General features: G+C 29.7%; 4 protein-coding genes and 3 long non-coding RNA genes across 38 annotated transcripts in view; 2 read left to right on the forward strand and 5 right to left on the reverse strand.

The window, feature by feature from the left end:
- The first annotated feature begins 1,014 nt into the window (after nt 1-1,014).
- Nucleotides 1,015-19,860, forward strand: LOC123269563 (axin). Of its 10 annotated transcripts, none has more exons than XM_044735388.1 (11): nt 1,015-1,127; nt 1,192-1,593; nt 1,811-2,289; nt 13,129-13,296; nt 14,506-14,872; nt 14,985-15,416; nt 15,636-15,830; nt 16,201-16,847; nt 17,531-17,841; nt 17,917-18,272; nt 18,364-19,860. In XM_044735388.1, the coding sequence occupies exons 4-11, from the start codon at nt 13,230-13,232 to the stop codon at nt 18,488-18,490; spliced, it is 2,502 nt and encodes an 833-aa protein (XP_044591323.1). In that variant the 5' UTR covers nt 1,015-1,127; nt 1,192-1,593; nt 1,811-2,289; nt 13,129-13,229; the 3' UTR covers nt 18,491-19,860. The 10 variants fall into 10 exon arrangements, with proteins under 10 accessions (XP_044591323.1, XP_044591326.1, XP_044591322.1 ...); XM_044735391.1 differs by having other exon boundaries at nt 1,821-2,289; XM_044735387.1 differs by having other exon boundaries at nt 1,192-2,289.
- LOC123269564 lies at nt 11,664-13,438 on the reverse strand. The gene is made up of 3 exons (XR_006510452.1): nt 13,263-13,438; nt 13,032-13,181; nt 11,664-12,956 (listed from the first exon to the last, which is right to left on the reverse strand). It is a non-coding gene; the product is annotated as an uncharacterized LOC123269564 (long non-coding RNA).
- A 2,975-nt stretch (nt 19,861-22,835) lies between the features above and the next one.
- LOC123269560 (protein piccolo) lies at nt 22,836-93,266 on the forward strand. 23 transcript variants are annotated; one of them, XM_044735371.1, is made up of 20 exons: nt 35,643-36,097; nt 36,171-36,332; nt 36,414-36,634; nt 60,905-61,010; nt 64,547-64,609; nt 69,260-69,396; nt 72,646-72,928; nt 75,270-75,387; nt 75,685-75,832; nt 77,213-77,310; nt 78,536-78,668; nt 78,903-78,978; nt 80,090-80,316; nt 80,422-80,494; nt 82,417-82,632; nt 84,038-84,430; nt 89,672-89,953; nt 90,027-90,301; nt 91,700-92,074; nt 92,262-93,266. In XM_044735371.1, the coding sequence occupies exons 3-19, from the start codon at nt 36,578-36,580 to the stop codon at nt 92,063-92,065; spliced, it is 3,051 nt and encodes a 1,016-aa protein (XP_044591306.1). In that variant the 5' UTR covers nt 35,643-36,097; nt 36,171-36,332; nt 36,414-36,577; the 3' UTR covers nt 92,066-92,074; nt 92,262-93,266. The 23 variants fall into 23 exon arrangements, with proteins under 23 accessions (XP_044591297.1, XP_044591298.1, XP_044591300.1 ...); XM_044735372.1 differs by having other exon boundaries at nt 35,643-36,332; nt 36,411-36,634; XM_044735369.1 differs by having other exon boundaries at nt 35,643-36,332.
- On the reverse strand, nt 60,973-63,845 carry LOC123269565. Its single transcript, XR_006510453.1, has 3 exons — nt 63,492-63,845; nt 61,261-61,319; nt 60,973-61,060 (listed from the first exon to the last, which is right to left on the reverse strand). It is a non-coding gene; the product is annotated as an uncharacterized LOC123269565 (long non-coding RNA).
- A 1,907-nt stretch (nt 93,267-95,173) lies between the features above and the next one.
- Nucleotides 95,174-98,900, reverse strand: LOC123269566 (DNA-directed RNA polymerase III subunit RPC7-like). The gene is made up of 2 exons (XM_044735398.1): nt 98,813-98,900; nt 95,174-97,937 (listed from the first exon to the last, which is right to left on the reverse strand). The coding sequence occupies exon 2, from the start codon at nt 97,870-97,872 to the stop codon at nt 97,162-97,164; it is 711 nt and encodes a 236-aa protein (XP_044591333.1). The 5' UTR covers nt 97,873-97,937; nt 98,813-98,900; the 3' UTR covers nt 95,174-97,161.
- A 14,094-nt stretch (nt 98,901-112,994) lies between these two features.
- LOC123268326 lies at nt 112,995-116,191 on the reverse strand. Its single transcript, XR_006510210.1, has 2 exons — nt 115,300-116,191; nt 112,995-113,227 (listed from the first exon to the last, which is right to left on the reverse strand). It is a non-coding gene; the product is annotated as an uncharacterized LOC123268326 (long non-coding RNA).
- A 16,234-nt stretch (nt 116,192-132,425) lies between these two features.
- The window catches only part of LOC123269040, a 7,584-nt gene continuing 7,291 nt past the window's right edge, over nt 132,426-132,718 (reverse strand). Inside the window, exon 4 of the mRNA XM_044734539.1 lies at nt 132,426-132,460. Within this exon, the coding sequence (XP_044590474.1) occupies nt 132,426-132,460 (35 nt within the window). The remainder of the gene's footprint in view (nt 132,461-132,718) is intronic.

Here is a 132,718-nt window from a genome sequence, read left to right on the forward strand (position 1 = left end):
TTAATACTATTGCTCAAAAAGGATACGTATCTTAGTACTTAAGTACTTAATATATATTTAAAACTAATTAGTTGACTATAAAGTGCAAGTTACCTTCTAAATGTTTTTTTTTATCGTTTAGGCGTTAAAAAATTGGAAAAAATCTATTTTTTTTTTAAAAATGTCTTTCTTCGTTTCTGTGGTTGTTACTAATGTGTTTCAGTCTTTTTTTTTTTCAGAGATCGTCTTTTCATTTATTTGTTTCTAACAAAATAGAAACGAAACAGAATCCGCAGCGCCATCAAAACTACCAGCAACTAAAATTAAGCGCGCAAGCGCCACATTAATTTTTAAAAATAGCCCGCGAGATTTAAAACTCCCGCCGAGTTCAAAAGTAAAAATGTTTTCTAAAATAGCTTGGTTAGTTAAAAAAATTAAGAACCAATTAAGTTTCTTAGCAGATTGTTAATAATTAAAAGCCTGGTTGAGGGTCTTAAGGATTTCCGTTGAAAAAAAAAAAAAGCAATTAGTAAGTGCGGATGTATAAGCCTCTCGAGATAAATAATTAATTAAATTGAGCAGAAATAAATAAATATTAAATTTGAATGGTAATGATCAGGCGTTTGTTTCGGGTCGGGCACCCCTTGGTGGTGAATTGTCGAGCGCCTCAAGCGTCGATGAAACAAAGCCACGCGAAGATCAAAGGAAAGTTGAACATTTGTCATCCACGAGTGTACGCTCAAACGGCTTTTGTTCACAATTCATCGTTGCAATAACACTTAATCTCAATAGTACTTAAAAAAAGGCTTGTAAGCCGTCAATTGTATGTTCCTATTATTACAACCTCTATTATATATACAAATCATTTATTATATATATTATAAAAGTATTATTTCTGAGGTTTATTCGATACAAATGAATTGAAAGCTAAGCGATAGTCCGGTTGATTGGCCCCGTACCGGCCCCGGTGCAATCGAGACACACAAAAGCGCGGGAGCTTTTAAAAATAGTCACGAGGGCGCGCAGTAAGTTGGCAATCTTGAAACTTTTCATTTTTCTCTTTCTCTCTCCCACTTATTGGTCTGTTGCAGACTCAAGAACTGCAGAGCGAGAAGGTCTTATGGAAAATGGATGGACGGGACAAGCGAGTAAGTAATTTTGCATGTGCAATTGTATGTGTATGTAGTGATGTATAGATATGTATAATTCCAGGGTAAGAGTAGGGTAAGCAGAGTAATGTAAGAGACGGAGACGAGCTTGAGCGGCAGCAGCAGCAGCAGCCTGACAAATCATGTACACCCATGGACAGTCACGGATTCAGGCTAGGTGTGCCTAGGTGGCAGAGTGGAGGCGGAGACGAAGAAGGAAACAACTTAAAAAGAATAAGAATGGTAGAAGGAAAGAATAAGTAAGAAGAAGAAGTTGAGAAAGACAACGAGTGACAAGAGCTGGGTTTTACGGAGAGTAAGGAACAGCCAGACGAAGACGAAAAACAAGTATAAGAAGTGGGAGAAGTGTGCGAGCAGTTGATGGCGACGATGTACAACAGTGTGATGTGTTGTTGGATCACTGTGAGTTTGTTACTACTGTGATACTGGCTCCGTCGTTTCAGTGGTGCGTTAAATTTATATTTTATATATTATTATTTTGTTTTATTTTAATATTCTGTTATTAAATAGTGATAATTGTTTATTTATCAATATATTATTATTGATAAAGTGTAGTTACTGGTGGTGTTTATTGATGATATATGGTTATGAAAAAAAATATACATATATATGAATATAGTATATATAAATATTTATAAATATATTTGTGTTTATAAATGTAGTCTGTTGTAGTTTTGTTGGTTAAAACACTTGAGTACATAAAATAGTCAGGAGTCAGGAGTGGCTGGGAATCAGAAACAGCAGCAGCAGACGTTGCCAGGAGCTAACCAGACAAACGCATTCGTACGTAAAAGAGTGTATATAAGAGAGTAGAGCCAGAGAGTCGCGTTTTTTATTCGCGTCGTCGTGGTACGCGCCATGCGCAACCCGTGCCGTCCTAACTACTCCTCTGGTTACAACAACTGCTATCCAACAAGAAGTTGACGTTCACGGTCTCAAGTTTAAGACGTGAATTTAAAAATGAGCTTGGATAGACGAATATCCGAAGAACCGTGATCGGGGTGATAACAGCCTCGGACGTCGAAGATAATAAAATAATAACGTCGAATATTGTTGAGGTGAGGCGCCCGTTTTACTTAAACACGGACGCCAGCACCGCGTGCCATCAGTCCTTACAGACATCGCCCTCGCCGTCGGACAGGTGATTACACTTTTTTTTTTTCATCACTTATAAATATTCGCCAAGTGCACATTGTTATTGTTACTGCTACTCCATGATTATTAATTTATTTTTGTTTTGTTTTGTTTAATTACTATCCAAATAACTTGGATTTTAATTATTGCATATAATTATAATTATTTAAATTTGTTTAGGTAAATTATTATTTTGATTTTGGTTTGAGTTTTTTTGGTTAGCGGCCATTACTCGCTCAACGTAGACCGTTCTGTTGCTATGATGAGCTTCCATCCTTTGGTTGCCTGTATCCACTTCACATGATGATCATCGCCGTCGCCGTACAAAGTCGTAGTAGTAATCTTCTCACTTTATCCACGTCTAATTCTCACTTACACACTCTGAGAGAGGATACTCTGTGTGGTGATACTCTATCCGCGTGTACTCTCATGCGTGTGCGCTTTGTAACATACACACAAAATCGTACTCCAGTCTCCAGTAATATACACACATACATATATTACGTATGTTATATGTATATATGAATATAAATTTAAATATGTTCATAGGTACCGGGTAATATATTAACGTGTGTGTTCTTTTTCAATATATTATTCTATATAGAAACTAGTGGTTTGCCATCAGCAGCACAGCCACCAACCTACAAAACGTCCCAGCGTGAGAGCTTTCTTTTCACTCCACCAGTTACATATCAAATATTCCAACTTAAAATGTATACATAAGAATACTTTTTTCCTTTTTTCTTTTTCAGGGTCTCTGTTGCTCTATCGCACGCCGCCTATCTCCTATTCTTTTTGAATTCTACGAAAGTCAAACACTTTCAGAAATATCCGAGCTCGGAGAATTTTACCCTCGGGAGTAGTTGGGACTAGTTATGACTATGTATGTAGAGGGATGAATTTCTAAATGTACGGATGGTATTTTTTTTTACATGTATAATACATATTGCAGAGCGTACATGTATTTTTATACAGATATGATCCTCGGTAGATATGGTGTTATGTTGGTATATTTATATTTTTAATATTTTTTTAGTTGTGTATGGGCGTATAGAAAATAATATAGGATAAAAAGAACAGAACAAGTCACCAGTCTGGTCTGGTCATGAAAAACTAATCCGGTAGATTTAAAAGCGGAGAAAATTTTTACGAGGATTATAATTTTTGTGGACAGTTGGTGAATGAATTCGAGAAAGAGATGGACAGATTGAGAATAGAGAATGATGTGTCGACTGTCGAACATTCTGTTGTACACTCGAGCACGTGGTATGAAGAGGGTAGAGAAGGAAGAGAGGGCGGAAATAGCGGAAACGGATTGGCGGGGACATGAAAGAGCTTCAAGTGTGCCAGTTGAATGCTACACTACACTATACTACACCACACGTACTATCGGTACAATTCAATCCACATCTATATATCTTTGTATCACATAGAATATAGAAACAATGTATTGTAGATGTATCGATAGAACGTGACCAGCTGACTGATGATTAACGTAAATCCGTTATAAACTAATGAATAGCTAAGCACAGGATTTGGAATTTTGGTTCTGCTGATGGTAATTTCATAGATACCCCGTGTATAATTCCACCGTAATCCTATCTATTTATGTTGAGTAGACAATTTGATGTACTGATATGCACCTATAAAGCCTTGTGGCTTATGCCAGTACATATTATGGTACATACTACAATTGTATGCGATGGATGTATTAATTATGTTAGTATGATATGAGGAACGGACGACACAGCAGTATGCCAGTCAGTTAACGTGTCTAGTGTCTTTGGCTTTTGGTTTAGCTGCCGCTTTGACTTGTATGATGTTTCTCAACAACATCACAGCCAGTTATGCCGGCTATTTTGTCAAACGGTTAGTTGAAAACGTTTCATCAATTATGATTAGTATACTACTACTTGGCCTATTACATTCTATTCGCAAATACTCTTACTCTCTTCATATAATCTAAGTATCTATAAGCTCTACATACTCGTCTTCTCTACATATATGTATGGATATTAAACTCCTTTATCGTAACGTCGGTTTGAGACAAACAAGTACCATACACACTAATGTAAGCGTGGGATTCACCTAAAAGCCGACTTGACTCCTATCCACACTCTTTGTCGTAGCCCTTTGGCAAAACAACTGCTCAAGAGCTCAAATGGGGAGAAGATCAAGCTTGGCTTTTACGACTGCTGAAACATTAATCAGGTGATACTCTCAGGCACTTTAATATTTATATATTATACATTAATATGTATATGTATACACGCAGTTTAGCCGAAGCGTAAAAGTAAAAGTAAGACTATTATTTTTATTTTTTTTTATTCTTGATTCCCGTGTTATGTCGTCGAATAAAATTTCCGGATAGATGAATTTTTTTTTTTTTTTTTCGTTTTATAAAAAAATTATAGATATATACGTTAAGAATAATTATTTAATGATATATTTATTTGAATTTCGATAAAAAATTTTTCATTCGTTTGTAGGAAGAGAAAAAAAATAAGTGGTTATAATTGGACCGCGGTGGAGTTAAAAAATAATTCGAGCCTCACAATACCACTGGCGTACTATATACTATATACTGGTATAGTATATATACGATACGATGAGGAGGAATAGCGTAGTGGAGGATTGAATAAAAGAAAGAAAGAGTACCAATGGAAGGGAGAGAGAAAGAGAGAGAAAATGATATCGCGAGGGCGAGCAAGCTGAGGAGAGAGGAAGAGAGGAAGTCTATATACGGGAGAAGGAGAGCCAGAGAGTAGAGAGTAAGTAAGAGAGCTAGAGTTTGAGGGACCTCTTGGGTAAGAGCGAGAGAGAGGAAGCGAGGTAGTCGAGTGAGGCGCGAGACGAGACGGCACGATAGTAGACTAGCGGCGTATAATGCGGGTTTATCAAGATCTCGCGATGCCAGCAGCGGAAACCATCAAAGAGTCCTTTGAAGTTTTGTTGTGTCCTCCTCAGCCGTCTACCGCTGTCTCGCTCTAGCTCACTCCGGCACTCCGGGACTCCTTGGCCGCTTGTGGAGCTCCTCTCAGAGAGGGGTCTTGGGGCTTGGCGCGACGCCACTTTGTTCCCGAGCTTCGGCCATATATGTTTTTCTTATTCTTTCCTCCTCTTATATATTACATTACCACTCTGCTCAGCTCAGCTCTTTTACTATACTACCAAACTACCAACAAACTTATGCTCCAAACTAAACTCAACGTTTGATATATATTATTATGTAGTCTATGTACATACATATAGACAAATACATATGTATTCCATCTAATCTATTCGGTACGGTTTAGTTTAGTTGGAGTTGAGGTCGCACTTGGCCTTTTGTACCCATCACCAATGGCCCACCGACCTCTTCGTCTAATCGAGGACGGTCAGTGTCACAAACCTCGTGCAGCGTCTTGTGAGTAAACTCACTACTGTAGAAAAACAAAACCAATAAAATGACAAGTAAAGACGTACGTAGTATAGCATGCCTTGTCATTAAATAAAATATAACATGTAAACTTTGGAGTTTAAATGTTATATTTAATACTATTATTTTTAATTATATTTCATATATTATATTTAATTTGAAATTTTTTCCATTTATTAATCCAAGAAATTCTTCGGTAATTATACTAGATTTTTTTCCACTTTGTAAGCGCTGTATTTAAGTACACACGCGGTGATCGCGTGCAGAGGTGGCAGAGCCGGTGACGATGTCGGCAAACATCAAAGGGAACCAAGCAACTTGCCTTTCTTCCTTACTTTACACATACAGACATACGCTGTAAGTTTATTAGTGTAGAGTGTAGTCACTACACGCATATCACACGTATCACATCATCGTACACTATATGTACTACCAATACCATTCTATATACATATAATAAATATACAGAGACGAGCAAGTATTAATTCTTTCTCTTTTGCACTCTCACGACCCCGACAACTCTGATATTACTTTGTGTCTGTCTCTCTTAGTTTGACGACTCAATAGTATTTTTCCCTTTACTGACGGTCTTAAAATTATAATTAGTGTCTTGGATTTCTTCCCGTTGTCATTTGTCATTCGTCCGCTTGTATTATATTTCTATGCATATACATATGTATATGTAAATATATCTAAACGTGAGTGTCTCTATAATCTAGAATGTATGAATGTGTTTTTAAAAAAATTTTTTTTTAATTATTATTTTATTGTAGATAATATTACCAATGGGACGTATTTCATCATTATGCCGATAGAAAATAAAGGAAGCATGAATACATGTATATATATATATATATAATGTAATACTGTGGAGAATTTTCGAAAGATCTAGTGACAAATGTCTAGTCTCAGCTGAGGAACTCAGGATATATAACATATTGGAGGATAAAGTATTATATGGATAAAATGAGAAATGATTTTTAGTTAAAGTTGGTTGTCTGACACCCGGTATAGACGGTAGAGACGGTCGGACAGACTGTTGTAAAGGTTGCCAGCCTCTGGCAGGCTCTTATACACTACACTGTACGTCTATCTCATTTTCTCTCTTTTAGTCCCTCTTACTCTTTCATTTCTCTTCTGTTGAACGGCTTCGGAGCTTGACCAAGCGAGGCGTTCCGAAAACCTGTAATTACGGGCCCGGCAAACATCAAGCGATGCCGCCGCCGCCGGAGCAAGAGCCATTGCCGTTTGCCGTTTGCCGTTTGCTGTTTCTCTCTCTTCACTCGTAATCTCGAGCCCTCTCGCTTATTTTTATTTCAAATCCAGTCTCTCTCTTAAGCTTTTAACAAATTTTCCAAAGGGAAATTACGCTATTGCAGATTGCGGATCATTTTAAATACGTTTTTATAAAAACAAAAACGAAAAAAAAAGGGAAGAAGAAATAGTTTTTTTTTTTTTTGTAATTAAAAATGAAAAAACATTTCATAATTGAAAAATTTTCCAATAGAAATCACCGGTCGGTTCTATAAAACTTACTTAGCAGTACTGTAAATATAAAAATAAATCTTAGCCTTGGAATAAAAATAAATAGTAAATAGGAAAAAAGGAATTTATCTTTCAGGCGGCATTGTTTTGATCTTTGGAAAATTCACTAGTAAAATTGGTGGTTCAGATATTTATTTTTAGTTTCTTTTATTCTTATTCTTATTTTATTATATTTTTTTGAGCCGAGGTCTCTACTACTCGTTTTCACTGACACCGCGCTGCTGGAGCGCAGTTACCTGGCGCGTTGCAGTTCTCCTTCTCTTGCTGTTTTTTTATGTATTTTTATTCTTATTCTTTCTCTCCAGCCGGCGTTGGCTTCCCTCACTCGAGCGATTTCACTACTATCTTTTTTTTCTTGGTCTTTTTTTTACCCATACACAAATTACGATAAACGTCTTCAAAATGTACTCTTTACTGGCGCGACCCCGTCGTTTATCATCGTGCGGGCTTTGCTGGAACGTCATGATGCAGTTGCCGACGCGATTGTAAGTTAAAGAAAAAAAACTAACTGAGAGAAAAAGGAAAGGAAAAGGAAAAAAGAATCAAGTGAGTCTGAAAAGAAAAAGCCAAGCTGCGTGGTAGTATACTATATAATATATATCTATATGTACTACATAGTTTATATATACATGTATATATATTTTTAAGAGTGGAAAGATTCTTCTGAAAAACTGGTAGTGCGATAAAAGAATGCTGGACAAGCTGAAAGATCCAGACCATCAGAACCAAACGGCCCGACTTTTACAAAGATCATTGTTTTTGTCCGGCTTTAAATGATGTTGAAATCATCCGCCAGATATTTAGCCTTTATTACTTGTTTATTTATTTATTTTACTCCAACTGCTAATGTATCTGAAATAACTAGTAACGAGATTAGGTTTTTATCTCAGCTCGTAATCGCCCACCGCTGAATTCAAACGTCAAATTTCATTATTATTATCCATTTTTTCAGTTGTTATTTTTATTTACTTTTCCTTTGGGTTTCTTAATTATAACGGATGGAGTAAATCCCTTTGGTAGTATTTTCCCAGGTAAATTTTTTAAACTTCGACTTGTAGGTATTTGCTTGTAGGCTCAGTCGTTAACCTTTTGAGTTTTAAACCGTAGTGTCAAAAAATTTAACGCTAACCACAGGGTCTCTTAGTTCTTTAAAATGGACTAGACCACTCTGCTAGTTTTCTTGCTTTTAGATGTCAAAATATAAATAATACCATTTATTTTATTTTTATTTTTAATTTTCTGTTTCAATTACATCACTTTGTTGAAACAAACGTTACCGAAATTTAAAAGTATTATTTTTTTATTTAAATTTCTAAGTCATGCGTTTTAGAAAAATTTTGGAGTAAATTTTTTTTTAACTTTACTTTGAAAATAAATTTTATTTTTACAATTAATGTTTTGTTAATATTGTGATGAAAAATTAGTAAAAATAATTTTTTATCAAAATTTTGAGTATAATTATTTTAATTGAGTTTTTTACAAAAAATTAAAAAATAAAATTTTTTTTGTCAGAATTGAAAAAAAAAATTCAAGATTTTTTTTTCCAAATTTGGAGTAAATAATCCTTAAAAATACCGATTAGATATTTTGTTATATTTGTTGGAAGAAAAGAAAAAGATGCGAAGCAATAGATAAAATAGAAAAAGAAAATAAATGGTTATAGATTGATCCGCAAATAATTTATGATGTTTGACATTTGATGGTACAGTAGTGGAGAGAAAGGTGTCACGTCGATGTAGCAGGGGATGTTTGAGATGTTGTGATCCTGTGTGATTTTGGTGGCTTGCTCTCTTCTTTACTTTCGACTCGAGTCTCTCGAGTTTGCCTTATCGACCGCACTCGAGCCGAGGTTTATAAAACTCATAGTCAGAGCCAGCTATAAACCGACTGATGCTGCTTATGCTGGCTGCTGTAAACTGTTGCATCTTATGCATATTTCATCACCGTCTTACCATTTTTTTCATCCACATTTACATAAACATTTTATCTCAAACTTTTTATTCAATCCTATCTGTAAAATATTTTTTTTATTTTTTTTGCCATGTAAATTTGATTCAGCACATGATTTAAATAAATATAATAACAACAGAGTCAAATGGAGTTTAAGTATGATTTTTTTCATACATTCGTTAATTGACACTTTTATTTGTTTATTTTAAAGGTTAACATGTATGTAAATTCAGGCTTCATTAACGTATTCTTGACCACCACTTCTACAAACTTATTTTATTTTCTTTTTCATCTCTTGTATACATGCCGTTGATACTTAGTTTTTCACATCTTGAGCTTTTTTGTCTGTACACTTCTATCCAAACATTTACACTTTTAAATGAAGAGTACGTGTTCTTTTACTATTCTTTTGATAATTATTAACGTCTTTCCGCTGTTTATAAACCCCTTACTTTTAACTTTTAAACACTGTTTTACATTTGAGTGTTTTAAGCTAATTTTTAACAACATTTACTTTTTTTCTATTCATCAATAATTAAATAATTACTTAATCGAATCCAATATATCCATTACCTTTGTAAATATTTTATCACCAAACAGTTTCAAACATCATTAATTTTGATAGTTCATTAATACTTTTTTGTACGACTTATTTTATTACAATTCAATTAACAGATTTCAATTTATATATATCAATAATAAGTAACTATTTACATAAAGTATGTTTATCTTAATTTAATAAAGTGCCATTCGGCCTCACCCGAAATGGAAGGTAGATTTTATTTGATATAAAATTCTCTTCATTTTCGCTATTATAACTTATTGAAAACTAAATTTTTAAATTAATTATAATAAAGAAGTTCTGCAAAAGTCTTCTTGGTGTATTTACTATTTGGATAATTATCTTGGACTAGTTCGAAGATGAACAAAATCTATGTATGATTTTTTAATAATAAATGAACAATCGTTATGTCTACTAGATTCACAGAATATTTTGATCATTAATAAGTAAAAAAATTAAGTTAATAAAAAACATTTAATTTTAGTTATAACATCGAAGGTAACAAAGAAAAAAAGTCAATGTTATGTGCATCAAATTAAAGGCAATTTCATGAGCTATCACATGAATTTTTTTAAAAATTAGCTATTTCTTTTCAATCAAAAGTTATACATCAATGAAGTAACCGAAAACGTGATTTTCACTATTTTGAAAATTTTAAATGGCCGCCATTTCTAAACTAATTGACCGATTTTGCTCATCTTCGAACTCGTTCAAGGTAATTACCCACATATGTGTACCAAGTTTCATCAAGATCGGTTGAAAACTGTTGCAGATATTTTGATGACAAGTTCGGTTATATTACATATATATATATATATACAGTGTCCCAGAAGTAACGGACGCCATTGTAGCATCTAATAAACAAAATAATTCTGAGACGAAAAGTCCTTAGCCATTTTTTAATCAGACGCATAGATAATTAATTATTAATTAAAATAACGTCCTTTTATGCGTTAGAGAGAGAGCGCTAGTGTCAAGTCAAGTGCGTTCCAACGAAGACACTTGCACGTGTGAATGTGTAAGTAAATATGTGTGACTACGTTAGCTATAGAAACTAGTTAGTCATACAGTTAGTTGTGTCTTTGTTTGGCACATACTTTACTGGACACTGGCGCTCTCTCTCTAACAAATAAAGAGACGTTATTTTTAATTAATAATTAATTATCTATGCTGTTAATTGAAAAATGGCTAAGGACTTTTCGTCTCAGAATTATTGTTTTCATCAGATGCTACAATGGCGTCCGTGACTTTTGGGACACCCCGTATATATACATACATATATACATTTTTTAACCAATGATATTTTTGGAACTTACTTGACTAATTATGATATATGATAGCAAAATCAGGTGAAAATTCCACCATGAAGAATAATACAATAGTTAGATTCCTAACGTAATCTACCTAATAACCATTCTATTTTGTCAAAAATTAGATTTTTTTAATTTATTAACAAATTTAGGTTTTTACAAAAAATATAAATTTTTTTAATTGCTAATTTTTTTTCTATAAAATCAAATATAAATTAATAAGTAAAAGACATTAATTAAAAACATCTCTAATTTTTATTTCTAACAAAGTTAGGTCTTTTAATTGAAATGAATCACAAGTATTAAATTACTCTGTCTATTTATTAAATTCAACACTCTTTTTTTTTTAAGAAGCAATTTTTACGGCATTTTCTCAAAATCTTTGTAATAAAAAAAATTTCAATTATTGCACAAAAAACACATTTTTTAACTAATTTATTATAAATAAATAATTTAACTAACAAAAAAGCGAATAAAAAAATTTTTTTATTAAATATTCTTAAATTCGAAAAAAAAAAATTTGTTTTCGAACTACCAAAAATTGTTTAATCAAATTATTTATTTATTTAAACAAAGTAACTGTTAAGTACCTTAAAAAATGTATTTATTAACTTCTTAAATGAAAAACTATTAAAACCTTACCAAAAATCTTTGGAACTCAATCGAAATCGTCCGTTTCTGGAAAAAAAAATTTTTCGAAAAAAAATTTTTTTTCGCGAAAAAAAAAATATTTTTAATTTTTTTTATGCATTTAATCGATCGATATAACACTATTGTTAAATCCCTCTATTGAAAATCACGATATGACTTGTAGAAGTCTAGCTTTCAATCCTGGTCAGGACGCTGCGCAGTCCAATTCGAACCTTAGCGGTGATAGCCTGCGCAGCCTGTTTGGTGATTCTTACTTCAACAATAGAACTTATAGTACGGATTGAATCGTTGAATAAACAACATCCTACACTTATAACTGTCTTGCATAATAGAATAAAGTTAAAAAAAAAATTATTTCAATAAAAATAATTCGGTGGTTCCGGTTCATCATCATCATCATCATCTTCATCATAACCATGGTACGTAGCCGTTTGTTTACGGGTCTCCTCGTCTCAGGTACAAGCCATCCATCCAACTAAAATGATTGATTATGACAGCTTTTATACTTGTCTGTTGCTTTATAATCCACGGGATCATATTTCCCGTCTATTATATTTTGCTCTCATAAAGTCTCCCACTTGGCTATTCCACGTGCATGCCACATGCTTTTCATCCACCTTCAATTCCGCAAAACTTTTACTCAAGTATCTCGGATATTAATATAAATAATAATATTAGTCGCTCTCTGTCATCTTGTATCTGAAACATTTACGTAAAAATTTAAATAATTTGTATATTTTCCAGTGGCAACAGTTTCTGCAACTGAAGTCTTCATCAGCCGCGAAACCGAATTTTTTGACGGCTAAAAAATTTTTTTTTTCATTGTATATTAATCTATTGTTCGGCCGAATATTACGCGAGCAATTCAATAGATTATGCTTGAATTTCTTAAAAAGAATCAATAAAACCAAGCCAGACCAATGGGAATTATTGAAGACGTGGTTGGGCTGCGCAGCGTGGTTGGTGAACCCTCGCATGGGCATATGGGTTCACCCTATGGGCTGTATGCTTGTTTTTTTATTACAAAATGCTTAAAGCCGTTTTAATTGGAGTTATGAATCATAATAATATCCCATTGAATTCATATTCCACGGTCCAATGGTCTTTTGTTGATGAACAAGCCTAAACCTGGAGGCTGCGCAGCCCTGCGCAGCATCAGGGATCGATACCATTTCAAGTACTAGGCTGACTTTTGTTGTTCTGAATCCACTTACAACAATTATAAACTCGTTTACAACCTATTTGCAACAATAAAATTCATAAATTATTCATTTGTTTTTTTAAAAATTGACTTTTTAGAAATTTTTTCTTACCAAGTAGAAAAAGTCACTCTTTGGTCAGGCATGAGCCGGCGGCCTTCTCTACTGTGTTGGTTACCACTAATATCATTTTTTGTACTTATCATTGCAGATTTGGTTTAGCCATGTCCACTAGGAAGCGGCGAGGATTGAAATATAGTTTAGCTGAAAGAAATAAGAAAAAAATATCACTTTACAGCTACGATAGATAGGATGAATAGATCTCGGCGGAACGAAGCCCGTTACTTCAATGAGAATTCCCCTAGACCACCGGTCCCCGGTAATTTTTTTTTATATATTTTTTTTATTTTAATTGTTTATTTTTATTTGAGTTTGTTTTGTTATTATTTAACTGTTTTCTTTTTCGTTAATTGTAGGACATAAACAATAACAATGCCAGCTGTTGATTAGTTACTGAATTGACCGACTTGTGGCGCTGTTAAATTATCGCGGCTATTTAAATATATTAAAATATTTATTATCAATTTCAATTTGTTGTCATTGAATTAAAGGTTACAATTTATTTAAATACTGGTAATTGTTTACTTTTAGATCGGAAAAAAACCTCTTTTATTTTTTTTTATTTAAAAAATTGAAATTGTTTTTAAAAATTTTATTCATTTTTAATTTTTAAAAAATTTAATAATCCCAATAAAATAACATATTATTTTATTGGAGAAAAAAAATGGAAATAATTGTGGTTTTTATTTTTTTCATTCGTGTGCTGTCAGTTGAAACTAGGGTTAGAACATTCCGGTGCGGTCAAGATTGAAAATATTTGTAATATTATGTGAATTTTCAAGATTTACAGACCATAAAAAATTGATATTGAAATTTTTCTTTTATTGTTTTTATGTGAGTTGAAAAAAAAATCTACAAAAATAACCTCATACAATTTTCAGAATGACATTTTATAAAAAATAAATTTTTCTATTTTTTTTTTTTTTAAAGAATAAAAATAAAATTAATTGTTATTTATTATCACAATTTTTAATGAAAATTTGCCGTTAAAACTAAACAAAAGAAATATTTTTATCAATTTTTTATAGTTGAAAACGTAAAATGTCATTAGACAGTAATTGAGGTTATGGTGCATAAAAAATGACAAGTATGTATAATAATGTTCTGAAAAAATTATTTAATTATATGAAAATTAACTTGGCAGATATTTGATCATTTTTCGAATTTTTGAACAAATAAATTATGGCAAAAAAATAAGAAAAAAGATTTACATGTTGAAACTAAAAAAAATTAAATTTTTTAAAAATAATTTCTTGGAACTAATTTATTTGTTGAATAAAATTCAAAAAATTGTCACGTGACTTTCATTTTAATTATTTACATTACAAAAGTCGATAATTTAAAAAAAAAAAAACAAAATTGAGTGTGGAAGTAAGCAATTATCAAATAAACGTATTAGGGAATTAAAATCAGCTTAAAATAAAGTTGTAAAAAAAATAAATTAACTAATAATGATTTGTTATTATAGGAGAAGAGACAGAGTCCTACGTCGGCAGGTATTACTCGCAAAGTCCGGCTCTGACACCTAGACGTTCAGCTCTAGGTAGTCACCTGGCCACGTCATCTTGCGATGCTTCAGCGCCGCTTGGATTCGAGCCGGAGGGTTCCTGTGGTATTATGGAGACAAACTCACCTCCGGCATGTCTGCGATGGGCACGCAGTATACAATCATTGCTATTAGATCGAGAGGGGCTTCATTTATTTAGAAGTTATGTTACTGAAGAGGGGAATCAGAATGATATTTATGCACTGGAATTTTGGTTGGCTTGTGTGGGTCTCAAAGAGCCGCAGAATGCTGATAAAACATCTCAACTGGTTAAAGCTATCTACAGAAAGTAAGTATTCACCAAAACTTCAACTAGATTCTCAAACCATTTATTTTTTCTAACTTAAGACTAATTTTACCTATAATAATTTATCTGATTGTAATTTTTGTTCCTTTTTCAGGTATATTGTTAAAGCGCAATTGGAAATACCTGAAGATGTTAAAAAAGAAACGAAGCGGCGTCTCAAAGAGACCTGGCCCGAAGAAAACATCTTTGATAATGCCCAGCTGGAGGCCGAGCATCTGATGGCAAGGACGTCATATCCGAACTTTTTGCAATCGGATATGTACCTCCAGTATGTCCAAGCTTGCCAAAATCCAGAACAAGCCGGTGGTTGTCCCAGTTCGAGCTCAAGCCGGGATATTTCATTGTCATGTGGCCCGAGTTTGCTTCCAACTCTTCACGAGGACACCGAGTATCATTCTATTCAACAGCATATATCACGTTCTGCGTGTGATACACCCAGTGAATTAAGACTGACCAAAGACGTATTGATGGCAACCCAAAAAACGAGGGCTTTGGATGTGAGACCTAAGCCAGAAGCTTATGCTGGGTAAATCTAGATTCCTATTATTTATTAATCACGAATTTGCTTGATTGCTTGATAACCCCTTCATATTTTATGTATCTGCTTGCTTAGAAATTAATCAATTAGTTTTATTTTAACTTGTGACTGTAACCTTTTTAGTCACTGTTATCATTCCCGCAAAATTTTTCGTATCCCAACGTAGTTTATAATTTATTTTAGTTATTTATAATTTTTTTTAATTAGTTTGTTTGGCATTTATGTGTGGCATTTAAATAGAACATACTTGCAACCTGGAACTAGTCCCTACCATATGTCAACAAAAGGACGTGTTCAATACTCGTCATACAATCCAGTGTCGAGGCAGGACTCGGAGCTACAAAGTTTGAGCAGTGATGCACGTACCGAGTCAGACAATTTATCCATTACCGATTCGATGGTGTAAGTAACACATTAGTATGATTCTTTTACATGGTGGTCTTATTATTGGCAAAACCTAAATTTTGTTGAATGACTGAAAAAAAAAAAAAAAAAAAAAAAAAAATTATTTTTTTTTGACTGCCATGTTTTTGTTATCAATCACCAAATTTAGTTTACTACCTAGCACTTTTATAATTAAATTTATTGTTAATTAATACAAATTACAATTGGTCATATTTAATGGGATTTCAAAGACAAAAGTACCAGGCAAGTATTGTCAATGTTTCCTTGATATCCCAATCTTAAATTAATCATTAATTGTGAATGATGATAAATGATAATTTATAATCTATTTGATTTATAATAATTGTATTGTCACTTTTTTTTGTAGAGATGGGATGTCAACGGGACGGCCTAAAAGTAGTAAAAAACAGTTCCTAAGACACAGTAGAGCAATTAAGGAATCAGCAAGTTTAAATCGAGATCCATTGCTCCATACGATGATACCGCGAACAGATCGTGCGTCGAAGGAGCTTACAAAGCCGCCTGATCCTGAGAGATTTGCTCAAGAGCTTTTTACAAGACTGGAATTGCTAAAACGCCAGATTGATAATGAAGAAAAACTTAAGAATTTGTCGAAGGATTCGTCGGTTGAAGAAACGGATCCTAGTATGCATACTGATACCAGAAAATTAGCGGACGCATTATGTCAAAAACTCAGTATAGATGACGATAATGACCAGGATATTCTTGACCAGCATGTCTCGCGTGTCTGGTCGGATCCAACTCCCTCGAGGTCGCCGGGTATCGCTTCGCCAAAGTCAGCCGGACACAATTACTCACGGTCACACAAACAACGTAAAGACAAAGATGGTTACTCGACCTTCTCCATTGACAGTGGTAATATTCATGATTTTGCCGAGGGCGATTTCGCGGGTGCTAGCTCATTAAGTTCATCGACTACTCATTTGCCTAAATCAAAGTCTGTGCCTTCTGAGTTTGCTGATTGTCTTCATAAACCAGATCTTTATCTTCAAGGTATTCATTTATTTTATTTTAAGAGGTGGTCCTAGCTACACTGAGAGAAAGAAATTTTTTTTTTTTTAATGGGCATTGTTGTGACAAGAAATAAAATTGTTAAAAGTTTTTAACAAATCGAGTTTTTATTCTCACATTGCTTATTTTTTTAAAAAGAAATCATTTTTCTGAGTGTATTGTAGGTTCATGAATTAATCCTAAACAAAAAAAAATTTTAGAAAAAATGCTCTGCTACTCGATATGTTATTTAACCCTCGAAGTACGAAGTATGCATTTTATCGTAATTTAGGTTATTATATTTTTGATAGGTAAAACAATGCTCGTTTGAATACAATCATTATTATTCTAAATTAAATAGTTTTTAATGTTGAAAAAAATAATTAAAAACGAACCTATTTTCGAGAAATATTTTAGAATAAAAAAATTCTAGGGTTAAAATGACCCCCAGTGTACTCCGAAGGTTAACTATCTCTTTTTGAGCAGTGTTTTTTTTCGAAATTTTTATTTGTTTAAGAAAAATTTATGAATCTGCAAGAGCTTTGCTGTTGCAAGTGCGACAAAGAGTACTTTTTGCCTCTAAGAGTGCAAGGAGAGAAAAAGATGGGAACCATTTTTAAATAATTTTCATCCAAAGTTTTGAGCCTTTAAAATTAGTAATTAAATGTTAATCATTTTTTTTAAAGGTCAAGATCAAAGATTTCGTAGATCTGATATGTCTCGAAGATCAGCGACTAAGAAATCGTTGACGGAATTGACGGACAGTGGTGTTAGTGTTGTCAGTGCTAGTATTGATGTTCCTGCTGCTAGTAAAGATTGTCGAACACAGTGGCGTAACCAATTAGAAAAGAAGAATGAACTGAAACACATGAGACATGGTAAAAAATATGGTTCACGCAGTGGCTCTCTGGAAAGAGCTAACCGAGAAGAATGGGGTGGCCGTGCGCAACCATTTCTGGGTGATCCAGGAATGCCATTGCTTCCTCAACCTCACATTGTATGTCTTATTGATTTAAATTTACATTTATTTTGTATTTATAGCATAAGTATTAACTATGAATTATTTACTTAGCCAACGCAACTGGAGGAGGCAAAAAGACGATTACTCGAGGAAGATAGAGCACGTGGTGGGAGTAGTATGTACTCACCGCCTTCAAGTTCAGTGGGATTCAATCGTCGCATGGCACCAGCCTATAGACAATCTCATGATTCATCATGTAGCTTACAACACCAACCACCACAACCTCCACAAGGTCCAAATCCATCGAATCAATCCACTTTACGTAAAAGCCGTCAGGATGTAGGAGATTTCACCATTGTAGTGTTCAATTTTTGTGACGAATCAGTTCCTTATAGAACTAAAATTCCAGGACATAATGTTACTTTAAAGCGATTCAAAGAGTTCTTGCCGAAAAAAGGAAGCTATCGGTAATTATTATTATTTTTTTTTTCTTACATTGAATCATCATTAAATTAATAATTTTTTATTTTACTAATTGTTGTATTTATTATTTTGTAGGTATTTCTTTAAAACAGAATGTGAAGATCTGGATACAAAGGTAATACAAGAAGAAATAACAGACGATTCCGAAGTGTTACCGCTGTGGGAAGGCAAAGTAATGGCCCAAGTTAAGGCACTTGAATAACTTAAGTTATTCTTTATTATCATAAAAATATTTATTCTCCGACTGTACAGATATATATATATATATATATATATATATATATATATATATATATATATATATATATACATATATTTTTTTGTTTATAAACAAAAAAAGATAAGAAACAATTTAAATGTTCCAGTCAAAATTATCGTATAGTTTAATTTTAGTTACTGAAATAATTTTTAATTGTTTATGTTATATTTTTTAATTATTTTTAATTGTCAATTATGTATTCATATAAACAACAGTGTAACTCTTCCAGAGGCTTCCCATAGATTTTTCCGGCCAAATGTACAAAAAAAGCCTGCGTAGTGATGTCATGATAAAAGTCTACTAATACTTCAGTAGACAAATTTTATTAATGCGATATAGGCAATAAGTTTTTATGAATATTACGTATATTACTTTGTATATTTATTATTTCCATTATTATTATGTTTATAATTATTTTTACTATATTATTAGATGAAATTGTTAGTATCCGTAATTTACGTAATATTCATTATTGACAAATGCAATTTGCGTTTCATCGTGCCACAAAAAATCTTTCATTTAAAAAAAAAAATATCATTTGTAACATATATTCATATATATATATTGAAACAAATTAACGAAATGAATAAAACGATAACGCAATAATTGTGTGGGCGGCATCCTGGGGAACAGATTATTGAATAGTCAATAATCATAACGACGTTTTATCAGGTGCGATTAAAAAAAAAATGTGCCTTTTAGTGTAATAAGATTGATCTAAGACTTAGTAAAAAAATTAAGAAAATTACTTACGGACGCGAGTTAAATTTTTAGTTTTTATTAATATTATTATTATTATTATTATTATTATTGCTATTATTATTATTATCATCATTATACATATAAATATATTCATACGGTTCCTTGATCATTTTTTTATCGTACTATTAATTAGTGAACAAAATTTTTTATACGTAAGTTTTATGTAATTTAAATGTATAATTTTTTGTTTAAATTCTGCACCGTTACAGTTAAGTTAATTGAGGAAAAACTGAAAGAGATCAATTCAATTATTAATTGGTGCTACTACCGATTGTAAAGTACATAATATCCTAATGGATATTTTATTATTGAACATATATTGAGTGTTTTTTACTAAATGTTATTTCCAATTGTTTTTTAATTGTGGAAATACAATTATAAGTGAAGTAATTTTCGATTAATTATTAATTAATTACTGAATTTCTAAAATCTTGGTTAATTTTATTTTTTTTTGCGTTACCAAGATTCCATTTGTATAGATTGATTATATAAAGAAATTAAAATAAACAAAATAAATGACACAACGAAGTTATTGCTTCGTTTTAAATTAATATTTGACTGCATAACCGCTCAAATAAACAGATGATTATTTATATTCGTTAATTAATGAGATTCCCACTGATACAATATTTATATCAAGGCCTAAGGCTTGTTTAATTTTGTAATTTATTCATTAAACATCCTTATGTATTTTTTTTTAATTATTTAAATGTAAAACAACTTTTTATAGTTATTTTTTCTTCGAGCTTCCAATTGTTTTTATTACTTAGTATTTTTTTATTTACCAACATTATCTTCCGATAAAAACCATAGACAGATCTGCAATTATATTTAAAATATAAACATGTGCATTTTTAAATAAAAACAAGTCAATATTAATTTATAATCTGACTATCAACGATTATTGTTCAATCATTTTTTATCTTAAATGTAAACTGTTTAAAAAAAATGAAAGAATGATAACTTTTTGTTAATATCGTAAATATTGAATGTGTTCCTGTACCTAACTAATTTCATTTATAATTATATTATTATGATTATTTTTAATGTCCTCATTAATATTAACTACTGTAAATTAATGTGAAATGGAAACAAATAATAACGATGCAACGATTTTCACCACATGTGTGTTGTTATTCGCTCTGCAGAATTAATTCTACTTAAAAAATGCTAAACGAAAATTATATATATATAAATATTAAACAAAATCTTTTTGTAATATTGATAAATTTAATTAGTTATTAATTTATTATTTAGATATTTACCTTACGTCTTAAGGGAGTTTCTAAATACATTTTATTATATATTAAAAAATATTTAATATACTATTAAAAAAAATGTTTTTTTTTTTTATTTCGATTAGTTTTATTTCTAGTTTTTTTTATGCTAGGTAGAATTATAATGATAAATAATAAATTTGTAGCAAAATTTTTTATAATAAATGAAAATCATAAATTTTATGATGATTAGGAAAAAATTGTCACTATCAAAAATGATAAACTTATAATATTAAAATTTATAAATTATTTATATTAGAGATAAATTTTTTTATTATATAATTAAAAAACGTTGAAAATTTTTTATATTTTGAGTGATATGAAACGAGAACTAAGATGATACTGAAATCAGCAGATATCTGAAAATTTTTTTTTTTATTTTTATAACAAATCATTTATGATAAAAAAAAATTTTTTTTTTGAAAATTCGCATTTATACTTTTTTTAAATTCCTTAATGTGAAATTTTTTTTCATTATAATTTAATTGTAATAATAATCTAAACATTGCCCAAGCGGCACAAAAATTTTTTTGATAATATTTTGTTGAATTTAAGTTGACAATTATTAATATCTGACTTCTTGTTAAATAAAATTTACCAAAAAGTCAACAGTTTTTTATGTGACGCTTGGGCGATGTTAGTTGATTTTAGTATCATAAACTATGGCTTCTCTGACAGAGGCGCTGACACTCAAGTTTTTTGGCGCCAAATAAAATTAAAAATTCTTGATTGCTTTTCTAGCTATTAGAGACCTTCAATCTCGAATTTATATTCAGCACAACGTTACATATACAGTGGCTAGTAGTATGTCTTGGAGTACATGCTAACATTCACGTACGACTAAGAAAGTCGTACATATCTACTCATCTTTGTAAAAAACAAAACAAAAAAATTTTAACCAAAAATTTTTCATAAAAAGAGCGAAGTAACTTTTATTGTCAATATATAGATAACCTTAAAAAAATATAACAAGAATACTATAGCGAGAAATGGCTGTTAAAAACTCTTCATTAAGAAAGATAAAATGCACCGAAATTTCTAACATAAACCAGTAAAATAAAAGTAAGTATTTTATCATATTATGATACTGAAATTGGCAATAAAAATGAAATTAGCAAAAATCTGGCAATTCTTAGGATTTTTCTCATTGAAAAAATTGTTATAAAAAAATGAAACGATAAATTGCACACTTAAAACATTTCCCTCATTGAGAAATCTAATTTGAAACAATTCAATATGATTTGAGTTGACTCATATATAAACATACACATTGCGTGGGTTTAATCATTTCAAATTAGATTTCTCAAGCAGAGTTGAAAAAGTACAAGAGCAATTTTTTATAAATATTTTTTTTGTTCTAATTTAATTAATGAAATAATAAAAAAATGTATGATACTGAAGTTAGCTGACAGCTGTCAATTTTTTAAATTCCAATAACAAATCAATAACAATAATAAAAATGATGATTTTTGAAATTTTCTCTGATAATTTATTTTAATACTCACCTGTGAACTTTTTTTATTAAATTTTTTTCATAATAATTTCATTGCTATAAAATTATAAAAAAATTTCTAATGTCTGTCAACTTCAGTGTCATAAAAAAATTTGTAAATGCCTGCTGATTTAAGGATCACAAATTGACAGATGCTTGACAATTTTTAGAATTTTTATAACAAATCAATTATGATAACAAAAAATATTATAAAAAATTCACACTTAAAATTCTTTGAAATTCTACAGGCGCAATTTTTTTTTCAAAATGATTTAATTGTTATAAAACAATCAGAATAATTGTTAAATGTTTGTGAATTTCACTATCATTGTCATATCCTGTATTCTGGTCACATAATTTAAGTTTATTGCGTAATACATAATATACAGTAAGGATAAGTACAATAGGAAGATGATGACATCAGCATGAAATAATTAGTAAGAGATATTTTAATGTCAGATAGTTGAGGTCATTGAGGTTGTGAGGTGCGACAGGTGAGTTCGCCCTTTTGCGCACTCCCTCCACAAAAAACCTGGCCAAGAACCTTATTCGCGCATGTGAAGATGACTCGAAAAAGTAACCGTCTCGTGTGTACATAATCTGTCAACTGACAACTCAACACTCTTGCTCCTGTACTTGCTGGACCTGGTGTTAATTAATAAATTCATTATTTTAGCTGATGTTTATATATAAATATATTTAATAAAAACAGTTATCAATTACAAATCGAAAAAAAAGTGTTCAAGCAAAAGCTCAATTATAAACAATAATAATAACTAAAATTAATTTTAAGAACTGTTAAAAATAATTATTGTTAAAATCATTTTAAGATAAACTGTTGAAATGCCTGCGAATAAAGGACCATTGTTGACGTCATCCATTAAAGAAAAACCGGGAAACGGTGGTGGTTTGGGTGCTACAACGTCCAAGAAGAAAAAACAACGTGCTACGGTTAAAAATAAAAAAAATTGCAGACAATACTTGGTAAGTGATTATCAATAATAATAAAAAAAAAAAAAAAAAAAACAATTATTAGTTAGTAATAATTGTTAGTTAGTAGTATTGAGAATTTTTTTTAATTTCTATTTTATAATTTTGTGTTGGTAGTTTAGCAATCATAGGAGTGGAAACTCTGAGTCATTTTTTATTGTTTACTTCCTTCCTTTGTTATCATTATTATTATTTTCTTTGCTATTATGATCCTTACCCTCAACTACTCCACCATCAAGTACAGCGGCCGAATGGGAAAATGCCCAGAGCCTAAAGAATACTACTACTACTGATCCTTACCCCATTTAAAAAGACATAATAGTGTATGAGTCCATATCGATTAATATGTATTTATATATTTGTATATATAATGTGGTCTATAAGACGTGCGTTCGTCGACCGCGCGGAAATGCGAGACGAAAGATACACACACACAATACAAAAAGGGTTTGTTAACCTTCTGCACCCCCTCGCGACCCGTGTGCATGTCTGAATAATATCCACGCGTTGAGAATATTGCGATCGATCGCGGTTGAAAGATAGGGCACGGTTGATTACTTGTCCTTCTGCTTATACATATTTTTAATAATTACATCATCTTCACCATTTTTACTGTCAAGATCAAGTTTTTTTTACTTGATAATTATTACCTATATTAATTAAAAAATTATTAACTATTCTTATGGAGGAAAATTTTTATCTTAGCTGATAAATCATTGGATTTATCAAGAGCAAGATTTAGTTGATGAAATTTTTAGTCTTCATCAGTTGAAGCAACCTAAATCCTTCCTGAATTGGCTTTGGCACTTGTAGCTGGTGGTTAACGATAAGCTTAGGCAAAGATTTTCACGTGGGACGTAGAACGTGGGTGTTTTTTTATGTGAGTATTTTTAGCCGTGTATAGATTATCATGTCAATCTCGTTCTTTTTTATACCCACCTAGTATTTGTTTTATTTTTCTACCTCGCATTTAATATTTCTTGTCAGTATTGATTTTCTTCCAGACTCTATTTAGTGGTTGTTTTAAAAAAGAGGACGCTGATTCAGCTAAAATTGCCATTTCCAAAGGTGATCATTACAAGTACCTGGTATTATACTTATTAAATCTACTTGAGGAAAGAGTTCTAGCCACTTCTCATTAGCCGTGAACCTGAAACGTGAGGTGTGGCAAAGTAAAGGCAATAAAAATAGCTCAAAGGGTTATATTACTCTATGAAACAAAATAAAAGTCAATAATTTTAGTTTATTGTGTCCAGACAATATAAACTGTTATTGATTCAAAATCCAATAATTTGACAATTTTTTTTTATTTTTAGGATTTTATTTCATTGTTTGTTATTTTTCAAATATATTTCTTATAAGAAAAGAAAGTCAAGGGTTGTTTTTGTCGCGTCTTTATCGACTGTAAGTAGAGTAGAGTTTTATATTACCGTTGAAAGTCCTGAACCTGGTTGTCGGGCAGGGAATTCCCTTTTTAACTGGTGTAGTTCTCATAAATGACGGAAGGTCGCGCAGATGGACTGAAACACTCTCGAATCAATTTCGACACTTTTTTTTCTGATATACCTTGAGGACATGCTCACTTGGCTCCTCTCCAGCTTGATTTCCATCAATTTTTTCGCATGCAATCCACGTTGAGGAACGTCGAGAATACATTGCCGGAAATTGTAGTATAGGGCAACGACCATTTCTACGTCTATAAATTTATTGCGCTTTCATTATATTTCGTTTAATATTTTTTTTCTGTTACCCTATATATACTTATACGTAGCTTTATCTATGTATTACTCTGTCACTGACAAACTTAATTTTACCCGCAGTAATTCGTTTCAAATATCTACTGCAGTCTTACAATTGTCATTAAGATAATCACGATAAATCTAACGGCAATAACTTTAAAGTCTATTAAAATTCTTTCGTTACATTTCACGAAATCGGCTATTAAAATTAATTGCAAGTTATTTTGAAAATTTGATTTATAATTAGTTTAAACCTCATTATTTATTATCCTAATCCGTATAATTTATAATATGGTTAAGTAAATTTCAATATCAATATCAATTGCGAACACCATTCGGACATTGTTCTAATAACAATAACGGCGATGATAATAATATACACGGAAAAAAATAATCGGTAGCTGCTACCGATTACCAATTTTTGAAAATTTCTTATCTTCTTAACGAGAAGTTAAATTCTCACTCCTTAATGACAAAAAAAAAGGAACTTCATTTGAGATACAAATAACACTTACTTAAATACAAAATATTAAAAATGAGGAGTATTTATTAGGTATTTTTTTATTATAAATTTTTATTAAATTAAATACCTTTTGGTAGCCGCAATCGAAAAAATCGGTATAGATTCTGTTTAGAAACTAACCGAGAAATATCATCCAAGTCCCAAAAAATTATTTTTTAAAATATTTTGTATGTGAATATATATATATATATATATATATATATATATATATATATATATATATATATATATATATATATATATATATATATATGAAAAGTTGATGTGGGTACTCAAATGAAAGGTCTCGATAAGTGTAATGTCTGGGTGAATTTATATCTTTAAAAATGTCAATAGTTGACAAGATAGCAATGCCAGTTCTTAATTATTGACATTTTTTAATATATAAGCTCATCCTGATGTCACACTCACTAAAATCTTTCATTTGAGTAACCACATGCATTTGGATATATTTTTCATATATACATATATATAATATATATACATATATACACAGAAAGAATGGTTCATTTGAACCAAGAAAATATTTTTCTTGCTAATTATTTTCTTGGGCGAAAAAAAATTTTTTTTTTGACACAAGAAATTTCACTTATTCCAACAAAATTAATTCTCTTGCTTCAAGAAATACGTATCTTGATCCAAGACAATTTATTTAAATCAAGAAAATTTTCTTGTTTTGAGAAAATTTTTCTCTTGCTCCAAAAAATTAAGTTCTTGACAGAAGTAAATTTTCTTGTCTTGAGAAACTCTTTCTCTTGCTCCAAAAAATTAAATATCTCGATAATAAATTTTCATTAATATTTTTATTGACGAATATGTCAAATGGGAAGATCAAATAATATTGAACTATTTTCTTTCATTCAATATGTATAATTGCGTGCTAAAATAATCTAAAATGGGTATCAAATATTCAAGAGAAAAATTTTCTCAAGGTGAGAAAATTTTTTTCTCAGCTGAAGTAGGTGGCGCTGCTTCCCTAAAGTATCTAAAAATCTTGATCCAATATAAAAATTTATTGTATCAAGTATTTATGATAATTTGAATTAAGAAAAATTACTTCCACCAAGAATAGAATTTCAAGAAAAATTTTGACTTCGGCCAAGACAACTTCGGGTACCCGGAAATTTACTTGAGCCAAGAATTTTATTCTCCAGTCAAGAAATCTTTTTTTCTGTGTATATATAAATATATAAAATATATGAAAAATTGATGTGGGTACTCAAATAAAAAGTCTCGATGAGTGTAATGTCGGGATGAGCTTATATCTTTAAAAATGTCAATAATTAACAAGATAAAAGGTCATTTCTTAATTATGTGTCTAGAAATGAAGTATTTTCGAATACAGCCTAAATACTTATCATGATAAATTGACTATCGATGAGAATGATATGAAACCTTAAAAAGACGCAAATTCAAGTCAAGACCTTTGCAATGACACTAAATTTCACTAAAACTTGTTTCAAGAATTGAAACAAGTATATATTTTTGAAGAGCTCAATATTCTTGGTTTGAGTAGAAAAATTTTTGATTTAAGAAAATTTTTCTTGATTTAAGTAAATTTTACTTCATTCAAGAATTTTTCATCTTAATTCAAGACAATTACCCTCTTTAAAATTATATTCTTGGTTCAAGAATTTTTCTCTTGAATCAATTGATCCAATTGAATCAATTAACTTAAGTTAATTTATTTTTCTGTGTGTGGGAATTAATATACTGATTGTACTAATTACAATCGCCGGATAGTTGCATTTATCATCTTAACTTTGCAAAAATTAATAGCCATTCTGCATAGTAAAAGCTACAAAATAAGGATGGTTACCGTTAACATAAAATTCTCTCCGTATGGTAATCGGTAGCCTACACCGAAAAAATCGGTAGACTCTACCGAAAATAATCGGTATCTGCTACCGATTTTTTTTCGGTAGCAGCTGCCGATTTTTTCGGGAGCTTCTGCCGAAAAAATCGGTAGCCTCTACCCAAAAAAATCGGTAGCTGCTACCGATCGCCAATCGGTAGCCTCTACCGATTATTTTTTTCCGTGTAGATTTAATTGAATTCAAATTGTAAACAGACATAACTCATCAAACAATAATTCATATTATTATATTGAATTTATATCTGTTTCATCGAAATATTCTCGTGATTTTCAACCATTTAAAACACCAATAAAATGTAGCTGTTCGCTTCCGAGTAATACCATAAGTGTTCTGCGTGTCTTAGAGCTATAATAATATATTGTTTCTTATTTAATTGTTACATACGATAATTTTGATTTATATAAGATAAATTTTATTTATTTATTTCAAACGCTTGCTATTTGAATTCATGAGTGCAGTTGTGAAGCAATTTCACTATTTTTGGCTCTCTATAGCTGATTTTTTTTAACAAATAAAAAACTCAATGCATAATGTAATTCGTAGTTTGATATCTTTCAAATCCTTAGAAGTAATTTAGGTTAAAAAAAACGGATGAAGATCAAGAAGACTATTCGGCAGCCAAAATAGAAGTACACTTCTCAGAACTACTAAAAATTTTAGAACTGTTGAAACGAGTGCAATTGTAAAATTTCAGGAAATAGATAAAAAGATAGGAAGTTGGAGGTCTAAAAAAATAAATAGGTATGGAAATTAATGAGCCTTTAGATGGATTTTGCAGGAATTTAATTAATCATCACGTTCAGAAGTAATTCAGAAGCGAACTAATAAAAGTGCTATGGTTTAAATTTTTTGAAACGTTAAAAGAAAAACTGTATTTTTATTAAGATCTGATGAATTTCCAAAATCAGGATCTAGTGTATACAGTAAAAAATTTTTCATCATTGTGTAGAGTGTTAAAATTTGTGTGTTGAATATTACACTCTACTGTGTAGAATTTAACATTTTAGTGTGTTAAATCATTAAATCAACTCACGAGAATGTTAAATTCTACACTCTAGAGTGTAATATTCAACGCACAAATTTTAACACTCTACACAATGACGAAAATTTTTTTAGATTTGATGATCTTTCAGAGCAATCATGTTGATTTTATGCGAAAAAAAATATCCTGGGCATATGAAAAATTCTTTTGCAACAACGGTGTTTCTTTTTTTTTTGTGCTATAAAATTCAATTTTATGGAGTAAAAAAATCAATTTGTTACGTAAATTATAGTACATAGATTTTAGTAGAAACGAAGACAATTTTAGTGTTATGTTTATCGGTAAAGAATGAACGTAAAGCAAGACAATAACCTTACAATTTTTTATGCTGGAAATTTTTTACTCTTGTAAATATTGTTTCTCATCTCAACAAAAAATTATTTTGATATCAGGAATCTTTTTGTAGTAGACAAACTTAAATTATAATTCGATTTCGTATTTATTATGATAAGTATTTATTATGATTTCATTTATTATGATGTTTTTGGAATAGTTTTATATAGATTCAAATTTTTCATTAGGTTACATTTCTTTATTTACTTAGTTTATTTTCTATGTATGAATGTGGTTGTATGATAAATATTAATTCATATCATTAAGATAACGAAGAAAATATTGTGTTCTATAGTTAAATTTGCTACCATTAAAAAGATCGTAACTTAAATTTTTACCTTTTCACGATTTTGTATTTTTTTTTGGCGATGGTCAATTTTTTATAATTTATTTTTTAGCAGATTTGAATGGTTTGTTAGTTATTGATCTTACCATAACGATGTGAAGTTAATTTCAAAAGTACCCAAATTATGTATATTGTGATAAAAATGATCTAAAAATCATTGATCTGAAATTTTTTTTTAGTTATAGTTCGTAATTCTTCACAGTCACATAGTGATTGATAGTTTTCTACACTAATAAAAAAATTAACTTAATTCAAGATGAAAATTCTTGAGCCAAGAACATCATTTTAAAAAGTTTGATATACTTGAATCAAGTAGAAGAAATTTTTTATCTGAGAAGTTATTCTTGATTCAAATAAATCTTACTTAATTTAAGAATTTTTTTATTTGATTCAAGATTATCAAATCCTTCAAAGTTACATTCTTGGTTCAAGAACTTTTTTTTGTTACCAAATCAATTTTTTTTTATCAGTGTATTATTCTTCTTCAGTACTAAAGGGAGTATGAATTTGATTTAATTATAAAATCAATAAAATTTTGTAACTATTATATTCTAACTAGCACAAACTTAAAAAATAACATGAATATCTTAAATATTTTTTATAAAAATAATTCTTATAATTTACAACATACGTTTATTTTCAAAATATTGAAATTTCGATTCGTACATTCATTATGAAAATGACTCCTATGTAGTATGGTAATTGTTCTTAAAATAAAGTAACCATTTCTATGATAATATAAACTTTCGCTTGCGGATCCCATAATCTCAAGTAACCGATCTTATAACATCAAAGGGATGATTTTTCTTGCAAATATTTGAGAGCCATTCTAATAATTTTACTTTGAGAACCCTCTGAGACTTCAGATCTCTTTTGACTTATTAGACACATATATTATAAATGTGTGTGTGTGTACAAACCATATATATACTTTATTAAGGTGTAAGTAGTGACATACTTTAGTGAGAAAAGTAGTATGCAAATGAAATGAGCTCGTTAAATGATTCAACATCAACACTACAGTTAATAATCTATTGTCTTATTATCATTATTACTGAGTAACCATGCCATCGCTTATCGAGGTAGTGTTATCTCATTACACTCATCTACTCTCTTAATTTATAATTTAATGTCTACTCGTACTGTCGGTTCCTATCCACGGCTCACCGAACTCGATTATTATTTTAATTGACATTCTGCATACCGTTCTTCACATTACATACGTATACAATTTTACAATTATATATGTCAACATTTTCAGTTGAGTGCGCTGATAAAATTCAATAATTGTTAGTCACTATTTTTATTTTTTTTACCACTTTGTTTATTCGTATTTTTTTCACACACAAATCACTTCCCAGCACGAATTATTTCCACGGTAGCTGCTGAGAGGCGTCTGTTGAAAGAATTAAAAAAACAAAGACTAAAGGTAAATAAATCGATACGCAATACAATTTTCCAACTGTGTTAATGCCTAGTGACGATATATAATAGGAAAAGGGGGGCTCAATTGAATTTGGAATCAAAGTATTTATTTTTTGGTTAAAAGTCGGGAAAAATTTGGTTAAATCTATGGAGATCTGTATAAGTCTATCTCACGATATTTTTGGTAGTAATTTATTTATAAATCATTTGTATTTGCATGATCTCATAACAGAGTTTCCAAAACTTTCGTCAAATTATATTTCCAGTACCCAAATATTCAAAAAAATACCATTTGAACACAAATCTATTTTAGCGGTTTTTTCATCAAAAAACTTTTAATATAACAATTTAATATAACATATAATTTGTTATCTCTACGCTAACATAATAATTTGTCATTACAACTTGTTTTGTGTTTAGCTATATAGAAAAAAAAATTAACTTGAATCAAGAAAATAATTTTGAAAAAATTTATCGTTTTGATTTTAGTAGAAAAATTTTTAAACTAAAAAATTTTTCTTAGTTTGAGTAAATTTTACTTGATTCAAGAATTTTTCTTTTAATTGACCTTGAATTTTTTTTTTCAGTATGACAAAAAATTTCAGTGGATAATTATAATGCAATATTTAAAAAATGAACAATTAAATTATGTTAAAAATGAAAATGTAGATATATTGAGAAATGATAATTGAAATTTTATTATTAAATTTAAAAATTGAATCTTATAATGATTCCAATTGTTGGTCTAATTAAGGTTTATTATATTGGACCAAATTCTAAGAGAATTACTCCAAACCAATCCTCTCTCCCCTTTAATATGTAACTGTTACTTTCACGGACAGCTATCACAGAAAAATCTCTGTAGTTATTTTAATACGGCATGTACTTTTATGCAGTTTTAAGACGCTAAATAAAGTAAAATGTACAAACATGAGTAACAGAGACGGATTGAACATGCCAGTAGTGGAACAGGGGTGGGAGAGGGTGAGGAGGAAATGGAAAAGTCTTTTCAATTCATCCTTGCGTTTCCGTAAATGTAAATCTGGCGCGACACCCTCTGAGCAATTTTCTATATTACCCCCTTCTGCCTTACTTACATATTATATCCCCCCAGGCGACACGACACCAGCTACGGCGTAGCCGTCCATTTTTTTTTCTAGCATCACGGCAAGTACCCAGAATATTTTATCCGCATAACGAGAGGGTGTTATCTCAACTCTGTGCTCTAGCAAACCAACTTTTGATGCTGATAATCTTTCAAAGCTTTTCATGTATTTATATCGTCAACATGTCAGTGTGCATTTTTTTGTTTTTTTTTGACCTGCTCACTCCTCGTTGCGTAATTTTATTTAAATCAATGGTAGACATTTTTTTAATTAATGAATTTTAATTGAATGTTGCGAAAGAAATTAAATTAAAAGTTATTTTTTTTATCTGAAATGAAGAAAATTTCATTTATTTAGTGCGCAATAATTATTTGGTGGAAAAAGGACATTGATTTTTTAAGGGCGTTTCCGTCGGTTAAATTTAGACGTAAACAAAAGGCGCGATAATAATAGCAAAGATTTACGAGAGTTTGCACAAACCGATTTATTAATAAGAAATGTTTAATATAATTTTTAATTAATTTTTTTTTATAAATTTGCGTTATCATATTAAGTCATCGAGGTGTACTTAATTTAGTAGGATGAAATTAAGAGAGGCTTGGATAAATTTTGCTGTCTAATGAAATAAGTTTTCCGGAGCGTGTGTTGACGATTTTACGAGAATCAATATTTCATTCGTGTCAAATTACTAGTGTGCCATTATATATGTGATAAAATACATGTATCAATTCATAGAGATCTATATTTATCAAGTTAAACAAATGTACACATTATTTTGCAATCAAATTCAAATTTAATTGAGACAAAATCCCTCATGATTAATGTTCTCGTTTATTGAGCATCTATTTGAATAAATAAAAACATTTCAATTAATAATATAAAAAATAATCACTTGTTTATTTATAATCAAACAATTGGTTTTGAAATCATGACATAATTTTATGAAGAATATTAATTATTTTGTAACCGACCCGGTTTCATTTTTAGACTTAATATTAATTTTTACTTTTTTCCTCGTTAATTTATTAATAATAATTACGTTCATTTTCTCCTAAATCAATAATTTCAACTTAATTTTCATTTTATTATTCATCATCATTATTATTATATTATTGATTCATACATTTTCTCATTGTCATGGTCGTAAAAAAGCTATATTATTTTTTACTAAACATTTACATACTTCATATGTTGGCAAGTTTATTTCAAAATTTAAGATTTTTTCTTCTCTAAAATTTAACTTGAATCGAAAAAATCATTTTTAAGAACTTTATTATCTTGATTTTAGTAGAAAAATTCTTAAACTAAGAAATTTTTCTTTATTTAAGTAAATTTTACTTGATTCAAGAATTTTTCGTCTTGATTAAAGACAATTAAACCATCCAAAATTATTTTCTTGTTTCAAGAATTTTTTTCTTGATCTGTCAATTTTTTTATGTTATTTTAAAAAATAAATATCCGTATTCTTATTCTATGTTCTACGCTTGTCCGTACTTAACAACGTACTCGATCTTTTTGAGAAACTGCCATAACCTTAGACTCGTGACGCCATTTCAAGCGTGTCAGAATCTCTACTTTTACACACGTGCATTGAAAGTAACTATTTTCAGTAAAAATATTTAACTAAAATTTTTCAAATTCTTAGAAAATTCAAAAAATGAAATTAATGATATAATGAGAAAAAAATTGAATAGGCCGTAAAAGTAAAACTAATGTATGTAAATTTTTAATAATTCAATTTGAAATGTCGTTCTTCCGGGGTTGTCTTCAGGACTTCCTCAAGTCTTGCCAGTTCATTTATCTCAATCTCAGGCTCATAAATTTTCCTTTACGCTCATTGACTTTGCCAGATGAATTTTTTGTATTAACAAGTTAGCGTTTTAAATTTTTTATTTTTCAATTTAATTTGTCAAAGGCCTACTACGTGTATTAGTAAAAAAAGGAAGAGGAAGCAAGAGAATCATTTAATTTTCTGATAAATTACATCCAGAGTTGTTATGCTTTAAATGACGAGTAAAAGATGATAGTCGCGACGTTACGGCGCCGTTAGTTTAGCTAGAAGTTACACAGAGATACGGAGTGATTCTCTTGTCTTTTTTCTCGCCCCTTGGCCCTGGTGCCCATTTCACCCTTGCCGTCCTTTTGCCCCGCGTTGGTTCATCTACAAGCCCCCTCTGCACCCCCTTTCTGCCTCGCGGTTTTATTCCTCTTTCTCTCTCTCTCACTCAATTTCTTGCTTTCTGTGTAATGCTGCCTTTTGGTCTCTCAAACTCCACTCGCTCCTGTTACACTCTTTTACTTCCTCTTCGCGTTTGCTAACTCTCATTCCTCGTCACATTCAAATGTGTACCCAGCGGCTTACAGGAAAAATGAAGAAAATTATAAAAAAAATAATATAAAAAGAGCTAGCATTCAATCCACACGAGCGTGCCTTTTTTCATCGTGCTTTTATAGTAAAAAAAAAAAATTATTTTCTTAAGACAAATTCGCTTTGAAAATAAAAACCTGGGAAATCAATTGTATGAAAGTTTTTCATTTTTATATTATTCATTGAAGTTTTTTTTTTTTAATTCAAAAATATGAATATTAAATTTGTGACTAATAATAAAAAAAAAATTTATTCAAAATAAAAAACTTATTGATAAAAATGATGAATTGTTAAGCTAAAATTAAAATATATTCCATTCAAAGTTTAAATTAAAATGGTAAAATTTCATATAAAATTTTAATGAATAAAATAAAACAAAATTTTTGGACAATACAGAAAGTACAAAAGGTAAAAAATTTCTTAAGTTATCCGAGAAAAATTACTGAGCGACAGAAAATAACTAGGGCAGCGAGATAAAAAGTAAATTTTACCGAAAAGATACTAGAAATATTCAATTGTATCATGTGAATTTTTTTGTGCAAAGTTCATTACTTTTTTTTTATACTTGCAAATTTAAAAAAAAGTATTGTAAAAAATTAAAATTAATGTCTGAAGAATCATATGAGAACTTTGTTAATTTATTAATGTAGAAGAATACAAAGAAAGACTCTTGGTTAGATAAATGTTGACTCAAGAACTTAACCTTATAAAGTTGATAGTTAATTCCATGAAACTATAGAGTAACTATAGTTTCGTCACTCACTTACTGCTGTGTAGTGGAGGGGATTTATCTTTATGAAAAGTAAAATTTTTCATACAAATCCCTATTCTTATTACGTAATGTTACCGCTTCTATTTCGTACATGTATTTTTCTAACGATCTAAAACATTTAATAAAGCCAGATGATAGCACGAAGCAGTATGTTTACTTGTTAATGATCATTGATTTCTTCATACATCTGTTGTTCTACTATTACAAAATTTTTATAATAAATATAAACATATATTTTGATCAAAAGTTTTGACTTCGTTTCTAAATTCTTGATGATATAACAGAATAAATCTGACGAAAGGTTGCATACTTGAATAATGAAGGAAATTATTATTATTGGTAATTGACATTCTTATGAAACCTAACTATCATTTTACATTGAATCTGAAGCTAACAAAAAAATTTAAGAAAATTCAAAATAATTTTGTCCCTTAAAAAAAAGTATCAACTCTAAAAAAAAATTTTTGTCATAAAAGAATGATTTCTCTCCAAACGAAAAACGAAAAAAATTTTCTTCATCCACCCGAAAATTATAAATTTATTTATTTACACGTGGGTTTAGCAATGTAGGAATGACGTAAAAGCCGGTCTAGTCGTTATATGGGCTGTGGATTCACGTAGGAAATTTACTATTAACCATATCTACGTGAAAGCCCGGGAGCCGTGAAGAAAGAAAGACGGAAGTATAAAAGAAATGTAACCCACCCCACACAGACACACATCCTCTTACTCTTACTGTTACTCACATATCCATTTCCACCTCCAAGTTGATGACGGTGCCACCCCTACATCCACATCGACATCTACATTCAAGCCCCTGTGTCCTCATACACGAGAATTCCGACCCTCCACCCCTCGGTGGGAGCGGGACCGCATCACCCCTTTAGCCGGGTAGAAAACAGAGCGCGACAAACACGGTTGGGGGTAGTCTAATACTAGGGTTCGTATGTACTAGTAGTAGTACATTGCGGACTATCGACCGACATCATTGCGCAATCGCTCTAGCCGTCAGATCGTTTCGTTCCCCTCTCACTTCTCACTTCTCACCCTTATGGTATTGGTAGTGAGCTAGCGCCTGGCCGGCGACACGTCGCGACGACTCGTCCGTAGCACCACGATACAACTACGACGACGAGGAGGATATATCCTCGACTATACGGGTATATCCAACGAACCTCCACCACCACCACCATCACCACCACCCACCGTCATCAACCACCACACAACTACTAAGTTGACAAGTGAACTCCACATACGGCACTCGTACCCGACAGTGGCTCCGTAACTCTTTCATCATCATCCCTTAACAAATTAACAAACTTTCATTTTTCCTTAAACAACCCTTGAGCCGCGAATCGCCGCAATATTAAATAAAAATTAAAAAATACTGCATCAATATAAATAATATAAATAGTTATTTTATAAAACCGTTTGACATTACATCAGTTCAAGAGGTTCGCGCAAAGCCGGGAAGCCGGACGTGAAAAATAAACCTTTAGTGAGTGATTATTATCTATATCGGTTGATATATTAACTTCTTTATAGTCTTCTTCTTCTTACTATAATTTCAGTGATATTAAGGAATATCAATCGAAGCATTTATAATATTACTAAAATAAAATCAATCAGTGTTGTAAATTTAAATTCATAAATGCTACGTGATCTTGTCTCGGTCCTGTGAAAATTTTTTTTACAGGACTAGTGTCACTGCCACGAGGTATCAGAAATAAGTGGTGAGAAGAGTGATTATTAATAAAAATATATTTTTAATATATATATAGATAAAAAAAAAAGGTATAAATATAATTGAGTAGGTGGTGTTTCGAAAGGTGTAAGCCTACAGGTGAAGCTTACAGCCACAAAAACGGCTAACAAAGAGTGCAGTCCGAGGCCTGACGTGTCCACGACACGGGACACGGTGTCCGTCGGCCCTTAGGCCGTGTCACTACTGTTCCACTGCCCTAAACAACGCGGCCTCATGATTGGTTCATTCTGGAACCTGTGCCGTGCGTGCCCTTCGATGCCAATTGATAAGGTGAGGTTTTAAGGCATTATTTTATCATTTTCTTAGGAAGTATTGGTTCACCGGTAAGGCTTTTTCTGGGAGCGGGGATGGCAAACTGGAGTTCCGGGTTCGATTCTCAGGAGGGACAGTTTTTTGGTGACTGAGTGAGAGGAGATAGAAGTTGTTCACTTTTTGAGTAAAGGGGAACATTTTAGGTAATGTGGTTAATTTATAAAAAAAACTTTGAAGGGAAGAAAAATTTATGACCCTGAAATTAGCAGACGTTTTAACAATTTTTGGTTTTTTTTAAAGAAATACATTCATTTTATTTTTAAAAAAGTTTGAAAATTGGTAAAATTTTATTGAAATTTTTTTTAGTTTGTTGCTTTGAAAAAAAAAATGTTTTTCGGCGAACTTTTGTATCATAAAAAATGATTATATACTTAAATTTATTATAAATATCATAAAAACTAAAAAAAAAAATATTGGTAAATTGTATGAACCCGCAATACCAACAGTATTGTCTAATTAAGTTGTTTTAATTGTTAAAAGATATCGGGGGTTAATAAAATCGTCTGAAAGTGAAAGTCTATAGAATTTAAAGTTTGAAAAGGGAGAGGGAGGAGGGGATTAGTATTTTTATGGGGATGTTTATAAGTAGAATGAATAAGTTTGTCTGGTGGGTGCGGTTCAGCGGTTCTTTTCCCCTAAAATTCGTCAATATGACACGGGATTACGTCATTGAGGGACTTAGTCCCTCGTATGTAAGGTATAGTAAAGTAGGAAGTAGGAGCGTAGGTTTAAGTGCATGCAGGGATCCGTTATGTGCAGATCCAGGCTGTAGAGACTGAGTTTAAATGCAAGTTTATGTGCAAAGAAACTTAACTGCAATTTTGAGCGATAAATTTATCGGGTCGGTGCATTTAGGAATTTTGTTAGAGAGGAAGGACGAGAATTAAAGGACGAAGTTATTAAGGTTGCTAAGAGGGTGGGACACTCGCTGCTAGGTTTTTATCGGCGGCCACCGTTTGAGTTATTTAATTGCGGATCTTACTTTCAGACTCACTCGTCTGTGACTGGTGATTAAAGGATGTAAAAATTTGGTATAATACTACTCGAGTTTTAGTTAACAGGATTATTCACTAATGGAAAATTTTGAAAGTTTTTTGAAGTCGTTTTGTGTACTCGAGTATGTTTTGAATTTAAGGTAGGAATTAATGTAGGTAGAAGATTGAAGGTGTGATAAAATTTATAGAGATACTTTTTTCTAGGGAGTCAAGTTTTTTATGTAATGGCTTTTGTAATTTTAATATTTCAAAGAGAATTTTTTATATAAATTTGATTGCATAAAAATAATAATGAAATAGACTTTTATATGAACATAATTTATATAAAAAGTATGTTTTAAATAAATAACTTTTGGTCCATAAATAAAAATGTATTTCAAACCATGTATTATTTTTTAAATATTTTTATAGTTCAGGTAAAAGCTCCAATAGATACTCATGTACCAGTATATGATCACTTCATGTATTTGTATATCTATATTTGTGAATGTAGATATACAAATACATGGAGTGATCATATACTGGTTCATGAGCATCTATTGGGGCTTTTACCTTAGGGGAGCCTGGGGCACGACGGTCCCCTTAAGCCGATTTTTTCTTTTTGTGGCTTTTACCCATCAAATTTATTTATTTTCCATCTATTTCGAACGAATCAGTCAAAATTTCGCAAAAAATCGAAAAAAAAATTTTTTTTTTACTAAAGCTATTACTATCAAAATCTAGAGATTCTCCTCCCAGAAAACGGCGTCGAGGGAAAACCACGATTCTTACGAGTCTTGAGTATCACCGACAACTTGCAGAAAAAAAAAATCAACATGAAGCAAAAAAAAAAGACTTTAATTAAAAAAGAAAAAAAAAAAAAACAAGAAAAACAAAATCAAAATCAAAAAATTTGAAAAAAAAAACATTTAAAATATAAAAATGATGATTGCCATTGTCTTTATTGCTATGGACTTTCCTCAGAGTCCTCAGAGTCATGGATTCAATGTAAAAATTGTAATAAATGGTCTTATGATTTTTGCGCAGGTATTGGCGAAGATTATTCTGACGAATATGTCTGTGATCATTACGAATAATCGTATATTCATTAAAATATCTCGATGTGATTTCCTAATCATCGAATATTTATATTTCATGCTTTATTCAAAGTTTAATTTTTGTTAATGTCTTAAAAAATTATTATAAATTTCATTTTTAAGCTGTTAATTAGTTTTAAATAGATAATAGTTAAAAATATAATTAATTTCTTTTATTGCACTCAGAGGTTTTGAACCCACGTACAAGAAAAAATATAGATTTTATTTAGCAATGAATTGGTTACATTAGTTTACATTGATTGAAATCACAGGTTGAGTTTTCAGGTTGAGCTTTTAAAATACGTAATATCTTGAACCAGACCTTTTTTTTATATTTTTGTCAAGTCAAAATTAGAAATACGAATTGCGTAAAATAAGACATCCTTGGAGGAATTCAAATAAATTTTTGAGATTAGGTTTCTGTCTGGTGCAGAGGATACCGTGATCAATAATTAATAATATAATTATTACTATTTTAATTTCAAAAATTTATGTTTTCAATTTTTTATAAGCTATATAATTCAACTTTTCATTAAATTTTTCAGTTTAATTAAATTAATTCTGATTCATTGATCTGAAAAGGCCTAAAATAATGAATTCTTTAAATTTGTCATTTTTTTTCGAGTGATCCATTATGCCCCACGTATCACAGATTGGCCCGAAATATCATAAAAACATCATAAAGGTCATAACTTGACGGAAAATGGAAAAAAAAATTTTTACCTAATTTATGAGAGGGGCCGTCGTGCCCCAGGGGGTCTTCGTGCCCTCGGTTCCCCTATATCTTTTATCTTTTATAGTTTGAAATGTATTTCTTATATATTCTAAGATAAATTTTTAATATATTTCAATTATTTTTAAGATATATTTTATTTTACTTTCCTTTATTAAGACTCAACAGTCATAGCCCAATTTTTACGAAGAATTTTTTTTTTTCATAAAAAAACATCTGACAATTTTTGGGTTTCTTTCAAAAAAAAAATTTGTACTAAAAAAATATTTAAAAAATTGCATTTCTAATTTTTTTAAATTTCTACTTGTATCTATTTATCAAAATAAAAAAAAAATCCGAAAGAATAACCAAACGTCTAATAAAATCTAATTATCATGCACAAAACCCACATGTTCTTTATAATTTATTACAATTTCTCATAATTAAAATTAATCCTCATAATTAAAATTAATTTCTCATAATTAAAAAAAATTATCCCTAATAGTATTTAAAATTTTTGCACCACATGTAACCTCATATTTTTTATCGTGCGGTAAGCTCTAATTAAAAAAAGAATAGTTTCCACCCGGCTGACTGTTGAATGACGCTGATGATACAATAAAATGAGAATCAGGTATTATTGATGATGAATTACATAGATTTGTTTGGTGTAGATAAATGCGGTGCATTTATGTGGAGAGAGATTCGGATAGAGATGAATCGAATAGTCGGAATTTCGCTATTTCGAGACAATAATATTGGAAATGTAGTGATATAATATACAATAGGATAGATTAATAGATGGAAGACTGACGAGAGGTCACAATACTGCAGTTAAATTTGTAATGAGGCACGTAACGTGCGGCAACTCGCATGTTAAGTACCCGGTTTCCCGGGTTTAGTATATAGAATAGTAGCTGGGTTGATAGGGCCGATGTGTGGCTCTGCAAACACCGTTAAAGTAACACCCGCACCCATGTTAAATGGCTCAAGGGATACCTTTTACTCTATTTTAGTTTGTTTACTGCGGGGTATCGCATCGTAAGACAGACAAACTTTTGTCTGTTTGGGATCGCGGCTAAGCTTCACAGTTTCCAAAATCTCCAACATCCAAGTCGGCAAACGCTCTAATGCCCAAGTTGAGTACAGATGTACTCTCGTGTAAATGGTGATTGTAATGGCAGTAGTCTAGAAGAATTAAGAAGAAGTAAAACCTAGCTGTTGAATATAACCAGAGACTATTATTTGGAATTTTAAGATATTTTATATAGCACTTGTATGTATCTCTGTGTACATCCGGGTGTTTTGCTACTGTGCTGGTATAGATGGAGGTACATGTCTATACGGTCTAAGAGCTATCGGCTGGGTATCGGTTGCTGGTGGTTTACGATCAACTGACTCCAATGTGCGGGCTTGCAAGCCGTTATCAAGCCACGCTCATGACTCGAAGCTTTCAACTCGCTAGGTTACGTCATACCGGGAAAGGGGATTCATTATGAAGCTAAATTTGCCGGCTATATATATCCTTGTTAATATTTATTAGCATAGCTTTTTTATAGACCGATGGCTAGACTATTACTTTATTTTTGAAGTAATTTGAAATTATAATTCTAGTGGCATATAATTGGTAAATTACATGTTTCGGGTGGAATTAATTACTGATAAAATGAATTTATAGGGTGTTTGGAAATCAAGACGAAAAATTATTAAATTAAGTAAAATTTACTGGAATCGAGAAAAATTTCTTAATTTAAGAATTTTTCTACTCAAGTCAATTTTTTTTTTTTTTTTTTTTTTTGTTAATAAACTTGTGATATTTGGTTCTCAAAATAAGTACATAGATAGATAATTTTATTTATAAAAAGGTCGGATGTCCAAATGGCAAGTAAAAAAAATACATGATAAATAACAATATGTGACATAGCATCGTATACAGTGATACAAGAATTTATTAACGGTTAATGAATTTATTTATTTGGAAACAATTTGTTCATTTTATCAATATATTGAATCGTTTTTTTAACTTTGAATGAATAATTTTTTTAAAAGAAATTACTTTTATTGACAATTAACAAATTTTTTTTCAGTGAACGCGACTTGTTTACAGTGCGATGTGAGGATTGTTCACAAAAAAATAATATCACAATCTTTTATAAAAATGATATGATATACTAATAATTTTCACCGCAAAAATATTCTGTAATCTATTGTAAACATTGTTTTATTATTTATAGAAGAATTGCTTTTTACTTGTTGTGTGCAGAGATCCCTCGCGCTAACCAACGCCGACTAGAGTGGTCACCCATTTAAGTTGTTGCTTAAATGGGTGATCACCCAAGTCAGACGTGTGCCGCCCGGCTATCTCTGCCACTTTCAGAGGCTGGCAACGTAACGCGCATATTTTTATTTATAATCACTGAAAAATAGTGGTGCGTGCCGGAATCGAACCCGGGTCCCACTCTTTCGAAAAGCGGGCACCGAGCCGACTAGGCTATTGCCAGCTTTTTTTATTATTTATATTATTTCTTCTGTTTTTTTATAAGAACATTATTAATATACCGGATCTAATGGAATTCTATTGTCTATTGAAATTATAAAGATACAAAAAGTGTCAAAATTGAATTTTTTTTACTTATTTTTCATTCATGAGTTTACACAAATATTTATTACCAATTGATAAAACTTATTAAATATTAACAAATCATTTTATCAGTATATGATAAAAAACGTAATAATAACTGTAATTCTGATACTTTAATATTTTAATTAGATTAACTAGTAGTACACATTTTTACATTATGTCTCTTTAAATTCATGCTTTCTACACTTTAAATTTAGATTGTTATTAGTTAGACATCACATGAGATTTTTATTACTTTTAAGTTATTGTTCTTATTATTATTAATAATAACACTAACGATTTAAATAAGAAAATATGAGAAAATTGACATAATTTGATTATAAAAAATAAATTGGTGTCTATTTTTATTGTTCTTTTTATAAAACATATTTTAAAAATCGAATTTTGACGTTACGCAAAGTAAAAATTGATTACAATTTATTATAAAATAGTTTTACTGAAATTATTTATTTATGATATTTTAATTTAAATATGCAATGCCGGATTAAATGGGAAGTATAACGTTACAGCTGCTGATGAAAAATATAAAATTTTAAACTAAAGTAAATTCATAATTTATTTTTTGAATAAATTATAAGCAATTTTTTATTTTTTATTTTCAAAATTAGAAAAAAAACTGACATATGACAGAATAAAATAAATTGACTCACAAAATAAGCAGAAAAAATTAATAAAGAAATAATGGTCAACTTCCTATCAGGTTTCCGATATAAAACTGCCTAACTATAAAAGCAAGTTTAGATATCTAAATATTTGATAAAAAAACGATTTTATATTTTTATCCAGAAATACGGTCACACTTAGAGACTATAGCATGACCTTGTTTATATTAAAAAAAAAAAAGTAAATCAACAAACGAATAAAATATAAATAATTAAAAATAACAATTTAAATTCTAGGTAAGGAAAAATAATGACTTATTCAAGGTTATTGATAAGTAAAGAGGCTTTCTGGTGTATATTTCTCAATAGTAAGCAGTAAAAATAATTAGAACGTATCAAGTAGAAATATCGCTCCGCTTGGCCGCGTGGTTCAATGGCTTAGCCGGTTCATACTTTTATCCAATCCCTCCATGCTTTAACGCAGCATACTGCCATATTCTCACTATTTATTATTATCATCTTTATTGTTGTTATTATTATTATATTATAAGCCGTTGATTGCAGGGGCTGGAGGTAGACAGTTATGCTACTTGTCTACTTGATACAGTGTACAGTGAAACGTCAGTGAGTTAACGTCAAGACTGTTTAGTTGTAGTTTTTTATTGCTACGTCTAATATTGCAGCAGTTTTGTTTGTTATAAATTCAATTAGGCTGGTTTTTGTCAGGGTATTTTAGAATTTTTCTCCATACAAGTCTTGAATTGTCTTAATATTTGTAATTTTTTAAAAATTTCTGAAAATTTTAACTTGATACAATGCTTCAATTATTTAAAAAACAATTGTAAAGTTGAAAAATATCTATTGATTTATTTATTTAATGAACGCCAATCGGCGTTGTATGTCATATTAATATAAACATAACTTTGGTAAAAATTACAAGTTCTAATCAATATTTCAATACAATTTTTTTGGTAACAGAGCAAAAATTTTGATATGAAAAATATTAGTGAAAAATTTTATAATCAAATTTGTCCGTTCAATTTTTATACATAAATTTTTTTGTTTTATTTCTAGAACTTCCGTGTAAGTCAAAAATATTATTCAAATAAAATATTTAGCTTTAATTTATCAGGCATTTTTAAAAATTTATTTGCAACCGATTAAAAAGCGTAGGATGAAAAAGATTCAAAAATACCCGAAATAAAGAGCATCCTAATAAAATATAGATTATAATCTCGTATCGGGTTTATTGGTATCGCTGACATTTACATACATGATACCTGATTGTGATAGTATCAGTGTCAGTAATAGCGACCGCATATTGCCGAGATATAACCGGTGGTCGTTACGACAACGAGCAATCAACCGTGAAACGGAAATTTGAATAAGCGAAGCGCAAAGGATTTGATAGTGAATCCCAGGCTTGAAGCCTGAGATATATTAGATATACCTTTCTACGACTATATCTATATATCTACGTACCGAGAGAGAGCGAGTACAGGTGCATTTCCTGGCTTCCTGGTGTGTACTGGTCTTATTGCGTTGCGGATCGCTGCGGTTTACTATGCGACGTCGTCTTGGCTGCCAACAGGTCTTCACATTTGTCTTCTTATCTATTCTTTGAGGTTCTTCCACTTACTCTATATGCCTTTTGTACATTTATGTTATGTATCTTTTGACGTTCAATCGTTTACACTTTTATCTGATTTTTTATTGCTTACTGACTAAATTTTATACACTTCTGGAAATAGCTTGCTTGATTTCATTTTAGGATAGACATTTAATGTGACATATTTATTAAGATTTTTCTCCAATGCGGGTTGTCTGTTTTTTTATTTTTTTTTTTTTTTTTTTTTTTTTTATAATTAATTTATTAATTTACATCGAACTTTATTCTTCCGTGAAATTTATTTGGAGGAAATTAAATATCAAATAGTGGAAAATTTATATTGTTAAAAAAATAATTATTCAAGTAAGTTAGTAATTTTTTAAAAAGAAATTTTAGAAAAAAATTATTAAATAAAATGAGAGATGATAAAATTAGAGATAGAAAATTAAATTTCTGACGAAGAAATCTTGTAGAAAAGTTTGCTTCTTTAATATTTTCTCCAAAATATAAATTTAAAACTCATACAAATAATTCGACAGTACAATTCAATTTTTTTAATCCATGTCATAGACTTTTTTATTTTTATCTCAAATATCAAATGTTTAATATCATTTTCACGCTTAATCATTCAGATAACACCGAAAGCTATTAATTTTTTACAATATGACTTTTATGGCTTTTAGCATGAATATCCGATAATTAAAAAAAAAATGTTATGGACCATTTTTAACATTTGTATCACCCCGTATTTCACTACTTTATTTCCATATTTTTTGTAAAAAAAAAAAAAAGTTTATGCTTCCTCGCAAAAGTTTCAATTAAAATTTTGAAATTGTGTAGAAAAAAAAATGACTTAACTTTGTATAAAATTACATCCTATTCAAAAGAATAATTTATAACTTTTGTTGAAAAATCTCCTATACTATTACTAAATTAAAAAATTTATAAGGAAAAATCATTATTATTCATACATTTAATTATTTTTTCACTCGCGTACTTTTACTCACTCAAACATAATAAAAACCAAAGTTTTATCCGTCAGAATGAAAACAAATACGGGTTAATTACTAAAATAAACTCGTAAAAGTACACCGTATTATTTAACATTAAATACATTACCCGTGAAATCCAGTACAATAAAATAAACATTTTTACCTGCACTTTAAACACCAGAACTTCATCTTTCTAATTACATCTTATGAGGACCCCCATATAATCATAAAATAAGGTTTTAAAATAAAATTAATTAAAAAGAAATAACTTTTCAAACTATTCAACGATCCCCTTGGAAAACCGGAAGTTGGTGGTAATTTTCCGTGCTTGAATTTCTTCTTGAAATTTCATCCATTTGGTAACTGAAAAGTTACAAATTACATGAAAGCCTAAACTTTTTATTTAATTTTCTTTTAGAAAAATCGTTGGTCAATTCTGGCTACTTTAAAACTTGATACCTCACACTTCATTATACTTAAGTTAAAAACTCTCTTTCGAAATATATAATCTCTATATACTTAAATTTTTGGGTGAAATTATCTCTGAGACCGGAGTTAAGTCTTGAGCCATCAAATAACTTTTAGAGCCAACAATTCATCTTTTTCAAGGTAAAACAAACTTATAAAACAAAAGAAAAGATCCTTCCTCGTACCGAGTCTTTTCTCCTTTAATTTTGTCTTTTATTTTCTTCTTATTTTTCCCTTAGTCCTTTAGTTTCTTTTTTCTTTTTTTTTTAGTCTTTATGCAGTAGTTTCGTGCTTCTGCGTTTCCACTTCGTGAGAGTAATATATATTTCGCCTGGAGCTTGATGAAGGTATCCAGCTTGACCTCTGTTTGTCTTAATACCTCATGGAATTTCCTATTTCATCTCGCCAATTTTTTTTTGTTTTTGTCATAAAATCGATTTTTCTCTTGAAAAAAATATTTTTCCATCCACAATAATTCTTGCCCTGACAGGAAAATTTCTATTTCTATAGTAAAAGTACCATTCTACAGTATACACCGAAAATCTGTAAAATTTATGTATTTTGCTTAGTGCAAAATTTATTTCAGAGACACGCTACTGCCTTGGGCCAAGTACATGTTCATACATGGTTATAATAAATTAAAGTAGTTTTTTCTCAAGGTATAGTTTTGCTATTGATTTCTTTCTCTTATTCTTATAACTATTTTTCTTTACTGTACTCGTTTATCAATTATTTCTAAAAAACTATGAGGTAGGGAATTTTTAAATTTTTTAGGGTAATTATACATATATTATTCTAATAAATATAAGTTCTTAAAATCCCTTCAATGTAAATAAAAAAAAATTTTTTATTTATCGTCTTCTCACTCTTTTCCCGTACCGTCTGTGTAAAAATGTCTTGTTCAGCTGTAATTATCTCTTGCTTGAAGAGGTAAATCGATTTCAAATTTCAATAAGATTCTCATTAAGCATTTAATTATACCTACACTGATAAAAAGGTTAGCTTGCCTTAAGAAAAATAATCTTGCATCAAGAAACTATTTTGTAGAAACTGATTTTTTTGAGTTAACAAAAAATATTTCTTGAACTAAGAAAAATATACTTCAACCAAGAAAAACTTTCTTTTTTTTTTTTACTAAAAAAATCATTTTCTTCAAAATAGTTTCTTTACGCAAGATTTTTTTTCTTGGCGCAAGCTTACCTTTTTATCAACGTATATTTAGAGTTTCAAAGATTTCTTAAAATTTTTTTACGCGATCCAACTACCTTAACACTAAAAGTATAGCACATAAAAAATATTAGCAGGCTTATCACATTTTAAACCCCAATAGAATTATAAAAAAAAATATTTCCTTAATACTTCGTTTATTACTAGGCCGTTCTTCGTGGGCCGAGCTGAAATGAACCTCCATTTTATGAATAAGCCGACATCTTCGTAGTAACCTTTTGTTCTCCACTAGATGACGGCTAAGTTATATCCAATGGCTGAATAAAACCGTGTAAATTTACTTATTCTATTCTGCTCTATTCTACTAATACTCGTACTGTACACACATAATGTCACATAGATACATATGTATAATATGAAGTATTATATATGTACTTACCACATACTATATGGTTTGCTGGTATTCGACCAACAGGTTTCAACATCTCACTCCCGCGCATATTCTGCAACATTTCCGGCTTTATGCCCTTCTCACCCTATCCCCTATCTTTTATATTTTTTAACTCTCGCCCCCTCATTGCATCCTCTAGCTTCTCATTCATGCTCTTCGGTCCAGACAAACCTGACGTATAACCACGTCTAGCTGATTATTCACAATATCATTTTTAAATATTCATATTTGTCTTTTCGCGATTATTTTAAATGTTTGCCATCAAATGCGGGTATAAAGACCAAACGCAGGTGGAAAAAATTTTAATAATAGAAATGTTAATAGATAAAAAAAATTTTATCGTTTTTTTTACTTTTTAACAAAAAATTTCATTATAAAAATCCAGCAGTTTTAACAAATAGAGAAAAAAATAGTAAAAAGATTGTAAAAAAAAAATATTTTATGACCGAATTGATAAGTAAGGTAGACATTATTATGAGCTATTAATAATCCATGTAAACAATGTAGCACAGTTGATTTAACTTTTCCCAGGAATGACTGGCTTCATTAAGTTCTCAGTGTTCCACGTGTACGTATTTGAGTGTGTGTGTGTGTGTGTGTGGGTGTATGTGAAAATCTAGTGTGAATTGCTGATGAATGCGCAAACTAAGCTAAAGCCTGGTACTCCATTGTCCTTATAAAAGTCATTGCTTTGTTGGATATACTCAACTAGATCCAACACTGTTTGAGACAATATAAACTTGCATTGAAACTTCGAAAGCCGCTTTTCTTTTACATCTCACCTTTACTACCTTTATCTCAGTACTCGGTGCTCTGTACTTGGCTCAAGCTTATCGATAACACTTGAGGCAGTCATGGATTTATTGTACGACTCAGCAAACTGATTTCATAACTAAACTTCTTTTTTTATTAAAGTTATTTAATAATTTTAAATTCTTATCCACTTTATGCAGATAAAACTTTTAATAATAGTAATCTTCTTTAGAAAACTTCTCTATTGTATTATATTATTATATTTTTTTTATTTAATTTCTTTATACCCCTGTTTGTCAGCAATTTTTATCGCACAAAAGAATTTTTATGATTTAAATTTACATTGAGTAGGAAGTGATTGAAAAATAAAAGAATTTATTGAAAAAAAATTTTCTAAACTCGCATAAATTTTAGAAAACTTAATAAAATTGTTAGTTAAAGAAAAAATATAAGATGAGGAAAAGATAAATGTAGTTTTTGATCTGTAAAAGGTTGGAACTTCTTTTTTTCACTTCGCGTTTAAATACACAAAAGAAACTTTTATTTACTGTAAAAGACAACAATAGAGGTTTGAAGATCTCTGATTTTCTTAGCAGAAAGTAAAAAACTTAGTTTTTAAACTTTTAAGAAAAGTGACCAGTAATATGAGTTTCATTATCACTATTTTGATTTTTTTTGAAAAAATTTGTCAATAAGAATGTCTGCAATCAGGATAGTTCTTGAGAAACTTCATAAATTGATATGATTTTTTTTTCTAAATTATACTTTTGAGCTCTATCAGTGTCATATTTATTAATGAATTTTAGTTTTCTCATCATAATCTATAAACAGATTATTTTGAAGCTTTTAAATGGTTATAACTTTCAAAAATTGTTATTAAAATGACAATCACCTTGAAATCGTAGAAAAAAAGTCGAAATCTTAATTTGAAGATTTCAAATCCACTAAATCTTCATAAAATTTGATTTTTTTTTAAATTAAACAAAATTTTATATTTAATTATCTAAATAGTAGAACATTTTGAAAAAAAAAATTTATGAATATCTTTATTTTTCGATTTTTTATAGCTGACAATATGTCGAACCCAATTTCTATATAATTATTCAAAACATATGTCGTGTACAAGTTCATAAATGTATGTTTACTTTTATATGCAAATGCATACTTTAAAAATCTAATGCAGTAAATGTATACTTTTACTTTTTTGTTTTCGAAATAACTTTTGAATGCGACAACTTATCGATTTTCTGTACTGTAATATTAGAGAACTTTTTAAATAAGCTTTAATTTACTATATTATAAACCCACATATTAGCTTAGAAAAAAAATATCTATCTATCTAATGAAATTTTTCAATTGCATTCATTTTTACAATCTTCAAAAGTTGTTCCTAATACTGAGAAATCTACTTCCATTTCGGCTACCGAATGGTATTTTTATTGATTTATTACTAGTGTATTCTTGTAAAAATTTGATGAATTGTCATGTCATATGAGAATAATGATCTCTGTACTCTACTGTAATGAACTAGTAGCACCATAGATAAAAAAATTATCATACAATTAACTATATCCTGGTTAAAAGCACAAATCAACAGTCAATAAAGCAAATTTTATTTAATTAGAAAAAAAATACTTAATTATTTTTCGATAAAAGTTTTAATTACTTTTTAACTTTTTAGTTTTATTTATCTCTCAAAGCGTTTAACACATATGACCTTTTTTTGTATTCTGTCTACAAATTAACTTTTGAAGTGTCCGCTTTGAAATTTTTCAAACGTTCATTAGCGTAAATTTTTTCTAATGACAAAAAACTCTTTTATAAAAAAGAGCTTTCTTCTAAAAAAATTATAAAATAGAGTTTCGTTTTCCTCATCCTCCAGAATAAAAAAAAACATTACATTTATTTATTTTCTTTGTTATTTTGACATATCACAGTTTTGTCAATATTGTTTTCTTTTGTGTTGGACATCGGTAAATCCATGACTTTTTTAAAGTGTCCAGTCCATCGACTAGAGTTAAGTCCAGTCTTTGTGTTATCTATCTATATATTTATATAGATAGACATAGATTGGAAGAGGTTGTTGAATTTTATTTTTACATGATGCATTGGACGGTTTTATTCGAAGGTACTCACCGAGTGTCTGGAAGAGTATAGTGAGTAGTGAGTAGTGAGCAAATATTTGTCATGCTGACCTCGACGAAATTCTATCAGAATCTCAACATTTCGGACAGTACGTGAGATAAAATGCCTGGCATTTAATATTTACAGTAAAAATAAAATCCACTGGCGAGAGACAATTCAAAGAGGATGATAGAGAAAGTAAAATAGGAAATAAAAACAAAAAAAAGGTGGTAGAGGGCTTAAGTGATTAATTCACAAGCCGAGTGACCGGATAATCTAAATTGTTAATTAGGTGAATTGAGTCAAAATTGAATATAAAAATATTTTTGGCAGCTAGAGTGAAAGATTAATGCGACAGAAAGCCAGAGATTAAGCTAATAGTTCACGTGAAAAGCCCAACTGTCGAATCTGTTTCATTGAGGTATTTTGATTGATGTGAAATGCATTAGGGGTTGAAATTGTTCAATCACCATTACTCTCCATACATTTTTTAAATTTATAAATTTTTGTTTTCCATTCGTACTACATCTCAATGATTAATTGTATCAATTGAGAGCTCACTCAAACTACGGATCAAAATTTTTTATTAAAATTGATTGGGCTGGAATAGGGTTCAATTTTTGGATCGGCTGTTACAGAACACTAACGAGATGTGTCATTTGCTCATTTTTATACTTTTTGATAAATGTTTATGTATTTTGATATCATACATGCCCTTGATCGATTATTATTTCAAATTTTAGGGGTTGCAAAAATTTTTAACACCTCGTATTTTATGTAATTACTTTAATAATTACTTTTGTTATCGTATAAATCTTTCGTTGTTACATCGTCACAATGTGACAGCCGAGAATTAGAAAATTAGGAATTATGATTGAAGAAACTTTGATTCATTGACTTTTTGATACACTTTTTATTACAATATTATATAAGGCCGTACCATGTCAAATTGATCACTTTTGAACCAGACCTCTTTTGATTTGGCAGAAAATTTTTTACTAATCCAAAAAAAGTTATTGATTTAATAGAAAGAAAGGTTTTTTTTCCTTCAAATAAATATCTTTTCAAAAATTGAGCAATCAAAACGTTTTTATTTTTTAAAATTTCGGTATTAAATGTATTTTTTGAAAAAAAAAAAAAAAAAAAAATACGGAACAAATTCAGATTTTTTAATTCGATGAAATTTTGCACTTTTTCAGAAAAAAATTATTTTCTCAAAATTCGTAATTTTTATTTTTTTTCAAATAAAAAGTTTATATACTTGTAGATAGTTTAGATATTTTTAAGATAAATTTTGAAAACAATATCACTATGATAAAATTATTTATCGAGAATTTAATGATAAATATGACGAAACAAACTATTTAAAACAACAAAATAAAAAATTGACTATTGCCCAAATAACATTTAAAATCCTGAAAAGACACTAATTCAGGTTGACTTTTATGACAATGCCAAATTAAACTATAAAAATTCGTTTTATAACACAGATATCTCTGTCACAGAATTTTTATTATTCCATTAATTCTATAGATTATTTTTTAACTTTATCATTCTATAACTAAACTCAGAAAGTAATAAAATCTGTCGAAATAACAATTCAATTCTATCTAGAAAATAATTCAAATCATTGAGTATAAATTGTATTTTAAAATTCTACTCCACGGAAAGATGCGTGCGTCATATATTGATTTTTTATGCTGTGCGTCTGTCTATAGTATATCTATGACTGTTCATTTTTCAACCAACTGGATTGTAGAAAAAGTTCAAACACGAAAAGATAAAAAATTTTTAATTGAACACTCCATTATATTTAACTTCGACGTTTTTTGATTATCTAACAGTTGAATTGTTCATCAAAATTTAAATTATTTAAAATAAAATTACCACAGCAGATAAAAAGTAGGTTTTATTGCAAATTCTTAAAATTGAATTTCATCATCCTTAAAGTAAATTATTCGACTTAACAAGAATTTGCAAAATTCACAGTTGTTAAGCTTTCTTACGCCTAGCGGTTGAAATGTAAAACGCGGATGCGATCTAGTTGTGAATGCTCCATATATATAGTGTTGTCAATTCAAGCCTTTTAAAATCGCTTACATCACATATACATATATATAAATACTTTATTAGAATTTAACGAACTAGAAAAATTTGAATAAATTGTAAATAATTTTTCTTCAGAAAAATAGTTTCTTTTATCAAAACTTTCAGGTATTATAACGACTAACGGTAATTAAAACTGAAAATTTTAATCTTAGTTTTACGGATGATTATAATTAAAGTCGATATTGTATAATACAGTAGTTAACTATGAAGAATACAAGTTCAAAAGCAATGTGATTATCATCGAAGTAGCGGAGTCGACGATCAGGATTCCAATTGAATTTTCATTAGCGTCTTACTTGTCTCTATAGCACTTAGCAATGACTTATTACTCTAGTTATTGACATTGAAGCTTTTTAAACGCTGTCTAACTTACCAATCAACCTAATTGCAGTATTCAATTATCTTCAATCCTGGAAACATTTTAATTTAATTACTAGTAACCTGCATTCACTATGTGACTGCTGAGAGTTACTAATTGTGAATAAAAAAATTAGGAAAACGGTTGACCCTAAAGGCCGTCCCTGCAACTTCCCGCTGATTCCGTTAATACATGGCCGTTTTTTTTGAGCTCTTTGAGCTCAAAAATACAATCTGTGTGTTGTTTTGAGCTCTCCGAGCTCAAAACGATACCTTTCATATGCTTTGGAGTTCTTGAGCTCAAAATTCTGATAGAAGTTTCATAGAACACTATTTTTTGAATTTTCAAACCGCAATAACTTTTGAATGAATGAACCGATTTTTACGCGGTTGCCGGCATTCTACGCAGTTTTTTAAGCCTCATGACGAATTTATAAGTTTTAATTGGTCAAACTAGAAATTTCGGAGTAACTCCGAAAAAACACTTTTTTCAGTTTTCTTTCGTTCACGATATCTCTCGAACGAATCAACCGATTTTGACCGGCTTGGTGGTGATCGACGTGGTTTTTTGATGTTAAGAGTTGATTAGTTTTTGGAATCGATCGGTAAAGCCGTTTAAAAGTTATCCCAAAAAAACCACTTCTGAAAAAATTTTTTTTTCTATTTTTTTGAGATTCCTCCAAATTTCTCAAAATCTATCGGCCCGAATCGGTTCAAATTTTCAGGAAATCTAAGTTTGGCAAAGCCCTTTCAAATGGCATCAACCGCGATGAAATCGATTCAACCGTTCAAAAGTTATAAGAGGTTTACACACATACACACACACACACACACAGACATAGTGACACCCTCGCGGGAATAATCAGTGAAGCTTCCTAGGACCTCAAAACGTCGAGATCTGATGAAAACTCGATTTTCGAAAAACGAGGTAAAACCAATAACTTCCCGATTTTTGAAAATTTTCAGTTTTCTTAGCGGGAAGTTAAAAATTATTTACTCAATGAGTTTTCGGTATTTTTTATCACGATGCTTATAGTTTGTGTACTTTTTATAGTATATTACATACCTAGGCCAGTAAAATAAGAAAAGTCTCAGATCACATGTAATTGTTGGCCGAGGCGAAGCCGAGGTTGACAAACATGTGATCTGAGGCTTTCTTATTTACTGGCCAAGGTGTGTATACTATTTTTCTGCTCGACGTAGCCGGAATGTGGCAACTTTGTTTAGCGCAGCGGCCAGAAAGTTGCCACTTTCCGGCCGGAGGGCAGAAAAATATATTTAAAACATGGTATTACTATGACAGGATTAATTACTAATTATTTAATGGAAAATATGACGGACACAAATCAACGAACTATATAAAATTACTCCAAAAACTTGAAATAAAAAATTGACTATCACCAAAAAATATATAAAATTGTGAAAAGGCATAAATTCGAGTCAAGACAATTTTGACAATGCCAAACTATGAAAAATGAGTAATGTTGCATAAGGAATAAATTTGTTGAAAATTTTCAAAAAATTAATTTCTTGTCACAACAATACCCATTTTTTTTTAAATAAATTTTTTTTTCTTAGTGTATAAAAATTCTCTTTAAAATAAATATATTCCTGTCACAAAATTTTCCTTATTCTCTTAAATATGTGGATTAATATTTATTTATTTGACATATAATTACATTTAAATGCATAAAACAAATTTTAACAATCACTAAAAACAATCTATAACCTGGAAAGGGCAAAAATTTAGGTCAATACTTTTCCAATGATTATTAACTAAACTAAAAAAATTATTCTCTTAGTTATACCGATTATTACTTCCTACGATTTATTATTCCTTAGAAAAAGAAAAAATTAATAGAATTTCACATTTATATAAAAATATAAAATGCAGAGATATCTTATTTAATATATGACATTATCTAAATTTTTCAACTCATAAATTTTAATACTTCTATTGAAATAGCGACAATTTCTTATATATTTTATAAATCTAGCAATTCAATGAAAAAAAAGTCCTTTCATACTTTTAATTAAAAGGAAATGTACGATTTAAATCTAGAGGAGATTAATGAAAAAGTTCAATAACAGTGTTCTAATATTGAATAAAAAAAAAAAAAAATTACATGTATTTTAAAATAAAAATCCAATAACCGAGTTTACATTTCTGATATTTTTTCTGAATAGGCTTGAGAAGTCAATGAAATATCCTTGTATTGAAAGGAAAATCTCTCGGATTATAGACGTTATCTAAGCTTTTTTTATTCTGTGCTACCAATGAACCAACAATCCGGAGTATTCGCTCGAGAGAATTTTATACTCAGTCAAATTCAATTCATTGGATATATATTAAGAAATAAGAAATCACAAGAAGAGAAGTGAGAATAATAAAAAAAAGCTCTCACTCTTTAAGCTCTAATTTATTTCTTCTTATTATGCAATACAATGTGCACCTATCTACATATCTTCAGTAGAGTCAAGACTATTCTTCACCGCTTCTTTACGGTCGTAGGCAAAGCGACTCGTCTAGACTCGAAAAAATTATCCATCAAGCTTTGTTCAACGATGCTCATTCCAATGCTAAATCGATTCTTCTTTTCTATCATAAATAATAACAGCAGAAAAACTTTTAAAAGTGTAAAAGCATAAAATGCAAGATAGAAAAAGCTGGAAAAAACGCATGTACCATTGCTACATTGATCAAACGACAACAATGCATACAGCTTCAGGCACGAAATTCTTTTTTATTCACTCCTTCCTTTTTTTCCGTTGTTTAGTTCTTTATTTGTTTCTTTTTTCAAGTGTAATCTGCGGCGTCAACTGGTACTCATTGCCCAATTGTTCAATGAAAAGTAGTTCTAAATATATTTACAGCTGTTACTTAACACATTATGCCTACAATTATTTCAATTTTCTTATTTTTTTTTTACAATAATTTGGCTAATTATTGATTTTTATTAAACATTACAAAAAATTAACCCTTTTCATAAATCTTTTGTTTTTAATTTAAATTAACATTTATTTTATAGAAACAGTAATAATTAATCTGGGTAATTATTTACAAGTGGGGTCACTTTTTTTTTTTATTCTGCTTGTTTTTACGGCGCATTTATGATAAAAAATGTCGTGAAAGGAAGAAATAAAGATTTCGATAGCTTTTTTGCCTTTAAAAGTTGAAAATTTTAGCTTTCATGTTTTTGGATTAAATTTCTATTTTATCTTTTTTTGATATATATATATATGTGTATATATATATATATATATATATATATATATATATATATATATATATTTTTTTTTTGAAAAGTACATAAAAAAAGAAACATTAAAAATTAAAAAAATTGATCAATTTGATAAAAAAAAAAAATTAACATGGCCCAGCATAGGTTGACCCCGCTTGTAAATAATCACCTTAATTTGATTATTGTGATTTTTATAAACTTTTAATTCTTGAATTTTTTCTAAATTAAATTTTTAATTTGAATTTTTCTCGTTAAGTTTAAACGAAAAATTCCATCTAAAGATGAAGCATATAAAAAAAAAAAACATTAAGCTTGAAAAAAAATTTCTTTATCTGTAGATGTCATATCATAATTTCTAAAAGTTTCATGTCAAAATGTTTAACAGGTTATGGATCAAGATAAATGTAAAAAATATTTCTTTAAGTTGAGAAAGAAGTTACCTAAATTATAAGAATGTTTCTTAACTTTTTGAATAATAGTTCCGCAGGACAATACTAAAACATGATGCTGTTACCGGATAATATAAATAATTTAACTATTCGGACATCATAATGAAATGACCTAAATATTTGCTAAACATTGTACTTATTTAATTACCCGACAGCATTTTCAAACGTAATATTTTGTTCTACCCTAAAGCTTTTGTCTTATAAAATACATGTACACAACAAACTTGTATCAAAAGTTAACACTTTATAAAGTTTCATATCCACGAGATCCAAGTTTAGAAACTCACTAAATTTTATTATATTCTTCTTTTATACACTCGTGTATTTTGTTATCTAACGTGTGAATGAATAACTTATGTATTAAATAACATTTCTAACTTTTTATTACAAAAATTTAGATTCAAAAGTTTGCAGTTGTGACATTAAATAGTTGATCCTAATTCATCTAAACAGCGACAAAGAAAATTAATTTTTTATTATTATAGATAGTAAAATAATAAAAGTCCTTGTTAAATAAATTGTTGGGAATTTATACGCTGGCTTGAAACATTGTAATTACTAACTGACGGATAGCATCTCTTTGTGGTGAAGAGTAATAAATTACAACAACGTAATACGAATTTTATCGAATTTTTTTTTAATTTATCCATAATTATTAACCCATTTTTTAGCAATTAATTTTATACTTTCATCTATAAACTATAGAAAAAAATTTTTTCATTTAGCCATCAATTTTGTAGCATGCAAAAGCCCGTAAAAGCGAAAACGACAACATAAAACTCGCTTTGATCTTTGAATTAATTAAATAATTAATCAGTTTTATCTTAGAGGAAAATTATCATATTTAACATGCTTTGAAAACTAAATGTTTCGCTCAGTTATCTTTGTCCGTATATATGCTACATTCGGCTTTTGATCATTGTTATATTTTTTTATAAAAAAAAATTTAGACAGTAACATGACGGAGGTTGAATAAAAAAAGCGCTCCACATTTTTCTACTCGTTAAAAACACATGAACATGCTTTCGTTGGGTCAAGCATAAAATTATTGATCAATGTAAAGTAGGGTAAAAATACCAGTTTTGGGCGCCGTATGTTCACTTATTTTTGGGGGAATATGAAAAAAGAAAAAAGGTGACTTTTTTCAATTTATTAGAAGTAAATTAAAAAAAATTTCCATAGCCTGAACCAGGAATCGAACTTTAACTCTTACGCCCCGGTAGTTTTCCGAATCAAGCCGGTTTATTCATCAGTGATCTATCTCAATAATATAAAATGCGCTATTCGGTCATACCCGAAATGGAATTATAGATTTATTAAATAAATATAAAAAAAAATGTTTTCCGAATTTTCAAATCACGAAATAAATGGAGAATATCATCAAAAGTAGACGAATAATAGCTTAAATTAAAGAAAATAGTGTAAACTTTAAGATAAATTTAATATTTTGAAGCTATTTTCCACAACTGAAAAATTATTTAAGAATAAATGATCAAAATACATTTATTGATAAACTTTTTTTTAGTTTTTCTAATCACAAAATACATTGAAAAAATTTTTAAAAGTAGACGAACGGTAACTTAAATGAAAAGTTATTATGTGAACTTTAAGGTAAATTTAATAAATTTGAGCTATCGTGTACGTCTAGAACATGTCGATGAAATTAACGAAATTCAAAATTTTTCGGAAATGAAAAAAATTATCAAATACCCACAAATCGTGAATTAACTAGCCGATTTTGCTCATTTTCAAACTTGATCTCAATAGTGATTCATAGAATAAGTTCATGAATTCTCATAAAGATCGGTTAATAACTGTGGACGCAATCCTGCTGACATATATCACATATATATATCACATATGTATGTAAATTTTTGGGCCAATGCTATTTTTCGGCATAACTCGACGAAATAAAACACATAATAAAAAAATTTTCTTCAAATTGCGACATGGCCAGCTACAATAGCTAGATTCCAAAAGACATCTACCTGATAATTACTCCATTGCATTGTAAAATATACTTTTCATAAAATTTTATTTATTGAAAATTACTAAAGTATAATTTATGATTTATTAGTTAATAAAAAATCTGACTATTTTAAAGGAAAATGCATTAATTGTAAGTGTTTAAAATATGTGTATAGTAATAATTATATAACAGTAAATTTTACTAAACATCTGGATATAAGTACGATAAGTAATGTATTTATTCATTTCTACAAGTCTTGTTAAATTATTGAAACTCGTTTCTTCGGTGTACGATCAAAAATTTAATTTCTAGTTAATAAATTTTTTAAGAATTTATAATATTTTTCCTATATTGAGAATAATACTCTTGTTAACAAGTATTTCATAATTTAATAAGTTGACATTCTTCCTATATTGAGAATAATACTCTTGTTAACAAGTATTTTATAATTTAATAAGTTGATATTCTTCATTATTATCAAGAATATTCCTGTCTCGATTTTTGAAGTTTATATAGATAAGTTCGGTTCAAAGTTAATTATCCAAAGCCGTGATAAAAAGTATTAATTTTCCGATTGGAAAATTAGTCCATGAAAATGTTTTTCTATTAATACATATTAATAATACGGTGTATCGTAAATTAAGCTGCCAAAAACAGAATTATAATTTTAGCTTATCTTTAATTACCAGTTATAATTATTAGTTCTCATCCAATTACTACATTTCTTTTTTTAAAGTTTCTTAAGAACACATTAAAATTTCCATATTGTATAGTAACTGTTTATAGACTGATATATAGTTATATAATATACATTTTGATAGCTGATTGTTTTATTGATTTTTAGAAGGACTAACAGCTTAGATGTTGTATTAACTACTTTCTGTAAATATAAATTTTTAACAATTTTTATAATAGTAACAAAGAGCATTCGCAATGAAAGACTCTTTGATTTTTAGAGTAGTAGTGTTCATATATTGTATGAACTTATTTTGTTTAGCAGTTTATTTTAAATAGCGGCTACGTTTTTAATATGATTAATGTTTCAATAAATTTTTTCTCGTATGAAAAATTATTAAAAGAATTGGAATTTTTATTTGACATTTTTTTGTATTTCTTGCCGTAGGTATACTTTAAAAAGTAAACATTTTTTTTTTAAAGGTAAATAAAATTTCTTTGCATGAAAAATGATGTCATGTTCTTTTCTGGACACTTGAGCATTTTCGGGCATTTCAATTTTCCTTATACTCAGACTCAGACGTCAATGAAAAATATGCGATCTTATTTCGTCCCTTTTTCCAATAAGAGTATGATGGTAGTAAGAAAAAACCGTAAAAAAAATAAACCAATTTATCGGTCCAATATATTTAACTTTACCGGTGTATAATATAATAACGTGATTCGATCACAAAATAAAGTAACAAATTGTTAGCAAAATATTTAGGTAGTGAAATTCATTTGACGCTATAAAATGTTACATTTCTCTGATTCAATGTCACAAATCATAGAACAATTTTATTCATGCAGCATCATTTTTTTTTTTAGACTTTTTACGTCAAAAGAGAAATCAGAATGTACATATTTATAGTAAAAATTTTCATGTAGTTTCTAATTCTCTTAGTTATCTAGTTATTTTTAATCGTACTTAGCCTTTCTCATAAATAAACAGAAATTTGAAATTTTAATAAAATAACTAACGTAAATAATGAATATTAAAGAAAATGAATTGCCCATTCATTTAGTTTATTGTTTTTGTTTTCTGGTAATAATAAACTGTAACAGTTTTTCATTTTATATGAATTGTGAAACAAGTTTAAACAGGCGTTGTGAGAAATGTGCCATGTGACCTTTGTGGTATATATTAGTGTGCAATGACATAAACAATGTCAAAATTTGTGATCTACATAACCCATGAAAAAATTTGTATTACAAGTATATATTGAAAAATAAAAAATATAACTTATATAAAAAATATGTTTTTAATGATTAAATTTTGGTCAATTTTGATGTATGGATTTTTATATTTCTTAATTATAATTTAAAATAAATTAAAAGTATATCGAAAATACACGCAAAAAAATAAAAAAAAAATCTATTATAAAAATTTAATTCAAATTATATCATATATTTCTAATTTATTTTTGTAATTTTTCATTCATTTCAATTGCAATTATAATTAAATTTTATACGAAAAATTTATAAATATTTTTGATACTATTTTTTTTCATGAAGATAAAAAGATTTTGAAAACAAATGAAAAAGATTTTTTAAGCAAACTTTTTCTTCAATAATTTTCTTAGCTCAAAATTTTTTTCCTTAAATCTATTTAGTTTTCTATTAGTATGATGAGGTTGAAAAAAAAATATATGAGTATAGTGAGAATAACCGCACAAACGATTCATAAAAAAATTCTCAGTTGAAAAATTTCTCAGTTATTCTAAATTATAAGAAAACGCGGACACAAATATAAAATAAAAAAATAATGAGTTTGTTCTTGATATTTTTTGTATTTCAGCAGCTCCACTCAGAGTACAGGAGCACATATACATGGCATGAGTACACAGGGCCGCATCAGGAGCACACAGTTGTACGTCGTGCACCCCAAGCACCACCAACTTCCAGTAAGTTTATTTTACAATGCTTGTTCCACCGACAGTCTTGAATAAAACAACTAAAAAAAATATATATCTTATTCTTGAAAAAAAAATGAAGAAAGACAAATAATAATTGCAAAAAGACCCACAAACTATAAAACAAAAATAATAATATAATAAAATAACAAAAAAAAAAAAAAAAACTAATAGCAAAATAGGATCAATATAAAATGAGAACAAATTCAATACTACTGTTCTTTATTCATCTTTATATTACCTTGGCATTGTTGATTGATGTTCACATTGTTTTTTATCTATATCCATTCTAAGTAATCGCTTGTCCATAGAATCATTCAAGAATAATACATATACATTTAGTATTTATAAATTATGATTATTCGAAATAAAATTAGACCTTTGAAATGGAAATATAAATGAACATCAATTAAAATTGCAAAAAATGTTGGATTAATACTAAAAATATTCTTACGACTTTTTCTTAAAATAAATAGTTCGTTTTTGTTTTTAGGAGTGTTAGTCATATTATTCTTGGTCGTGCCTACACCTCGTGAACGTCTACACGTTTTTCATTGTTACACTAGATGAAATAAATTTATATTTGTTTTTTTTTTTATAAAGTTTTCAAAGTTCATTAATTACTAGTATTAATTATTTTTACTAGATTTTTTAATATATATGTATGAACATATATCTTTTGATCTAATTGTCTTAGTAATTAAATTTTGACCTACCGATCTCTACTGAAAGTTATTTAGAAGACTGTTTAGAGTAAATTTAATCAATCGTGTTCATAATTAAATATTTATTTCTACTCAAACGCTTTGATATTCTTTAATCAAATTTTATTAAAATTCTACCTATAGTTTTTTCAATATATGTAGTTTAATGTTAAAAAAATTTTCTTATCTTAATTTTTTATGTTTTCAAATAGGCATTAAACTGATATTTTTCAAAAATAAAAAATCAATTGATTTACAATCGACTAATGAATAAATTCTCAATTTAAATTGTTTGGAACAAAAATATATTAGGTAAACTTTTTATTTTGCATACGAAAAATAAATTTTGAAATTATTTTCTAATGATTAATCGACACTACCGATATTTTTTGTATCAATTTTAAGGTAGTTAAGAATGTAATAAAATTTATTTTATTAGTAAAGTGTAGTAAGACAATAATCACATTAAATTTTTGATTATTTATTCATTAAATTTCAATGCAAAGGCTTTAAAAGCCAAATGGCAAGAAGATACATTACATAGATACAAGATTAGATATTTATATATCAGTAATATTATTATTACTGTACAGAAAATATTTCTTATTAATAATTAAAAATATTTAAACACAGCAATTTCTCGTTTTCTCAATAACTATACAAAGAACAAGTAAAAAATATTGAACTTTTAAAGTTTTTGCGTTTTACATTGAGTCTTATCAGACGATAAATTTACATTTTTATAACAGAATTTATTTTATTTTATTTTACAAACAGTACCATTAGATTTCAATAAAAATTGAGGCAATAAGAGAAAATAACATATTTAACATTTTGCATATTTGAAAAAGAAGATTCAGAGAAAGTGATAGTAATAATTAATAAAAAATTATTTCTGCATTTTTTCTCTAGCGCAAAATTGCATAGGTAAATTTATAACACCAAAAAACAGTAGCTTGATTTTATAATAAAATTCTTAAACCACCCGAGTCAGAATAATGAACCTATATGAGCCTACATGAATCTACATGAGCCTACAGGATAATTTTCGATTGTTTTGATCGATATTATCCAATTTATAAATTGAATTTTTAAGTTTTTTTGTCAATAATTTTTTAGTTACTATTTAAATTCATTTGTTTTGTACTATTAAATATTGGTATGAGTATATTCTGTGAAGTTATATTGATCAATCAAAACAATTAAAGATAAAAATATCGATTAAAACAATTAAAAATTGTCCTGTAGGCTCATGTATAGGTTCATGTAGACTTATGTAGGTTCATTATTCTGACTCGGGCAAGAAAACAATTTTGAATAGTTTCATTGTCTTGAATCAAGATGAAAAATTCTTCATCAAACAAAATTTATAATACTTAATTAAATAAATTAAGATAAATTTCTCAGTTTTAAGAATTTTTCTCCTTAAATCAAGACGATGAAGCTTTTCAAAATGATTTTCTTAGTTCAAGAATTTTTCTCTTGAATTAAGTTGATTTTTTTTTTTTCATTATACATAAATCAAACGAGACTTTATATTTGACATTTGACTCTTCAGTATCTGCAGTACTACCTTGAAAAAACTAATAAAAATTTTCAGTTAAAATAAATTATTCCAGTTGCTATGAGTTATGTTAACTGAAATAGTAAAAACTTCTAAATAATTTTTAATGAAATATTTTGGTTGAGATAAAATTGGTATGCCAACATTTAATTCCAAAAACAATTATTATTATTATTATAAATATTAACATTAATTAATAATTACCATTTACATATTATAGTATTTTTCTAACTATTGTTGATAGTACTTTTGTTGTTTTGTTTCTTGTTACTCTTGCAGACACTCTTCACCTATTACTCTTCATTACACTTAACACTGAATTTAAATGTTGCTAGTTGTTTATTTTTACATTCTTAAAATGCACACTCTCGTGGATTATACATGTCAACGAGGATTCCTTTTTAGTACTTATACGCTTGAATAAGTCACAATCCAAAGAGTACATTTGCCCGGAAAACAGACGCTCATTATGTGCACATGAACGACGGCATCGCGTGTTCTGGGGATTCCCTAAAGAGCAAATGAAAGAGAGAGAGAAAGAGTAAGATGGTAAGAGGATGATTGCAAGGGTGAGAGGGTGAATGTGGGTGAGTGCCGCGCATAGTCTAACCTCCTGACCCCACTATTCCCTTAGTCTCTTATTATACCGCAATCAAGCATTTCGATTGGCTATATGCACAGAAATAACCGCAAGAATTCGACGCATTTATAATTAACTTATTTTTATTCACAAGTTTCCGTTCTGATTTCCAGCCAAGTGTCAAAATATTATTTGATAACTAAATATCTTCGCAATAGCAATGAGACAATGTTATATGTTTGGAATTTAGAAAGTCAGGGTTCGATTCCCGGCAGTGATACATTAGGAAAATTGCAGCAAGAATAGATTTTCTACAATGTTTATATTATTTGAAAAATAAATATAGTATTAAATTTTAATAAAAATAAATTTGTATTTTTCTGGATAAATTTATAAATTTTATTGACTTTAAATAAATTATTTATAAAATTTTTTTAAACCAATAAAAATTGAATGATATTTTGATACAATTATAGATGCTGTTAAAAAAAATGCGTCATATTTTTGATAAATTTCTGCCTGCACAATAACCATGATTTTGTAAATAAAATAATTTATATATTTTTAATAAAATGTAAATGAATTGGAAGTAGTGAAAAAGGGTGCAAAAGAATACTAAGTAAAAGGTAAAAAATTTGCCAAAATCGAAATCGGTGCCAGCTGCGAATTTTGATTGCAGCAAAGCAAGTGACCGCGAAGCTACAATCCGCCAAGTCAACTGAGGATGAAAATAATACCGAAGGTAAGACGAAAGTGACGTTACGAACGGGTGCTACGCAAACCAAGCCTTTTATTATTATTATTATAATTATTATTATTACTTCTATTATATTTATATGTAAATTATTATTTCATTTATTTACTTACTATTATTTTCCACACACTGTAATTGAACTCTTATCTAATTCTATCTCTAATCTTAAATCTATTACGTGTTGATACGAACGTAAGAAAATGAGTCGTAAGAAATAAACAAAAATACACGCTTATGTCCTGCTTGCTTTTTTTATTTAATTATGACAATGATTATGATTAATTAGCTGTTTATGTTTGTTTACATTGATGGAAGAATTTATTTGAGAGTGAGAAATTAAATTTTTCAGAATTTTTTAGAATGAATAATAAGTATTTGTATTGAATTTTCATCAAATTTATCTGAAGTTTTTTATCGAAATGAAAATGACTTTATTGTTAGAAAAAAATTTTTTCTTATTTGCTTAAATGAAAGTAGGAACAAAATTTAGTTGATTCAAGAAAAATACTATCTTCAAAATTCACTTTTGTTTTAAAATATTCAGTTTGAATTAGTTTAAAAAATTCACAAATCAAATCAAGAAAATAAAACTCAAGAATAGAGAAGAAAAGTTTGCCATTCAATCATATTTATTAATTCAAGGAAATACTTTATTTTATTATCAAAAATAAGTCTAAAATATACTCCAGAATAGATGATGAAATATTTTTTTTTTGCAATTTTGAATGAAGAATTTGAGAAATAAACCTTTTAGATGAAGAGTTTGATTACACCTCATGAAGATAACATAGTTTTAAGCTGGAGATGTAGAATTTAACTAAAAAAAGGCCATTTGGCAGCCGAAATGGAAGTAGATTTCATGATGAATAATAAAAATACTACTAGGGTTGCATACGAAAAAAAAAAAATAAATTTCTGTTCGATTAAACAACAATGACGTCAAAACGAATGCAAAAGTAAAATTTCATTAAATCTGTTTGAGAAAGCAGGTGATTTTTGGCCTAGACTGATAATGAGGAACACAAATTAAAGCTTATTTAATAAGCTTTCAGATGCCATTCATAGAATTTTGATGATATCGCGTTCAATTGTAATTGCACGAAAATACGGTAAAGTGAAAATTTTTGCGATTTTTGAAAATTTTTGAATTGCTATTATTCCTAAACTATTTAATTTGGAGAAATAAATAAGTACAAAAATTGAAGCTTATTAAATAAACTTTCAAATGCAATTTACAGAAATCCGATAGGATGTCGCGTTCTATTGTTATTGCATGGAAATAAGGTAAAAGTGAAAATTTTTTGCGATTTTTGAAAATTTTTAAATTGCTCTCATTTCTAAACTAATCGACAGATTTGGCTCATCTTAGAACTTAACCTCGGAAATCGTCCTAAGAATAAGTATGTTACGTTTTATTGAGATCCATATAGAATTACGGAAGTAAGAGAAGAAACAATGCCGATTATATCGTATATATATATAAACTTTTGAACCATATGCATTTTCTGAATCCGCTTGACGAGCTGAGTCGAAATATAGAAAAATTTTTCAAAAGTTCCGTCATGAGGACCAATGCAATAGTTAGATTTCTATGAAATCTACTAAAAAACGAGTTCCTAGACAAGAAATTCTTGAATAAAGACATCCGATTTTCTTTAAAATAATTTTCTTGGATCAATAAGTTTTTTTCAGTCAAGTAAGTCACTTTGAATGAAAAAAAAAACATAAATGATTTAAATATTTACCTATTCAAAAAAAATTCTTCTGTCAATGTAGCCTGATAATTTAAAATTGCATAAAAGGTCGCAAGTGCATTGACCGGTAATTGTTTTTTGCTCGACTGGTATCCCCGAAAAAAGTTTGTTCCCAGTAAAAGTGCTAAAATTTTATTATCCTACATTCGTTATCTCTAACGACATAATTTAGAAAAGCAAAAATCGCGTGCTGAATCTCTGGTGTTGCGTGACTGATGTATGTTATAGAGTATAGAGAAACCGTGAATTCCAAGTCACTAAAGTCGCATGTTTGGCGCACTACTGTTTAGTTTAAACTATGACTTTTCGACGAATCGATAGCTGCATTATATCATGTGATACATATAACCCGGTCTAATAAAAATAACAAGAATAGTACATATTGCATATAGGAAGTTGGATGATGAACCTCCCACTACTACCCGCCAACCTTCACCCGCTACCCGTTCCCTAGAGCTTCTCTAAATTCAGAATAACCAAAAACAGGAACAATATAAAAATAAAAACAATGCACTAAAATATAAATAAAAGATTGGAAGAACTTTAATAAAAGATAGCAAGGAAAAAATTTTTCCACGCATCGAGACTTTTCTGAATAACTCGAGCTTTATTTTTTGTATAAATATTTTTTTTCAATCTTTTTTTTTTTTTTTTTTTTTTTTTTTTTCGAAAATAACTATTCGTGCACCTGCGACCCTAGGCGCAAGTTTTAAGGCTTGAGAGAGAGCTCGTGCATGCTGTTAATATATATATGCTAGATTATGTAGAGTAACATGCATAATAAAGTATTTTTTACTCATGGACTTATGACAAATTATGTTATGCTTCAATTTTGTAAGCTGCATTAGTCCAAACAAGTTTCGTGTTTTTAAATTGAGTATAAATAACTTTTATGCATTGCATTCTTGCATAGCGAATTAAAATTCATAATTAGGCTTCTGTTCGTATAGCATTGCTTCAGCTAAAAGGGTGTAGAATATTTATCGACCCTTTTGGGTTCTCAGGCAAAAAGGCGTATTAATACACTTTCCCAATCGATTGATAGGCTCGTTATCGAGCTAAAAATACAAAATTTGCTGAAAGGGTGAGGTTAATTATGTACTTTTTAGAATTGAAAGAGTTCGAAAGAAATATGACTGATTTCTATCTATATTCGCTAAAATAGATTAGGTTATTTTTAAAAAGTATATTTAGATCAATTTTTCATTTTTTAACTCAACTTTGAAATTCAAATTTATTTTTTGGGTAAAATTAAAAAAATACAGAAAGTCATTCTTTTGTACAAATTTATTGAAATGAATAATTTAATTTACTTTCATGATAAAAGAATGTCAAAATTTGCCTTAATTACAACAGAGAAATTTATACTTTAATTTTAGTTTTAGAGAGTAAAAATAAAGTTGTTTGAATTGAATAAAATTCAATTCAAATAATTCTTCAGATAAGAAAAGAATTATTATACTAAATTTAGCAAATATCTAATAATTTTTTAGATTTTTATAAAAATTAAATTATAATGAAAAAAATTAAGCGAAAAAATTCCACATGTATAAATTTTTGAAAATTATGTGCGAATTTTTAAAAATATTTTTTTTATAAGAATTATTAGAAGTCTGCTAATTTCCATAAATAATTATTTAGAACAATTTTTTTGTGTCTCAAGAAAATTTTCTTTATAAAAGTATTTTTTTTAACGTAAAAAAATTACATTGTTAGAAAAATAAACTTGATTGAAAAAAAGAAGTCTTTACTGTATTTAAAACTTTTTTCTTTGAATAAAGCTTTTATTTTCTAACAATGTACAAAAAAATCAATTGTCAACTTCATTGTATTTCTCTTATTTCATACAAAATTTTAATTTGGAGCAAAAATTACAAAAATTTACAAATGTGAAAAAACTTAAAATTAAAATATAATTTTCCAGCAAAAAATTTAACACCGTGGATCGTTTTAACTTAAGCACTATTTTCTCACAAAATTTATTTTACAACCTATTATGTAATTTTTCACCAACTTTTCACGCGCTTACAATTTCTACAAAGGTTTTAAAATAACAAAAAAATTTGGTATCCACCCTTTTGGCACTTTGCCTATCTCTTTGCTGTAATACGCCCTTTGGCTTTAAGAATCCAAAGTAATATTTTTTTTTTTTTTTTTTTAAATAGTAGAGGCAATCTATTATTTGAAATAGTAATTTACGAGTATATAGCCAAGTTCGAGGTCAAGTTGATGCTATCGATCGCTCATGTCTTGTGTTACAAACATCAAAATCGCAATATTAATAAAAACAATAACAACAATTTAACATGAAATTATAAGTTATAATTATTGTTATTGTTACCATTGTGATTCTATCGAACAATAAACTGGATCGCGTTGTGCAACGGTGGATAATTATTCAATAAATTAGTGTATTGTCTGTGAAATAATGAATTTTGAAGAGCTGGTAGCTTTTGAGCGAGAGTTAAATTAATTAATAAATATTGAACCATAATGTATCACAAAGGCTAGCTGGGTCTCGAATGTTTGCGTTCGCGTTCGCGTTAGTGAGACATGAGGGATCGAGCTGGTCGTGCACGAGACGAAAAGCGGTCGAGGGTCATCAGATCGAGTTAGGAGTAAATAATAATAACGGTGCAAGTTGAATCATTAAATAGCGAGCTTTTAAATCCGTTCCCTGTTCTAATCCCGTGTAAATTTTCCTTGCTGAATAGTAAGCATTTAATGTTCTCTCGAGCATTGACATTCATGATGAATACATATTGTGTCCAGAACGCTCTCAAAGTTACATGTGTATTGTATATACAAATATATACACCTAGCTGTGTTGAGTGCTTAGGGAGAAGCGGCTATACTATTTACGATGAATTGCTTGAATTTACAGGACCAACATTGGAACCTCCATTGCCGAGACGAAAGAAGTGCCCGGAGCTTGCTTACAGACATCATGAATTCATCACTGCCGCTGACGCTGGTGGAATTGATGCTGTGGACACCAATGTCGTTGCTGATAAAGTTCGGGTAACATTTTCATCATTTATTGAACGCCTTCGACCCATTTTCTGATCCAATGGTTGATTTTGTTTTTTATTTAGTTATTTTGTTACAGTAATGATTGAAATATATATGAATTTATAAAATTTTTAATGTTCTTAAATATTGATTGAAAAAATAAAAATTATCGAATCAATTTGGACGAAAAAATTTGAACCAAGATTATTTTTAAAAATTTGATCATCTTGTATTTTTGTTTATTTTATTTTACTTTTGGTATACATTATATAGAAGTGTATAACACCTGTACATATACATTAGAAAAATATAAAAATATTTAATAGGATATACATCAAGTTAAATAATAATTAGCTAATGCAATGGACAAAGTCTAACATTTTCCTAAGACTAATTATACGATCATTTGCAATATAGTACAATATCTTAATTTATCGTTCAATAGATCTAATCCACTTCCCAAAATTCTTGCTTAATAATCTCTTTTCACTATCAAGAGCTTTTAGATTATTGGGAAGTAGATTGAAATATTTTATGGCCACAAAAAACGCATTTTTGGTACTTGAAGTTTTCTTAATTTTTGGTAAAGTTATCTGCCTTTAATATTGAGTAATATTTATTCGTTTAAAAAGCTTTTTACTTGATTGAAGATAATAAATTTTTTTTAGATTATTTTCGTTATTAAAATTTTTTTAAAATCAAGTTTAATTTTGGTAATTTTAAAGTATCATGGTCTGAAATAATATTTCAGCTCATAGAAATCGTATTTAGATCTTTTTAACAATCATATATTTTTTTTTAAATAGTTAGTTTTTCGATTAAAAAAATTTTAAAAAATTGAGATTTTTGAGGATATTTTTTTTTTTTTTTTTTTTTTTTTTTTTGAAACGTAGGATACATAAAAAATACTAGAATTTGCTAAAATCATAAGGACATTATTTATTGACTATATTTTCGGTTCACATATAATATTTTTGACACTAAAAATATTGAAAACTACATGAAAAATTTATTTTCATGATTTTTATGGCAAATTTACCGTGTAATAGATTAAAATTAGGGAGACAATGAAATTAAACAAGCACAAAATATTTTAATCAGTGCAGTCAAATTATAGTTATTGATTTTGTGTATGACAAACATTATGCTGAATCATAACATTTCTATAATGCAATTGTATCGTTGTAAATTTACAAGATAAGCTTAAATAACTAACTGTTTGTGTTTGTAAAACATAGATTCAATTAACTTGTATAGTTATGCTAAATATTAGTAAATTGTTTGCATTAGTAAAACTAACTTCTTGTAAACCCGATTTCAGCACTTTACAATGAAACTTTGATACAATTAAAATTGCTCATATTTTATGAAAATTTGTCAATGTTATTGTTTGAAAATGATAGATTTTCCAATTTCATTATTTTAACAAACAATTTTAATATTAGTTATTGAATTTTTAGTAACAGATGCATTTAATAAATGCAGTAAATTTTTTTTTTGTAAAAATTAAAAAGAAATTTTAACAGTAAACGAAACAGATTTCCTTTCTGAATCGTGGTTATATCTATTCATTACGAGTTTAAAGTGACTCTACTAACCGGAATAAATTATTTAAGCTATATTATGGGAATTTCCTGAAGGCTCTGACCTGGTTAATCATATAAATGTCCAATTTAGAAGATTAAACGCTACCTTTTAGTAAGGACGATTCAAAGCTATACAATGTTTAACTTTTGTATCAAGTAACATTCAGGGAATTTATATTGGAATATTTAAAAGTATTTAAATTTTATCATTTTCTTTTAATGGTCTTATTTGAAAATTTTGACATGAACTTTAAAAATACAAGTGAATTGTAATTGTTAAAAATCGCTGTTTCTATCGTGAGAAACTTTTAAAAGTACACTAGGGTATTTTGATACTATTTTAAACAGTAATTTTCATTTTATATTTTTCTATAAATCGTTTTTGTAATTTTCAGTTTACTCCTCTAAAATAAAATAAAATTTTTTTATTTAATAATAATAATAACAATCAATATATAAAAAAAAAATTTTTAAATGGATAATTAAATCAAAACTAAAACTAACACAATGAAACCCAATATCAAAAGGTTAATTTGTTAATATTAAAAGCACTCGGCTGTATCAGATTAAATCCGCTTGCAGTTAGTTTTTGAATAGTTAAATACCGTACAACCTTTACTCCATTACAGTATTATTATCATAAGTTACTGTAAAACTGCAGTCGGAGTTAAAACCTCCCCTTTTCTAACTACCCTTTCGTGATTGGTAGGTTAGGTAGATGGCTCACATGATACTGAAATCGAATATAATTTAAATAATTTAAATTACAAACATCATTTATAGCTTAAACTCTGGTAAATTGTCGACTCGTGCAGTAAATATTGAAAATAACTTACGTCAATTCTGGATTTACATTTTTTCAATTTATCAAATGGATTTTTAAGTACTTAGTCGTTATCGGATAAATTATATCAAAGAAATGAATCTTGTAATTAAAAGTGCGTTTAATTACGTAAAAACCAACTGTGGATTTTTATTAATATTATTTGTAATTAAAACAACTCATTAACATGATTAATTAAATTTTTTTAATTATAATATTATATTAAAATAATTCTATCTTTTAAAAATGTAAGTAATTAAAAATTTTTAATCAATTAAGAAATTATTATATTATACTTTTAAATTATAGTTATCACTTGTTTGAATTTTCTTTACCGAAGAATAAAAAAAACTCAAGTACTCGCCGGTTCCTTATTGATATTATCACTCAATTATGCAAATATTGATCAATAGAATCTTAACTAGTTTATCGGATAGAAACTATAATCCCCTGGGCGGAAAGAACGACAATAAAAAATAGTCAAATATAAAATGTTTTATAAGTATTAAAAAATTTAATTGCAAAATAAAATAGAAATAAGGAAATAAAATAATTAACAAAAAAAAGAAAAAAAAACAGAAATTGTCCAATCAATTGAAAATGCCTGGAAGCAAACTCTTTTATCTCTCTTTGGTGAAATGTTTCTATCCAATATACACAATACAAGTCTGCTGAAGCGTCATTTTGACATAAAACTATCAGCAACTCCTCTGACCCTATCGACACATTTAAAAAGTGTCCTTTTGTTCTTTTTCTTTTCCAACTTCAGCGTTTTTTCTCAATCAATTTATCTATGTATATATCTATATCTTGATACTTATTCTTATAATATACTTTTATAAAAACCAGGAGGTGACAGGAAATACAGCGCTACCAGCGAGCCAGCTGAGCAAGGCGATTTCACGGATAAGTACAGAGTATCGATTGCAGTTCGCTTGGCCAAGGCGAGCCCAGCTCACAAATGGCGATGCCGTTTCCCAGCTACCAGCTGCTGGTGGTGCTGGTGGTAATGCCGGTGGACCACCAAGAAAATCACTGAGCATGGGTGCTTTGAAACAAGGAATTCCTTCCTCAGGACCTGCTCCGGTTCACATGAAAAAAAGACCCGGAGATTTTGATCACAAACGTGATGGTAATTTAAGTTACATTCTCCTCTTGAATTGGTGGAAATTTTTTTTTTTATCTGTTTTAAGGTAGTTCGGTCATAAATGCAAAATTTTAAGAAGTTTTCAAAATTTTAAATATGGGTAATAGAATACGCATTACATGTGATGCTGTTGAAATTTGAAATCAATTGACCATACCAGAAATGAGATGATTGTAATTAAAAATGACATTTTAGTACAGACAGTACTGGTGGAGAGAAAACTTATACCTGTTAGAATAACATACTTAAAATAATTCAAAGAAATTTTGAAAATTTTGACCATGTAGTTTTTTATAAATTGTTAATAAACTGGCTAGTTAAACAAAAATAACCATTAGTAAAAGCGAATAAGAGAGAACTCGTGAGAAAAGCAGTACTAGCGAGTGAAAAGGAAAGAAATAGCACAAACTATATGTCCCGAGTGAACTACCTTAAGTCGCATAAACTACTAATATAAGGTCATGAGCGACTACTGCAAGGAGTAAACTTTTTGTGGTTAGACTCGTTTTATTTCGGCTGAGCAGAATAATACACTTAAATATTGAAAAATATTCATTGATGTACGCCGAACTCGAACTCGGTCCAATGCTTTGGTAAACAAGAGCCGGATCCGATAGGCTACTGCCCGCTCTGATGGAAATTTTTTATTCTTGTTTTTCCGAGTGATTTTCTGAAAATTTTATTAGAGTGTAAATTTAGATAAAAATATAGCTTTGTGATAATTTTACAATATTTTAATAAAAAATACACTGAAAAAAAACTATTTGATTCAAGAAAAATACTTTCTTCAAAATTTAGTCTTGTTTTGAAATATTCAGTTTAAAATAATTTAAGAAATTCACGAATCAAAGCAATTAAACTTGATAATTGAGAGAAAAAGTTTTTCATTCAACAATTTTATGAATTCAATTAAACACTTTACTATGTTTTGGATTAAGAAAATTTAAAAGCTACAACTTTATTACGATTTTGTTTCGAAGTTAATAAAAAGATCACTAAAAAATATTTTTTGTTAAGAGAACATAAGACAAGTTGTATTAGCCAATTATTATGTTAGAGTAGAGATAATAAATCATATGTTATGATAACAACCACAGGTAATAATAAATAATTTACGTTTTATCAACAAAACAGTTTAGTTGACTGAACGAATTAGTTTGTTGAAGCAACAATTGTTTCGTCGAAATAACAAATATTTTTGTTGGCTTAACAACTTCTGATATTGAAATTTTGATATTGAAGTAGATAAATTATTTTGTTAAAATAATTCATAGTAACGGCAACAAATTAATTTTATTATTGCAATGAAATTGATTTTCTTCAGACAACAAATCAATTCTGTTATAGCGATAAAATCAGTAAAGTAATGATAACGAAATAAATTTTGTTGTGATTGATTTAGCAGTATTATAAACTAATTTGTTATTGCAAATCGGCTCACTTTTTTAACATAATTAATCAATTTATTGTCATGATGTCATGAACTTCTTTTTATGAGTGTAAAAAAAAATAAAACTAATTAACTTAAAAATTAATAATTAGGGAATTAAATATCCTATTTTTGAAAAATTATTTATTAGTCATTAGACAAAAATAGTAAAATTTTTTAAAAACGAGTAATTGATGGCAATATTAATAACAAGAATACTATTGCTGTCCAACATTACTTCAAAATAATTTTTATAGAATATTTTTCTTGAATCAAGTAGTTTTTTTGAGTATATTTATATGAAAGAAAATACAACATTCTCAAAACTTCTTAAAAAATTACTATTTGCCTTATTTCAGACAATTTATTCTGATAAATCAGTAGAAAGTTGAATAATTCTGGGCAAAAAAAAGCTCTACCTAAATTAATCTTAGTAACTTCCTTAGTAAAAAAAGCCTCCGACAAAGTTATAAATAAGATAATCCTAAAAAAAACCCCAACCATAAATATGCGTCTTTATTTATTCCGCAATAAATATAATAAATTCAAGTTTTTTTTGGCGAGAGATTTTTTTTCTAGGATTCTATTATCTGGAATTTTATTACTGGGGTTACAGCACCTAAACTCAAATAGAATTATTGGGAAAAAAAATCATTGACAAAACCAGGAGTCTTGCAATGAAGTCGTGATATTTATCACAAGTTTGCTGATGATCTGAGATTTTTTACGTTAGGGATGCACCTGCACTTATTTTATTTAGCTTAACGGTATAACTAATAAATAATGTATAAGGCTTCTCAATTTGTCAATGCTCGTCACTTACACGTGTCGAATCCCTACAATTGGATTAGTATTCATAGCCAGTAGATACTAATATCGATTTTTATTTTACTACAGGAGTACAACCATCTGAGCTGGAACCACTGGTGGGTAATAATACTGATAATATTGACGGAGTTGTTCTTGAAGCTGAAGAACGTGATGAGGATCTTGCTGACCTCAAAGTTGCCTTCAGGTCAGTGGCCCCATTTTTTTATTTACTATTTTATTCAATTTTTAAAGACTCAGACTACCAACTATTTTTAAATCATCCATCGTTCATCGATTTATCTTTTTTTATAAAAACCTTTCAGGAGTTACTCAGCGGTCACTAATCACAATAACCGTAATTTAATTATTAACTCTTTTTTTTTAGTAATAACATTAGCATTAGTATTAATTTTATATAAAAAATAAAGGCAACTACGACAGGGTGTGTTTAATTATCGTTATTTCAAAGTAGATTACTTTTTTATTGATTTGTCATTTACAGACCAAGAAAGTATGCTGGTAAAGGCGTGCGTATTATCGACGACAATATCGTTCAAGAAAATAAAATAACCCAGAGTAATAAACCGTATATGGATAATTACTTGATTAATGAAATAATTGAACTTAGACGGCTTGCCGATGAGTACAAGGTAATTTGTGCCGTGCTGTTTAGTTTTATTTTCAAATTTCGCGCCTCATAACTCGCCAGTGCCATTTTATTATTTCACAACATAAAATGCATTATACTCAAAATTAAATTTCAAATTTACATTATCAAGAATAAAAAACTTGTTTTAACAATTATAAATATGAAATTAAATAATTTGTTTTTTTTTTAATTAATTTTTATTTAGAGTCGGTTTTAACTGCTATGGTCATATATTCGACTTTAACTGTTGGGACTCTAACGTCACCCGTTTTAAATAATTTATTTAATAATTTACTTAATTAAGGGATCATTCTGGTTCCAGCGCTTAAAAAAAAAAAAAAAAAAAACCAATATTCATGATTTTACTACACAGAAACTATTATAGATATTAACGTAAAATTTATTCAGCTCAACAAATACACTCTTGAATAACACAAAAAATATCTAAATTTATTTTTTCTATGAATAAACAAGAGGTAAACGGAACTCCTCCAAAAGCTGGTATGTCGTTAACGTATATGATAACTTAAAAACAGCGAAAGTAAAAAAAAAAATCTAAAAACTAAGGCTTTTTCACAGTTTTTAGTCGTAAAAAAATAGTAAAAATCAAAATTTTAATTTAATTGTAAATGATTCAATAGCTACTACTATGCAGAGTCCCTTCAGCTTTTTCAAAAATTTGATTTTCTTCCATTTAAACATCTACATAAACTTCGCATGTACCTTCGAAAAACGTAAAAAAAAAATTTTTTTTGAAAGTTACAAACCAAAATGACCCCTTAAGTTATATTGTAAAAAGATTCTTTTTTAACTTTATATTCTCGTGTAAAAAAAATCGTCTCAAAGGAGTCTTAAAAAAGTAGTTTATTTAAGATCTTAAACGTGATACAAACCAAAACTATTTTAAGACTCTTTTAAGACGCCAAAATAAAATTCCGAGAGCAGATTTTTGAAATTTGTTATGAAAATTAATTTTTAGACGATTTTGCGAGTTTTTAACCGCAACATTTTTGAGTACGCTCTTTTTCAATTGAATTTTAAAATTGTTGAAAAATTATTATCCGACAATTTTAAGACTTATTCAAGACGCTTCGTTTTAATCCTTCGGGGCTCTGTCGCTGTGAGCTCATCTTAAAATAGTCTTTAAAATTTTTTTTAAGACTATTTTAAGATCATTTTAATACTATTCAAAGACGCTCTATAATAATTTTCCGAAGCTTTGCCGCTGTTCTTCTTTCTATTTTTTAATAAATGAGCGTATGAGGTGTGTACTTTTGAATTTTCTGAATTTTTTTTTAATATATACTTTTACCTTTTACGTTATTATCAAAATATTAATTATCTATTATTATTATTTTTTAACGCTTATTAATTATCTAAGCACCGTGATTGGGGCAGCGTTTTGGCATCCGAAGAGGAAGCATCATTATGGAAACGTGTGTCAAATAATCACTCTCTCAACGCACTGTCCCTCGCCAGGCCAGTACTAATAAATTCTCGATGTTTACATTTATAATTATTAGATTATTACTGTTATTATTATTTTAGTTTATTTACTTTTTTTATGACTATACAACTTGTTTGTTTAAAACCATTTATTATTCAAGTTACACATTGTTTAATCATGTTTGTTTACACATTTTTTAGCACTAGCTGTTAATCGAGTGATGCCATGATGATAAAGTTTTATAGTACCAACTTTTATTTGATGTCTATAAAAAAAAAAATTAGGAAAACGGTTGACCCTAAAGGCCATCCCTGCAACTTCCCGCTACCTCCATACCTAAGTGCTCAACAATTCACTTATTTTTTAAGCTCTTCGAGCTCAAAAATATAATTTTCGTATAAGTTTGAGCTCTCCGAGCTCAAATAAATCGCTGTTCTGTGCTTTTGAGCTCTTCGAGCTCAAAAGGCTAATGGAAGTTTTATAGAACACTATTTTTTGAATTTTCAAACCGCAATAACTTTTGAATGAATTAACCGATTTTCTCGCGGTTTACGGCATTCAACGCAGTTTTTTGAGTTCTTTAAAAAACATTTAAACGTAAACTGGTCAAACTGAAAATTTCATAGAAATTCTGAAAAAAATATTTTTTTCGACAACGATATCTCACGAACAAATCAACCGATTTTGACCGGGCTGGTGGCAATCGACGTGGTTTTTTGAGGTTAAGAGCTGATTAGTTTTTGGAATTTCAAAAAAACGAATTTTTGGAAATTTTATTTTTGAGATTTCTCAAAATCGATCGACTCAAATTCTAAAAATTAGTATCAGAATTCTAGGGGCAAAGGAACTCTTCAGAACGCCGCTTATTTCGATCGAATCGGATGATCCGTTCAAAAGTTATGCGAGATTTACACACACACACACACACACACACACACACACACAGAGGTACGGTGACGTCACCGCGGAAATAGTCAGGAAAGCTTCCTAGGACCTCAAAACGTCGAGATCTGATGAAAAATCGATTTTCGAAAAACGGGGTGAAAACAATAACTTCCCGATTTTTGAAAATTTACAATTTTCTTAGCGGGAAGTTAAAAAAAAATCGCACGAACACTCATGGAAACCTGTCGTAGTTGTTCTTTCATCGTTATTTCAATTTTTATCGTTCACTGTTTGTTAATTTATTATTCTCATTGTGATTTTTATTGTTATTATTTTTATTATTATTTTGTTAAACTTTATTTAATTTTATAGGTCGGTTACTAAAGAAGAAAAGGAGAAAGAAAATACGAGAAAGGTAGCACCTAATATGCCACCAGCTGGAAGACCATCATCTGTACAAGCCAGACCAATTTATGAGATTCTGCAAGATGATTTGAAAGCTGTTGTTAGTATTCAAACTTCATTTTACACAATAATATATAAAACCGAAAGTAAATTCTTCTCAATGAAGATATTTATAGATGAATGAGTTATTATTAAAAGCTTTTAAATTTTTAAATAAATAAATAGCCTCGGGTTAAGTAAATATTTAATACGCTCAGCATCACGAGAAATATCTCAAGAAAATGTGAGCCGTAAACTTTATTCAAGTGAATAAATAATATTTCAATTATTTTAGGATACTGAGAAAGCTATTGCACGTGCTAGAAAAGAATTTTTGATTCGCCATCATTTGGATCGCACCACAGGAATATGTAAGATTACTTTTTTTATTAAATTACTAGTTGCTAGTAGCCAATCTCGCTGGCTGGTGCTTCTCTTCTTTTTATTGGAAATTTCTAATAATTGTTAATGGTCATTGCAAAAAATCCATACAAGTTTTTATTTTTTTATCTGTACCAGTTTTTATAATTTTTTTCTAACAAAGCAGTTTTACTAAAAGTTTATTTAAAACTAAAGTTATCTTTTTTTGGGTTAATTAAATATTTTAATAAAGTTATAGAAAAAATAGTTAATTTAATTGTATAAAATACTATAAGTAACTTAAAATCTTCTCTAAGTGGTGCTTTCTTGAATATTTAAGGGATATTAAAAGGTAGATGTAACGTTTTTATCATCCTCACGTTTGCTTCTAATTGACTTGTTTAAAATTTAACTAATTAGTTGGTAGTATAGAATTTCGGATATAAAATTATCTAACCATAAATTTCCAATAAAAAAATGAAATTTCTTCAATTAATTTCACAGTTTTTATAATGGAATAATTTTTATTTATTTTTAGAATTTATTGTCGAAATAAAATTAATGAATTGTCGAAATAAATTAGTGAAAATTAATTTCAGCGATAATTTATCTTTTTAAAAATAAATTTATCTACACTGAGGGAAAAAATTTCTTTTGAAAAAAATTAGCAATGTTGTAATAAGAAATAAATTTTTTGAAAATTTTCAACAATTTTATTTTTTAGCTAATTTAATAAAAATTTTTTTCACAGTAATTTTCTTGTTAAAAAAAGTTTTATAGATTTGGAAAAGAACAATTTTTTTTTCCAATTCAAAAAAACTTTTTTTCTACAAGAAAGTTACTGTGAAACAAATTTTGGTTTTTTCAGCTAAGAAATAAAATAATTAAAAATTTTCAACAAATTAATTTCTTATTATAAAAGTGGATATTTTTTTTTTAAATAAATTTTTTCTCTCAGTTCAAAGAAGAAAAAATGAAACTAAAGATCTTGAATGATACAAAATGTAATTAGTAACTTTAATCTCTCATAAAGATACTCAACTGTCTGAAATGTTCGTTAATGTTAATAATAAAGATAATTTGATAACTATCTCCATCTCTAAATATTTAAAATATAATTAGGTGATGGTGCATTACTGCCTTCTCCAACGCGAGAGAAGCTGGAGCCAGTAGTGCCACGACGTCGTGACGACTCTAAGGAATCTACTCATCGGGAAGAAATTCAACCACGAACCAAATCAAGTCCGAAGAACAGTCCTCGAACAGGACGTTCCCAGAGCATGGGTCCATTAAGCAGATCTCCAAAGCGACAGACACCTAGAACACCATCAGTTAGCAAAGACATAAAGGTAATCTTAATCTCATTAACCGAACAATGAATTTTGCAAACTTTTATCGTTAATACAAGTACAAATTGAGAGTGGCTTTAATGCTTACGTATTTTTTTTTACCAGGAAAAAGAAAAGGAGCATAAAGATAAAGAAGCGAGAGACAGAAGTGGCGAGCCAGAAAGGCATCCACGTCCGAGTAAGTAGTCCCTGACGTTTTAAGCTCTCCCAGGTGATTGGCTCACGTCAGTCTGCCTAATATATATAAAAAATAAATATATACATAGAATAGTACATATACGAGAACTTTTTGGTTCGTGTCTCGATCGATCGTCGCAAAGTCTCTCTACTCTCAATAAACTACCACCTCCACTCTTTATCAACTATATAAAATTCACCTTGGCTCCTTATATCAACCTATCACTTTATCCACCAACACCGACCACTAACACCACTCCACTAGCCACCATCCTCTTTAAATTATTACCAATTATTACAAACCACTATTTATGATCGTTAATATTCTTATTGCATTTTCGTGCACAGTTATAATTATCTCATCAGGTAGTTTATTACTATTATTATTATTATTATCGTATATAGAAGATTTAATTATATGATTGTAAATTGATTGATCGACTGCTCGTTTGCTCGTCCGAGTATGTCTTATTGTCGTTAGTTTATTAATTTATAAATCGGAAGTTTTATCAGTTGTTTAAATAATATTTGTCGCTCAACCCTCGTGGCTTCTTCAAATTTTAAAATGTAAAAAAAATTAATTTTTTATTCTTTTTTAACCCGTTCCTGCTTTTACGGTCATTTTTTTCTGCTAGTATAAATCTAATTCAAGTGGATGGTAATATTCCATCTTCACTAACAATTTGGGACAGATCGTCCCTGGAGAGTTAGGTCGATGGGTAACCATCGAACTTGAACACTAGTTAGCTGGTGAATGCTAGTATCTGTTCAACTTAATTTTTAAGTATTAACGATAGAAAGCCACTGAGAATGAAAAGCAACTTTTGAAAAAGTCCATGAAAAATTAACCAAGCCAGGAATCGAACCTGGATCTCCCCGATTACATGTCAGGATGCTTTTACCATTAAGTTACCGGGTCATTCTCCACTTACTTCTTCTCAGTATACTCTTAACTCTCAGTAGCTGTTAATACTTGACCGTAAAGGCAGGAACGGGTTAAAAAAGAATTATATTATCACGGTCGGAAAAATTAGTAGAAGTTAAAATTAATTTTTTATGTTTTATAATATCGATATTGCTTCTGTAATATCGCAGTAGTTTTACAATTATAAAATTTATTAAAAGCGACTTGATTAATTTTACAGTTATTAGATTTTTGTCACTTTTTAATAACTAAATAATTTAAATAAAAATATTTACATACATAATTTTAACTAATTATGTTTTAACTACTTACTATGGGAGGTTAATGTTTTTTTTTGGCATATTTATTACATTCCGCCCTTTTTATGATAACAATAAACCAATTTTAAATTACTGCGACATTACTTCATAATTTTGTAAAATTGTAATTTTATGAGTGTAAACTTAGTAATATATCAATTCGACTATAATAAATATACAAAATTAGTTTGATTAAACGATAAATCAAGCATGAAAACTGTTTGCCGACTAATTATTAAAATTTAATAGGCAGTACAATAATTACTGTACTGTTAAAAAATTAACTTGATTTAAAAAGATAAAATTCTTCAAACTAATATTTTTAGTTAAAAATTTTTTTTCTTAAATCAATTTAATTTTTTTAATCAATTTTCATAATTATTTTAAGAGCCACGAGGTGCCGTAAAATCTGCATGTCTGAAAATGTTAATTAAAAGTTTGATAAATAACTTTATGAAAAATAAAATTTAGCCGAGCGATAAATATTTTTATATTATAAAATGCATGGCCCTTGTTCAATCCACCCTCTACTCTAATTAAAATAAATAATTATTACCTAGACAGTACAATTTATCTAAAAAACTAAAACAAGACAGAATAAGTTTGAGGATAAAAAATAAACACGTAAGTCCAAACAATCGCACAGACTTTGATCGAGCGTGACACGTGATAAAAAATAGTGATTAAAAAAACGATTAGGCAACGCAGTAGCGGGTGTTTCAGCGGTCGGACGTGTCCGTTGGAGCATAAGAGAGTCGCCTAAGTCGTCCTCCTCTTCCTCAAAACCCCCTGTTGTTGTGTCGTCGGTGAAATCGTCTACTTTGAATGAGCAACCCATACCACCGTTACCACCGCCACCTGGCCCTGGGCCCACGCCGCTCCAAAGAAGACCCTCACCGAGGGTACAGCGCAAACGTACGTCTTATATTGTCCTCTCATGCATTACAACGTCTTTACTGCATTGACAATCAACTTACCTGATTGACATTATAATTGCTCAAATAGTTTATTATCATTCCCTTTTTATTATTATTCAATAAGTCTTACTCTTCTTACCCCCATTCGTCATTGAATGACTTCATCTCGTTGTCATGTAGTTTTTGAAACTTCTCTATCTCAGGTTCAATTTTATGTACACAAAAAAATATTTCTTTATCAAGATTAAATTTAACAATATTATTTTTTTCTTTTAATAATACACGTCATTTATTTGTTATAATGTTATAAATTAATTATATATTTGTGGTAATTAAAAATTTTATATTACTTGTCATATTTTTAATTAAATTATTAATTAAATATTTTTAAATATAATTTTTCTAATTTAAAAGTACCTGATGTATGTAAAATTTATTTTAGTTAGTTTTATTTAAAATTATATTGAAATTGACGGACATGAGATCATTTTTTCAGTTAGCTTATTTTAAAACAAGGTTCGAAAATTTCTTAAATTTTTTTAACTATAATTTAATATTTAAAAAAACGTATACTTTAAATTAATAAAAAATTCAATTTATACGTAGAAAATTTGTTTATGAAAAAAATTTTTATTTTTTAGTAAAAAATTGAAAAGTAAAAAATATCTAAGTGTATTAATTAATTGGTAAATATTAAAAATTTAATTAAAGAATAAAAATTTTAATTTATTGCTTATTTGAAGTATTAAGAAATACAAAATAATCAATATTCTTACCACAAGTAAATTATTTTTTTAACCCAACTTAATAGCTCAAATATTCAAAATTTTATTAAAAATAAATATTTAACTATGACAGCTTTGACTGAAACATTTTTTTTTTAATTGCAGAAATAAAAGTTTAAAGTTAATAATTATAAAACTACCCACAGTTCATTAGAACAAATAAATTTAATTGAATAGAGACACCGAGAAGTTTCAAATAGTTACTGTAGTAATTTTCATATGTCAAATTAGCACCGTATAAATATCAACAGCTCACTGTTTTTAAAAGCTCACATTTGTCCTTCATTTGAATAAACAAAATTAGTTGTTGTTATTATTATTATTATCGCGGCATTAATCACCTCATTTGCATTCCACGTCCCTCGCGTTCCGGCAAAGCACGGTTGGTTCGATGTTTAATTTAATTTACAATTCACTAATCACTTTTACCTGAAAAAAAATAATTAAGATTAATTGATTAATCTATCGTGATAAAATAAAAGGAAAATTTTATTTATACTAATGAAAACAATTATACTTAGACTAATATAATATAAATACTTAGATAAGTGCGTCAAGACCGGAACGAGAACGGATTACAACCATAATCATAATCATCTTAAATAATATGTGTTTTAGCCTTCCTCGCGACAACCGCTTCCCCTCGTCCTCTTCATCTAGCCGCGAAAACAAATTTACCACCAACAACAACAACTACAACTACCACAACAACAAATACAAAAGTAACCCTAAATAAGCTTCATCAAAGCGCGTACGAGCGCTCCGATGGCCGGTCAGGCATCAGATCAGCCTCAGCAGCAGCAACTTCCTCGGGCTCGAGGTCACTGGACCGGGTCACCAGTAATAACCGAAAAAATTTGAGCTTAAGCCATAGTCCAGCCTCAAGAGCCCGAGGATCCGCCAAAGCCAAGGCGACATCCGCGCCTACTGCTGATCACCCATCCAAATCATCCTCCACCACCACCGACAATCGAATTCAATCGTATCGAGCTAATGCAGCCCTGCAAGCTAGTAAGTAGCATGCCTGTGACTCCACCGTGTGTTTTACGTTACCTTCTCTTCCTTTTTCTTCATCCCGATAATTATCTATTGATTTTAAATTATTGTAGAATTTACATTTTTTTATTATTATTATTTCTTCTTATGATTTTATGTCTACGATTATCGAAAAATTTTACCCTCAATTATTATTATAATTTGATTTTCTTATGATTATCCCTTTTATTTGAGTTTAAATTGTATGAAAAAATCTTTAACTAAAGAAACTTTTAATGAGAAAAATAAATTGGTAAAGTTTTATTATTTCAAATTTACCGAATCAAAAATTAAATATTTCATATAGTTGATTTATAATGAACTTTATTTCTTACTCTATAAAATCTACAATAATTTAAAATCAAAGTGTGCTTTTAACTTGTCATTATTTATTTATAACAGAGATAAAAAAGCTTTCAATGTCTTTTTATGTTTTATTTTCATTTATTTTATTTTATTTTTCACACATAAAACTCCGCATAGGGAATATATATACCTAAAATTAATACCCCGGGCGAAAATAACTTACTCGATAACGATTATTTATTAAAAGTATCTTCATCATTCACTTTCGTAACAATTAATGAAATCTAAAAGGAAATTTTTTATTTTATGATTGGAAATTCATTTAGTTTAATTAAGCTTTCTTCGACTAAAATTTTATTATTATTTCTTCTTATCAAAGAAGTTATTAATGGATCTTTGAACAGAGCAATTACGTTGTATATTTTTTAATTAAAAGTTATTGACAGAAAAATTATAATAATTTCTATTTATAAATAATTAATAATAAATAAAACTTTTATTCTAATCAAAAAAAATTAATATTATATTTTGCGTCAAAAAATTTTGTGTTAAAAATTTTTGTGCTGAATATTTAACTCTTTTTCGTGTTACTTCTCTTTAATAAACACAAAAAAGTGTTAAATATTTAGCACAAACTTTTTTTATGCAACGCAAAATTTCTTCCGGGTAATTTTTCTAAACCTTTTTTCCTATATACATAATATATTCTTCACCACTATCATTATTAACCTTTTTACGCAAATTCATTTTTTCGTGTCAGTGTCACAAATTTATTTACTCGCACACGTGAAACCCATCACATCTAATCAGAATTCTATTTTTTCAAAACCCAGGATCATTAATCTCACCACCGCAGCTTCTTGACCTCTTTCTCCTGATCCCTTTCTTCTTCTCTATATCTCGGTCATATATGACTCCTTTGCTAATACTTTTTCTTCCTTTGTACTTTATAATCCAATAGAGTAGAATCCAATCCAATCCATTCGATTTGATTCTTTTTTTTTATCTCCTCTCTCTATCAATCTATTTGCTCGGTTAAGTTATCCAATCGATTAACAATATGCTCTCTCTTACTCTTACTCTGCGTCATTATTTTTTAAGTCCGTCTTCACTGTTATACATATATTTATATATATTGTTGTATACTATTAATACATCCTTGACTGTTATATTATATATGTTGTATTGTTGTACTGTTGTGTGTGGATTTAATATAACTTGATGTTGATATGTTATGCAATGTGTTACGTAAATGTGCTACACTTGTTTACCCTAAAATAATTGTTTAATCGCACGATATATGATCCACTGAAAACAATTTTAATGAACAATCTGATATTGTCTGATTTTGTTTCAATAATAATTATTGTTATAATTGTTACTATTAAAATAAATAGTAATACATAATTGTTTATTTATGTGCTAATGAATGTTTACTTTAACAGTAGATAAGCTCAATATTTGTGAGGAAATCTGCAAATCCTTGAATCCTTGATATTAAAAGCTTATTACATCCATGCTACCGTCCTCGACGTTGACTTAATTTATATTTATTTTTTTTATTTATCGTCTTGGATTATTTTATGCTGTAAATTTAAATTATAAACCGTATAAATTTTTTAAATCCGCTGCACGGCTTTTTGGCTCGTTGTGTAATTATCATCTTTAGTTTTATTTTACCAGTAATTTTTTTTAAATTGTGAAAATTACAGAAATTAATTATACCAGAATTTTTATTCATTGTCAACAGCAGAAACGTTTTACTATTTTTTGCATGAATAGTAAGGAACGTGTTTTAATTATTAAATAATTTTATGAAATTTAAAATTTATATAGTAATTTCAGATTAAATACAGTAGATACATAAATTTATAGCGATTTTAGTTGGATGTAAAGATTTAGGTATCCAAAGGACCAGAGTTCGATTCCCAATAGTAGTAAAAATGAACTGAAAGAAAAAAATTTACATAAGTGTCTTGTTATCGTGATTTTATTTTGCTTATTTATTCAAATTTCAAGGGGAACTTTTTAGTTTATTTTGGATACAAAAATTTTTTATTTCGAATTAAATTTTAGTGTAGGTTAATTTATAGATATTGACGTTAAAAAGTAAGTTTAAATTAAATAATAGTATAAATTGTTAGTGAAATATTTGAAAAATTTTTATTTATTTTATTTCGTGTATGAAACAAAATTTTAAAATTTTAATTCTTTTTAAATTAATAGAATAATTTATCAACTATTAATTTATTTATTAAATACAAAAAATTATTTTTTAATTTTTATCAAATGCAATTCTTTAAGAATAAAATTACATTTATTAATAGTTATAAAATATTTATTTGCAGATCACAAATTATTTTAAAAAATTGATTTATTAACTATAGGGGTGTGCGAATAGTGTTCGAATCGAATCGAATCGAATAGTTCGAATTGTTCGAATAATTCAAACATTCGTTTTCTGTTGATAAATCAATTAATTTTCGTATAGAAATTACTTCATTTTATTTTATTTAACCAAATGAAGTCTTGATAATTATTTGATAGTAAAGTCTGCTTATTATTCGTGATAAATATTTCTTGGTGTACTCGGACCCCCCACCTTGGAGCACCTCGCCATTTTGACATTTCTCCGGGAAAATTCGTTTTTTTTTTTAAATGAGATCTACGACACGATCGATCAGACATTGAAGGAGTGTCAATATAGATTACATTTGGAAATTCTATAGCTTTATCTCTAGCTAGTATTATTTAAATTAATTGATTTTTCTCTTCACTGAATTAATTATTCTATAATTGCGTGTTGATTTTATATTGTACTAAAAATTAGTATTATAAAACTGCTGTATAAAATCCTTTATTAAAAAGTTGATGTGACGATTTCATTGTTGTCGCTTTTCGCTGCTATGGTAAACATTTTGGTTATCATGGCAACTAGGGTGAGACCTTTTATATGAGTACCCACATAAAATTTTTATATATTAGAAAATCGAGCGTGCTTCTGCCAACATGTTTATTTTCGACAATTTAATTTATTAATATTTTTACAAATTTTATTCATTAATATTTAACGGTTGCCAAAGTTGTTACCGTAGCAATGATAAGCGACAACAATGAAAACGTCGCATAAGCTTTTAAATGAAAGATTTTATGTATATGATATTTCTCATATTTGTGAAACATACATAATAAATAAAATATTCGTGTAAATTCGAATCTTTCATTCGAAAGATCATTCGACAATTCATCGTGTAAACTCAATAAGTGTAAAATCAAAATGAGCTTATATAGTTGAAAATATCAACAGTGGACAAAATACAACGTCATATCTTAGTTATTGTCATTTTTTAAGATATAAGCTCATCCTCATGTTACGATCATTGAGACCTTCCATTTGAGTACGCACTCAATTTTTTTTTTATATTTTGTTCATGAGATATTTCTCATATTTGTGAAATATGTAAAATATGTAAAATATGTAAAAAATTCGTGTTGGTATTCAAATGAAAGGTCTCGATAAGTGTAACTCTTGGATGAGCTTATATCGTTAAAAATATCATCAGTAGACAAAATACAACGTCATATCGTAATTAATGACATTTTTTCGGAAATAAGCTCATCCTGATGCTACGCTCATCGCAAACCTTATTTAAGTACGCTTCTGTCAAAATTTTTACCATTAACAATTCAATTTATCAATATTTTTACAAATTTTATTCATTAATATTCAACCGTTGCCATGATAATCGTTGCCATAGTGGTTGCCATAGCAGCGAAAAGCGACAACAACGAAATCGTCTTTAATGTCTGATCGTTTGTGTCGTAGATCTCATTTAAAAAAAAACGAATTTTCCCGGAGAAATGTCAAAATGGCGGAGTGCCCCGGGGTAGGGGGTTTAAGTACACCACGAAATATTTATTACAAATAATAAGCAGACTTTACTATCGAATAATTATGAAGACTTCATTTAGTTAAATAAAATAAAACAAAGTAATTTCTACACGAAAATTAGTTAATTTATCAATAGAAAATGTCTGTTTGAATTATTCGGATTATTCGAACTATTCGAATATTCGATTCGAAATTCGAATCGAATAATTCGATTCGAATTCGAGGCGAATAATTCGTAAGTTCGAATATTCGCACACGCCTAATTAACTATTAACCCTTCGTCACTCGCGTCATGAGCAGATCGCCGCCTAACAACTACTCAACCTATAGAGACTAACTATAGTGCGAGCGAGAAACTAAAAAAGACGCGAGTGACGAAGGGTTAATCAATATTTTTTAACTATTAAAAAATACTGATTAATTTTTAATAAATATTTTTTAAATGATTTTATGTTAAAAAATCATTTATTAACAATTAACAAACATTAAAAAATTACGCATGTAAAGCTGGCATTGATTCACCCAGCATTGACCATCAGTATCTCTGTCATTATTCAAGCAAAAAAATTTATTTGTGATGATAAATTTGTTGCTTTTTTGTTGCTAATTAGTTGCTCTAATTAGAATTTTGTTACTTGATTAGATTCTGAGAAATCATTAATAATATCGGTCAATGCTGGATTGTGTCAATGATAACTTTACAAACGTAAAAAATTTGTCTCATCAGGACATATTCATATAGTTAGTCTTGATATCTAAAAATAAAAAAAAAATTTCTGTAATTTTCACAGAACTGTTTTTTCCTGTAAAAAAATGTAACAAAATTAAAAACGATGATGAATAATCAAATTAAACAGGTTTAAATAAACTAAAAAATTTGTAATTAAACGAAAGCAGAAAAATGCTGTACAAAAAGTAAAAAAATAAAAAAACGTCGAGAACGAGGAGCAGTGTCGACAATGGAATTTAAATGAACATAAAACAGCCGCAAAATAAGCTTCAAATATTGGTAATTCCAGTGACCGCGGAGCCACAGCATATGAATGGGGATGGAACGGGCGGCGAGTCAAGCGTGGCGTCGACCCCCCCGTCGCAAGCTGCCACCGTGTCAGCACCCGCGGCGACCGCGGTGGTAACAAGTTGCCCGTGGTTCGACGACGAGCCCGTGATAAAGAGTCCACCGGAGCCGACTCGGGTAAAGAGTCCAGAGCAGATGATAATGCGCTCCCCCGAGCCGGTGAATTGGACAGTGCCGCTGGACACCGGCAAGACCTTCACGGTGACGCAAAACGTCCTCGAGGGTAAGAAATAACATCTATCTATTCATTTCTTGGTTTTCATAATCAATCATTAATTATTAATTACTTATTTTAGGGGAACCGCTGACGAGACCTCACAGCGAAGCGAAAACCTGGGCAGCACCAACAGTTCACTCAACACCGCAATCAGCACCGCCGGAACTAGCAGCTCTGCACAAATCTCATCCGCAACAGCATTCTCAACATTCGGGCTACAAGTCCCCCGAGAGCGAGAGTGTCTCACTGGGGAGCTACACCGGGCTAAATGGCCACAAGGACATGGACTCAGAGAGGGACAGTCCATTACCAACCAATCTACAGGGTACACCCACTCCAACCCAAAGTGATAAGGTTAATTCATCTATTTACTATTTAGAGCTACGACGTCCACATCACTATCAATGTCATTAATATTCTGGTTACATTCCTAAGAAGCTTCAATCTTATTATTATAATTATTATTATTATTAGAATTGGAATTAGAATTCAGAGAATGTACACTTGATATATTCAATTAATTATTGTACAACTTGAAGTAAATTCACCCGTTCACTCAGTTGATACATTACAATTTTAGACGTATGTAAATGATGCGGGCGAGTTTAAATTTATTAGCTTACTTCCGAGGGAAACTGAAGAAACTGACATGCTTCTGACCACCGCATTTGAATTTTGTAAACCTATCATCGAAATAACTAATCTAATACTACAAGTTTCAATACAAGTGCTTAATAAATAATTTTATTAAATCTATTTTTGTTAAAATTTTGGATTAATTGTTTGTATATACTTTTTTTTTTGTAATTTTTGAACATGTTTGGCTCAGAATTTAAATCTTGATAAGATTACAATTTTTCATGATCTTTAGATTTATTTTTTAATTATATAAAAAAACCAATAATTGTAATCTAAATAATTAAGAGAATAAGGAAAATTACTTAAAAACTTAAAAACTTAAAAAAATACTTTAAAAACTTAAAATTATAATAAATTGACTATCACCCAAAAAAAAAAAAAAAAATATTTACAACCATGAAAAGACTTCGATTTAAGTCAAGATCATTTTAAGGACAAAATTTATTTATATAAACTTATTTTATAATACAGATATCCCCATGATGAAAATTTTTTTATTCTCTTAAGAAAGGGTCCCATTTTTTCTCTTCTTGCACTCATCGAGAGAAACCATCCTATCTTTATTGCGCTCGCATCAATAGAGCTATTGTAGAATCATAAAATTTTCTTTAAATAAATGAAATTTTCGTAAATAACACTCTGCGAGAAAATATATATTTAAATAACCTATCGAATAGCAGAGAGTTTTTTCTAAAATTTTTCTTTGTTTAGGAGAAATTCACGAAGCTACAATAGCTTTTGGACCGGCTCTTAATATTAATTGTATATTATTATTTATTTATTTATTATTTCAGCCACTAAGGCCTAAAAATAGGACTTGAATACAAAACCTTACATATATCATAATCTCTTTATTTTGATCGTTTTATATAAATAAAATTTTTATAAAAATTTTTTAAAATTATTTTATAATTTGAATTTTAACATAAATATTAATTATATAGAATTACTTCTATTAATAGCTACTTACTTTAAAATCTTAAAAATTTTAAATTGCACTAGAACTAAAAAATATGAATGTATTCAGAATATAAAATTTTGAATAAGCTGCACCTAGTATGTATGTTAACTATCTTGAATTTGAACAAGTAACTGAAATAAAATAAATTGCAGGTTTCAGTAGCAGTAGAGAAACCCGAAGAACCAAAGAACCCAGCGATAAAACCCGTAGCAGGTACGAGCTTACGATGCCTAGAAGATCCAGTCTTTGAATTCGAGAAGAGCAAAGCAGAAACAGCTGCAACAGCACCAACAACGACCTCAACAACATCCGGCGGTTCCGGGTACCGCGTCCTGGAAGCAGAGGATCCGGCATCAGAGGCGACTGCACCCGTCGCCACAGGATCCGGTTATCACGTACTTGAAGCGCCAGCTTTGAGTCCAGGTTCAGCTCAACGATCGGTCGCGAGTGACGTGCTCGAGATTGCTCGCAATAGATTTGATAAATTCTGGGGCAAGGGCTCTGATAATCAAGCTTAAATATTACCTTTATTATTAATTAATAATAATAATAATATTAATAATAATAATAATAATAATAATAATAATAATAATAATAATAATAATAATAATAATAATAATAATAATAATAATAATAATAATATTATTATTATTATTATTAATTATTAATAATAATAATAATATTATTAACCATAATATGTGTGTAATATTATTATTATTATTATTATTATATACTGATACTGACACTCTATGAATATGAAGAAGCGATGAAGAACTTGGTTTGATGATTTTGATTATGAATGAATTAGATGTTTAATGAGATGAAGAATGATACCTAATCTAACAAAGGTGTCAAGTTTTTTAGGTGCTTGTCATCTTTATTAAGCGTGTGCTTGTTCTTTGTAGAGCGTGATGATAGTGTGAAAACTCTTGAACAAAAATAGATTACCACGATGATAATGATGATAATAGGGAGGAAGGGGAGATGAAGGAATAGAATGACAAATACCAGATTCAGAGTAGCGATTTACTCGCTGATGAGCTTCAAACGCTATCGTATAAATCAATAGTCCGCTTCATGCATTTTAGATTGTCGATTTGTGATGCGAGGAATCGGTTTGAAATGATAACGGATTATTAATATCATTGACACTAATCATATTAATGATTATAATTACATTTATGAAGATGATGGTAATATTGTTTATCACTTTCATTGATTAAGCACTATTTATTAATGATTCGGCTTTCGGTTAAGCTTTTAAATAATCACGAGCTTTTTAAATCATCTTTGAAATCAGGGGTCAGTTTTTTAAAACGAGTTTTTATTGAAAAAATTTTTTTAATAAAATAAAATTTCTCATCAATAAATACTTTGAGTATTTGATTTCAAAGAATTTTAATTTATTTGGAAGAATATTCATTCTTTGTTATTAAATATGTACATTTAGAGTATTGATTTACGGGAAATTTTATTTTATTAGTTACTTTTATTAATTTATTACTGATTTTTACATTTTCGTAAAAAACTTGATTTAAAAAACTGGTCGTGAAATAAAAATAAAAAAAAAAAAATTTACTAAATTGATAATTATTAACGCTTCTATTTCATAATCACTCGTGATAAAGCTCCATATTTGTTTAACCATTGAATAATAAAAGTAAATTTTAGATAGGTTGCACGAAGAAATATTAAAATACATGAGATCAGTAAATAAAAAAAAAAAAAAAAAAAACGTAGTATTCTACGTTATAAAATTCCGTCTACATTTTTTAATATACATCTTTTTATTTATAAAGGACAATTAGATAAAATCAGTATTAAACTGATAACAATTAAAAGCAAAAATGGGTAATTATTTATTCTTAGTTGAATATTTATTTGCATTAACGCTGGTTAACTGGCTAAAAATGCTTTGAAGCAAACCCCGAAGAAATGTTCCCCGAGGGACAAATTAGTGTGGAATTAGCGTGTGGATGATTGTCGATTAAAAATAGATAGAATTAAACAATTAAAAAATAATAAACAAATGATTATTCTGCCATGGATGACTTAAGTAGCGAAGAAAGAAAAAAAAACTAAAATTTTTAATCAACATTTTTTAATATTTAAAATAAATAAAACGCATAACTTAACTTTAAAAATTAAAAGTTAACGCTGTTGACTGTCAACTTCGGGGAACTATCTTCCTCGCTGGTGTTTTCATGAGAGAATTTATCCAGCCGTGGATAATATAATATACTGCATTTATAACACCAAAAATAATAAAATCCAAGATTTACATAAGTAATTGAGACACTGTAAAAAATTGGTAGTAATTCCGGTACGAGTACGAGATTCTTCGACTAAAATCGATTTTTATTGAGCATAAATTTCTTACATGATGTTAAATTTTTCTTTTCGTTTGAACAAAAAAAATAAAAATTGAAAAAAAATTTTTTTTTTTTTGTATAAAAAGATTTCAAGAAAAAATCGAATTTAAAAAAAAATTTTAATTTCTAAACAAAATCTTTTTCTATCAGTATAAAAAAAAATTTTATTTGAATAAAATAAATTAAAATTGAAAATGAATTTTATAATTTTTAAATGAGTAACAACTATTTTCTTATTCTTATTTAATAAAAGAAATAAATAATTCACTCCGCGTGGTAAAAATAATTAAATAAAATCCGTCTCGGAATGAATTTTACTCCTCTGAAAATTTTTTACAGTGAAATACCAAGCGAAGACTATGAAATTGATAGAAGTAAAGATCAACAATGAAGAGATAAATTCATAAACATCAACCGGATGAACTTTAAATACATATGAATGATTGCATTATTATACATTAAATATAGCAATATATAATGAGCTTTATTCTCTCACGCGTTAAAAATACACCAGTGTACCACACTCCATCCAGATCCACGTCCAAAGTCCAAGACAAACCAACCAACCGTAGTAAACATTATAAAATTTTAAACAAACCAAACAACTAAAAAAGTTAAGACAAAGCAAACAAAGATATTAGACAAACAAATGAGTTTAATAAAAAATGAACAAGTCCATACAAAAAAAAAAAAAAATAATGATTATAATAACGACTGACGGAAATGAACGTAGGATTCGGGATTTAGCGAGAGAGTTTAGTGATGATCAAACAAGTTTAGCTTACCAAAAGGAACGTCACTCCTTTGCTTTTTATTTATTTATTTATTTAATTAATCAAATATAAAGATCTGTACTACCCGCAGCCTCTCTCTCGCATAAAATTAATTAGCTGTTGGCGGCATACCCTATTTTTATTTATTTATTATTTTAACTTAAGTATTTTTAAATAGTATGTACCATTAAATAAAAGCAAGCACTTTGCAAGCTCACACTGCCCTTAAATCTAGGCACTTGTCTTACGATCCGGACAATTCCAAATAAAAAAGGAATTAAAAAAAAAAATAATAATAAATTTGAAAACCAATGTGATCCTTCCCTTTGTCCTGATGATCAAAGGGCACTGATTAACTGAATGTATTTTTTTTTTGTGATTTTTTTGTTCTTGAATAAATATTTAAAACAACAAATAGACTCGATTGTCGTTTCTAGATGCAAACGGATCGACTCACGTGCTGGTCACGAGCCTTTTTTTACATATATTTTTTTGTTTAAATTTAACGAATACGAACTATCGAGTAAGAACTGATTGTTTTAAAAAATGAGCTTCTAGGAACGATAAATCAATTATATTAACAGTGAGACAATCCCAGATTCGGTGTTATTTGTACAAGGGATTACGGAGTAGAGTAGTGGTATGCTGCAGGAGAGAGAGGGTCAAGTAGGATGAGGGAAAAATATATTATATTAATAATAAAAACTAAATACTTAATAATGATATTAAAAAATAAAAATGAAAAAGTTAAACTAATGAATAATTAATTAATTAACAAGAGTAAGATAATCGTTGTGGATAATGCCCAAGCGATCAAGGCAACCCGGGATTTAATTTTGCATCCCCGCCTTAGTCCGTAATGCCTATTATAAATAGATAGATCATATAATAACGATAATTATACAATATAAACAATTAAATGAATGATTAAAGGTTAAAAACACGATGAAAGCTAATAATTAAAAATGGTTATGGAAATTTTATGCAATTAAATGGTTTAATACCGTATAGTACTGTTTTGCTAAAATACGAGAAATTAATATTTATAATTAACAATTAATAATTAATGATAAATAAAATTTATTGTTGATTTAATGTTTATATACAATTGCAGAGTTTAAGATCGGAGATACAACGAATTTGTAACTCATTATGCGAAATTATTATTTATAATTATTATTAATTATATTTATTATTTATTAACTCAAAAATGCGCGTATATTTAATCATGTATTTATAATTAATTATAATTGTATTTAATGTAATGAGAGTGGTGATAAGACAAAGTGAAAGATAAGAAGGTGAGAAAATTTTAATTATTGGCCTCTGGTGTTGCCTTATCAATTAGTTTTGCAGGGTAATTATTATGTAATTGATGTTAATCAAAGCTTTTATTATTAAAATAATAAAAATAAAATTTAATTAACAACAAACATCTTTCTCATATTTTGCAAAACAGTATACGGATGGATAATAGAAAATAATTATTATAATAAAACAAAAATACCAAAATAATTGACATGACTGAGTCTGTTATTTTGCAGTAATTACGTTTTATACAATTTTTTCTCGCGTTATCGTTGATTATAAAAAGTAATTAAATAAAAATAAAAAAAAAATAAGGCATTGATCGCGTAATTAATGAGTAACGTAAACTGTAACGCATGTGATTGTTGTGAATTTTTATTTTACTTTTAATTTGTTTGCTGAAAAAAAAATCTAATTAATTTACTTGAGTGTTAGTTGATAATTGTAAAGACTGGAGTTTATCCTGATAATTTTATCCTAATTGTTAAGTTACAAAGCTTTTTAGGTGATTAATATTAATAATTACAATTATAATTATACAAAAAAAGATAATTAAGATATTGTTTAATTAAGAAAGGCACGAATGAAAATAATTTATTTTATTATTATTATAATTATTAATTATATTACATTCGCGTCTTTGTTTTTAAACTCTAGTTGAATTATTAATTATTAAGTATATATAAACTAAAATTTATATTTAATGGTGGATTTTATTTAAATATTAATATATATATTGAATGATAAAAAAAAAATAAACAAATGATTATGGCTATATATATTATATAAATATATATATATATATTATTAATATTATATATTATTATGAATTACTAGAAATTGAAATACTCGTAATAAAAAAACGCCGACGCTTCCTGTGACTCGAAATAATTTATATCAATTGATAATTAGCAAAGTATCCTTTTAATTAATAATTTTAATTTTATTTTATTTTCACTTAAACTTTAATGATATTATTTATATAATTAGAAATTAAAATAATAAATTCATAATTCGTAATTAATATAACTAGTAATTAATAATTACAAATACAAAAGCCTGCATGATCAATAATACAGAGTAATTAAATTTAATTTTAACAAAACTTTAAATGAGACCGATAATTATTTAACAAACTTACAAGATAAATATTTTTATTTATTAAAAAACACCACCCTCTTCGTAGACATCGTCTTCTTCTTCGTCCTCCTCGCCATTTTTGAAGTAATTATTTGCATAGTCGGTTCCTTCGTCCATTTCCTCATCTTCCTCAAGATCCTCCTCGGGGTCTTTGTCCTCGGTTTCTTCCTCATCACTGCTCTTCTCTTCCTCTTCCAAGTCATCTGGATCCTTATCCGTCTTTCCTTCGGCTTCTTCTAGTTTGGCGAGTTTGGCGAGTACATCGACTTCCTTGTTCTTCTTGGATCGGTTGGTCGCTGTCTTTCTTTTGCGCTTCTCTCCTCTAGGTTTCAGCTCCACGGGCATGACCGTCCAATCGCAGAATTTATCATACCGAGACTTGGTGACCATTTCCGCGGCCAAACGATCCGACCAGCGATCAATGTCCTTTTTCTTATTAACGTCGACGTTGTGTCTTGACTCAAAGAGACTTTCTGCGTAGTCACGTTTGAGTTCAAAGAGATATGGCCACTCGTCTGTTATTTGCAATTTTGGTGCTTTGTGCTCTATAGGAGGAAAATTTGGTGGTGGCTGAGTTATTTGGAGCGATTGTTCTTCCGATTGTTGTACTCCAGGGGGAAGCTCTACGTCTCCAGCTCGGCCACCACGACCTCGGCCACCTCGACCACCTCGTCCTCCACCACCCCGGCCACCTCGTCCTCCTCCTCCCCCTCTACCTCCTCTTCCAGTCATTATTTGAATATTAATTTTTGCAGGCTTACTTTTAATAATGTATTATTTTTAATAGATTTACAACTCTGAAACATTAAAAAAATTTTTTTTATTAAAAAAAAAAATACCATGACTGCAATCAGCAGTTGTTAGATAATTTTTAGTTTTATTTCAGGAAAAAATTGGTATTGAAAAATCTTTTAGTAAAATTGCATTCATAATTGGACTGTGTTATGCAATAGTATGTTAAGTATATAGGATTTCCATAGCACTTAACACATCAATGCATAACAGTGTCCAATTATGATACTGAATCTAACAATTTTTAAGATTTTTATAATAATTAAACTATAATGAAAAAAATTTAGCAAAAAAATTCCACATGTAGAAATTTAAAAAAATTTTAAGTGCGAATTAAAAAAATTTTTTTTTTAATAATTGATTGATTATAAAAACTCCAAAAATTGTCAGATGTCTGCTAATTTCAGAATTATTCATAGTTTTCTGAAATTTTTCCATAAAATTTTGTTTTTAATTTATTTTCTCACAAATTTTGAAAAATTTTCTGATTCCCACTAATGTTAGTATCGCAAGAAAGTTATATTTAAAAATAAATAAAATTAAGTTATTTGACATCTAAAAATTTATGAAAATTAAGTTAGCCGGCATCTAAAAATTTTTAGAATTTTTTTTTATTAAAAAAACTATCACAAAATAATTAAAAAAAATTTTCATTTGTAAAAAACTCGAAAAACTGAGTGCAATTTTTAAAAAATATTTTTTAGTTCCAATTTAATAATTAAAAAAAAATTAAAAATGACGGCTAACTTTAGTGTTGTTAAAAATTTTTAGTTTTTTTTTTTTTATTTTAAAAATTTTATTACAATGAAAAAAAAATTAAAAATTAAAAACCTCAGCTGACTTTAGTATTATTTAAAAATTATAAATAATAAAAACTAACCTTAATTGGTGACTTTCAAAGTTTTCTTTGATTTGTATGATTTACTTGTTAATTTTTCAAGAACCTCTAAAAATGACCCGTCGCAAATGATTTTGGCGTATAAAGAGCACGAAGGACACACTGCTTTTATATCCTCTGGGTCTATCTCGTATTGTTCAAGTAGTTCCTCAGGAGTTATTTCAAAAAAATCACCACATGGACAGTTGTAAGTCAGCAAATTATCTTCTTGGTCGTATTTAAAATCCTCAAGTTCAACGTCGTCGTGGTACGTCGTCATACTGTTTATCTATCAAATTATACATTCATAATTTCTCTATTATTTTGTATTTTTATTTTTAAAGAATTAAATAATACTATTACTTACATTTAGGTTAGAATTTTATATATATTTTTCACGCGCGCTCTGTTTGCAGCTGACACTCATATTGACCTATGGGTAATGCAGGGCAATGGTTTGTGATTCACATTAATTGACTGAGGAGCTGATCGCAACACTCTCTATAGGCAAAGTTAGGAACCTTAATGACGTCATAAAGATTATGTAAAATCTATATAGTTATAAGATATCGTTAAATTCGAATAAAATGTTTAAAATTGACACATGCAAAGTACTCCTTAAATGTAGAAAGTTCACATAATTTTTTCAGATTAAAATCCAATTTTATTATTTTATCTAAATTAGTTTGATTACGAACCAGATTTTAACATTATTGCCTATTACTTCATAATATAATTTAAAATTTTTGAAAAATTTAATTAACCTGGATTAAGAGAAATGAGTTAACCTATGCCAAGTGTATATCTATATATTAATCTATTCAAATTGTTTTAAATCATTTAATTCGAATTATTTTTAATCATTTTCAATTTAATTTCTCAATCAGGAAAGTAATAAATGAAAAATGAATAAGATTTTGACAGCTTTATATTAAAAAGAAATTTGTGTTTTTGTTTATAATGTCTATAAGCTCATTATACGCAACTCAAAAAGAAGTCCAAAAAAGGGACTCAGTTAGATGTCAGAAAATTGACTCCAAACTTATGAGTTCATTAAGAGCTCTTAGTTCTGACCTCGTAAAAAAGAGCTCCTTAAGACGTCACATTAGGACTTCTATAAGAAGTTTTTTAAAAGACTTCATACTGAAATCTTTCTGACTTGGATGCTGACTGGGTCGGTTTATGATTGGTGGAAACTAAATGGAGTTGGGGAATTGTTGCTAAACGGTAGGATTCTAGAGAGGGTATTATTTATTTAAAGGAGGGTTGTTTAAACTTAGTGTGGGAAGATTGTTAAATTCGAAGTGGTCTGGTCGCCATCTGATAAACAGATGGGTTGTAAAAATTTGTCCGTTTATGTCGAAGGTTCGTCTAGGTCATTAAAGGGATTATTTAACAATGGTAACTACTCGAATCTTGGCGGTCATATATTGTCGGATTATATGTTTTACAACGTATTTGTAGAAACTCTGTCAAACATTTTAAAACATGAGTAAACTTAGAAATATTTTACAATTTTCTCAAAAACTTACAAAACTACGATACATAACTGAACATTTACTATTTTTTTTATTATTCTAATTCCTTTATCCCCATGGTCAGTAATAAAGAAAGTTTACTAATAACTAATAACCAACATTATTCGAGAAAATAATTTATAAATTATTTACCGCAACTGTTATTGTGACGTTGATTACTCATTGCTATTTAATACGGTCGATTTCCGTTCATATATTTTACTGGGTTATTTTTTCAGTAAAACAAGGAAAATATAATATGTAAATAAAAAGTTTTACAGTGTAACAACCCTATTCTATGGCAAGCCGTTTTACTTTTTAATACATCAAGTATTTATAGCAAATTGGAAATTGTTATTAATAATTTAATTTGCTAAAAATTGTTTTGCAGCACATATTATTGTACGTATTGATAAAATAATATCAATTATTATTCGTTTTTAAGATAATGATAATTCTTCTTCCATATAAATGATAGGGTTTATGAGACATTTTTATGTTCAATGAAATAATTTTTTATAATTATCTTGATGTTGCCACTACACCAACATTAATTTTTTTTTATTAATTTAATCGGTTCATATATTTTTTTATGATGCAATTAAAATAATCACATTATAATTGAGAATAAATAATCAAACAATTTTTTAATTCCCTTAAAATTTCTGATAGCAGTCAGTTTTACGAATTTTTTTATTGGTTTACATGATAAGATACACAGAATTTTTTTTACACTTTATTTAACATGAATTCTAATTATGCAGATAATAATAATTCAATAGATGAAAAAAATCCTTCATAAAATTGTCAATTATTTTTAGAAAAATAATACTAATTATTCATCGGGATTTTATGGTCAATTTTTTAATGTAACCAAAGTTCCGTTGAACAAAAAAAAAACGATGCGTAAATAATAAGACATAATTTTGGTCATAAAAATTGTATTTTATGAATATCATTTTAAAAATTAGTATTATGTCGAAAATCATAATTCCAACAATTATTATTATGTCCATGTATATTTGTCACGTTTTATTTTTATTTTTTTTTAATCTTCAGCGATTTGTTGCGGAGAGAAATTAATTATTGTCTCTACAATTAAATCCATTTTTTTTTGTAAAGAGTAAATTAATTGTTTAATGTGTTTCATACTGAAAAAAGGTGACATTGAAAATATGATAAAAAAAATATGAAGTAAAATAATTCATCTTCATATTTATAATAGCTTAAATAGTAATAAAATTTTGACTGAAAAAAAAATTACTTAGTACTTTTTCACTGTTAAAAAGAATGTAGCAATTGAATTTTTTTTTCATTCACGTTGCTACTTTTAAATGATGCATATTGATGAATTTAATTCCAACTTCAAATTAAAATTATCTCCAATGATAATTTTAATTCCGAATTTGAATTAAAATTATCTCCAATGATAATTTTAATTCCGAATTCAAATGTAAAATTATCTCAATGATAATTTTAATTTCCAACTTTAATTAAAATTATCTCCGACGATAATTTTAATTCCGAATTCGAATTAAGATTATCTCCGACGATAATTTTAATTCCGAATTCGAATTAAGATTATCATTGGAGATAATTTTAATTCAAATTCGGAATTAAAATTATCATTGGAGATAATTTTAATTCAAATTCGGAATTAAAATTATCATTGGAGATAATTTTAATTTGAATTCGGAATTAAAATTATCATTGGAGATAATATTTTCAGGTGAATCTAAAGCTCGTTAAAACTGATATAATATTGAAATTATAATGCATTTTAAAAAATAATAAATTTTTTAAACTTTTAATAGATGTTAATAAAAAATCGTTTATTATCTACGTTTTAAACATAAATATTAATTTCATTGTAAGATATTATTCGTAGTAATAATTATTTTTATGTTTGTATTCAATTGCAAAACGTTTTTTAAGAAATTTACGTATTAAAAAATATTTCAATTTAAATCGATTTGAATTTCGTCATAGGCTGTGACAATTCATACAATTAAAATTATCGACATAATGAAAAAAGAATCATATTTTATGAATATTGTAAATTTTAACACTTCTTAAATCAATTAAAATTTTATATGAATTTATTCTTTAGTGAAAAAAAAGAATGCACATCAGCGAACGTAGTCAATAGATAATATTGCTTGATTTTAATTTTAATAGTTAAATCGAAGACCCTAATTAAAATATGGTTCCATCGCAACGAGTTGAATTACATTTATGTCTGATCACAAATTATAATCGAATTAATTATAATGTTGATAATTTTGGATATAGATTCAAATTCAGTGAATTTTTTAGTTGTGATGAATTATTATTCATGTAAATAAATATTGTATTCGCATATGTTGTTACTATATTTTATATCATGAATATCGCAAAAAATATAAATAATTACTGGACAATTTATAAGGTAGACTTTTTTTTTATTGTATTAAAAAGTAAAACGGCTTGCCATACTATTCATAGTAATTCCGGTCGTGAATAATCGATTTTCTTTCATTGATCGCTCTTATGATAACAAAATATTATATGCATGATAGATTTTATTATTATTTTATTGATTTATTTATATTTTTAAGTATAACAATAAGGTATATTGACACTGCGAGTGGAAGCGAGAGGCAGCTATAGATAAGACGGCAAGGGCCTATTTAGCAATGCCACACAATGATTCGGTGATAAGAGTAAAACCTCAGCTCGAGAAAATAAGAATATTCAAGGTCTATGATGTCGTAGCTCTATGATTAATTTCAAGAATCAGAGTAATGACGTATGTTTGAACTCTTTTTAACTTAACACCAACCTCGTTAATAATTTGAATATTTTTAGTTTTAACAAAATCATACTTCCATCTCTAGCCTAGAAATTATCATATTAAGAGCTATAAAATAATGCAAAGTTAGTTAGATTCCAAGTGCGGTTCTACCTGCTGCCTCGCGATTCAACTCCGGCTCAGTCGTAAAAAGTTACCTTGGATTCCCTGAGAACTCTGAAATAAGTTCGTATCCGCTTGGCGATTATTAATGAGAGTTTAATCAGAACCCAAAGGTCTGTATTTGCGAACGGGGTTTCAAATAGAGGTTTACATCTGCTTGGTGACTGTTACGGTTAGAAATTTGGGTTAAATCTTTAAAAAATTATAACATCCCCATCGCAAAAATACGTAAAAGAAAAGATCAGTAAAGGAGGAAATAAAAGAAGAAAGAAATTCGACATCAACCTCAAGGCAGCAACAAGGGAGGAGTTACGAGGAGGGTTGGTTTTGTGTTACCATGGATACAAACAAAAAAAAAACAAATATAGGGGAACAGGAAACAAAGGAAGTAGAGGTACCACTCCGATACAAGGGCAACCGACAAAAAGAGTCAAGAGGTCGAGCCATGGCGCCAGGTTTCTTCACATAAGCCGCAAGCGCGTTCAACCACAAGTAAGATACAAATACCGGCAATACAATAAGACTAAAAAATATTCCATTACTCGAAAGTTCCACTTGCCCACGAGAGTAAAAAAATGCAAGCTCCTTGGGGTGGACACCTCAGTCAGTTTTCAACTTTTAACCCTATACGGGGAACCTCTCTCCGTTTGTTACCAGTTCAGTTTTAAAACAAGTGTCTATACGAGCAAGCTGTGACTAAGAATATTTCAATTGTTCAAAATAAATTTATATCTAATTATATCAAACATCGATTTCAAGTTCATAATTAAAAGCAACTGCCAACGTTCTCAAATTTTTACGAATAAATTCAACGAGATCCTCAACCCAAGCATCGAGGTTAACGATCAGTCATAATCCAAAAATTCACCAACCAGCTCAACTTTTGTGAATTCAACATCGGAGGGTTCACCATTCAACCCTCGTTATTCAGAGACTTCAATGCCAAGCTGACCCAAGTAACGATCCAGTAGAGTGGTATTCAGTAACAACATCGCGAGTGTATTGTTTGAAGAAATAAACACCAAAGTCTGTCATTAAACTGTAAGTAATTTAATAATTTATTTCTCTATTTTCCTTTCATTTTTCTTCTTCATCCACTCCAACCGGTTCTGATGGTCATCCCCTTAGAATTAATTAGTCGATAAGTTCCTAAACCAACGAGATTCGTCCACAGTGTAACTGCCACTCCCACACAGTAACAAATTTTTCGTCATTGTGTAAAGTGTTAAAATTTGTGTGTTGAATATTACACTCTAGTCTGTAGCATTTAACACTCTCATGTATTGATTTAATAATTCAACACACTAGAATGTTAAATTCTACACACTAGAGTGTAATATTCAACACACAAATTTTTAACACTCTACACAATGACGAAAAATTTTTTCTTGTGCACGGTAAAGGTATTTAGTTGTCTGACCGTACAAACAAGCAGTCGATTGCATTTGTGTCATTCCAGGATGTAACAGTGACCTACACGGAGAAAAAAATATCGTTAGAATAAGGATACGTATCGTTATTCTATGTGTCGTATACTCATTTTTCTTAGAGATATTCTGCATAGCCAATTCAGCTATACAGCAGAGAGTTAAAATGACGATTCATATCATTATTTTAGGTGTTACATTTAGTTGACTTAACTATACGGATCCTCAAATTAACAAAACATTTGCCTGTTTTGACGAAACTACAAATCTTTACAAGAGCTATTCTCTGTATGCTTAAGTCAAACCAATGAATCATTAAATCAGACGATAACCGTATTGTTATTTTAAGGAAACGTCATTTGAGTTTATGTTGAATAGTTATTTTAACAATATTTTTTTTCCGTGTAGTAGTCATACTCGTAGTAACTGTGCGGAAGGTTAAGAAAATAATTTTGAAGAACTTTATATCGTCTTAATTTTAGTATGATATCCGGCATACCGTATATAATACAGGGCCTCCCGCCGAAAAGTGCAGCGCTTGCATATTTAGGGGATAGCGACCTTGACTGCACGACGAATCAATCGTGGCAGAAGAATACACATTATCGCGCATTGTCACCTCATTAAAATAAACCAATTGTTTAATTTGTAGCCCTTCCTGTAAAACGCGACTGAGGTGAAAAAAACCGCGAACACCATAAACCGAAGCTCTCTTACAAGGTAACAGTTCTGCCTTAGAGCCCAAGTGAGTCCTACACCCCGTTACGTGTAGGCGGACTTCAATTATTAAATTAATTAGTCACCTTTTCCTTTTTATTCAATTTCGAGTTCTTCATCGATATTTCCGAGTTCTGTGATTGTGATTCTTCGAGCCACGATAATCGAGAGTCCCGCACTTCCGGTGACCTGGTTCTATCTAAATTTCGATTGTTATTTGTGTATTATTAACCCTTCGTCACTCGCGTCTTTTTTAGTTTCTCGCTCGCACTATAGTGAGTCTCTATAGGTTGAGTAGTTATTAGGCGGCGATCTGCTCATGGCGCGAGTGACGAAGGGTTAACGGCGAACTTTTGTTTGCCGGAGTCGTTACTCCGGTCTCGAACTCATTTAAGTTATTATTTTCTATTATTATAAGTAATAAGTGATAAGTGTAAATTAAGACGTGTTGCCCCCTTAGGGCCTTTAGACTGAATATAAACATGAAAGTCCAAATCGAAGTGTTCCATCATTTATAAATTATAAGAATTAACCCAACCTTCAACCTTCAGTCCAGCAGGAAGAAGAAAGTCAAGCAGTGGAAGATAAAACTAGCAAAGAACATCTCATCATTCGAGTCAAGATTCAAAATAGTAAATTGAGGCTATTTTTATTATTTAATTAAAAACTTAACGGTTCAGTTGTTGGGAAAATTAACCGATTGTTCGAACCTCCTTTAGCCCGGCTAACAAAATCTAAATTTCTATTTTATCGGACATAAGAAGAAAAATTATTAAATTAACAGATTTTTTTGGTTCGAGTAAATTTTGTTTGATTCAAGAATTTTTCATTTTTATTCAAGACAATGGAACTCTTCAAAACTATTTTCTTGGTTCATGAATTATTCTTCTCTTAAGAGATCAATTGATTCAAATTAATTATTTTTTAGTGTAAAGTATTTTACTATTCATTTTATAATTTATATCTTCAAAGACTTTTTTTTTACTTATAACTTTCACATAATATTCTATTACATACTTTATTATTTGGTAAATTGTACCTGAACAAAATAATAAAAAAAGTAAATTGTCATAAGGTAAAAGACTTAGTTATTGACACTGGTCTACTTATTGATACTTGCAATTTTACTTTAATTAAAAAAAAATACACCAACTCTAGTAAATTAATAAATATAATTTTTGAATTATAAATTTTAAGATAGTTATTTTTTTTGAGAAGATTCTATTTTTCAACATATCCAACATATGACCGGGAAGAACGTCAGTAATCGACATTTGTCTTGTAATTTTCTAAGCTGGGTGGCAATGTACACGGAAAAAAGTAAACTGTAATAAATAACAGTCGATTTATAATAAGTAATGATCAACTGCTAAAAATTACCATTTCAAACAGTAAAATCGTGATTTTACTATTCCTTTATAATATTTACCATTCAAACGTTACAATTTACTCTTTACATGGAAGAAAATACTATTTCAAATTATAATATTCGCTATGTAAATGTCTAAAATGTTAAATTATAGTAATTAAGAATTCAGATTTTGATATTTATCATTTGGTACCTAAAAAATGATCTTATGATATGTAAAAAGTATAAAATAAAGTTAGTAAATTTCTAATACAAGCAACGTCAATATTTACAAAGTAAAATGGTAAATTTTAAACGCAACGCTAAAAATCAAACTGTAATTATTGACTTGCTTAGACTGGTAAAATGTATATTTTAAAAGTATAATTTTTACTGTTTCAAATGTTAAATTCTCCCAGAGTGAGATCCCCTTCTTTTTCATCTGAGTTCCCCTTTTTCTCATAATATGGACTATATATTGAAATGGCAATTTTTACTGTTTGAAACTGTAATTTTTTAAGATGAAAGAGTCGTTATTTACTATAGTGACAGCTACTTATCACTTATTTTGGATATTAAATTATAAATTGTGGCTTTTATACTTTCTACATTAAGTTCTGTAATATTTATTGATTTAGTTAAATAATTTTAATACATATATTGTTCAAATTAATTGAACAATACTAGTTAAATTACAATTATTAAACAGCGATTGAAGATTAAAATTTTCTTTCATTAAGTGCGAGTTTCAATATAACTAAGTTTACAAACATTAATAATTCAAAGTGTACCTGATTTGTTGATATTTATTTATTTATTTATTTATTTATTTATTCATTCATACGCCAATCGGCTTTATACATTAGATTCACATCAATTATTTTTGGTTATGGGTGAAAAAAGAAAATAAAAATAAAAATATGTAAACAGAGTATTGACATTTCAATAGAATTAAATTTAAGTTAAGTTGTATTAAATCAATTTCATTTACTTTATAAGTTTAAATTATTAATATTATATAATAAAAAAAAATATAAAAATATAAAATAAAAGAAAAAAACAATATCTTTAAGAGTAGTTATTTCTAGATGAAATGAAATTGCACTTTTTAAGAGGCTAGTGGTTATTGGTTAGTGGTTAGAAGCAGTCTTTTAACCGATGATACAAACGATGTGATCGAGGTGTCGAATAATTCAAGGTGCGAGCAGTTATCATTGATTAGGTTAGCGATCCTATTCCTCGGGCTATTATATATATAACTTTTGGTAGTTTTAATTGTCTCTATTAATCGATTTGCTCTTAAGTTTGACGTGGGACAGATGATTCCTACTTTCTCTAGGATCTCTGGGGAGTCGATGTGTCCGTTAATAATTTTGAAAGCAAAAATTAAGTCCGATATTTGTCTTCTCTGGGAAAGCTTGTTGATCCGGAAGTTACTGTAGGCTTCCTGAACTGTAGACAAAAACGTACGATTTGCAAGATGCTTGCACAGTTTGTATTGTATTCTTTCTAGTCTATTAGTAGCTTGTGTCGTACTTGGTGACCAGATTACAGTGCAATATTCTAAAATCGGTCTGACCAGGGTATTGAATAGAAGTATTAATGTTCTTTCGTTCTTGAAGTCTTTGCCTGATCTGATTATATATCCTAGAGTTTTATACGCCTTTGATACTGTTCTGTCTACGTGCTCATTGAAGCTTAACTTGGTGTCAACCAGCACACCTAAGTCTTTCATGACAGGAGGTTTAGGTAATGGCTGGCCATTTATATTGTAGTCGACCGGAAAGCTTCCATGGGATCTATTAAACATCATAACAGCGCATTTATCGATGTTCAACTTTAACTTATTTTCTAGGCACCATTGATAGAGCTTATCCAGATCTTGTTGTAATTGATGATATTATTCGTTGGTATGTTCAAATTTATTCTTTACGTAACTTAAATTCACTTTAAAAAACAATTGAATTTTACTTCTACGCCTGGTTTCAAAAACTTAGTAAAACTTTAGACGATGTTAACACTAGGACGTCTAGAACAACGAACAACGAGAGAGATTTTTAGTGAAAATCGTCAATATGGTATCGAATTTCAGGGCGTTACTACTTTTTATAAATTCAGGGAAAACAAAGTCCAATGATTTGTCTATTTCCTTGGGCCCTTACTCGCTCTCTTGAGTTTGATAAAAAATGTCGCATGAGTCCCCTCTACTTGGGCCAGAGTGCAATATCGTTTTCTCACTTACTCTTCTGTTCTATTATTCATTTATGTGTTTGTGTATACGTAAGCGCATTTACACAGAAAGAAAGATTTCTTGACTGGAGAACAAAATTCTTGACTCAAGTAAATTTTCGGTCGCCCGAAGGAAGACCGAAGTTGTCTTGGCCGAAGTAAAAATTTTTCTTGAAATTCTATTCTTGGTGGAAGTAATTTTTTCTTAATTCAAATTATCATAAATACTTGATAAAAGATCGCACTCTAATAATCTTTTATAATCCTGAAAGTGAAATAAAACCATATTTAATTTTTTTATAATTAATAAATATGTAAAGAAAAATTCTTTACATAACAATCGAACTTTCGGCATCAGTATGATAAAATAACTATTTTCTTTAACAAAATAATAGTCAAGTTTTAAAATTTAAACTAACAAAATTATATCAACTTATATTAATCAATAATTTCTCAAATAATAATTAAATTATAATCATGAAGCAAGCAATACAGGATGTCTCGCCTTTTCGCAATTACCGATTAAACAATTAGTACGGGATCCGAACATAAATCGATCTTCAGCTATCCGTTTACCGAATGAAACATTTTTTTTATCAAATTTCATACATAGACAAATACGTCTTGCATGTATTGCCAATCAAAATATGTTCATGGCTATTTTTAATTAAAAAAATATTAATTAATTTTTTTTAATGAGATTCAGCCACTTGTTTACCAATGAAATGTTATTGAATACAAAAGTTTTAAATACATAGAATACGCCTATGAGGTATTGCCTACGTATTTGCGTACATGGCTACCTGGCAAGCAGGTGTAAACAGGCAGGTAAATATAGGTGACTGCACAAATCAGTTTACCAATCAAAATATATATCAAAATAAAGATTATTTAATAACAAACGCGATGATGTAGTATTGCCTACAATAAAATGTTCATGCAATACTATTGCCAGGATTTAAAGTTTAAAAATCAGAGCAAGTAAAGTTGCGCAAGAGAGAAATCCGAGCGTCTTATTTAGTGTAATAAAAAAGGACGGAGCATTGTAGATGCGCGCGACGCCTTCGTTGAATAGAAGAGAGTACGCATGCTCTTTTTACATATGGTTGAGAGAGACAGCGTTTCTCTGTTGGAGTAACTGACAAATTTTTTCTAAATGATTGTTTTATATTTCAATTATAAATATATATATATATATATATATATATATATATATATATGCATATATTTCAATATAAAAACATTTTCAAGACATTTTCTTAGCAATTATATACATAAAAATTAAACAAATAAACAAGTATTCAAAACATTTATGGGTAATGAAAAAATTTTATTATTTTTATTTCTTATTTATTGAAAAATTGTAAAAATTATAAATATTATTCTACATCTGAATCATCACAAGTTGTATCAAGATCTTCGGACTCAGATAACTCTGAGTTTTTGTCATTTTCTGTCATTTCCAGAAGATCGTTTATCTTGAAAGGCGTCTGATCACCAATAAATCCTACTGGTTTCAAATAATCATTTTCTAAAAACCAGCCGCAATTTTCCGGATTCAATTTCACACAATTTGATTCTGTCGCATGAAGCCACATAGAATTGACGTAACAAGTACGCAAAATTTTCTGAGTAAGAGAAGACCAGCATGGCGGTATAATGTTTGAGTCGAAAGAAGATATTTTTTTTAAGAACTTTTCATTGTCTTCCTTGGCAGAGTAAGTTTTCAGGAAAATGCGAACTCTTGCATCATTGACACTGGTGCACTGCTTGATGCCATAAATATTAGCTGTAAATTCCTGAACAGCGTCCATTTTTTCATTAATAAAAATATCGGCTTCATCAAGTAATGATGCAAAGATTGTTTGGTACCTCTCATTTTTCGAAAATATTTTTAACGGTCTAAGTTTACCTTTCTGGTAAAAAGCTGCCGTATAATTGCTTCCGGTAAATGCATGGAAAGCAGGTAAACTTCGACATAGTGTACTTCCCAATTTTTGTGCCAAAGCTGTGCAATTGATACAATCGAGGTCTTTCGTATTTTTTTTCTTATTCGTTGAACTGGCCAGCCAAATTTCTGATTCTTTAATTTTATCCATGTTTCCAAGCAAAATAATTAATACATCAGTATCAGAAGATTTGATTAATATCTTCGATCCTGGTGTAATTTTGGAAGTGTGGAAAACCATCCTGGTGTCCGCCTCTTCGTGATGACAATTGTATTCAACTTCCTCAGTTTTGATAACTCGACTTTCCTGCGTTTGATAAGAGTAACAGTAATCCTTAACCGTTAAAAATATTTTTTTGTTTTTAATTATTTGTGCCAAATTGTCATTTTCCCAGTAACTTGATATAAATTGAACTAAGGCCTCTTTGAATCTATAATTCTTTAGACTTTTTAAGAAGTCTGTTGGCCTAGTTTGTTGAGGTCCAGAAATATTATATGGAATATCAAACTCTTGACGGTTTTGGCGTTCACAATTTTTTATTGATGGTATTACATACTGGTCAAAAACTAAATGTATCTCTGCTGCATTTGTTGAACAAAGTTTAATAAGTATGGACTCTGCAATTTTGTCGAAAGTCTGAGGCATTGAGGAGCCTATCAAGTGCAAATAATAAAAACCATCAATAATTTCAACATCAATAGACGTTGGTTGACTAATTTCAATTTGGGATTTCAAAGATTTTGCTAACGTTGACTTGTCTGTTTTATAAATTGCACCAGTACATGAAAAGAGCGCAGGAGGCATCGGTGCCAGCGGAAAAGTTAAACAATACTCAATATTAATTTTCTTCTTAATACTTATAGCTAGTAATCGCCCAAAGATATCTCGCTCCATCTTTAGTAATACTTGCTTGTTTTTATCTTTGTTCGTCAGAACTTTGGTAAAGCACTCTGAAGCGAAATTTAAGATTTTGTTCCGTGGTATTGGTTTTTCGAATCTGCCAGGGACTGAATTGCATTCCGAAATAAATTTTATTTTTTGTTCATGGCCTTCTTTTTTAATGTTGAGCAAGAAATTAGTAACATTTTCAGTAGCTGCTTTGCCTGTCGAAAGATTGAATAAAATATTTTTATCTATATTGTCGTCAAATGGATTCATTGTACTTGTTATTGCTTCGATTACACTCTGAAGACTTTTTTGGTCTCTGTAAATTCGGTTTTTTTGTAGAGAATGTGAAATATCATCTTTCTTAGACAAACCAATAATTTCCTTGACGTATGTTAATATTTTTGTTCTCATGCTATGGTTGAGGGCCCATCTTTGGCGAGCAGAGGTTGACTCTACAGTGAGATTATGTGTTAGTTGGTTGCTAGCGTCAGCATTTATAGTTTGTTTTAGAGTTAAATCGACAGGTGATCTAGAAAAATTGGCTTTAGTGCGTCGGACTCCAAACGCACCTCGACGAAATTCGGCAACCAAAGGTGAATTTTCCGCACGCAGCCTGATTAAATTACTTAAGTATAGCAAACTCCATCTAGCATAATTTGGTTGGTTTAGTCCAAAAAATAAGTCACATATATCGTAAATAGAGTCAATGTACAGCTCAAAATTACTAGTACGAATACTTCTGGAGAAACGGAGGAATAAATTTATAAATTCGCAATACTGAAAATAATACTGAGCGGTTTTTCCCTTTTCACCAGTCAAAGTTTGTATACAGAATTCCTTATAGCCATTAACAATTCGATTCAACAAGTCAGGTAATTCGATTGGATCATTTACGTTACACGCAGTTGGATTAGATGATGTATTTTGTATTACTGTATTTAATAAATCATTCAAAATATCGAGAGACACATTTGTTGTGGATAAATATTGTTCGAAATGCAGAGTTTGTAATGCGGCCGCGGTCAGTGGATGTAATCGCTTACAGCGATTAAAATTTTTACTATCCAAAAAACTGTTCATAGAACCACCAGCTAATACATCTGCTTGAACTAAAATTTCTATCAATTGTGACGAACGAAGTTTATGCCACTACACTCTTCTTTTATGTGAGATAAATGACGGGGGCTGCTTTCCTTTTATTTATTGTATTACGATTTAACCGCAAAATATAATTCAATCTCCACTTTGATAATCGGAACGATAACAGTTAATAGTAGTGTCAATAAGAGCAGGCTCCATCGTTTATCAAGTGAAACCAACAGATTCTTTAGTCACGTAATATAAGTGGTCATATATCACTTCTGACTTCTGTATCTTAACACGTAGTAACCTATTTTCTTTTTTTTTGGTAGTTACCAGGAGAGAGGAAAAGATTTGAACAATCTACATATTTATTATATTTATATGCATGCTTAGTCGTGTTTTGTATGTTTCCTTTGTATACGTATATCTATGTTAGAAATTAAACAACATGCCAAGAAGCTGCTAAGGACCTTCACTGAGAAATTCATGGGGACCACTTGGGTTGTAGCTTGCTACCCCTACGCCCCTGATTTCAAATAAATCATTAATTGTGTGATTCTCCAATAGGGAGATTTATTTAATAAGAATATTTATCCAGCTATTAGCATGTGTAATCTAGTTATATGTTCGTACCATAATCTAGAAGAATTATAATCAACCAAAAATATATAATGAAATACGTATTATAATACTATCTCTCAATATAATTTTTCTAGATTAAGAATGCCTGTGTGGAACAACCAGTAGTATAGTATACCTAAATATAAAATAAAAATTATCAACTGACTTCAAACAATTGAGACTGACTTACTAAGACTGTTAAAAAAAATAAAAAAAAAATTAATTTTCAAATGACATATGTACCTCTAACATAACGAACGTACCTAATTAATAAAAGACTGAATTCTTGAGAAAAGTCAAGAATCAATATGAATAACAATTTAAAAAAAAAAAAAAAAAAAAGAGAGAAAAGAATTAATAATAATGTATATTTGGTCACCTTAAAAATCATATTACTTATTCTCTGTTAATTATTCAATTATATTTTATACATATATACTATTTATTGATTCTTAACGTAATAAATTTGAAAATTCCAATGCTATGAAATAAGGAATCTTCAAATCTGGTCATGACCTATGCAAAGAAAGGGATTACTCGTTATGAATATATAAATTTTATAAAGAATTTTCTCGATGTTTTTACAATTGATCTATTTATATATTATATTGTATATCTTAAGCAATTATTATCCAAAGAAATTATATTGAACCATATTATCGAAGCAATGTACAATTTATACCAAATAAGTATCAGTACAAATAATCCATAATAGTAAAATAAGTAACAATGTTTCATAGTGAGTAAGAATTCCCTAATCAAAATCGATTCTTTTCTTAATAAGCTTCAAGTTTATAAATTAACAATATTACACACTACACTAAGCTACTTACATCACGTGTATGGCATTATAATTAAAGACCTCATCAGTAATTGGGACGACTTCAAGCACGGGCTAAACAACTTCAAATTTCTCCTTGCTGTCTCTACTTACGTCCTCCTTTTGGCAAACTGGAATTGCATGAAGCTGAGCCTATGTCACCTTCTTCAACAATTAATCAAAGTGCCCACTGATTATTTGTTAGTTCACTATCAATAAAATTGGTACCAAGAGCAATTGCCACTACAGACAATTCCAAAGCTCTGTAGAAGGCGACGCTGAAATGCCTTTTACCACAATCATGCTCAACAAGCACCGTGAACACCAATCATGGCCAAAAAGAATCTCTAATTTCTTAAAGGTTCGAAGAAATTGCCAACTATCTCTAACTACCTGGATTGATCAGCTACATCAAACCAAGGGGTGGACTTGCAGAGAATGCAGTTACTCAATGTTAATGGCAGGACACCTATACAACGTCTAGTCAATCGTCAAATATCCCTCCGAATTATAACTAATTATAAAAAGCCATACATTACGCATTAAAATTGTAACACAAAACATTTACACTTTCTGGTAGTGGCACAAACGATCACCATTCACCTGTTTTAAGCTTAAATAAGTTAACCTTAAATAAGAGTCTTCGAGGACGAAGACGACTCTAGGCAGGGAGGTGTGACGAACGAAGTTTATGCCACTACACTCTTCTTTTATGTGAGATAAATGACGGGGGCTGCTTTCCTTTTATTTATTGTATTACGATTTAACCGCAAAATATAATTCAATCTCCACTTTGATAATCGGAACGATAACAGTTAATAGTAGTGTCAATAAGAGCAGGCTCCATCGTTTATCAAGTGAAACCAACAGATTCTTTAGTCACGTAATATAAGTGGTCATATATCACTTCTGACTTCTGTATCTTAACACGTAGTAACCTGTAACAATCGATACCCTTATGGAACCACAATGTCGCGGGAATCGTATAAAAACCCCTTGAAGATGTTCACCAGTGCTCAGACTGCCGAAGGCTCTCGCACTCGTCAGTTCTAAATTTCAAGTTAACCAAATTCTACCAAGAATCTAACATAGAAATAAAGACGAGTACAACTACTTGCTGGCCAACCTAATCTTTTCTTTGAAAGTTGCTTACTCTCGTTAAAGAGGCTTAGGTGCTCTGAGAACTGGTGCTTTTACAATTAAAATTATAATTAAGGGTTTCAATACCCAAACCAATATATTTATAAAGACTCAAATTAAGGAGCTCCTATGAAACGTTGTGCAAAGTTTAGTTTGTTAAGTGTATTAATAATTATAATCATATTTGTGCATTATCCAGAGTTATTGAAGATTATATTCAACAGCATTCATCAATTGTCCTTAAATTTGTATCATCTATTTAAATAATTTGTAAGTACAAATTGAATATATTTGAAGTGTGAAACCAATCATTTTCTTTCTTCTCATTCATAAGACCTGATTTCCAACTTACAGTAAGAAACGAGGTATTCACGAGTACCTATAATTCACCAAACCCACCTGCCTCCTGTTTTTCCTTCAGTTCATTAACTACCCTTGACCTTAGCCACGGGGTCGCAACTAGGGCTCCCCTATGATATAAGCCGCTCGATATCATCGGGATAGATAAAGAACAATTATTCAACCGGAAAAGACGCGATCAATTAATTATTTCATAGCTTAGGAATTTGAGATAAAAACAGACTTGAAAGTGTAGAATCATCCGGTAATCAGAAATATGAACTCTTTATCTAAGTAAACCTTTAATAATTATCATTTTAACAAAAACTCCGCTGTCTCGACCTATTCGATCGTGACAGTAGAAAATTTGGTGACAGCGGTGGGATTACGCTGGTGAAAGTGTTTCTTTTTGTGTAAAGTTGTTTATTCTTAATTAAACTCATTTTTTTTTTAGATAACACTTATTACATAACACTATTACAACAGTCGGGTTTTGAGAATAAATTATTTTGCATCAAAACAAACAAATATAATTAAACCCCACACATTGTATTGTATTTATTCAAGAATAAACGTAATATTACTTTCTTGAATTATCTATTAAATCTGTCAATTGACCATCAAACAAAAATATTTTTGGTTGATCTGTCGAGTACGTCGGGTGTCCAAGATAGCAATAACGTTTTGGATACTTGATGAGGATTTAATAGATGATTAATAAGTTAAGCGAAAAACAGTTGCGACGGCGCTCCATAGTTGCGTTGCGCTCCCTATTTCGTTTAACTAGTTGAACGATTAACCTATTTAGTGCCTAAATCGTTCAACGAAATAATCACACACTAAAAATTTAACACTAATTCCAAGTAATCAATTTCTTCCAAATTTAAAAATCTAAACAAAAGAAAGTTGCGTCGGCGCCTGAACGGTTGCGTTGCGCTCCCTGTATTGTTTGGATTAGTTGAATGATTAACCTACACTGTGCCTAAATCATTCAGTGGAAAAATTTGGAACTTAAATTGATTTTCTCTAATGTTTTTTTTTTAATTTTTAACAGTCTTAGTAAGTCAGTCTCAATTGTTTGAAGTCAGTTGATAATTTTTATTTTATATTTAGGTATACTATACTACTGGTTGTTCCACACAGGCATTCTTAATCTAGAAAAATTATATTGAGAGATAGTATTATAATACGTATTTCATTATATATTTTTGGTTGATTATAATTCTTCTAGATTATGGTACGAACATATAACTAGATTACACATGCTAATAGCTGGATAAATATTCTTATTAAATAAATCTCCCTATTGGAGAATCACACAATTAATGATTTATTTGAAATCAGGGGCGTAGGGGTAGCAAGCTACAACCCAAGTGGTCCCCATGAATTTCTCAGTGAAGGTCCTTAGCAGCTTCTTGGCATGTTGTTTAATTTCTAACATAGATATACGTATACAAAGGAAACATACAAAACACGACTAAGCATGCATATAAATATAATAAATATGTAGATTGTTCAAATCTTTTCCTCTCTCCTGGTAACTACCTAAAAAAAAAGAAATGATGAGTGTTTAAATATTAGGTTATAGGAAAGAAAAGAGTAATGATGATTAAAGATAAAGCTCATCATAAGAAGAATAATCATAATCAAAATAATAATCATTATTCTTGTCGTTATCATTATCATTAGTATTCAGTTTACGATGAGCAAATAAAGATATTATATTCAAAGCTGTTTTTACTTTATTCAAGGTACGATAACCAGTCATTAGATCTTCATCTTCATAATACTTATGAAGGATCATGCATGATAAACACGAGCCAAGGTCAGAAAGTTCAAAAAGCAATTCTTTACAATCATCACATTTAATATGTACTTCTTCATCTATTAGAGGATAGTGGATGCCAAAATCATAAGAATAAATATTTAAATCAATGCATTTAGTACAATAGGAGGCATAACCTAATTCTACCGCTGGTAGAAGCTGTTTACAACAAGATAATCCGTATCTTTTGCAACTATCCTCAATTTCTTGGGGCAAATAAATGGGTAGTGTTATTGTACAATCTTGGTGGAAGGCTTTAGGATTTCTCTTTTGTCCACAGAATGGCCAATTTTGGAAATGCTTTACCGGGCGTCTATTTCTTGGTTTCTTCAATCGGCGGTTATTTAAAAAGAGTACTTCCAAATTAAGTAATTTGTAATAAGGTAGTCTAGGGGGTGAAGGAACTAGTTCATCATGAGGATTTTGAATATAATGCATTCGTCTAGAAAACCAATATAAGATTTCTTCTCTATAATTACGAGGACTATGCCTTGTTCGGCCCGAGAGAAATGGCTGATAAAATAATTCCAAAGAGTTAGGAAGTTCAACAAAGAAATCCCAAGCTACTAACTCAGCTGAAGGAAGATTCCATTTGTAAACACTCTACAAATTCTTTAAGTATGTGTAATACATAATTATCATAGGGTGTTCTAATATGAACAGGAGTATCTTCATTAAATAATTTGGGTAATAATCTGTTAGGAAAAAGGGGATCCTGGTAATATTGCTTTTTCCAACGTAGTTCCCTTTTATATTCTGGCATATATTGCTCAATCTTGTCTTTTACTATTGTTTTTACTTCTTCATTTACAGAAATAATATATGCTGCAAGGTAACTCCTGTTACCATGAGTGTTGAAGGATGATTCAGGTAAATCTATTTCGGGTAGGTTCAAATCGTTACCGACTATTCGAACAATGAGATCAACAAAATCTTTAGTTATTCCTCTAGTTTGTTTGAAAGGGTACATTTTAGGATTAGGAGAATAATAAGAAAGATGCTAAAATTTAAATTTCTTCAGGTATGGGTTGTAAAGTTAGGGTTCGTCGAATATCACGCATTTCTACGTAGATGGATTTAGATTCATCCTCGGGATTGGTTGGTGAGGTTGTTAATGATCTTACACTACTGGAAGGAATGTCATATATATGCGTTTCAGGTTCAATGAAAGTAGGTTCAGTCTGACTGTATGATTCAATAGGACTATTTCCAACTGGTTTCCTGGAATTAAAATATAATATGTTAGTGATAATAATAGAAATAATTAGGAGCATGCCAAAAATAAGATATGATGTATTGAGATTAGGATGATTATGGATGACAACGTTCTGAATTTTATGTAAAATCTTGTTTAAGGTAAAATCATATGATAACTGGTTAGGGATAGAGGTGGTTGGTTCAGGAAATTCTAGCTCACAAATATTGGGTCGAATCTGTATTAAGTCTAATTCATATGTAGATTGGGAAGTGATGACTTCTGAGTCACTTGAGAATCCAATTAAATTAATGTCATTAATTATTAAAGAGTGGGAAGGATCGGTTAAAGTAAGTATTCCTGAATCAACAATCTCTATTTTATCTACTATTTTGTAATGACTTATTTCCTGTAATTCAACATGTGAAACGGAAAATAACCAACCGGTTGCTTTTTCCAATGATTTCCAATATGGTCTGAAATCTTTATTTATTTTAATAATGCATTGAGAGGGTAAGTTGCTTCGTGAATGAGTGGTCAATAAATCTATTTCGCAAATTGCGTTTGAGGTATTTTCAAAGAAGACAAAATTTGGTTTGCATACTAGGAAATCTTTGAACTTATAACAATGGTTTAGTTCATCCCGGGTTATGGGGGAATATCGGTTATTGGAGGACATTAATAGATAATCAGAGCTAGGTTGTATGAACGCGGACATTGTTTTGTTTCCACATTGTTGTGGAACTGGATAAGGATGAGCTTTTAAGAGGCTGAATTCAACAGAGTCTAAAAGAGGAGCTTTTATAGAAAAGAACAAGAAATTTTGAAAAAGGTCGAATTTTACTTCAACTTCTCCTAAATAAATATCATCAGGATCAATTAGTAAATTGCAACTTGTACAGTTTGCTCGAAATTCCTTTAGGGCTTGTGAAAGTACTCGAGGACTTAGAACTCGAGGACTTAATTTTCCCGACATGGCATAAGTTACTGTCTCTATTACATTATTGGCATGATCAAGGTATTGAGAAAAGTATTCTCTGATATAAATATTCCATTCTCTTAGATAATTAAAGTATATTGGAGGTGATGGATTAGTCTGATTAAGGAGCTTAATGATGTCTTGCACTAGATTGTCATATTTCCCTTTGACTTTAAATAAACGTGCTTGTTCAAAGAAAAGTTCAGCGTCAATGATTTGGCTGTACTTATAGATATGAGTATGTATATTTAATATCGTTGGAAAAATGTTACTTAAATCCATAATATATCTACGGAATATGACCTCTTTATCAGAGTTTATGGGTATTGTTTGTTCATTGTCTACCTGTAATAATCGACTTAGCTCAGTTAATTTCAAGTCTATTTGTTGAATCATATGATTATAGAGATTTAGTTCGATATACTGACGGCAATCTGAAAGATTAATGTATGCTTCGCATTGTTGATCAATCAAATCTATTTGTAGATTAGAAATTGTTGGTCTCTTAAGTTCAAGATCAGTTAGGTTAAATAGTGTTACTAATTTCCAGTTGTTTCTGGTGAGCCGGACGTTTTCCAAATACTCGAAGTAAATACCAGTTTTAAAATCAAATGGCCGGAAATTCACAGCACTTCCATTAGTAGTCAAGATCACAGCTGATATGATGAGAAGAATTCCCAGATAGAATTTCTCCATTTTGGGGAATATTCTAAAAGAAAGTAAAAGAAATTATATAGAAAAATGAAAAATTTAATCGTGTTTTTGTAATAATTGATTGTTTATTGATTTGGTTTCTTCATTTGAATATGTAAGTTGTGTAATGGTAGGACATGTGGGAGGAGTAATAGGCTCATTGGTAATACTATGTGGTATATAGGGATAGAGTCGTTCTCGACGTTCGGAATTTTTACTATCATCCCTACATATTTTGGTCTCAGTTTCGGGTTGGTCTTCACCATTAAAACGGAGATGTAATAGAAGGTTTGTTACGGAATCCCATAATGCACCGATTAGCCAAATACTCCATCCGTATATTGCATGCAATGCGTAACCATGAATTAAGGTATCTAAAACAAACTTAATAGCTTTAAAGGTCAAGTAAAATCCAAATACGGTTACACTAAAGGTTCCAATGGTATTAAAGAAGTTATAAACTTTTCCCCATGCTTTACTTAGGGTTTCTCTAAATGCGGCTTCATCGATTAAAGAATTAATTTTTATAGAACTATCTGCTATTTGTTGACCAGTTGCTCCCCTAGCTATTGTGTGTAATATTGCGGTGCGTTCGATGGGGAACATTAAGTGATCAGTTAGTCTTTCAATATCGGCGTCAGAGTAAATACCACCTGTTGCTAAACCTTGTGCTGAAACGTAAGTCCAGGAATAATTGGTAGTCATTGAAAGATGATGTGGAGTAGGTACTAGCGAAGGTCTAGGTGTAAACTCATACCAAGCGTTTTGTAAACGGTAGACGGGTGCTAAAAGAGGGTTACAGTCTATTTGAGTACCGGTTTTTACTAATATATGTGTTTTGGTAACATGAAATATGGAACTTCGCTCTCTCCACGTACTACTGGTAATTCCTGATAACAATGTTCAGTTTCTCTACATTTTACTTCTACAGGTGTACATTTTGCGAACCTTATCACTTCTCCCAATACATGAGCAATATATCCTGGTTCTTTGAGGAATTGTAACGCGAATTCGTCGGGTGCTAATGTGGCGATTATGATAGCGTTTTGTAAAACTCTTCTTTCTATTTCACAAGATTGTTTTATTATGTCATTATATAATGCAACTAATTGTTTATGGAAATGTTGTTCAAGGTAAACGAATTTAGTATTAACATAAGTGAAAAAGATCCATAGATTTTGCGTCTATTTTATTTGATGTTCTAAAGAAACTACCCTTTTCAATATCAAGAATAAAAAGTCTAGGATGTTCGGTACGAATTAAAGTAGATATACAATTCACGAATGTGTCCGTTGCTTTCAATGCAAAAGTAATGCCATCACTGATAACCGAGTAAACCTCATTCTTACTAGCAGGAGAATAGATTTTATTAGCTTCGCCTTCGTATAGGATAGAGAATTTACGAGAATTACAGTGATCACGGGGTAGTGTTTCCCAATAAGTATTTCCACCTTCCGAATCAATACATTCACCACGTCGATGGAGACAACGAACTCCTGATCTTAATATGATTTCGTCTTGGTCTAAATTAACAGATGCTAAATAATCTTGTATTTCAAAGGTAGCAAAACCCGTTACAACTACGTCATCCCAACTTCCGTAATCGTCGGTATAAGATCCGGTTTTACAATTACCGCTAGTAGTGTATGATCCTACCAATTTAATTGGGGTTCTAGTGGTACCGTTTCTAACAATTTGAGAGTGTGTGGTATCGTGAAGAGTGTAAATACCAAGTTCATGAATTACTTTTGCATTGTTCACGCGATATTTCTTTAATAAATTCGACGTCACCATTTGGAACTCCGAATAAATGATTAAGTATACCGCACAACTAATTTTCCTATAAATTAAAAAGCTTGCACTGAATAACTTGTACATGAGTAACCTTTATTGATTGTAACAGTTGCACTTTTGTTTTAGTGATTGTTGGTTCCACTATAGGTAGCTTACAATCTTTGATGTCTACTAATGATAATGAGGTTATATTTATTAATGGAGTGCTGCAGTCGTAGGCTATAAATCCCATAACTGTTGGTATTACCCATAGAATCCAAGAGCAAGAATTAATCAAATTCATGACTTCCAATCCTAGTGAACATAGAACATACATATTAGTCTGAGGTATCACTATAAGATTTTCGTGTGTTACAAATTTTTAATTTATCAATATGTTTGAGTGAGCGTTTATTGTTTTTGTCTTTGATTATGGCAGTATTGTTGTCTAGTAGTTCTGTTATAGTATATGGACCTTTATAATGAGAATCGAATTTACCTTTACGGGGTTCTTTTATTGCATAAACCTGATCTCCAACTTTAAAGATACCAGGTTTTTATGTGTTCGTCATAATATCGTTTTGAGCGGTGTTTAGATTTATTTAATTGATGGGTTGCTAGATTTCGCATATCATCCATACGATTTATTAAGTCATGCAGATATGATCCATAGGTTTGGGTTTTATCAGGAGGGGGAAATGCACTAGGTATACGAGCTCTTTTCCCATAAATTAATTCAAAAGGAGTAAAACTAGTTGATTCATGCATGGACGTGTTATATGAAAACATTGCGAAGGGTACAAGTTTATCCCAATCTTCGTATTTATTTACATAATGTTTGATAAATTCGGTAAGTACTATGTGGCTACGTTCTAAGGCTCCATTTGTTTGAGGATGATAACCAGAAGTAGTAACTTGTTTGATCCTAAATAATTTAGCTAAATGATGAAATATTTTTCCGACAAACGATCTACCCTGGTCACTCAGTATTACTCGAGGAGATCCGAATTGTATTATTACATTACGAGCTAAAGCATCGGCGATAGTTTCGGCCTTAATATTAGGAATAGGTACAGCTATACAATATTTGGTTAAATTATCTTGGACGGTTAAAATATGTTGATTTCCGGACGGAGTTATGGGTAACGGTCCTACCGTATCGATTGAAATTTTATCAAAGGGTTCTGCGGGAGTATCAGTAATGATCATTGGTTCCTTATTTTTAATACGGACCAATTTTTGTTCTTGGCAACTTTTACAGGTTCGAATATATTCAGTAATATCATCACGCATATTAGGCCAATAAAATCGTTCGCGAATTCGGCGATATGTTTTAGTAATGCCCTTATGTCCACCGGTTAGACTTTCATGATATTCTGCAATTATGTCTGTTCGGATATCATCTTCGGGTATGGTAACATTACCATGGCAAATTGTTACTGAACAATCACAATTTCCTAAATATTCTTTAAGCTAAACTGGTAATCAATGATTGATTTATTTCTTCAAGCATATCACCTGTTTTTGAAATTCGTAATGTCTTGATATTATACTGTTTGATAACGTCTTTAAAAGAATTTAGTAGAGTTTTAAAGTTTTGAAGAGAGAATTCATCAAAATGATTTTTTCTTAATTACTGCGCTGAATATTTTATATTTACCATTATTGGTTATTAATATTTGATTTAGTTTAGGCTTTTTCAATTTTAAATCTTGGGGATCTATTTTATCAGTATCTATTAATAATCTAGAGACTATAGTAGTGAGCTCACAATCTGCAGGAATAAAGTGTAAATAATTATCTCTAAAATACGTTAGATTTTCATTAGAAGTATGAATTGATAGGTTTAGGTCATCTGAGACATCAGATATCCCAGGATAGTATAATTCATTAGGAATAGTGTCGGCTATTGATTTTTCAGTATCGAAGGTTGGAGGTTCCACCAGCTCCTCTTTTTCGATATCTTGAAATGAAGAAAGGAGTTCGGGTATAACTGGCAAACCAGCCCAACGTTTACTAGCTCTACCTTTTGTATAGGTTCCGTTAAGATCATCCGATTCTGTGTCGGTAGAACTACGAACACGAAAGGGTGTTGAACTACATACTGAATCGCGAAAGGTAACCAGAGATTTACGTGGAGTGCGGAGTGAATCTATACCACGGGGATCCCAATAATAACTATCAGAAGTAGATGAATGACCTGAAGTCAATTCAATGACATTAGGTAGAAGAGGCATCCTTGGTGGCATTTCAGGGGAAGTATCACTAGTATCAGAATCATCGACATAAGTTATTTTAGTATAATCTTTGATAGATGACGGCTTGTCTGTTTCCTGATCCTTCAATGGAGGAATTTGATTAGGTACAAGGCTAGGGAACCCGCTATTCCTGCCCTGTGCAACCGGAGTGAATAGGTTGGGATTCTTTGTTTGAATAGGAGATCTTTGCACTGGTCCGATTTTCTTTTAGAGCTGATTTAAGTTTAATTGGAGGTGGTGGTTTCATCATTGCGTGTCGTTGTTCAACCCTGTCACCTATACTACTAACATTAGATAGGGGCAGCTTCCTTTGCAGCTTTCATTCGCTCTGCATGTTGAGCGATAGAAGTGGATAATCGAGCAGAGATTTTTGCCTGCGACTGAGGTACAACTGGTAATACCACCGGATTGCGAGATAATGCATCAGCATTTATATTAAATCTACCGGGTTTGTAAATGAAGGTATATTCATATTCTCTTAATCTAATTCTCCAACGAATCAATCGCTGAACTGGCGGTTTGACTGAATCAATCCATTTTAAAGGTTCATGGTCACAGATTAATGTGAAATGCTGTCCATATAAATATGGTCGAAAATGTAATATTCCATAAACTACAGCGAGACATTCTTTTTCCATTGTGGTATAATTCATTTCAGGAGGGCTCAATAAGCGGGATAAATAAGCAATTGGTTTATCCTCACCTATTTTACCTTGACTCAATACTGCTCCAATAGCTATGTCAGAGGCGTCAGTAGTGAGAATAAATGGTTTTGTAAAATCGGGATATTGCAATACCGGTGTAGTGCATAAAAGCTTTGCGCAAGTCATCAAAACTTGCTTGATGCTCATCTGCCCAATTAAAAGGAGTGTCCTTTTAAGTAAATTACTAAGGGGTTTAGCACGAGCAGAGAAATTTTCTATAAATCTGCGATAATAACCAGCCAAGCCTAAAAACTGACGAACATTGGTTGCGTTTTTAGGAATTGGAAATTTTTCAATAGCTTCAGTTTTCTTAGGATCTGGACGTACACCACCGTTACCAATGATGTGTCCTAAATAAGCGACTTCCAAATTCAGAAATTCACACTTATCGGTTTGTAATACCAAATTTGCATTTTTCAACCGATTGAAAAGTCGTCGAACACGAACATTGTGTTCTTCCAAAGAACATGCAAAGACAACGATATCATCTAAATATACGAACAATTCCTGATCCTGTAAACCCAAAAAGAACCTTATCCATAAGCCGTTGGAAAGTGGTAGGAGCATTTTTAAGACCGAATGGCATTCTGGTATATTCATAATGACCATTGGGAGTACTAAATGCAGTTTTAGGTTGGTCCTTTGGATCCATGCGAATTTGGTGAAAACCACTTGCTAAGTCAAAAATAGAAAAGTATTTTGCACCACCTAGTCTATCGAGTATTTCAATTATATTAGGTAGAGGATATGCATCACCTTTTGTCTTTTCATTTAATCGTCGATAATCAATGACCAAACGCCATCTTTTTGTTTCCTTTTGAATCTGGTTTTCTTAGGTACAATCCACAATGGTGAATTATACGGAGAAACGGATTCAGTAATAGTACCGTTCTCTAATAATTTTTCAACCTGCTTGGCTATCTCTTCTTTGTGTACAGGGGGAAATCGATATTGTTTGACAGATACAGGGATTTCATCCACAGTTGGAATAGAATGAGTTATTTCAGTGGTAGCCGATAGAGGATCACCGGGTAAATGAAAGAGATATGGAAATTCTCTAATTATAGCGTAAACATGTTCTTTCTCAATTGAATTTAAATGATCAAGTCGAAGACTATCACAGATTCTTGCGAATCTGTCTTGATCATTTACTTGTTCACCAGGTTCATCTGAATCATCGAAGAAGTCTTCAGATTCTTCACCATGATCAAAAGGAATTAATTCCTGAGGAGGAATGTCTAAGTCAACATCTTCTTCATAGGCATTAATAGCAATTACATAACAGGTATTGTTACGATTGGTTACTATACAATTTCCGATGAAAATATTTTCATGTGTTTCAATACGAGGTAAAAATCCAGTTTTTAAACTAGAGGGTATAAGATTAATTGGTATCACAGTGCGAGTTCGAGCTTTTAATGATGTAAATACTGAAGGTTCAGGTTCAATTTCGGATGATTTGATTGAATTTTCAAATGGAATAGGCATAATTGGTTCTGAACTAGCAACTATGGTTTTTATGATGAAAAGATATTTCTACCTTTTCTTTCTCTAAGAAATCAATGCCGATTATACCTTCTGTCTGAGTAGGTAAGGGGTCATTGAGAACATGAAATTTCTCGGGCCTATCAAAGAATGTTATCTCAGTGGTTCCTAGCGTGTTAATTTTATTGAGGGTGATTCCTTTAAGATAAACAGAATCACTAGTATTGATTATTGTACGAGGGGCTAAAGCATCTTTATGAATAATATTTATGTCGGCTCCGGTGTCGACTAAAAAGCGAGCACTACCATATAATATTTCAGAGCATTTAAAGTAACGACCGGCCCTCTTCCACCTTGGTTCCTTGTCCACATTACATTTGTTCGATTGTTAAAAATCTGACCATTGATGGACGCTTTTCCGTTTGATTCGTCAAGGCGTCCTTCTGGCGAATCGGATCGGAGTTTAAATGATCCTTATTAGGTACCGGCGATTGAGAATTACCGTTGTTTCTATTACTATTATTGTAATTGTTATCGTAGCCGTTATTAGGTCTATTGTAATTATTAGTAGGATTATAGTTAGGGTTATAGGTTGAGTAACTATTATAATTAGGAGGGTTATTATAATTAGGCGGATTGTTGTTTTGACCGTTGAAGAATGGTTGATACGGAAAATTATAATTTACAGGGGGTGAATACATTTCCCGTGGAGGATACTGATAAGGTATTGAAGGTAGATAAGGCATATGTGGGAAATATCCAGGCATTGTAAAATAGGGAACTGGTTGACGAGGGGATATACTCCTGGACCGTAAGGGTGAGCCAATGCGTCGTTCATAATTGGGGAGGAGCTACGTATTGGTGACTTGTTACGAGGGGATGATGGTCTATACCCATCATCTCGGAAAAATCGAAATGGGATTGCATCTCGCCGATCTTCGTCTTCAAAATTAACCATACGTGTCTTACGGGATAAATCTGTATTATTGGGTTGAATTGCTGCATAGGCTAAGTAATTTGAATTTCGGTGAGAACTCCCTTTTAAATCTTCTTCAAGACGTAAAGCAATTTTATATGCATCATCAAGGGTTGCAGGATTTTGAACGCTAACACCATAAATTAAATCGTCTGGTAACCCGCGTTTAAAAGATTCCAAGGCTAGTCCGTTTAACATTTTCTTCATACCCGATAATTCGTTTTCATTATTAAAACTTTCACGTAATGATGCCATTGCACTTGTGCATATTCGTTTAATACGCGTATAATAGCTAAGTAATGATTCATTTTGTTTTAATCTAACTGCCTGAATATCTGCGCAATATTGAGGATACGATTTCTTTTTAGAAAAATATTCTTTTAATGCGTCTTTTAAATTTTCTATTGTTACTATTTCTTTATCTTCTAATGCATCTCGTGCGGTATCTTTTAATTTTGTACGAACTTTAGTAATAAAAGCAGGTTTCCGTTCCTCAGTAACTAATTGTAATGCTTGTTCTACATCCTGCAAAAATGAACGTAATGGCATGTTTTGCCCATCAAAATTGGGGACCATTGCTAATGCTTGTGTCATGGTAAGATTTTCTCCTAATGAGGTCATGGTTCGATCAGTAATCTCGAAATGACGAGACATTTCCTGAATTGCTTGCTCCATGTTTAGATTTTTAATATTCGATTTTTTTTTTTTTTTTTTTATGAAGTTATTAGTTAATTCCGTTAAATATTTGAAAGAAGAATTTTATATTTTTTTTTTTTTTTTTTTTAAAAACTTATTGTTTATCTGATTTTAACATGCGTTCTATTACAAGATAGAGTTCCTTAATATTGATTCGTAATAAAATAACGGATGCGAGCAAATCACGGAATTGTTTCTGATTATCCCTAATAGGTTGATTCAATTGCAAGGTTAAATTTCTGGTTTTGTCTGAATTAATGTCACTACTAGTACTTGAAACCTGATTATTAGAGTTTTCAGTTTCTGGAATATTCTTAACTCTTTTTGTTTGAGATCTTAAATAATATTGCTTTCCCGATTGTTTACGTTTCATTATGTGTAAAATGTGTTTTTATAAAATATTTTTGACTTAAAAATATTCAATTAATAATGTTTAATAAATATCTCTTTTATTTATTCTCGTTGAAACAACCAAAATAATTTAAATCGAATAATTCTATATAATCAAAATATTCAAATTTTATCAGTGGCTCTAATTCGTCTTCATGAAGTTCTAATAAGGAATCTATAAATTGAGATATAAAATCTGATGTGATATCTGGCCTTTTCTTCTATTGGTGGATATATTAATTCTACTTTATTACTAATTTCTCCTGTACTTGTTGTACTGCTTGATGATGATGATGGTGTGTTATCGATTTTTATAGTTGTATTGTTAGTTTGAGTATCTGTCTGTGTAGAGTCGCTATGTGATTCAATCTCCTTAGTAGAAGGATACAGTGTTTGACGCAATCGTTTGCTAAACAATATCTTTGATTTAGCTCTACGACCACGGATTTTCCTCATTCGTGAAAATTAAAAAAAAAACATTTAGAGAAAATCAATTTAAGTTCCAAATTTTTCCACTGAATGATTTAGGCACAGTGTAGGTTAATCATTCAACTAATCCAAACAATACAGGGAGCGCAACGCAACCGTTCAGGCGCCGACGCAACTTTCTTTTGTTTAGATTTTTAAATTTGGAAGAAATTGATTACTTGGAATTAGTGTTAAATTTTTAGTGTGTGATTATTTCGTTGAACGATTTAGGCACTAAATAGGTTAATCGTTCAACTAGTTAAACGAAATAGGGAGCGCAACGCAACTATGGAGCGCCGTCGCAACTGTTTTTCGCTTAACTTATTAATCATCTATTAAATCCTCATCAAGTATCCAAAACGTTATTGCTATCTTGGACACCCGACGTACTCGACAGATCAACCAAAAATATTTTTGTTTGATGGTCAATTGACAGATTTAATAGATAATTCAAGAAAGTAATATTACGTTTATTCTTGAATAAATACAATACAATGTGTGGGGTTTAATTATATTTGTTTGTTTTGATGCAAAATAATTTATTCTCAAAACCCGACTGTTGTAATAGTGTTATGTAATAAGTGTTATCTAAAAAAAAATGAGTTTAATTAAGAATAAACAACTTTACACAAAAAGAAACACTTTCACCAGCGTAATCCCACCGCTGTCACCAAATTTTCTACTGTCACGATCGAATAGGTCGAGACAGCGGAGTTTTTGTTAAAAAGATAAATATTAAAAGTTGACTTAGATAAACAGTTCAAATTTCTGATTACCGGATGATTCTACACTTTCAAGTCTGTTTTTATCTCAAATTCCTAAGCTATGAAATAATTAATTGATCGCGTCTTTTCCGGTTGAATAATTGTTCTTTATCTATCCCGATGATATCGAGCGGCTTATATCATAGGGGAGCCCTAGTTGCGACCCCGTGGCTAAGGTCAAGGGTAGTTAATGAACTGAAGGAAAAACAGGAGGCAGGTGGGTTTGGTGAATTATAGGTACTCGTGAATACCTCGTTTCTTACTGTAAGTTGGAAATCAGGTCTTATGAATGAGAAGAAAGAAAATGATTGGTTTCACACTTCAAATATATTCAATTTGTACTTACAAATTATTTAAATAGATGATACAAATTTAAGGACAATTGATGAATGCTGTTGAATATAATCTTCAATAACTCTGGATAATGCACAAATATGATTATAATTATTAATACACTTAACAAACTAAACTTTGCACAACGTTTCATAGGAGCTCCTTAATTTGACTAATCCATCACCTCCAATATACTTTAATTATCTAAGAGAATGGAATATTTATATCAGAGAATACTTTTCTCAATACCTTGATCATGCCAATAATGTAATAGAGACAGTAACTTATGCCATGTCGGGAAAATTAAGTCCTCGAGTTCTAAGTCCTCGAGTACTTTCACAAGCCCTAAAGGAATTTCGAGCAAACTGTACAAGTTGCAATTTACTAATTGATCCTGATGATATTTATTTAGGAGAAGTTGAAGTAAAATTCGACCTTTTTCAAAATTTCTTGTTCTTTTCTATAAAAGCTCCTCTTTTAGACTCTGTTGAATTCAGCCTCTTAAAAGCTCATCCTTATCCAGTTCCACAACAATGTGGAAACAAAACAATGTCCGCGTTCATACAACCTAGCTCTGATTATCTATTAATGTCCTCCAATAACCGATATTCCCCCATAACCCGGGATGAACTAAACCATTGTTATAAGTTCAAAGATTTCCTAGTATGCAAACCAAATTTTGTCTTCTTTGAAAATACCTCAAACGCAATTTGCGAAATAGATTTATTGACCACTCATTCACGAAGCAACTTACCCTCTCAATGCATTATTAAAATAAATAAAGATTTCAGACCATATTGGAAATCATTGGAAAAAAGCAACCGGTTGGTTATTTTCCGTTTCACATGTTGAATTACAGGAAATAAGTCATTACAAAATAGTAGATAAAATAGAGATTGTTGATTCAGGAATACTTACTTTAACCGATCCTTCCCACTCTTTAATAATTAATGACATTAATTTAATTGGATTCTCAAGTGACTCAGAAGTCATCACTTCCCAATCTACATATGAATTAGACTTAATACAGATTCGACCCAATATTTGTGAGCTACACTTTCCTGAACCAACCACCTCTATCCCTAACCAGTTATCATATGATTTTACCTTAAACAAGATTTTACATAAAATTCAGAACGTTGTCATCCATAATCATCCTAATCTCAATACATCATATCTTATTTTTGGCATGCTCCTAATTATTTCTATTATTATCACTAACATATTATATTTTAATTCCAGGAAACCAGTTGGAAATAGTCCTATTGAATCATACAGTCAGACTGAACCTACTTTCATTGAACCTGAAACGCATATATATGACATTCCTTCCAGTAGTGTAAGATCATTAACAACCTCACCAACCAATCCCGAGGATGAATCTAAATCCATCTACGTAGAAATGCGTGATATTCGACGAACCCTAACTTTACAACCCATACCTGAAGAAATTTAAATTTTAGCATCTTTCTTATTATTCTCCTAATCCTAAAATGTACCCTTTCAAACAAACTAGAGGAATAACTAAAGATTTTGTTGATCTCATTGTTCGAATAGTCGGTAACGATTTGAACCTACCCGAAATAGATTTACCTGAATCATCCTTCAACACTCATGGTAACAGGAGTTACCTTGCAGCATATATTATTTCTGTAAATGAAGAAGTAAAAACAATAGTAAAAGACAAGATTGAGCAATATATGCCAGAATATAAAAGGGAACTACGTTGGAAAAAGCAATATTACCAGGATCCCCTTTTTCCTAACAGATTATTACCCAAATTATTTAATGAAGATACTCCTGTTCATATTAGAACACCCTATGATAATTATGTATTACACATACTTAAAGAATTTGTAGAGTGTTTACAAATGGAATCTTCCTTCAGCTGAGTTAGTAGCTTGGGATTTCTTTTGTTGAACTTCCTAACTCTTTGGAATTATTTTATCAGCCATTTCTCTCGGGCCGAACAAGGCATAGTCCTCGTAATTATAGAGAAGAAATCTTATATTGGTTTTCTAGACGAATGCATTATATTCAAAATCCTCATGATGAACTAGTTCCTTCACCCCCTAGACTACCTTATTACAAATTACTTAATTTGGAAGTACTCTTTTTAAATAACCGCCGATTGAAGAAACCAAGAAATAGACGCCCGGTAAAGCATTTCCAAAATTGGCCATTCTGTGGACAAAGAAGAGAAAATCCTAAAAAGCCTTCCACCAAGATTGTACAATAACACTACCCATTTATTTGCCCCAAGAAATTGAGGATAGTTGCAAAAGATACGGATTAGATTCTTTGTTGTAAACAGCTTTCTACCAGCGGTAGAATTAGGT

Source organism: Cotesia glomerata, linkage group LG7 (assembly GCF_020080835.1).
Source record: "Cotesia glomerata isolate CgM1 linkage group LG7, MPM_Cglom_v2.3, whole genome shotgun sequence".
Classification (NCBI taxonomy): Eukaryota; Metazoa; Arthropoda; class Insecta; order Hymenoptera; family Braconidae; genus Cotesia; species Cotesia glomerata.

Excerpts from the sequence above, each read along its gene's own strand:
- LOC123269563 (XM_044735387.1), top strand. The coding sequence starts at position 13,230 with ATGAATAGATCTCGGCGGAACGAAGCCCGTTACTTCAATGAGAATTCC. Across the intron at positions 13,297-14,505 it reads CCCTAGACCACCGGTCCCCG|GAGAAGAGACAGAGTCCTAC; the intron begins GTAATTTTTTTT and ends TTGTTATTATAG. Across the intron at positions 16,848-17,530 it reads ACCAGATCTTTATCTTCAAG|GTCAAGATCAAAGATTTCGT; the intron begins GTATTCATTTAT and ends TTTTTTTTAAAG.
- LOC123269560 (XM_044735362.1), top strand. The coding sequence starts at position 22,922 with ATGCCTGCGAATAAAGGACCATTGTTGACGTCATCCATTAAAGAAAAA. Across the intron at positions 23,063-60,904 it reads AAAATTGCAGACAATACTTG|CAGCTCCACTCAGAGTACAG; the intron begins GTAAGTGATTAT and ends TTTGTATTTCAG. Across the intron at positions 72,929-75,269 it reads TTTTGATCACAAACGTGATG|GAGTACAACCATCTGAGCTG; the intron begins GTAATTTAAGTT and ends ATTTTACTACAG.
- LOC123269566 (XM_044735398.1), bottom strand. The coding sequence starts at position 97,872 with ATGACTGGAAGAGGAGGTAGAGGGGGAGGAGGAGGACGAGGTGGCCGG.